Source organism: Tachysurus vachellii, chromosome 1 (genome assembly GCF_030014155.1).
Source record: "Tachysurus vachellii isolate PV-2020 chromosome 1, HZAU_Pvac_v1, whole genome shotgun sequence".
Classification (NCBI taxonomy): domain Eukaryota; kingdom Metazoa; phylum Chordata; class Actinopteri; order Siluriformes; family Bagridae; genus Tachysurus; species Tachysurus vachellii.
The window spans coordinates 10,332,555-10,440,720 of NC_083460.1; the positions used below are offsets into that span (position 1 = coordinate 10,332,555).

The window sequence follows — 108,166 nt, forward strand, 5'->3', positions numbered from 1 at the left end:
TTGAGAGGATTTGCCAAGAAGAATGGTAGAAAATTCCCCTATCCAGGTGTGCAAAGCTTGATGCGTCATACCCAAAATACTCGAGGCTTTAATTTCTGCCAAAGGTGCTGTAACTAAGTACTGAGTAAAGGGCCTGAATTTTTAAGTACGTGATATTTCAGTTTTTTCTTTTTAATAAATTTGTAGACAATTCTAGAATTCAGTTTTCACTTTGTCATTATGGGCTACTGAGTGTAGATTAATGAGAACAAAATGAATTTAAACAATTGTAGTACTTTAAAAATGTTGTTTTATTAAAGGTGCTGTCTTGATTTTGATTTACCTGCATCCTGGTTTTCTAGTCATCATTTGTTTGGTATTCTACTTTATAGTCCTATTTTTATAGTTCATATATATGCATACCTGATAATAAGCTATAATAATATCAAAGTAGGGAGGCACGGTGGCTTAGTGGTTAGCACGTTCGCCTCACACCTCCAGGGTCGGGGTTCGATTCCCACCTCCACCTTGTGTGTGTGGAGTTTGCATGTTCTCCCCGTGCCTTGGGGGTTTCCTCCGGGTACTGCGGTTTCCTCCCCCGGTCCAAAGACATGCATGGTAGGTTGATTGGCATTTCTGGAAAATTGTCCCTAATGTGTGAATGTGTGTGTGCCCTGCGATGGGTTGGCACTCCGTCCAGGGTGTATCCTGCCTTGATGCCCAATGATGCCTGAGATAGGCACAGGCTCCCCGTGACCCGAGGTAGTTCGGATAAGCGGTAGAAGATGAATGAATATCAAAGTATTTATTAATGTAAACTGCGATTTTATCTCCAAGGACTGTACTTTAGTTTGAGCGTTGTATTAGTAATAGCAAAAGGATGAGCTGTTCCCTATTCCCTATGATCTAGCATTTCAGTCATTCCTCCTATCTAAAACTATATTATTTGTGTGTGTGTGTGTGTGTGTGTGTGTGTGTTAGGAAGGAATTATCTGGAGCTTTTAATTTGGAAAGAGTATCCAGAAGACAAACATAATAGTTCAAATGAGATTAAGAGACTTCTCATAATGGCAGGATATACTATCATATTTTGACGATAATAGGAAATTATGTTTCTGTAAGCAATGTGTCTGTGATTTGTTCTTCCACAGATTATATTAATATGTGAGCAGGTGGCTGTGTGTGTTGTGTGACAGCAGGTAAAACAGACATGTAAGAGCTGTTGTATCTGCACAGGTGAAGAAAAACTGTGGGATGGCTTACTGCAGACAAAACGTCAATTTTACCTTCAAAGCGAGTGTACAAAAGCAGGTAAAGTAAACATGTAAGAGCTGTCATAACGACCCAGGTGCAGAAGTGTGTGTGTGTATGTGTGTGTGTGTGTTGTGGTTAGGTGGGGGACTACATACAAAATGGCTGTCATAGCTAACACATCAAATGAATATAGTTTCTTGTCCAATTTTAATAATAAAATTATTTGAGAAGAAATATCGGTTGTACAACTTGAAACCAACATTTAATCAGGCAATCATGTGTCCCTGACATTGCCAACATGTGTCCCTAAAATAAAGCTTTGGCAACTACTATATACAGAAAGTATGTGGACATCTGGCTCACACATAAGCAGCCAAAGTTGCCACAAGGTTTGAAGAACAAAATTGTATAGTATGTCTCTCTATGTTATAACATTACAATTACTCTTCACTTGAACTAAAAGGCCCAAACCTGTTCCAGCATAATAATGCCCCTGTGCACAGCCAAGGTAGGTGTGGAAGAACTCCAGTGGCCTACACAAAGCCCTGACCTCAACACTACTGAACACCATTGGGATAAACTGGAATGCTTACCGCATTCAGACCCCCTTGTCTAGACCTCACTAATGCTCTTAGGTCTAAGTAAATAAATCACCACAGCCACACAAATCTAGTGGAAAGTCTTCCCAGAAGAGTGGGGGTTATTATAACACCAAATTGGGGACTAAATCTGGGATGTTCACATTTGGGTGTGATGGTCAGGTGTCCACAAACATTTGGCCATGTAATTTCTCATGAATGGGTTTATTATTTATTTAATTGGCTGTTAGATCAAAAAATAAATAAATAAATAATAATAATAATAATAATATAAAGGTAAAGTATAAAATGCTATAAATATACATCTATTTTCAATTATTAGTAATTATTCAAGTATTATATTAGATACATTTTATTATAGTTGTTGCTAATTTTATTTCTTTTTATTTTAGTTTTTTTCCCTTTTTTCCATTATATATTTTGGTTATTTATGTTTGTTTGTTCTTAAAAGAAGTTCAAGAATTTACTTTTTCAAATGTTTTAAATATAATTAACTTTGTATTGCCCATGGCAGTTTGTCTACATGACAGGAGCATTTCAATTAAAATGTGCTTCAGGACTTGCTGTGATAAAGAGCTCGGCTGGTTGCTTTATAATATAATTTTATGGGCACCCATATTTTCTTATATTAGCCTGCTAATCTACATCTCAATAACTGAATAGCAAATAAGACAGTAATTATTGTCATATTGGACTTGTTCTTTCTTTTCAATAAAAGTTCAGAAATAAAAAGCTCCAAAAAATAGCCAGGATATTCAGGTGAAAAGTTTGCTTGAATTGAATAGAGAAGGGATCATCAACTGTGGTCCAACTTCTGACCCAGCAATTATCAATATGTTTAACCAAAACAAGCACTGGGGAAAAACTTACTGTAGCAGAGCTAATCAATCTTGGCTGCAGTTAAGTGACACCAAACAGTAAGCACCGCTGCTTTTTGTAAGTTTATGTTGATATGTAAGTTCAAGAAAGTTTCATCTGTTTATTCTAATTAGTTAATTGAATACAGCCTGAGAAAGAAAGAGCAGTTTATATTTCATTTACTTCTGATATGTTTAGTAAAGTGATCGAATGGCATGTTCAAATGGGTAAAATATGTATAGGATAAACGATATTTAAAGATTAGACAGAGAAGTTCAATAGTCTGACTTTCAGACAAAGTTGAAACCTGAAGCACCAGTGAGAAATAAAACACAGCCACACCGTTATTATGTGTTAATATATGTATTATATTATTACACAACCACACATATTACATGCTGTACATATGCTACACATTTTTCTGCACTTGTCTATTTGCACAATTGCTACTTTTTGCACTTCTGGTAGATGGCAAACTGCATTTCATTGCTGTGTACCTGTACTATAAAGTTGGCAAATAAAGTTGTATCTATCTATCTATCTATCTATCTATCTGCAGTAGATATATCTATCTATCTATCTATCTATCTATCTATCTATCTATCTATCTATCTATCTATGATAGATAGATAGATAGATAGATAGATAGATAGATAGATAGATAGATAGATATCTACTGCAGATAGATAGATAGATAGATAGATAGATAGATAGATAGATAGATAGATAGATAGATAGATAGATAGAACTTTATTTGCCAACTTTATAGTACAGGTACACAGCAATGAAATGCAGTTTGGCATCTACCAGAAGTGCAAAAAGTAGCAATTGTGCAAATAGACAAGTGCAGAAAACTGTAGATAGACAGATGGATGGATAGATAGATAGATAGATAGATAGATAGATAGATAGATAGATAGATAGATAGATAGATAACATTAGAGATATAACATTACATGCCTCTGTCTCTCTCTCTCTCTCTCTCTCTCTATTTAATGTTAGGGACTAAATGTAACTGTCACAACATTTAGCAGTGTTAGTTGCTTGTCCAGACCTTTCTAATTAACGAAGATTGACGTTCACAACAATTTTGTTCTATCCCTTATAATAAATCATAGCTGTTTGGATCTTAACGCCATCTTGTGGACTGTTCCTGAAATGTCGAGGCCTAATTCTCCATGCTGTTAGCACACATGGAATAATGCTTGCTGTTAGCCTGGGCTTTAGCTAGCGTCAATACAAAACAAATCACCAACACTGTATATCATCACCTGCATGCTGTTTGAGAGGCCATAATCTAAAGAAGCTTTCATATTTTGGAGAATTTCAGGCAGAATGAACTCGCTGTGTGTTGAGCTGTAACTTTATCCGCGTTTAAATCTTCTGCTGTGTCTCCTGTAGTGTCACAGGTAACTTTACATTCGGGTTTGTTTATGTGTAAATTTCATATATCTTTGCCTGCACTGTGCATAAAAATCGCAATTTGGAGGGTGTAAATTGTAAAATAACATCTCGGTTGTTAGTTAAAGTGTAGTTGTTGTTGTTTGCTGTGTTCTAACTGAATTACACAATGCTAACTAAACGTTAGCCAGCAGCTAGGCTAAGGCCTCAGGCGTTCACCGATGTTTCCTGAGACGTTTGCACGCTGAATGAGTCCCTTATTTCGCGTCAACACAACGCGTTCAAACCACGCTAAATGCTCAAAGACAAATTTAGGCACTGCTCTGACTTTAGTTTGTTGCGTTTATGTGCACAAATAACTGCGATTGGTTACGTTTTTAGTCGTGCTTATTATATTATTGTGGGTTTTTGGTTTTGTTTTGTTTTTTTTTTACGTTTGCAAAGAAAGCAAAATGCTGCATGCTAACAGCTAATTACTTAGCAAGCTAGCTAACTGAACTGCATAAACGTTAATGGTGTCAGTGTGAGGGATGTTATTAAGCTGTCAGTACAATTTACATCTCCTTAAAAACATTATATAGTGTATTTATTACAGTGTGTGTATGTTTATGTATGTATGTGTGTGTGTGTAGATAGATAACAGCAATCTAAACTACTGTTTAAGTGCTTTCACACAGCTATGTCAGGAATTAAAAGGAAACTGGAGGATAAAGATCCAGACTATGAAGACATCACCCAAGTGCAGCAGAGCAAGAGGAGCAAAGTACTTGAACAGAATGGTAAAACTTGTCTGTTTTTGCTTTAAAACAATGCAGATGGTGCAGAATTTCTGTAGGTTCAAATCAACCCATTCAATTACTAGTAACTGTACATGCTTTAAAAACCATGTTGTCATTTCTTAATGGATTAAAAATCTTCGGTTGAAGTAAAATTAAACACTCCAGGATGTTCTGTTATAGGATAATGATTTACTTTAGGTTATAACGCTAACTTTTGCATCTCGTTGGACCGACCCACACCACGCCGTTGTTGATTTATTTTCTCATTTTAACATCATACGCCACGATGTGTTTATCACATAGAGCCTGTTACAGATGCAACGTCACTTGCTTTTGTGTACTCTAAACTGATGATGCCTACTTTAAACTTAGTGGCAGTGAAATCATGTTAAACTTCCTGTCTCGTCCGTCGTTGTTTTCTTTTTAAGCACGTGATGCCACGATACAGAAGATTGAAGCGATCATCAGAGACCAGTTTGTCCTGGAGATGAAAAACAAGGAACATGAGATTGAGGTCATTGGCCAGGTAACGCCTGTCTGTGTGGTTTATTGTCAGTGTGGGTTAGTGTGTGTCTTGTTTTTGTTTATTTATTTATAGTTATTAGTTGAAATTCTCTCACATAGTGTAGTCTGTCAAAGACTTTGTGGTAAACTTGCTGGGCCGTGTAGTTATCTGTATTTTAAAACATTTGCTTTATAAGATTTGCAAAAAGTTTGGAAATATGGTGTGGATTATTCACATGTCCACAAGTATTGCTTTGTGGTTGTTTATTCAAATTTTGGCATATATAGGCAGCACATATGAGTATTCTATTTTATAGATGGTGCGTGTGGTTACCTCTTTGTTATGCAATTAGCAAATACTAATTACATTCTTGTGGAACAGTAGGCATGTGAACGGTACCAAATGTTTTCTCTGTAGCGTCTAAACGAGGCGAGGAGGATGATGGACAAGCTGAGAGCCTGCATTGTGGCCAGTTACTACACCAGTGCTGGCCTGACGAAAGTTTCTGAGGTAAAACGGCTCTCACTTTGATGTTAAAGTGTCACCTGATGTAAATGTTGGGAAAGCAAGAATTAAAGTATTATGTCTAGATGTAAATGTTGTAGGTCTGTTGAAGTGTGAAGGTCCATCTGCATCACTTACAGATAATTGATCAACATGACTAAATTGCTATGACTGTTACCTTTTAATGCTTAACCACTAATTATTAGATTATGGCTATAAAACAGATTGTTTGTCAGGGGTTGTAGTGGGTATGGTTTGCTGTGTAGTTGATATCCACAGTTTGATCATGAGTTCAGGTTATACTCTAGGTGGCTTTGTAGCACTAAATTGCCTTACGTGTGTGTGGGCGCGCAAGAGAGATACAATTCACTTTGTTTCAGACGGTTCAGTGTAAACCACCCCACCCCCCCATTGTCCCTTTTCTGAATGGTGTTTATTCCAATGAGTTGCCTTGAACTAAATAATTTATCTAAATGCATGTGGATATCCATCAAAGAGAATCTTCTCCAGAACACTCGCTGGTTAAAGCGAGAACGTGAAAGCTCGCTGCAGTAGAATTTACAAGACATGTAATTTGTTTCTGGTTTCCTGGTTTAAATTTGGAGCAATGTAGATCAGTTCACAACCCATGCCTTAGCAGAGAATATATAAGAGTCATCTTTATCATGTCAGCGTTTGACATGACTTTTTTGTTTTGTTTTGTTTTTTTTTGTTTTTTTAGAAACCAGTGTTTCAGGACTTTTTATAATTATAGGGTATCAGGCCAGAAATTGTAGTCCTCTGTATGCAGTATTCAGAATGATCAAAATCATCCTACAACAGAATAATTTTATCTGTTTGTGAAGATGTTTGACTATTGATTATTAAAATTTACTACATTTTGAATTTTGAACCACACTTTTTTTTTTTTTTCTCCTTAAGTCCTCAGTGAGTGATTTGAACCATCCAGCTATCAAGCGCTTCCTGGAGTCTCCGTCTCGCTCGTCGTCTCCGTTAAACCAGGGTTCAGAGGCACATTCTGTAGGCCACTCAGAGACCGAATCCCTGAGTCAGCCAACAGAGCCAGGAGAAAGAGACAGTCAGGGCTGGAAAGAGGAAGACCTCAGGCATCTGGAGCGCAGACCGGGACGCAATACAGGCAAGGTGAGGTCACTGAGGCAGTGTGTATCAATATCTGCTCAGCATTTTCTATAAAGCTTTCTCTTATGTTCTGTAGATATCCAAATTAACAAAGCTAGGAAGCAGCATGGTCAAATCCACTGTACTGCTGCTTGTTGACGATGTCTTATATATGAGGGCAGTCAATTATCAATTTAAATGAAAGTGCAATTGAAACAATGCAAAAAGTCTCTTATTCAATCTTTAGAATGGCACATCACATGAAACATAAGGATGTAATGTCGTATAATACATGCAGGTATAAATTTTTCTTTCTTCCTTTCTTGGGCATCTATTTATATAGGATACATTTGGTGTGCCATCATCTGCAGACCAGCACTTCACATTCCACACTACAGGAGACGAGGCATCACGACTCTATGTGAAGAAAACCATTGTTGTGGGCAACGTTTCAAAGTACAGCACCGTGATGTTTTCGTCTTTACTTGGTTTTTCGTGGTTTTGCTAATGTTTATTCTGATCGATCTTGCCAACCTCATATCTCTGTCCAGAAACATTTGTGCTCTTTGTTTTTTCAAACTTTGTTTTTCGTCAATAGTTGCTGCTAACGTGTATAATGTAATAAAAATATTATATAATATGTAATAATTGCAAGAAATTGTCATCTCTATACAGAAAAAAGTATTTTATTGAAATCTCATCAGTACACAAATGTTCATGGTTTACAAACCGTCGCAGGAGCAACACAGAAGACAAAGGCCTTGTTAACCATATTAAGCATTAACATTGAGCAAAAATGGGAAAAGCACTGTACAAGCACGAATAAATTAAAACCTACCTAACATGAATAAAAAAGATAAAGATGGCTAAAGCAAGTTGAACATTATCGCTAAAATAAGATTAAATCAAATTAGCATCTTAATGACTGCTTTCAAACAAGTAAAAATGTACATTATTTGATTTATCTGTGCCGCTTCATTTCTTACGCACAGGTCTTGTTACATCACTCGTCTCAAACGCATTAGATGGCATCATGTGTCTTTTGTTTGAGTTGCCTTTGTCAAATGAACTATATTTCATTCTTTTTTCCTTTGTGTCTCTTTCTCTGTCTGTCTCTCTCAGGTACATAGCTCCTGATAAGAGAGAAGAGAATGACCAGTCCACCCATAAGTGGATGGTGTATGTCCGAGGTTCAAGGAAGGAGCCCAGCATCGACCATTTTGTGAAGAAGGTTTGGTTCTTCCTGCACCCCAGCTATAAACCCAATGACCTGGTGGAGGTGAGGTAGGTGTTGAAGTATACAGTTTGCTTTTTCTGAAAGAAAAGGGTTCTTAACAAATGCACATAATCATACACAGATCAGCCATAACAGCAGCCAAATCCACCTGCCTATTATTGTGTAGGTCTCCATCGTGTCACCAAAAAAAAATCTGACTCTACAAGACATTTGAATGTATTCTGTGGTATCTGGCAACAAGATGTTAGCAGCAGATTAAGGTTTGGAAGTTGTGACCTGGGAAACTCAATGGACCAGATTTGTTTGTGCAGCACAACCCAAGGATGCTCATGTTCCTCAAATCAATCCTCTTATAATCTTCCAAATCTATCCTCTTACAATCCGGAGTATTATTCTGCTGAAAGATGCCATGACAGTTATCATAGACAACATTAACCTTTTTAAGCGGTTTATACTACAGTAGCTCTTCTGTGAGATCGGACCAGACAGGCTAGCTTTCGCTCTCCATGGACATCAAGAAGCTTTGGGTGCCCATGACCCTGTCCCTGTTTTTTTTTTTTTTTCTTTTCTTGAAACATTTTTTGCAGCTACTAACCACTGCGTCCCAGAACACTCCACAAGACCTGCTGTTTTCGACACACTCTGACACTTCTAGCCATCCGAATTTGGCCCTTGACTGAGTTGCTCAAATCCTTACACTTGCCTAATTTTCTGTTTTCAGCACATTATCTTCAAGAACTGACTGTTTGCTCACTGTCCAGATAATTGATGTAATTCACTTTACCTCTCAGTGGTTTTAATGTTATGGTTGATCAGTGTGTATTTATAATTATCACACGTTTATTTATTAGTATGTTTGGCCTCATTTGGTTTCGAGGACAATGTTGCAAGCTGGACGTGTTGGCATACATTTTTTATGAAATTATTTATACTTCATGAGACATCTGCAAACAAACACTACAAAAAACGAAAGCACGCTACATAACCGAACCTTCCCTGTACGAAGTATCTGCTGACAGAATTACTCCTTTCTCTCTGCGTGTGTGTGCTTCTATTCACGTGTGTATGTGGGCGTATGTGTGTTTCCTCGTGTAATGCAGCGAACCCCCGTTTCACCTGACACGGCGGGGCTGGGGTGAGTTTCCTGTGCGTGTGCAGATTCATTTTAAAGACCAGCGGAACAAACGTATTGATATCATCCATAATCTGAAGGTCAGAACTCCTACTTTTCTGTGAGTTATTTTTCTCTAACATGCTGTCGTCTCCCACTCACTCGCTAACTCTTCCCATACTAAAAAGTTCCCAAATCTTGGGATCTTTGATTGCAGCCTCGACTCTTGATTTTTTTTTTCAGCTTTTGTAAGCTTTACCCGTAAGTTACTAACTTTGTTTTTTTTTTTGTTGTTGTTTTTCTGTGTTGTCACAGCTGGACAGGACATACACAGGACTGCAGACTCTTGGAGCAGAAACGGTATGAGATAATAGGAAAACTCTGGAATAGCACAAGATAATCAGGTTAAATTTGTTTTTATGCTTTCTGCTCTTCGACTGGTATGTTGCTGAATTTCAGTTCCATCTCAGCATATTACATCAGAGCTGCAACCTTTTCTTACAAGCCTTCATTTGATGAAAAAATATCTTTTGGTAACGAGTGATTGAAAAAAAAGAATGACGCATCATGACCACGTTATTTTAAACTTTGAAATGAAACGTGCATGAAATTGTATTTTTAAAAAAAGAATTAACTACAAAAACTTTATTACACTGAAGTATAACAATCAAACCCTTGATCTGTTATGGCATATGGTCTTTTTTTATGAAGCCATATGCCATAATGCCTTTGGAGGGTTAATACGGAGCGCTTCAGAACCAGTTCTCACATTGTTCTCATTGTCTCCTGTGAAACTTCACCCTCACCCCAAATTGAATGGCACAAAGATTTAACCATCAATAGCCTTTAAGGTGACAACTGCCTGATCACTTCAAATACTTCTGTCATTTTAACCAACAATAATTGCTCAACTATGCGTCAATTTGTCATAGTATCATGACTTTATTCTTGAAATATTTATAAAAATATTATGCCTTTTTTTTCTCAAACTATTGACTTAATTCTCAAAGTATATTTTTAAACCAGTGGCCCAAAACACCTTGAAGCCAGGACCAGTCAAAGCATTTTCATTAGATCTGATTGAAGGACTTTTAAGAAATCGAGTTGTTGACACGGTCTGTTAATGTGCCCTCCAAGTGCAGTTTCCTATTACTTATGTGCTTACTTAAGAAGAAGACCACTATAATGCACTGTATGAGTAATCTGGGCTTCCATTTGTTTGTACAGAAATATTTAAACCGACTATTGAAATCCCCTTCTGTAGCTTTTATGTAATGTATGTATATTAAACAGTTATGATCTGTATCCATATTAAATGTGAGAGTTTATCAGTCTCGCACTAACATGTCTGATGTGTTGGCTGCCCGACAGCAATGCTGTTCCGATTCATTTCTTCTTTTTTTTGTAGGTGGTAGATGTTGAGTTACACAGAAACTCCCTGGGTGAGGACTTCATCCCATTCCCATCTTCCTTCTTCTCATCGTCATCTTCCTCCTCTCACCTGGCAAGTACAGCTGCCCCTGGTACGTTGGCTGGAAAGTCTGCAAGTCAAAATTCCCAGAATTCCTGCCATGCAGTGTCACCCTCTCAGCTGTCGCCTGACTCTAACTCAGAAAAAGGTATCACTATGATCACTGATTACTTTGACAATAGAGACGATCACACTGTAAAACATAAGCACAGCTCGTTTTTACAGGGATACCTCGAGACATGAGTGCTTTGACATACAAATTTTTTGAGATACGAGCTGTGATTCGAACCAAATTTTTGCCGTGAGATACGAGCAAATTTTTGAGATATGAGCATCCGAGCCACCGCGTGTGCTCTGTTTCCCCCGCCTCAGCTTCCTGCGTCTCACTCGGTTAAAGCCACCTTTCCACTGCACATGACAAATGACAGCCGATAAACCGGAAGTCATTCATTTCCTATGGAGAGTCGCAAAGGCGCTGCGTGAGGTGTCGACCATCTGTGGATCCGTAATTTTCGGATCCGTTTTGAGCTTTGGATCCGTTAAAAAATTTGAACTTGTGCGACTTCACCGCATCCGATATGCCGACCGGACAGGTTTTTGTTAAAACGACCGGCAGATGTTAGTGAGGAAAGAGTGACAAAAAAGGCAAAAGCGATGAAGAAAATTAAGCAAAATTAATGTAAAGAAAACAGAAATTGTAGCAATTAAGTTCAGTTAAGAGAATTTCAGTTAAGTTCGTTAATTTTAGTGAAGTTTAGTTAAGTTCCATTTAAGTGTAAAGTAGCATTAAGAGTGTACAGTAGCGAGTAAGTGAACGAAAGCGAAAGTGTACGTACGAGACAAAATTCCTCCTGTTTACTCCTCCCTCAACCTCCGTGCGCATCTTCCGTAAAGTAAAACCAGTTTATTTTTTTAACATTCTCTTTTATTACTGTATGTTTTTATACAATATTTGTCATTTATAAATACAGGTACTGTACATTTTTCATATTCAAAATACAAAAACAAAACAACTGGTGTGGAATTTTGCGAGCTGGAACGGATTAATGGGATTTCAATTCATTTAAACGGGGAAAATTGCTTTGAGATACGAGCAATTTGAGATACGAGCAAAGTCACGGAACAAATTAAACTCGTATCTCGAGGCATCACTGTACTCTAATTAGGCACTTGCAAATTTCAGCATATTCGTTTTACAGCTGATATACTGTCTAATGATGAATTCAACAAGTTGTACACAAGTGAGTGTCCCTGTAATAAAAACCACTTTCTTAGTAACTGAGAGTGGACAATGTGTGAATCTAATATTAACTTGAGTTCAGAGTGACCAGTAAGATGCAGCATCTATGCATTACCATTTTCTTACGTATTCTCCTTTCTCTGTCCCAGGTGTGAAGAGCGAGACTGTGCGATCATCATGTTCTGAGCGAACAGTGTCACAAGCCAAAGGGGTGGAGAAAATCACCCAGGGCTTTCATAGCAGCTCAGCATTTCAGCCAATCACAGCCAGCTGCAAGATCATGCCCCAGGGACAGACACCCAGTCCTGCAGAGTCACCTGGGAAATCCTTCCAGCCAATCACCATGAGCTGCAAAATTGTATCTGGTGAGACTCCATGGGAGGAGAGTTTAAATAATAAATCATTTTTCATAAAAAAAAAAAAAAAATATCTCCAGATATTTTTTTAAGTTCATGAAATTCATATTTTTTAAGTTTCACTGGTTAAAATGATGTGTGTGTGTGTGTGTCCACCTGTGTGCATGTTTTTCCAGGCTCCCCTATTTCTACCCCTAGTCACTCTCCCCTGTCTAGAACACCCACCTCCACCCCTGTACACATGAAGACCAGCTCATCTGTCAACAACCCATATATCAGTACTGACAAGGCAGGTCAGGTGATGAGCATGACTACACCCACTACAGGTATTTCAGTGTTATTACTTGTAATAACTTTTTATTATTATTATTATTTTTATTTTTGTATTTATTTGATCTTTTACTTGTATGATTTTTAAATAAATACATGTTAGGAATGAAAATCCGCTCATAATGTAAATAGACTATAATATGGGACTCAGTTGTGTCAAATGAAAGTTGAATAAAGAGAATTGACTAGAGAGAGGGGACATAAATATAAAAAACGAGAGACAAGCATGTAGTGAGAGAAAAGAAAATGTTAAGCAAGTAAAATTGGCATAATCTTTTCTTTCAATGACTTGAATACATGTCATTCCAAGCAGCCCAATAAACTCCTAAAGACACACAATTTTATATCAAGTTGCATTACATTGCATTTTTCCCCCCTCATGGCTCTTTATCTGCTATGAATTACAGGTGTTTCTGTAATGACTAATTTATATGTGGTGGGTAGGAGTTAGTGTTACAGTTTGATGTTTGTGTATAATTTGGTTATACTGTGTGTAATTAATTGCACCAAGAGGTAGCATATGTAGGGAGAAAAGCAATGGGCCTAAAACAGAGCCTTGCGGAACACCGAACATTACCTTAGTTTGTTTAGAGTAGTCACCATTTAGATCTACGAACTGATAGCGATCCATCAGATAAGACCTGATCCTGGAGATAGCTGTCCCTTTAACACTAACAACATGTTCTAGCCTCTCAAGTAAAATAGCATGGTCAATGGTATCAAAATCTGCACTAAGATCAAGCAACACCAGCAAAGAGACACAACCCTGATCAGAGGCCAGGAACAGGTCATTTACAACTTAAACCAGTGCTGTCTTTGTGCTATGATGAGGCTTAAATCCTGACTGGTACATTTCATGAATGTTATTCCTGTCGGTATGAGTATAACTGCTGTACTACAACATTTTCTAGGATCTTGGAGATAAAGGAGAGGTTTGATATTGGCCTATAGTTGGTCAGGGTTTTTTAATCAAAGGTTTGATAACCGCTAGCTTAAAAGATTTCGGCACATAGCCAGTGCTGAGAAGAATTTCTTATCTTTAGAATGGATTGGGTTGCTACTGGAAATATGTTTAAAGAAACATGTGGGTAAGATATTCAGTATGCAGGTTGATCATTTTGAAGAAGAAATCTCTTCCTAGTTAATTTTGCTACAGTATTAAATAAAAATTTAGGATTTTTTTTTTGTTGTCTTCAATTAGGCTGGAGAAATACACTGATCTAGCAGCACTAAGAGATTTTTTTGTAGCTATGAAGGCTTTCCTTCCATGCTAATTGAAATACTGATAATTTAGTTTGATGCCATTTAAATGCTAATTGTTTTAAATTTCGTGTTTTGTACCAGGGTGCTAGTTTTTTTCTCTCTAATTACTTTCATTACATTACTTTCTGGTTAACCCTTACTAAATCTAACAACTGCTGTTCTCAGAGGATCTTCTAATTTTATCAAAATGAATATTAAAGTCTCCAACAATTACTGCTTTGTATAAAGAAACAACTAGGTTTGAAATGAAATCTGAATATGGTCCAGGAGGTCTGTGAATAATAATTAGAGGAACTGACTCAGCAGACGTATTTTTGTGGCTACATATATGTTCGTATGAAGTACTTCGAATGAGTTAAACATGTGTCTAGATTCTTGGTTGATGCCTCCTAGCTTATCATCATGAATAACTGCGACACTGCCTGTTAGGCGTGGCTGATGTATATGACTATAATCGGGCGGAAAAGCTGTGTTTAATGCGACAAACTTGGGTTTGGGTTTGGCCCATGTTTCTGTTAAACACAACACTAATCTTCTGATCAGTAATCATTTCATTAGCAATATGAGCTTTAGGTGCAAGAGATCTTACATTTAATATGTTGTCAGTCAGCTGTATGGTCTGGTCTTTATCAGCAATCAGGTCTGTGCTGAACTCAGAGTTTACGATGACCCATTAGTTCCTCAGGAGCTCTCGGTTGCACTATTAAACTGTTGTAGAAAGGGCATTATTTAAATGTACACTATTTACTGTAGAGTGTCATCCAAATGAGGATGGGTTCCCTTCTGAACCTGGTTCGTCTCAAGGTTTCTTCCTCATATCATCTCAGGGAGTTCTTCCTTGTCTCCGGCTTGCTCAGCTTGCTTAAATTTTAAGTGTAATATTTTTTAATTAATTTTAAACTTTAATTGTATACATACATTTATTTTTAATCCTTATTTTTTCTTCTTATTAGTATCCTATATTTCTTTCTTCTTCTTTTTTTCTCTCTCTCTCCTGTTTCCATACTTCTGTAAAGCTGCTTTGAGACGATGGGAATTGTTAAATAATTTTATACAAATAATTTGAATTTGAATTAATTTGGTCCAGATCTTTATCCTTGTATATTCACCTTTTGCTTCTGGTTTGCTAGTCAGTTTATATAGGTGATATGTAGTCCCTTCCAAAACTGTTGCAACAGCAAGGTTATCCTTTTTTGTTCATTTGAGAATAAATTATAAATTTGAGAAGAGTGTATAGAATTAAACAAAGCAACTTTTGTATTAGACTGAGATTATGCTTGTTGGTTCACCCCACCAACTACGCAAAGCTGGCTCAGTCAAGCTAACTCTTGATGATTCAAATGTGGAGTTTCAAACAACATTGAGGAATCTAGGGGTAATTTTTGATGCCAATTTAACGTTTGAGCCACATATCCAAAATACGTTTAAAACTTCTTTCTTTCATCTCAGAAATATTGCCAGATTGCGTCCAATGCTGTCGTTTTCTGTTGCTGAGAGACTGATGTGCAAAATTCGGCTGCTAGAATTCTAACTAGAACAAAGTTAAGAGATCATATTACTCCTGTTTTGGAGTACTTGCACTGGCTCGCTGTTAGGTTTAGGGTTGATTTTAAGATTTTGATGCTTACCTGCAAGGCCTTATACGGGTTGGCTCCTCAATATCTGACTGAGCTTTGGAATATCCATCCATCCATCCATCCATCCATTTTCTACCGCTTATATGGGGCAGGGTCGCGGGGGCAGCAGTCTAAGCAGGGACGCCCAGACTTCCCTCTCCCCAGACACTTCCTCCAGCTCTTCCGGGGGAATGTAATTACTTATATTCCATCTCGTGACTTTCGTTCTTCTGAAACTGGTCTTTTAACTGTTCCTTTACCTCGTCTACGGTCGATGGGAGATAGTGCTTTCTCTTCACTAGCTCCAAAACTGTGGAATTCATTACCAATGTTTTTACATTGTGTTTATGTCTATTTTTGTTGCTTTAATTTTAATCTTTATATTATTTGGTGTGTTTTTGTTGTTTTATTTGCTTTTGTAAAGCGCTTTGAGATGTACTTATAAAGGTGCTACAGAAAATAAAGGTTATTATTATTGTTATTATTATTTTTATGTATTAGAAAACCAAGTTTCTAGGCAATGCAAAAAATATTGTAACATGTAAAATGAACATTGTTGCTTGTTACCCAGGTATATCCTGTTAGATTGGTTGTTTAACAATAAATCTTAAGATCTGCTCTTGGTTTTAGCATTCAGTTTCACCTGTGAAAAAGCCATTTGTTGTTAAGATAACCTAAGCCATTCAGATCCGGTGACTTGGAAAGCCACTGCAGAGTATAAATGTATTGTCATGTTTATGAAAGAAGACTTTTCATTGTGATGTCTGCATTATTATGCTGGGAGGAGCCATTAGAGAAGATGGGTAAATACTGACCGTAATGGGACGCACACGGTTGGCAAATAATACTCAAATAAGCTGTTGCATTTAAGCAATGATTGTTTGGTGTTAAAAGTTCCACTATCTCCACCATCCTGGACTATTGACACAAAGTTGGGTTCAGGAATTCATGCTGTTGGTGTGAACCTGCCATCTGTGTGCCTTAGAAGACATTGAGATTCATCAGACCAGAATAAATTTTCTAGACATTTGTTGAGCTTGTTCCTTGTGCCTCAGGGTTTAACATGCTATGCATTCTTAGACATGTTTTCTGTTAACCAAAATTGTCCATGGTGGTTATCTGAGTTACTGTAGCCTTTCTGACAACTTGAACCAGCCTGGCCATTCTTTGTTGACTATTCTTTCAGGCATTTCTGTCTGAGAAGAAAATGTATATATGTATATATATATATATATATATATATATATATATATATATATGTATATGTATGTGTGTGTGTGTGTATATATATATATATATATATATATATATATATATATAATGTGTGTGTGTGTGTGTATATATATAAAGTGTGTGTGTATGTATACAGTGGGTCATAGGTGTACAGGTGTTGCTAATTAAAATACAATAATAAAGTGCTCAGTGAATGTATAAGTCAGAAATAAATAGTGATGGACCGTTTTTTTTTTTTTTATTTTGTGTTTTTTTTTCTGCACATTCACATGAAATGCATGTATGATGACAGAAATTTTGAAACTGTGGGGCATTAGTTTGGCAGTGAATTGTCAATGTTAAACATGTTTAATATTGATTTTTTTCTTTAGGAAGTCCATCCGCCAAACAGAGTGGTGCTGCACAGGGTGCACGGTCACCTGCTCCGAAAGTCCACTCAGGCGGCTTCCTCTCATCTGGAGTCAAGGTAAGAGAGAAGAAAAAGGGGGAGGTGTATTTTTTTACGCAGGAAATTATAAGCAATAGAGTTTGTTCATTTGCATCTAATTATTTTCATTTTGCGATGCAGCTTTAACTGGGTGAACTTAGACGTGCATTTACAAGCCATGTGAAAGCAGGTAGTCTGAGATCTCTTGGATCATTTAAAAAAAGCTGCTAATTGTTATGTAGGCATCACAAGTAATTGATAAACACAACTATTTTGTATTTGTGTTTTTTAAATGAGAGCGCAGAGTGGCTTGTGCTGTAAGTTATTTGCTGAATGACATTAAATGGTGACCTACTGTACAGCACAATCCACTCTACGCTCTCATTTAAAAAACACAAATACAAAATTGTTTTTTGCTGAATGACATTAAATGGTGACCATTTTGTGGTTCTGTTTGGGTAGACACGTTGGGTTTTTTTTTTCCCTTGTCAGTAATCAAAGTATTTCTAAAAGTCCTTTTTTCAGAGACAAAAAAATCAAGTAAGTATTTCACTCCTTTTCATTGGAGCAGTGCAACATCTCTTTATAGAATTTATATCCCTCTTGCACCCCAGTAGCCTTTTTTTTTTTTGGGGGGGGGGGGGGGATTTTGTCTCTGACAGCTGGAATTTTATTGTTAGCAATATTGGCCACTCAACATAATGACAGAAAGAGAAGATGCATAGGTGTGACACTAAATCTTAATTTGAGCATATTGTAAGCACACAGTGTGAAATTGGGAGGGGAGTGTGTGCTGCAAGAAAAAGCCTACTTGGTGTTCTACTTCCACATAACAGACTGAAGAATCTGCTAAGATACGTGGCAGAAAATAGAACATACTTATAAACATGGATCACTGTATCCAGTTGTAAGGATGGTGATGCTGTAGCCTGTACACACACTAACACACACACTAGTGATGCTTGTCATTAGCCTGAGCGTACGAGTATGTGTATGCCTTTTTGTGATGCTTTAAAGAGGATAAATTGTTCTGTGTTTGATATTTTAGTTTGTCTGTGTTGTTCAGTACTGCCACTGTCTGCACTGTGCGTATGTGTGTATAGCATCACAATCTGCTCAGTATGCACCCTATTGTCAGTTTAGAAGTTTAGAAGCTTCACTCACTGGAAATTTTATTAGACAAACCTGTCACTGTGCATTGGGGGAATAAAATTACTGACAGTAACACATGTATTGTTACACAATTTGTTTTTATCTATAAGCAAATTAAGACCACCACTACTAGCACTGATACTGACTTAGTTGCATGCATGTCACAGGTACAAGTGTATTAGTCACAGCACAGTGTAACTACAGGCCACTTTATTAGACAACAGTACAAATATAAACCACATGCTACTTCTTGAGGTAGTGGACTTGCTGTTATTTTTTTAATCTACGTAAAGGTTAAAACAATATCAGCATCTTGCTCTGAAAATCACAGGACCATAATCCCTGTAGGATGTTTTTTTTTTACCCACACCTACATGTCACCTGTTTTATCATTAAACATAGAGTTCTTCACCTCTCCATTCTGCCTTCCTGTCAATTAATAGTTAGGTTGATGCAACAAAATGTGTTATAAGTACTTTTTGCACATTAGGTGCTTCATGAGTTTGGTATCTCTGAACATAAGGTTCAAGATGTTCAACACACCTTTATATCACTTTCAGAAACTAAAATGCTTTAATAAGCATGCTTGAGCAGGTTCCAGTCTCTGAAACTACAGAGAGAAGCTGCTTCTCACTGCTGCCCTGAATTAACTTGCTCCTCCCAGAGAACTGTGACTTTCACACCTTCTGCCTCAGAGTTTATCCTGAGTCTGCAGTTTGAAAGCTATTGGTCACCAAATGGAACACATCAGCAATTTCTCAGACCATGCATGTGTTTACAAAGATGTTCATTAAACTATTTGACTTCGAACTCTCCTGTACATTTCTGAATTTTAAAAAACAACACAATAGAAAAGATCTTCCTGCAGATTGAACAGCAGACAACATGCACAAGTTATGGTCACACACAGGTGACAATCATCATGTTACCCACCGGTTTCTACCTTGATGATCAAAGCACAAAGAGCTAACACTTGCCTACTCACCTAATCCTAATCAGCTTTCTTCCCTCTATGATCAAGACTCTGCAATCACTCTATTTAAAAAAAAAAAAAAAAAAAAAAAGGGCTTGACCCAGAAGAGCTTAGTAATTGCAGACCTATTTCTGACCTGCCTGTTCTGGGCAAGCTACTTCAGTGTTCGCTAGTAGCTCTACTCAAAGAATAAACAAAAGTTTCAGTCAGATTTTAGGGCCATGGTACTGAAACCATTTTTGTCAGGGGTTGCTGAACGTAAACGTACTGCTGGACCCTACTGATTTTTATAAAGTGTTATTCCTGTTATAATACACCTTATTATATTCCTGCACTGACTGCCCTATTTAAGTTCTGATCTAACCACCCTGTGACAGAAAGCAGCTATTGTATTATATTGTAAATGTGGAGGTTTTACATTAGACATGTCTTCTCTCACGGTGTTCCACTTGGCTCGGTTCTTGGCCAGCTTCTATTATTTATTGCAAGGTCTACAGTTCCAATTTCCTGCTGCTGATTGTTCATATACACTGACACTTAGAGTTTCACAGTAAATAGTGGCAACAGTGTATGCTTTTTAACTTGTTTGTGTAAAGTAAAAAAAAAATAAAAAAAAAAAACCATGTCTCAAAAATTATTATACAACTTCCAGCACCATTAATTAACAGACCTGCCGTATTACTAGAAATAGTATTCCACTGAAAGAACAACACTTGGTGGATAATTGGATAAATTGAATCCATTCCCATCAATCCCATTTTAAAGAAGTTAAAGCACCTCTTGAGGTTTGAGGTTTCAGACTTGGTTGAACCAAGTTGTTTTGAATCAGTGCCTCAGCATTTAATGGTGATAATCAACAGAGCTGCACAGTCTTTAGTGAATGTTAACTGTGCTCTGATGGCACGACAGCTTGCATGGCATCTGTTTTTATAGGATATTTAAACAGTATTTCTGCCTTACAAAATAGTATCAAGAAGATTTAGACTTGGTGGTGGTGGAGACATCCCTATAATGGTGTCAGCATTGAGCTTGGCTTGTTCTGCTCAGATTTCTTTTTCATTTCTCCGATTCCTCTATCTCCAGTCTGTGGTCCTCATTCCATCCTTTTCTAGCTCATTCTGTTTTTTTTCTTTAGGCCTTCAATCCATTACAGCCTTATGGCTTTGCTCTTTAGTGCAGTGATGGTTAATGTAGTTTAAGGTGTCTTCTTACTCTATCTGGGACAGGCTCAGAGGTTCATTGCAGTGTTTTCTGTCCCCTGGCGCCACAGGCTATTTTCACACACAAAGATATTAATAGATCTCTCCAGGTTAAGCAGTGAGCCGCCTGTAGCAGCTGTGTGTGACTGAGTGTGAGGGGGAAGGAGGGATAGAGAGAGTGCATTAGAGAGTCTGTCAGTTCTGTAAACTGAACCTGATGTTCTTCATGTGCTCTCTGCCTAAGACTGCAGATTTTTCCAGACATACTTGATACTGCACATGTAAAGACCTCCGGCTTATTTTTTGTGTCCGTTAAGTATATTTGTACAATCGCTGGATTAGAGTGTCTGATAATGTACTTAATCACAGCCACTCACAGTAATATTTCTCGTTTATTATTTTGTCAGCTGTCAGTACAAAACTCTAGGCATCAATCAACCAGTCAGGACAAGGGTGCATCTCTTCTTGCCTTTCAGTCAGATTGCATTTCTAGCCTACACAGCATGTGTGTATTTTTGGAGGGAGCTCTGAACCTAGGAGCTGAATTTGTTTGTGTTTTAAGTTTCTAAACATTATTATAAGTTCCCCTAGCAACACTCACTACACCTTTAAAGCCTCAGAAAGTGGATTAGTTCTGATCTCATGGTACTCAATATACAATATAAAATCCATACATATTTTATGATCCTCTAACGTATTCATTTATTCCAGCAGCTTTTCTTTGCTTTCAAGGTAAATCTAAAAATAATCTCATTTAAAAATATCAAATGTTTTTATTTACTGAGATTGAAATACTCAGACATATTCAGCTGATATTTGAGCAGTTTTTTCTTGTTACTGTCATGTAGTTAATGAATTAATAAGGACAGTAAATATACCAGTAACCATTTAAAACTTTAATAGTTAAAGTCCACACACAGTTACCATGCATACACAGTAAAGGTTGATTTAATGCATTCTAGCAACATCTTGTCTCATGCTGAAAATGAAGTAGAGCAGCTTATTTATTTTCCAAGTTTTCTCTAATGCACAATTTGACTGTAATCACATCACACCGATATTCATCGTGTTGTAGGTGATCATTAAGCAGGAACCAGGAGAAGTAACTACATCGACATCTTCACAGCAGCAGCCTGGATCCACAGCACCAGCCCAACAGCAGTATGTGACTGTGAAAGGGGGTCACATGATTGCTGTGTCACCCCAGAAGAGTGGGGTGGGGGCAGGAGCTGGAGCCACACCTACCAAGGTGACCATTTAATTCAAGATTTTCGGAATAATACATTGCTAAACGCATCACACATCATATATTTATTGATTAAGTGTTTGTTTCAGTGCAGTTGGCTTGAGTTCTACCTAAACGTGGTTGTTTGAACGTTCATCTGTTTGATATGACTAAAAAAAAATTCAAATTTCAAGGTAAATCTCAAATGCATGAACACCATCATATGTGGTATGAAATCTTTATGGTGTTTAGAATGCCAGGGCTTCACATTTTCCTGAGTGAGTAAAAGATGCAGGTTTTATGTGAAACTATTATTATTGTTGTTATTGTAGCCATTGTTTGTTATTGTAGGTATTAAAAATGTTTTCTTCTGTAATTTGCAGTATAACTGGTTTTCATCTATTATCTTTGGTTATGTGCAGAGTGACCTCTCTGTATCATTAAATCTGCTATCTGCAATAGTCTGTTTACAACCTGCTCACAACTTTCAGCACCATAATGCAATCTCTTTTCCAGAGATTTCATGCACTATTCTCCTGTTTTTCTTTCGTCCTTCTCTTCTCTCTCTCCCTCTCTCTTCTCTCTCGCTCTCTCTCTCTCTCGCGCTTTCTCTCTCATTCTCTCTCCGTCTCTCCCTCTCTCTCTTCTCTCCTTCTCTCTCTTCTCTCTCTCTCTCTCTCTCTCTCTCTCTCTCTCTCTCTCTCTCTCTCCTGTTTGTAGATGGTGGGGATTCCAGTTGGCTCTGCCCTGCAGTCTGCAGTAAAGCAGGTGGCCATCAGCAGTGGTCAAATCCTGGTTGCTAAGTCAAGCCCTGCTGTCTCCAAGGTAATGGGACAGAAGCAGGTGGTGGCACAGGGCGTGGCTAAAGCAATTGTCAGTGGGGGCGGAACAGGTACCAGCAGTGGGGTGTGTGTACAGCAGGTGCACACCGGTGCCAAATCAACAGGAGGATCAGGAGGCAGTGGCAAGAGTGGAGGTCAGCGTTCAAAAGTCTTTTATGTCTCCTCAAAGAAAAGTGCAGTCATGTCAATGAATGTGACCTTGTAGGACGACACAACATGGCATTAATTTTCTGAACATTTTAAATGACACCACTGATGAATATTAGCACAAATAGGAACGGAAACGCTTATTACAAAAATCTGTTGATCGTTTATTTTGTGCCAGCCAATCACCTAAGGTTTCTTTTATGAGACTAGATGCAGAGAGATGACAGAAGCAAACAGCTCTTCTTGTCATATTCATGCAAGGTGTGTGCGTGCGTGTGCGTGCGTGTGCGTGCGTGTGCGTGTGTGTGTGTGTGTGTGTGTGTGTGTGTGTGTATATACAGAAGTGTGAGAGACACTGTGTATTTTGGGAACAAAGTGTGTAAGTGAGAGAACGACTGAGGGATGTGAAATTGCTAAGAAGTAAGCGATTGAAAAATGTGGGACTAATAAGGAGTGTTGATTGCACATTGTAATATTGCTCATATCTCTGTAACGTCAGATGGAACTTGGATTACATTTTATAAATGTTACTAGAACATGGAAACGGGTGTATTTGTTTGAGTAAATGAATAAATGTTGGTGTGAGGAAAAAAGTTCCAGTTCAAAATCCTGAAATTACAGTTTAGTAGTTACACTATTTCTGCATTATATTAAAGTTGACAGAATGGTGTAGTGTGTAGTGTTGCTACCTCACTGCTCTAGGGTCCCTGGTTTAAACACATGGTGTTTGTGGACTTTTTGTGAAAGGTCCGTAGATTTTCTTCTACTTACATGTCAGTGGGTGGATTGGAGGATAACCCCAGGTGTGATTGAATGTGTCATGTCGTGTGTATCCGCATATGGTGCCCCAAAATGAACTAGTGTTTAATGCTTGTGCCCTGGGATAGGCTCCAGATTCTTTGTGATGTTTTCCAAAATTAATTGGTTACTGAAAATGAATGAATGAATAATAATGCACAGTCTTCTTATCTTCTTTTTCTTTTTTTAATTCTCTTGCCATTGCAGTCATATTGTCTGCTTTCTCCTCAGTAATGGCAACGCTGCAGTTACCGGTGAATAATTTGGCTAATTTAGCCAACCTGCCTCCGGGCACCAAGCTCTACTTGACCACGAACAGCAAAAACCCATCAGGCAAGGGCAAACTCCTGCTCATCCCACAGGGAGCCATCCTGAGAGCCTCAAATAGCGCAGGTCAGTGTACACTAATACATTTCAGTGTCATATTCTCTTGAACGCTAATCCTGTTAAGCTTGTGGTTTTATGGTCAAATCCTAGAAACAGGACTCACTATATTTTGCTTTCTCTCTAGGGCACCAGTCGCAGAGTTCTTCTTCTGGTTCTGCTCAGTCGTCCGGCAGCAGCTCTGGATCCAGCAGCCTGCCCACCAGCCTGTCCTGCACCTCGTACATACTGAAACAGACCCCACAGGTGACACACATCCACACTAACATTGTCAGTACACGTTGCACTATTCAAATACTATTCTAGTGTTCGTAATATTTATAATTGCAACAGAAATCTACTTCCAAAGTCCCCTGTTCTACCTTTATAAGACATAATGTGTTTTTATACACAGTCTGTTTACCATCAGACAGGTTCAGCAGTTCTTGCTGGTTTGTATTAATTGCGACACCATTGCAACACAGTGACGTTACATTATTTGTCATCTTCCTTACTTCTATAATAAAGAATAGTGCCCCTTGATGGTCACTTTTGTATTCCTTTGTCCAGCATGATCTTTGTCAACTTGTATTATTTTTTTATGCATCATATATATGCAGTCACAATAAAAAAAACTTTGATGGAGAACCGTATGCCCTTTCACCTGATAGACATCTAATCCAATTTTTTCAGGTTGTTGCTAATGTTGTAATGATTTACACGCACTGGACACCTTATTAGGAACACCTTAGCAATACTTGATAGGACCACACTATTCTCTCAGAACAGTTTTCCTGTAGAGTCCTAGCAGGGATTCTACAAGCTGCTAGAAATCTTATGTCAAGAAACGGATGCACACCTTTAGCAACAATACTAAAATAGTGTCATTCAATCAATGCTTGATAAGAAAACAATGTTTGCCAAGAAAATCTTTTCCACACCATTACACAACCACCAGCCTGAACTGCTGACAGTCAGGTCGGGTCCATATATTCGTGACACTGACACCAAATTTTAAACCCCACCATCTGCATGCCGCAGCAGATCTCAAGGTTTATCCAACCGGCAACATTTTTCATCTTTCAACTTCAACTGTCTAGTTTTGAAGAGTCCGTGTCCACTGTAGCCTCTGATTCCTGTTCTTCTGCTGTGGTAGCCTACCCATGCTTTCAGTCTGGCCATTTTCTTTTAGGCAATTCTTATCAAAATGCAGTTTCCACCAACAGAACTGCTGCTTACTGGACGTTTTCTTGTTTCTCACACCATTCTGTATAACCTGTAGAAACTGTTGAACAACTGTTTCTGTGACTATCAAATCACACTAATTGGCCCAAAAAATTAAAAACATGCTCAATGTGATCATGTTATTCATGATTGTCTGTTTACTAATTCGTGTAATTATCCAAAGTAATTTCTAAGAAGGTGGCTGGTGAGTCTATTGTATATATGTTTGTAGTCTTACTCTCTAACACTGAATGACAAACTCCATAGTCCTATGAAACAAATCGGTTACTATATTTAAGCACCCATGCATCCTCTCTCGTATTAGAAACAGACATTCAACACAACTGGCAGATAACATGAACAGGTTGTCTATGCTGTACTGATTCCTTTTGTTATTGACCTTTCCAGGGCACATTTCTGGTTAGTCAACCAGGGGGTTCTGGAAAGCAGAGCACAGCCAGTTCCACAGGTCATGCCACATCTAGTCCCACCTCTGTTACCCAGCAGGCTATTCGTGTTACAGCAGGACAGAAGGCAGCCATCTTGGCTCAGGTATGTCTCATGAAACAATGATTCTTATAAAAGAGATAGGGGGAGTGTTTCTTTCACTGTTTTGCATGCTCATGATGAATGTTGAGTAACACAAAGTATTCTTTAGAAATCACATGTGTGAACTGCATTAATCTTAAATTAATCAGTTGTATTTGGTTTAGTATTATTGTGCTGCTAAATTGATATATTTGTCTTTTATAATAAGAGATAAACATTACCAATATTACCTACTAATTATCTGGTAGCTTGAGTAAAATGTACAAAGACTAATAAGTGAGCATGTGAAATCATTTCATATTTATTAAAGGCCCTCTACAAGACTACAGTCGTGGACATTTTTCCTCCCTGATGAGTCTATTGGTCATATTAAACGCATTGAACTTGTTTTCTCTGATCTGCTTTTTCTTCTTCTTTTTCCTTAATCTGTGTTTTTTCCTGCTGTCAGTCTGTGTTGGTGTATTAATTCCTTCTTGCTGTTTGCCTTTTTTCTTATTTTCCCTGACATACCTTTTGGGCGATTCAGCTTATTGATCTTGCGCTTGTTCGTCCTCTCATTCCTCTCCCCTTCTTCCTCCTACGGTGTGCTTCTCACTGCTCATTCTCCAAGCTCTGAGCCTTGGTTTATTTATTTATTTGTTTGTTTGTTTATTTATTTGTTTATTTATTTCTCTTCTTTCATCAAGTACTTGTTTTGTCAGTCAGTTCTGCTGCAAACTGGTTTCTAAGAGGAACAAAACTCGGGACAAGATGAAGTCTGTGTGTTTGCTGAATATTCTATGTTCTATATAATATATGTTATTTATTTATAAAAAAAAATTGGTGTTTACATTCATATTGAAACTGTCTGCATTGTCGTGGTGTGTGGTTCGATTGACAGGTGGTCGGTGGCTCCCAGGGGTCTCAGGTAAAGCTGTCTGATGGCTCGGTAAAGACGGTGACGGCTGCACATCTGTCCAAACCAGGCAGTACCACTTTGAGGATGACGGGGGGACTCATCACAGCAACCACTTCAAGTTCACCAGCCGCTACCTCCACTTCTCAGCAGGTGAAATATATGTTCATGGATTGAATGTGTGTTTTAATGTGTTTTATGTCTGTATATTTGTATTGTTCCTTTTACTGCATGGTTCAGAACACATGACCCTTTAGCTTAAAGGATGCCAAAATAAAAGATGATGCACAAGACTGGTTTTGCTGTTTATTTCTGGCACATATATAACAGTTTAATCTTTTATTTCCTGTCTTTTGGGGAAAACTGTCTTCTATTGCATGTATTTATTCTTTCACTTAATAATAATAATAATAATAATAATAATAATAATAATTACACACACTTTCTTTTCTGTTTTTTGCCCTCCAGTCAGCAGAGGTTGCTGGAGTGTCTTCTGCTTCCTCAGGTACTAAAGCAGCTGCACAGCATCCTCTACTGATGGCAGCCAATCAGGCTGCAGTAATCAGTGCCGCTAAGAGTGCTAGCTCAGCAGCTAACGCAGCAAAAAACACAGGCACTGTTGTATCGGCATCTAAAAGTATCAACATGCCGCTTATCAGCCTGTCGAAGGCAGCAGGGACAGCGGTAGTGAGTGTGCCCAAGAGTGCCAGTCCTTCATTGGTCAGTGCCGCATCTCTCGTGGGAGGAGCTACAGTCAGTGGGAAGGCGGCGGCTGCAATTTCAGGTCACTGACAGTTTATTTTCACCATCTTGTTTAGTGTAAAGGTGTTTTTTTTTTTTAATGAATTTGAAAAAAGTTTACAATTTAAATAGAAAGCATGATCAAGGCTTTGAATCAGAATTGCTATAATTGCAAAAGTATTTCAAGTAGTATAAAAACTTTTTTGACTACTGCTAAAAACGTGCCTTTAAAAATATAATTTATTCACGATTGTGTGTGTCTGTGTGCACGCTTGTGCACCTATGTATTTTTAACATCTTGTAGGCATGTTAAAGCTACATTCTGGGCAGTCAGGCTCACAACAGACGGTTTTGACGATTCCAGCTAACCAGCTTAAGCAGCTCAGCATCAGCGGTGCATCCACAGGCCTCCAGACAATCCTAATGCCTGTTGGAAAAGGTAATGCAATCTCCCTCATTCTCTGTTAAGTTGGTGCTGTAATTGTTCTTGTGAAAGTTGCACATGAACAATGCACTGAAGGGAAATAAACTAAAATATTCAGCGCAAATAAGGTCTACAACCAACAGGAGGGACGGAAAGAATTTTGGGTGCCTTGACAATTAACATTAAAAACATTTGATCACTGTGTCTCATCACTGTACAATACAGTGTCTTTTATGCATAACGCATCATTGTTCAGTGACATACTCATGTCTGCTTTGCTCTCTCTTTTTTGTGACATAAAAAGATGAAACATATAATTTCAGAACTTTTTGCACATTTAATGCCATAATAGCAACCAACAGACTTCAGGCAAACTAAGAAAAAAAATAGGAATACTTTAGGAGGAAAAAAAGAGGGGGGGGGGGGGGGATTTTTCTCACTTTCAGCAGTAATTATCCTATAACTGCCATCAATTAACCCTCCTATTGTCCTCCTATACAAATTAGGAGCACTGAGTCAACTTGACCTTGTCTGTTTTGACTGCTTATAAAAAATGAAGTATATAGCCCTATTCGGACGGGACTAGTTTTACAGGGGGTTGTTAGAGTGATTTCAGTTTCACAGACATACTTTGTGATTTTAATCCTGTCCGAATCTGCCATGTCTGTCTTTTTCTCACACGACCTGTGTAAAAATTCCAAAGCAAATTACCTACTGTTTTTACATGTGGTCTTGTGCAACGCCCACATGTAAAACACAGACACTCCTACCTCCGTAATAAACACACAGATGTTAGTCCCGTCCAAATCCATACATGAAATGACAGATGTCAGCTGAAAAAAATTCTAACTCAAACGTCGTTTGGAAAACTAGTCCCTTCCAAATAGGGCTTTAGTGATAGCCGTTTTTTTTTCCACCTTTTTAGTCTAACTTGTTTCCAACATATTAACTTATATTTTGCAAAAAAAAAATTATATTTGGTATAATAAACCTTATTTATATACAAAAATGCCTCATTTTTTAGTTAAATTTTGAATTATTTTCACTATAGAGGCACAAAAGTTGATGCACAATTACAGGCTGGTATATTTCAAGGGCAGGAGATTGTTTTGAAACCATTTTGACCATTTTTAATGTCAGTAAATAATAAAACCTGTTTTTTTCCAGGCCAAATTGACTTGAATGCTTATAAATAAAAAAATTCTACAATTATCACCATTCTGTGTGTAATATCTATTTTGCCCACCTGATGTCATCTGATTAACCAACAACAGGCTACACACACACACACACACACACACACACATATACACACACACACACACACACACACACACACCCCACTCAAAAACATGCCATAATTTCATGTGAATAAAACTTCGTTTACCTCATGTTTTTTATTATACTTAATTTATGAACGATAAACCTTATGAAATTATGCCATGTTTTGAGTAAAATAAGCAGAAATTATTAAATATTATTTTGGATAACCACTGACTGATAAATGTCAAACATTACTCAGCATATCTCCAGGCCAAAGCTGACTGATGCAACTAAATTCATAAATAAGAGAGAGGAAACGAATATGATTTGAATATGAAAACACAACTTGTGTGTGTGAAAGATTGTTGGTAGAAGAAGAAGAGAAGATAGCAAGCATATAACACGTGTGAAATATTTACAAATGATTGTTTTTGTTTTTTTGGAGGCCAAATGAATTGCAATGCCCAATGCTTGTGTGTGAGTGTGTGCGTGTGTGTGTAAAGCTTGTTGGTAGATCAGATTTTGCCCCCAGCTGGACAAATGCATCTAACAAGTGTGAAATATTTACAAATGAGTAGCTTTTGTTTTTTCTGGAGGCCTAATGAATTGCTATGCTCAGTGCTTGTGTGTGTGTGTGTAGCATCATTTCGGTAGATCATATTTTGCCCTCTGCTAGGCAAAGGTATATCAAAAGTGAGAAATATTTACAAATGTGTAGCTTTTTTTTTTCTGGAGGCCTAATGAAATGCAATGCCCAATATGTGTGCATGTGTGTGTATGTGTGTGTGTGATGTTTACAAATGTGTAGCTTTTGTTTTGTCTGGAGGCCAACTGAATTGCAATGCCAAATGCTTTGAACAGTGTTTGACTGTGTGTGTGTGTGTGTGTGTGAGTAGCATCATTTCAGCAGATCATATCAAAAGTGTGAAATATTTACAAATGTTTGGCTTTTTTTTCTGGAGGCCTAATGAAATGCAATGCCCAATTTGTGTTTGTGTGTGTGTGTGTTTTGGGTGCGTGTGTTAGTGATCATTTTATGTGTGCGTTTTTGTGTCTGTATGCATGTTCATTTTGCTGGAAAGGGCAAAAGTGTGACCCATTGCCCCACTAAATGTGGCCGGGTCAAAATGACCCAAAATGATTTAAAACGCATATTATATACTGGTCTGAACACATAGTTCAACGAAAATATACAAAATTAATTTTACTTGCAAAGTTCATAATTCGGGGTGCACGGTGGCTTAGTGGTTAGCACATTCGCCTCACACCTCCAGGGTCGGGGTTCAATTCCCGCCTCCACCTTGTGTGTGTGGAGTTTGCATGTTCTCCCCGTGCCTCGAGGGTTTCCTCCGGGTACTCCGGTTTCCTCCCCCGGTCCAAAGACATGCATGGTAGGCTGATTGGCATCTCTGGAAAAATTGTCCCTAGTGTGTGATTGCGTGAGTGAATGAGTGTGTGTGTGCCCTGTGATGGGTTGGCACTCCGTCCAGGGTGTATCCTGCCTTGATGCCCAATGACGCCTGAGATAGACACAGGCTCCCCGTGACCCGAGGTAGTTCGGATAAGCGGTAGAAGATGAATGAATGAATGAAGTTCATAATTCGTAACAATCCTGGTAAATTTCAGGCAAATATGTGGAAGAAAACCCAAGTTATGACACATTAAAACCTTCCAGCCGGGTCAAATAGACCCAGGGAAAATAGGAAGGTTAAGTAAATCAAAAAAGATCAGCTGTCTCTGTAGGATTTTCCTGATATCATCATCAGTCATCATTTCATTCAACTGCTAAAGCCGTGGTCAAATATCTTACACATCATGTACAGGATCTCACTGTCAAAAGTACTATGGAACATCTATTATCTAAAACCGTCAATATTTCGATGCTTCAAAAATTGACAATATGAATAAACTTTGGGAGATCCATTTAAGGCGCTACAGGAATACGTCCACCTGACAATAATGTTTCATTAAATAAATATGAATCAGATTAAATGAATCAATAGGCAGGATGGGCTGACATATCTTTCTATTTAAAAAATAGATAAATGAAAATTTTGGCCATAATTCTGAAAGATTTGTTTGGTGCAAAAACACCATACACACCGTGAAGCAGGGTGATGGTAGCATGCCATGGGGCTGCTTTAATTGGGAAATTTCTGCCCAAAGTGCAACTCAGTTTAACAAAGGAATGGTTTCAGAGGAAGATCAACATATTAGAATGGCCTTGTCAGAGCCCAGATCTGCAGAATGACTTGAAGAGGGTTGTGCACAGAAGATCCCCTCTAGAGGGGAATAAAATTCCCAGATCAAGAATTGTTTGTTTGGCAGACTAATTTTTTGTCTTTTGAAAACTTTCTATCTGGTTTTCACTTGAATTTGGTTGATGGTTAGATAAACCATCAACCAAAAAAAACGACAAATTTTTTTTTGTCGTTTTACTTGTCTAGCACAGTAATTTTGAATTGAATTTAAATCATGAATATGAACTACAGATTGTTTAGCTTTTCAACTTGAGCAGTGTTTGTTTGAGCACTTTTTGTATGTGGTTCCCCTTCCATACGTTTGAAAGTGACCGAAAGTAATCGATCAGATGGCGTTCAGCTGTTTGATTATCAGATTTGTGTTATTCGCTCCAGAACAACAGAAGACAAAATGATATAGTCATGTATGGCTGACAGCGATATTGGTTTTCTTGTATATATTGATCCAGTAAGTCAAGACAAAAGCAAGAGGATGAATTCTGAAGGGCTATATTATCTGCTCAGATTCAGCCAAATGGTACAAAAGTCCATGGAGGGTGCTACACACTGCAGAGGGGAAATGACCCAAAGCATACTCTGAAAACAGCCCAAGAAAAGAAACACAGAGTCTGGTGATATTTAGGGGAAACACACATCATGCCATGGATTTGTTTAATTTATGATTGATTGTTGTACCTTATTGTACTTTAAAATGTAAGGGGACTAAATCTATACATTAAATTGCTGCTTTTGTAGCTGTCCAGCAAAGTATATTGTTGAAATGTAATAATACAAATTCAAATGCAGACTTTAATGTATGGACCCGACTGTATATGTCTATATACATGGTATTATATTTCAGATGCCCTTTTGAGTACTCAACTTTTTGTATGTATAATTCTTAAATCATTCTTCATATTTTTTTTCTCTACCTTTATACCTCTTTAAAATATTATTTTATTCCTTTATCAACTTTTTTCTCTCTCTCTCTCTCTCTCTCTCTCTCTCTCTCTCTCTCTCTCTCTCTCTTTCTCTCTATATGTACTCATCTCTTATTTAAAGAAACATTTGAGATTCAGAATCAAACTCACTTTGCAAGAGAACAGGATAAAAATTCACCACATGAAGCCATCTTGCATATTTGGTCTTGAGAATTGTTCATCCTACACACTTCATACTCTGCCCACATTCGCTCCAACAGCCTGTAAGGGTTTGCAGGTTTTAAGCCCACATCGCTCTGACCCTGTAACCACGTTGCGTCGGAGTGTATGTGTATGATTCTTGTGAAGTCTGTATAATGTTGTCTTATTTTTTCACTTATTAATTACTTTTTCCTCATTTAAATCATTTTGATCAGAAAATGCACAAAGCAGAAAACAGTGGACTTTCTGTAGTGCTCTGGTTTTTGTTCTTTATTAAATGGCGCTATCGAATTTATTCTTTTGCCTTCTCACTTTCTCCATTTCTCTCTCCCTCTCCCTTACAGGCTGTAATTACAGCACAGATTGATTTGTTCCTCTGTCCAAAGGCAACATGATAGCCAGTTCTGACTCTGCGTGTGGGAAGGGCACATGAACATCATGGCGTTAGATTAGCTGTTTCCTGTAATAGGCCTCACAGTTGCCATAGTGATAAGGCATAATAGAAAGTGTTGGGGGATAAAACCGTATGTCATGTATGTCATAGAGCCATTAGAAAGCTTCTGAATATCTGGGACCTTTCAAAAACCTAACAATTGTAATAATTTATGACTGGCAGTAATAAGCCTGTGTATGTGTTTTATAGTAGTGCAATCTGGGTCTAAATCTGCATCCAGTGCTCAGAGTGGAGTTTCCCTTTCTACCACTGCACCTCTAGCTCAAGGTGAGAAGCAAGGTGTTTTGTCAGCATGCATAAATATGTACTAAAACTACTGCTTTTTAACATTCTTTTGTGCCTTGCATTTTCTTTTGTGTAGTCAAGACAGAACCGGGATTATCCAGCTCCTGCACAACCCCAGTAACGCCCACGTCTACCCCTCTATCTACAGTATCTACCCCCCTGCCCACAGCCACCTCTGCTACTGTTAAACTGGAACAAGGCACAGAAACCGTGACACATGAGCTTCTTAAGTAAGGACAGCCACAGGATTGCCACAACACATGAAAAATCAAGTTAATAGCAACCACAAACCCAAATCGCAGCCTGTAACACACAACGTCAGGAAAAACACACACTGATTCACTTTTTAACAATAAACAAATTGCTTACAATGTTCTACATCCCTTTGCAATTAAATAACATGCCTTCGAGAATCCACAATTCATTCATTAGGCAAAATCATTAACATGCCTACATATTAACATGGAGCATGTTATTAGATGCCACTATAGCATCTTGCTACAATACAAATAACCTGATGAAACATGTTTTGGTTTTAAAACGTTACCTTCACTACAGAGCTGTGATCAGCGCTAGGTAGTGGCTGGCTTAAGCTCATAGAGCAGTATGAGCATGTTCATTAAATTGTGCCTGCCATGAATTGTGCACACACAAGGTAGAGAACAGTATGCAGTGAAACACACAGGTACTGAGTACTGAGACGTTTTTTTTTTCCAGAACAAGGTGCATTTCATGGCATGTTGTGCACATTTTAATGACCCTTCTCTATGCCCTGTAAGCTTTAGGTTAATCACTGTATAAATGCCATAACATAAAATGTGCAGCAACCATCATAAACAGAGCTCACTGACCCCTGATGTTCCTGACTGATTAATACTATATAGGATACTCATTTTGGTATCTGTATTTGTGTCAATGAGCACCAAGAACATACTCATACTTTTGGTATTGAATGAATGCTTCCCTGTTTTTAAAAGATATTTGAAGTAAAGTTTCCACATCTCAGACCTAAGGGGAATTTGTTTACATCTATCAGTAAAACATGTTGCTTGATATTGTCTCGGTTACTGATAAATGCAGAAAACTCTCTGCTCACAGGATACATCATTATTTTAGTGTAGCAAAGAACCCTAAAAATGGATGTGCCACATCCCCAAAGCAGTTCCTTCAGTCTAGTGGCATTTACAGTTATGTCTGTTACAATTAGAGTATATTATCTTATAGTGTTTATATTGCCTTGTAACAAGACAAGATCATAATAACCTCTCTCTCTCCCCATCTCTCTCTCCCTCCCTCTCTCCACTCTCTCTCTCTCTCTCCCCATCTCTCTCTCCCTCCCTCTCTCCTTCATTCTCTCTCTCTCCTTCACTCTCTCTCTCTCTCTCTCTCTCTCTCTCTCTCTCTCTCTCTCTCCATCTCTCTGTCTCTCTCCATCTCTCTGTCTCTCTCCTTCTCTCTCTGTCTCACTCTCTCTGTCTCTCTCTCTCCCTCTCTCGCTCTCAGTACGGAACATATTGAAACCATGTTGCAACTTTTGACAGCTGCAGTGAAGAAATTTCCTTTGATTGTCCCAGAAAAAAGTGAGACACTTCTCTCCCTCGTGCTAATATTAAAACTCAAAGTCTCAATGGCTTTGATTCTGCACTTTGCAAACTATGAGAGTCTGGGCACAGGTTGTGTATTTTTCCACCTGTCCACTTTAATTTTGCATAATAAATAATCGCATGTGTGCTTGTTCTCAGCTGAAGATTCCCACCCGTTCTGTGCTACCTCTGTGGAGCAGTACTATTCCTGGAACATTGGAAAACGCAGAGCCGCAGAGGTAGTGTGTGCGCGCGTGTGTGTATGTGTGTGTCAGAGAGAGAGAGAGAGGATCTTACTCACTCTTTCTCAGCTCCAGAGACATGATATTGCACTTTAATATGTTTTAGGTCAGCATAATGTCAAATCATTGCTCACTCTCACCTTCTCTCATATTTTGTGTGTGTGTGTGTTTGTGTGTGTGTAGCTCCAGAGGGCAGTAGCAGTGAAGCGTCTAGTTCAGGATATTTTAGACCGGAACCCACGACTACAGGCCCTCAGCCCACCTAAAACCAGGGAAGTGGTCCAGTGGTGTCGTCTCCGTGGATTCACACCCCCTGACCCTGAACCCCTGCGCATAGAGGAGGACTCCATAGAAGACATTCTAACACAGATAGACAGTGAGCCAGGTCTGCATCTCTGTGTGTGCGTGTGTGTGGGTGTTATAATAATTTTCATAGTACTGAGAACCTGTTTGAGATCTCTGTTACAAACAGCTGCATGTCAGGGAAAATGAAGACTGAATTGTGCTATACAATGTAAATTGTCAAAGCATATGGAACTGCTGTTCATGTAAAAGGCAGATGAAGATGCTTGGAGAGACACATGATAACTAGCTCTTTCTGTTAATGAGCTTACAGAATTTTGTGATTAGCTAGTGCAGTTCTAATTGACAAGGAGAAAGATTTCACTTTATAACCCCCAGAGCAGGTCCAGTGCCCTATTTAACTCCAAATAACAATAAACATTAAGATCTTCTGAGTATAATATATATATATTTTTAAACCTAGAACAAATCTAAAACAAAGTTTTAAATTGGTTCCTTAACATTTGAATCTTTTGTGTACATTTGCATGGACTAATGCAAAAATATGGGAGGTAAAAGGCATCCAATTAACCTTTTGGAGCAAAACAATGAGGGAGGTTAATATCATTTGGGACAAAAGGTACATTATTTGCTGAGACACACCATTTGTTACTCCAGCTGCCTGTTTAATGCAGCATACTATGAATTTTGATTAATAGCTGTAGTCAAGATTTAATGTGATATGCCAGAATGGCCTCTTGTTAAGCTACACCTTAGTGGAAAAACCACACAGAGATGTTAGATGGCACAGAGCTCTGAGCCCAGTGACAACTGGGCTTGACCTCATTAAATGTTATGATTGTTATTTTTCTATGAGAAAAGCCTGATTAAATTCAGCTGCTGAATTGAGAGCATTTATCCTGACCTTTGTTCATTAACTAATTGCAGAGGTTGTGCAGCTCAGTGCCTGTGCATGTCCATAAATCCACATTTGAAGGAACATGGATTAATCAGTAGGGCTTTATAAAGCCGATGCTGGTCCTGATCCTCAAAATAAATTTCTCAGATTTTGATTAAATCTTTTATTTTTACTACATGTAAAAACACGTGTGTACTTTTTTCCTCTGCATGGAGGGTGCACGTACATGCGTGTATGTGTGCGTGTGTGTTTGAACCCACAGGCTTGCTAAACTTTCTAAAAGATTTAGATTACACTGTGAGATCATAACATTAAAGGCTAAGAATACTGATATTTTAAAGTTCTTTTCAATTTTATTTGTATGATGATTTACCCAAAATATCTAAATTCAGAGTATAAAATTTAAATTTAAGCTAATTTTTAGGAATAATTTTATAGAGCGGTAGCATGTATAAAGAAAAACGAAGTGGGCCTAAACCAGAACCCTGTGGAACACTAAACTTTACAAAGTCACCATTTATGTTTACATACTGATGATAATCAGTAAGATAAGACCTGTTTTTAACTTTTTGTAGCCAATAAAATAGAACAGTATGATCAGTGTTGTCAAAAGCTGCACTGAGGACAAGCAACACCAGCGAGGAGGCAAATTCTGATCAGAGGCCAGGAGCAGGTTTTTAAATCAGGGGTTTGATAACCACATGTTTAAATGATTTTGGTACATAGCCACTGCTAAGGGCAGATCTAATTGATTTTTTTTTTTTTTTTTTAAAGAAGAGATTGAGTTGTTTTTGGTATTATCTGTTGGAAGAAACGTGTAAATAAGGCATCTGTATACATAATGTAGTATACAAGTAGTTTGATCTAAACACTGATCTGATTATAGTAATGTTATGTACAGGGTTAGCTATGAAATTATCTGATTCATTGTTGATGGTGTACATTAACCTTGTCTCAAGAGAGTCTTAACTTGATCTATGATTAGGTGACTTGAGAAAGTGCTTCTAATAAACAGATCATGAATGTGACTTTTAACATTAAGTAACACTGAATGATTATAAAATCTGTAAGAACACTGCAGTGTTTGTGTCTTTGTGTATAAATAGAGTGTCCCTCTACTCTAACGGATGGTGAAGAACTGTGTCAGCGTCTTGAGCAGTTGCAGAGGCTATTAAAGACTGAGCCAGAAGAGGAAGACACAGAGCCTGTTGACATTGTTGCTGTCGAAGAGGACCGAAGCAAAAGGGTCAAGGTCAAGCAGGAGCAGGAGGAAGCAGAGGAGGAGCCCAAATTCTTCCTGGGGTTATGTCCCTCTTCCCAGTTTGTCCGAGACACAGCAGAGCAGGTGACTTATCATTCAGCCAATCATTAGACCTGTCTGTTCTGTTGTTCCTACATCTGACTGCAGCAGACTTCATTTAACTCCTCTAATAATCTAGGCCTCTCTTTCTTTATTACATCTCTCTCAGATTGGTGTGACTTTCCAGCCAGTTGAAGTGGAGAGAAATGTCTTTGCTCCTGTAGTGGAAGCCATGATTCTCAAGGTAGATATTTTTGGGGAAAAATTATACTTTTCTGCATTAGCTGTATCTTCATTTTGGTTGCATAATGCTGATTAAATTAATCTACAATGTGTTAATGTATTTCACTTTTCTTCATTCTTACACTGTATAAATATAATTTGTGATTAAATCTGTTGATTAGGTTTTTTGGCTTCAATTTCATAAGTTCAGAAATCCATATTTGTTTTAGTAATGACACAGATGTGCTTTATTTCCTTTATTCATGAGCCTGTGATGGTTCTGAATATATTTAGCACAGACAACAGTGACAAATCTGAAGATGATTAAGCAGGATGTATTCAGTGCACTTGTCACTACATGCCCTTCAGCACTTTCATTAGGCTTGATGTGAACCTGGTTTGCCTTTATGATGATTTAGACTTTTTTCTATTTGTTTGTTGCTTAAATTTATTTTTTTTTAAAAATGACCTGCTTAATCACAGCAAATGTTATTACACGTGTGTTGTTCTCCAGAGCGTCTCTGAATTCTGTGTGCTGATTATAGTGATGTTTCTGATTACAGTGATGCTACAGTCTAATGTCAGGAATCTGTCTGTCTAAACCTCCAATGGGCCCACACATTTTAAAAAAGGCAGTCACTTTTGAATTGTCTCTGGAGGAAAAACCCGCTGAATAATGAACAGTATTCATCTTCACTGATGTAACCTGGGCTGTATTATAATCCGTATAAAACCATTGTTTATTTCTAGGCCACACAACAGTTTGCCAGTGAGGTACTGAGAGAATCACTAGCAAATGCCTATGGGAAGTCACCTCAAAACAGGTATGTGCACCCTTGCAGTCCTCTTGTATCTTCATCAATCCAAGTATCATCAAATATATTTGTTTTTATTCATCTGTCCATTCTTAGTTTCGTACATATCTTTCCAAACTATTGCAGTCTTATTTATTCCTGTGTCTAATGGTCCATGAACATGGCTCTTGACCTGTAGTCAAAGAGGTCACACAGTTTTGGGAGGTGTATTGTATGTTGTCAGTATTCGTAATTTCATTGTATGGCCAATTATTGGTGCCCAAATGTGCATCTCCTACAAATTGCTGCCATAGAGTTGAAAACACACAGTTGTGTAGGTTGTCTGTGTATGCAGTCGCATTAAGGCAGTGGTCTTCACTATTTTTTATGTGAGTCACACTGATAGGACAAAGTCAACAGGAGAGCCACTTTCACCGCAAAGTATGGCAAGTTATTCAGTCTTAAATAGCTTATCTGCTTAAATATACTGTACAATATTGCAATACAATAATTACTCGAGTTGCGGATGATGCATGCTCCCCATCAGTTACCTCTTTTGTCACTGTCACATTGCTTTGTTGCTGTTCATTTTGTGCACGGGATTGTTTGATAAGAAATCGATCCATTTTTTTAGTCCGTGTGTACAGTAAACATAAGTTGTTAACTAGCATGAAACACAAACTAGCTTCTGGCAGGCCGCCAAAAACTGGCTATTGCGCAGAACGCAGTGACGAGTCAAATAATATATAAATATATATTATTATTTTTAATAGAGCACATTCGTTTTTCTATGCTTCCTGATTGTTTTTAATGTTATTTAAATGAAAAATACATTTTAACCACACGATCCTATCATCGTATTATTTGCTGCCATGCGAGCCGCATATTAAAGCTTGGCGAGCCGCAGGAGGCTCGCGAGCCACGCAATGAGTAACACTGCATTAAAAGATTGTTTTACCAGAACTAAGTAGCCCAAACATGTTCCAGCATGATAGTGGCCCTGTGCACAGGTCCATAAAGACATGCTTTCCATGATTGTAATGGCTGAACATGACAGACAGACAGACACGACTTTGTCATTGTATAGTACAGGTACACAGCAACGAAAGGCAGTTTGGCATCTACCAGAAGTGCAAAGAGTAGCAATTGTGCAAATAGACAAGTGCAGATAAATATGTAACATATGTACAGCATGTAATATATATGTGTGTGTATATATATATCGTCACTGTCGGGCAGAATCCTCGTATCTCCAAAACCATTATTTTTCAGGAAATTAAAAAAACGCCGTATTTTTTGAGTTATTAAACATTGTATTGTTAAAGTTGTTATTATACCTTATCTTGCTATCATATACTGTTGTGTAGCAACATTAACACAACATTTTCCCAAAGTCACGTTTTATCGGAGATACAAGCTTTATGACTTGGGAGCAGGGAGATACGAGATTATGCTGTCATTGATAAGAACGGTACGGACACAGACGTCGCTGCTGCCAGCAGTGTTCAATAAAGTCTGCGGTCACGTTGAGCCTTTTGACAAGAGAAATGACTAATGACTGTAGTTACATACATCTTCCTAAACTCTATTTTAAAGGTTTAAGAGCTATAAGTCATGCAATACAAAACACGATAAACTGATTAGGCTGTCTAATAGGTGGAAATTAGTCTAATCTGCTCGCAAACTTACCTTCGTGGCTCACGGGTTTCTTTCTGCACAGAATCATTACAGCTATCGATTTTTAACAAAACAAACCTACTCAAATGTATCTAACCTAACTATTGTCACTTGTTAGTGTCCAAAAAACAGTGTTTTACATGCACAGTGCCAAGAGAGGCATTGTCTATAAGTAGGCTGACTTAAAGTCAGTAAAATAATAAAAACAATAATTTAATAGTGGTATCCAAAACATTCAATTTAATTCAAATATTATATTATAAAAAAAACATTTTAAAACGTCAATGAACATGTATAATAAGCAGTAATAAATAGATACTTAAAATACATCAATAACACAGATAAACATCGATAAAATCATAGTTAAAGGGATAGTTCACCCAAAAAATAAAATTAATAAAGTTCAAATTATCTTTTCACTACGTTATACGGCATGTTTACGTATAATAACGAGGCAAAAAGCCAGCCAGCTTGCTTAAAGTGATGAGCATGACGGTTGAACATAACGGTTTGCCTTGACATTGTAAGATACAATCCTATCTTATCTGCAATGCACAGGGTTTAGTCCGCGTTGCAGTGGATTGTCTTGCGCTAAATTCCTGTCCTCAGACGAGCACCAGAACTAGCGGGGTCAAGATTTTTTTTTTCTTTGAGCCCCACGAAAATCACTTTATATATCACTTTAAGACGTGTTGATTCGTTGCGACTCTTAATCTTGAGGAGAAATATGCCGCGCAGCTCTCCCGTGGAGTGAAGAAGAGGTGGAGTTACGAGATTTCTCAGACAGTTGAAGTGTCCAATGGAGTTAAGAGATTTGCGTTCAAGCTATTTTCAAGACTTTAGATTGGTTAATAACCTGTAAAAATAACAGACCCACGTGGGGACTGACCAATAGTATCGATATGTGAAAAAATATGAAATTGACCAAATTTGGACATGCGAGGTTTCCGCCCGACAGCGACGATATATATATATATAAATATAAAGGCTATAAGATACACATAAATGAAATGGTCCAGATGTATGTAAAGCACAATATGAGGAGTATAAAAAATGCAATATATATGTACATTGTATGTATAATTTCAGTAGTGTGATGGTGGATGGGAAAAAAAGCTGTCCCTGAACCTGCTGGTTCTGGTGCGCATGTTCCTGTATCTCCTTCTTGATGGAAGGAGGTTAAACAGTTTGTGACTAGGATGTGAAGAGTCCTTGATGTCATCTGCATACTTTATGAAGATGTTAGTTATGCAGAGGAGCACAGTTGTGGGTAAACAGGGAGTAGAGTAGTGGTCTCAGAACACAGCCCTGTGGGATGCCAGTGTTCAGAATGAGAGTTGAGGATACTTGTTTGCCCAACCTAACAGATTGCAGTCTGTTGGTGAGAAAGTCCAGAATCCATATGCAAGTGGAAGTGCAGATACCCAGATCATTGAGCTTAGTGATCAGTACAGTGTGGAGGACTGTACTGAATGCAGAGCTGAAGTCAATGAACAGCTAGGTGTTGTTTTTATCCAGGTGGGTGAGGGCTGAATGAAAAGGGCCATGGAAACTGCATCCTCTGTCGACCTGTTCGGGCAATAGGCAAACTGGTGTGGGTCCAGTGTAGGTGGTAGGCCCTCAGTGAGGTGATTCAGAGCCAGATTCTCAAATCTTAAAAGCACGTTTAGGGCAACTTAAAGTATAAAAGGCAGAGAACACAGTAAAAAAAAATCATAGCTGGTCTAAATCTTGGATTTTGATATAACACACAATATAGGCAGGCATCGAGACTAAGATCCCAAGGTGTTGTCTAGAATGAGATGCTATGTGTGTAAAGCGGGAGCTAGCAGAGATAAGCTTATTTGTTATTCAGGAACTCGGTGTAAAGGATGGGGCTGAGTACTTAGTCTGCATTTCTGTCTGGTCTCATTCTCAGGAGTCACTCACACACAACCAAGATTCTTATATACATTCACACAGATCTTCATCTCTGCCTCAAAATCAAAACCACCCCCACCCCACCCCACCCACACACACACACACACACACACACACACACACACACACACACACATACATCTGTCCATTTCTCTTATCTCTGAAACACACAGACTGTTAGCAAAATCTTATTCATCCCTGTTTTATATCTCTTAAACCTTTGCTACACTGATTCTGGCAATTAATTTAATCTTATCACAGATTATTGCATCAAATACGTGATTCAAGCAAAGGTTTTTCACTTGCTTAGAGGTTATTATAATTAGTGTATCTATTTGCACTTATATCAGTAACAATACACATAAAATAGTTGAAAGTACTTGGAACATAATTGATTCATATAATTTTTATTCTTGTGGTGATGCGGCAAATATGCAAAAGCTGCAAATACATGCATAAAAATAACCATATTAAATAAAAGTTAAAGGGTAAAATCTGAGTTTATCACAACCAGCGTTGGTCCGACACGACATCCACAAAATGAGGTTCAAGATCATACACCTTTATTCCACTCTCCTTATAATGCACTATGCTCAATATTTTCACCACATTTTCCTCCCGGACAATTGGGAGTTTACCAGACACGTTATCTCATTCTACATTGACGATGTAATCAAAGCTCCCGTATACAGAATATTAAGTGTCCTTGGTTCCCATACTTCTGGATTTTTCCCACCACATGTGTCTGATAAACAGCTCATTCTTTGCTGAGAAATCAGCATGGGCAAGTCATTTTATTGTAACACATACTTTTATTTAAACATGTTTTTCTTAGCTTAGTGTTAACTTTAATGTCTTTTGTTTTATTTAATTATGATTAGAATTTTGATTCAATGAACCGACGAGCAATTTGATTTGATTTTTCACTGTTTACAAACACTCTTTGTATCTGAATCTCACACATGTTGTTTTCTCATTTGTTACACATATACAGTTGCAGCTGAGGCCATACATAAGCTTAGATAAGCCCAGAAAATACACTACAAATGGTATGATTTAAATAACAGTTTAACCCAGGGCATTTCCATTATTCCCCTTGTTAGCCACAAGTGTTCCCCATGAGCTAAATTGTTGCTCACATTAGAACCCAAGTTATACCATGAGACCATCACCAGATGTGCAGTATTGTACAGAGACAATATTTGTTTTTAGTCCTAATATTCAAAAAAATCCACTTCTTCAACAAAAAAATTAAATGTTATAGAATAATGTTTGTCAGTACAGAAAGCAGCATATTATGTAACACTACTATTATGAGTTTTGCATGTGCAACAGAATCTCCAGGATGCTCAATAAAACATACCCAGTGTCCTTATGAAACTGCAAATATTGTACCCAAGACCACATTTCTTGCCTTTTATTGCATTTGCTAGTACTGTATATATTTCACTCCCTTTAGAGATTATTATCCATCATTTCCAGTGTAGATGAATGCTTCAATGAAGTGATGTCATGCATGCCATAGCATGCTTCATAACATCAGGACCTAATCTACATGAAACTACTTTGCAAGACAATTTGTTGCCAACTATATTTTGATTTTGTCTGTTGGTTTGCTGCTATTGTGCTGCTATATAGAGTTGTATAATAGTATTTTCTGATTAAAATGGCATCAAGAATTCTGTTTAAAAAAGATGTCCCTCACTGATTAATCACTTGTATGATATTTCCAGCCTTTAGCAGACGCCCTCATTCAGAGCAACGTACATTTTATTACATTTTTCTTTGTAACTAAAACTCCTAACCGTCTTTATAAAGGTTATTTTCTTTCTCTCTCCTTTCCTCCTTTGTTCTTTTTTCTCCCAGAGTTCCCAGAGAAATCTCAGCCATGAATATACACCAAGCTGCCAGCTCAATGCCAACCTGTGATTTCCTCACTAATAGGTACAGCTACCTACCTATTTAATGTCTTCCTGTGCTTTTTCACAGCTTCTTGTTGAAGTAGGGCGATCATGTTAATGTGTTTTTCATGGCTTTAAAAATATAAAAATAAAAGTAAAAATAGTGCAGAAATCCATTTCAATCTCTGACAATTTCTTGTAAATATGTTAAGGGTCAATGTTTATTGTTTTTATTTTTTTGGGTTGGTAGGTACATGGGCTTCCTGCTGAAGGATGGTGGCCATGAAGACTGAACGTGGATTTGGAATTCCAGAGCTGCTAAAATAAACTCACATACACATGCACAGATTACTGTAACCTTTCAGCAGTGAATAAGTGTGAAATGCACAGAGGCTGACCCTTCAGACACAGGCATCACGTTAACAGCAGATGTACAAACCGAAGATGTGTTTGGATGGAATGAAGTGGTTATGTTGAACCCTCTGATGGTGTAACAGCAGTACAGGAGTTATCAGCACATGGACATCACTGTTGAGTTTAACAAGATCCTACATTTATTGTCTGGACCTGTTCAAATCATCATTCTCAATGATCTGTATTTTGTTTGACTTTCATTATTATGAGTATCACATTCAGATTTAGATTGCGCTTAGTAACATGTGGTCCTATGTGACTGATTCTCTGCTTGTCAGATCAACACGAGCACCTATATACAAAGATGAGGGGGAAAAGAGGCACTCAATATACCAACCTGTTGTGTGTTTAGTTAGTTATTAATTTCATCTTCATTTCACGGTTTTCTACAGTCAGTTTTAGTGCATTTCTGAGTAGAGACTGCATACTTTGCAATACTAGTGATACAGAATGGTTATGGTAGTGCGATCACTGTTGTACTTGTATGTATTAACTAGTCTTAATCTGTGGGTTAATCTGTTGTAGGAGACCCAACCAGAAAATCAGTAATCACATGTCTATTGTGAAGTCTCTACGTTCACTGTTTTCACTGTTAAGTCTTGACCATCTTCAGACTTAAACATTGCAGGAGGTGTGTTTATTAGCTGATAACTTACACAGTGAAGAGAAAATTCCAGTGTTGTATTTTGTAACATTTGCTGAAGCGTTTTTGTTATGAAGATGGCTGGTGCTTGCTAGACTTGCTGAAGTCTTAATGTTCAGGTGCTTTTACATCATTATATACACAAGCCTTTCTCACACCTTGTCCTACTGTATCTCACTATTGTACGGTTTTGCGTGAGCAAACACACCTTATCAAACTTGCTAAGTACATGTTTGTTACTAAACCACATTTAAACCCAGTATGCCACGCTGGAGATGAAACAAAGCTAAATTATGCAGCAGTTATCTTTACAACACCCGAATGGCAGTTGTGTGTTCAGGAGGTAGGTTTCTGGTGGTAGATGGCTCATTCGTGCAGAAGGTTTTGTGGTGTTGTATTCTCTGAAATTGCAGCGTTTTTTGTAGGATGAAATTTAGACAAATTTGATTTAGACACAAATGCAGTTAATGGGCTCAGACATGCCTGGTGAATTCTCCTGGCTTTCATTCCATTTTTGTTAGCTTAAATAGTGTTTTAGTCTAAGCTGATACAGTTGAGTGCAAATTTGCACGGCTTTAGGACAAAATGAAGAAAAAAGAATGAAGTAAAACGCTGAATATGATCTCAGTTCAGAGGTTTGCAGCTCTTTTTCAGAATGTGATATTAAAAAAATTGTAAAGACCTCTGTACCCACTCTCCTTTAAAACTACCTCCAATCTTATATTCTCTAACAGGCTTTTGAATTGTTTAGCTGGAATTGTTAACCCCACCATTCTTCCTGAGTGGCTAGTCCTTGACCTGTTCTTATTGACACATCTGTTAAACTTTGCCACGTCAGACACTGCCTTGTTCAGGTGGGTACACTGCGGTTATAGCTAAATGTAGACCTATTGCCTTCGGTTGTTATTTTTTTTCCCTTCCATATTTAAACTTTTTGCACTCGACTATATCAAGTTCTACATTGTGATCAATGTAGAAGTAACGAACCAGCAATGCGTTTGTCCGGTGTGTCCACGTATTTGTAAATGTATGTCTATTTGCGTGTGGGTGCCAAGGTTTGTTTGCTCTGTGACAGTTGTATATTTTTGTGTATGCACATGCTCTGTGCACGAACAGACTTAATTAAACAGTCATAACCTGTTTAAACAATCTTAATGTATTGTAGACACACATGACCAATTATATTTTGCCTTGTTATGTAACTAAAAATAATGACTATTCTTGTATTAAAATGGTAGATATGCCACTAAATGTTTTACTGAGATATTGTATACAATGTGTTTGGGTTATGTGCTCAGTGCCTCTCTCATTATAGCCTCTCTCTCTTTTTCCTCACTCGGAAACAAAGAGAGAGAATGAGGGTGAGACCAAACATTGTGTGAGTGCAGGATGTTTACTTACTGGTTTCTCTCTCGACTTGCGTTCACTTGTCAGTATTTGCAGTTTCGGGGTCGAATCTTAATTGACATCGACAACTTATTTCATTAACGATTGACCCGTTTTGTCAATGATTGAACTGATTAATTTCCTTTAGCATTGTGAAGGTTAAGGATACAAAGGCAATCTTCAGCTTTAAGTGAATCAGTGCTTTAACAAAAGAAGAGATGTTCTTGGATAATACACTAACACAGACCTGCTATTTCTGTGTCTTTCTCACCAGCATACACACACTCGTTTATTAAATCACAAATATAGTAATATTCTAGATTTTATTTCAATAGTACATTAGTACATTTCACACTATTTATTTCAAGAGCTACTTAACAAAATAAATTAACATTGGTTTCAAGTTGCTAAAAAATAAATGTCAATTTTGATTTAATAAAGTTTTAGCAGGGTTTGAAGGGAAGACGCATATAGGGAAGGAGGCATCGGAGGTACACGTCCAGCAAATAACTGGCTCTGCAAGGAGGTAAAGCTTAACTTGTAAAAGACATCTTTTATGTATATTAACAAACAGTTGTAAAATGCCTTTGTCTTCAATTACCATGGGAAACTCTGAAGAACTATCAATACAAAAGAAAAAGCTAAGCGTTGACCTGCATGGGTTAGAGAATACATAAGCAGTTACATATAATAAGCAGTTATGTATAATACCAAGCATAATCATAAAATATATTAGTAATAAAGACATTTAGAGCCATTAGATTCCATAATCAGGGTCTATGGACATGCACACCATCAGCATGTTTTTGGTCGGACTGTATGAAGAAAAAACAACTATGTTTCTGCCAAGAGGTTTATTATTGGCCATAAATAGCACTTCTGGGAAAAAAAAAACACAAACTCAGTTTTGCTCTTTAAAATTCTGTGGTCATGTACAGGAACAGACTCTGTGCTATCATCTTCTACAGTCCACAAACTATTTTGTGCTGCTCGTGTGCTGTAACTTAAAACCACTTTTGTAGTGAAATTTGATATTTAAATCCAAAGTTAGACCAAAAAAAGGTAAAATAAATCTATACAATGTGCCTGTATGCTTAAGTGCATTATTGTTTTTATATAGTAATGCTTTGTTCATTTTCATGAAGGATGATAATATATACAGTATATGGAAGACACTGTATATCAAAATACTAAAGACTTGCTAAAGGCATGAAACAGATATTAATTTCAGAAATTCATTCTCTTGCATAGATTTCACACTAAGTGAAATTAGCCCTGCATTACTCCAATGTTTGTACCCATGTTGAACTATGGAATGGCTTTGAGTGTTTTATTACACCATCTGTCAGTTTCAGATTATCACTTAAAACTTCAGCAACATTGATGATTCAGTCTGTTAAAGGTTGTTGCCTCCAACAACATTCCAAACCTTCCATACAGTTCCCTCAGTGAGCTGTGTGTGCATTGTCTCAAAGTGAAATCCATATGTGTTTTCTAGGTTAACTGGTCCACTGGGTCATATGTTGAAGATTCGTGATCCACTCTGGAACACAGCGGACGGGTTGGGAGACAACTTTGTCCTCACCAGCTGCTCCTGTCAGACAGAAATGAGAGGTTTACTAGAAATGAGAAGTCAGTTTACTATTAAAACAAATAATTGATGCTCATTCAGGCTTTAAACACAAATCAGACTGAATTCTAATATAGCAGCATTTGGTGGGGTTGGTTAGCTGCCCATATACTTTTGGCCATATAGAGTAAAGGAGGTTGTGACTAGGTTTTGAAATTTAGTGACTTGGACATTGTGAGCTCAATTATCAAGACAATCAGATACGCATTGTAGCTCTCTCGAGCAAACCCCCCAACCTTGCAGTTACTTGTAAGTTTTTTTGAATAAAGGTCTACCAAATAAATGAATAACGTTCAAGAGCACATCCATGATCGATGACACCCACATTTCTTATTCAATATGGATTGCTGATAAAAAAAAAGAGTAAAAAGAAATATCTTGATTGATATTTCAACACTTTTTGCCTTAAAAAGTGTTCTGATGGTTCAGGTACAGAGATGCCTGAGATGCAGAATGTTAATGTAATAAGATATGAAAGACAAGCTGAAGAGGAAAGATAAGACAATAATGAGGCCACTGGTACGGTGGCCGGGAAGTGCAAAACAAATTAACAAAACCGAAAACACATTAACAAGTCAGACAACCCGGAAGCGGTTGGTATAGTTTGTGAATGGAAACTTACCATCATCGGACGAGACACCTTTCATTCACCTGTATATCTTTAATGACAGTCGTCTTGTCCAATGATCGGTAAGTTTCCATTCACAAACTATACCTACCGCTTCCGGGTTGTCTAAACCGGTGCATGAAACACATTAACAAATCAGAAAACAAATTAACAAATCAGAAAACACAACAACATTTCAGACAACCCGGAAGCGGTTGGTATAGTTTGTGATTGGACAAGACACCTGTCACTCAAAGTATACATGAAGTTCAACAGTCTGCCACAGGGAAAAGTTGGAATGGATTGATGGAATGGATTACTGTGGATTAATTCTGTTATTTTCTTGAACGGAGAACTTTATTTAAAGGAGAACTTTACACATTACACATAAGATTCCATACCTGTATATCTTGAGTGACAGGTGTCTTGTCCAATGATCGGTAAGTTTCCATTCAAAAACGATACACTACCGTTTCTAGGTTGTCTGACTTGTCGTTGTGTTTTCGAATTTGTTAATGTGTTTTCTGATTTGTTAATTTGGTTTGGGTTTTGTTAATTTGGTTTGGGTTTTGTTAATGTGTTTTCGGTTTTGTTAATTTGGTTTGGGTTTTGTTAATTTGGTTTGGGTTTTGTTAATGTGTTTTCGGTTTTGTTAATGTGTTTTGCACTTCCCGGCCACCGTACACTGGTGAGTAGAAGAAAATTTAACATGGGGAAGAAGGTTTTTTTTTTAAGATTAGATCTGCTCTTGATACTAGCTACACATACTGTATTAAATAGGTTCTTCCAGAGCCTTTTTAGTGGGAACTCCTGATAAAACCTTAGCCCTTGTCCTTGTGAACAGGTCTGTGAACACTACTGGTTAGATTTTAGTATGAAGGCTACTTAACCTTTTTCACTGATGGCTGCTTCATCCAGTATGGCTTGTCATAACAATTACCTGAACGTTATATCTAAGGGAGCTACTTCAGCTCTTTCCATCCATTTGGCTGTGTGGGTGTATATCGAGGCTTTTGCTCAGCAAGATACAGGAAAAGCTGCAGCTTAATATGAAATATGAACCCAAGCCCTCCTACACACTCTCAATTTTATTTTCCTATAATCATGCACATGCTTAACCATTATTACTTGCTCTCTCTTAAATACATATAATATCTCTTATATACATTCAATTAATATACCCTTGTTCATGACCTCCTCTTCTCCTAAGCATTTTCATCATCATAAGCAGTTAGAAAAGCATCATTGCAGAGCAATGTATGTTGATAAGTACGGAAGAAAAAAAAATGTACACTTTGATAATTATCAGGGGTGGTGCATCACACGGATAACACATAACACATGACATAAGAAACTGAAACACCTTGAGTCTAACTGAAAAAGTGCTCGGTGATGACTTTCACACTCAAACCTCTTGGGCATGCCTATAATTAAGCATAAAAACAAAGAGTGATTGCAAAGTACCATGCCACACTTTATGCTATCTATACATCATGGTGACAGTGACTACCACTCACTGGGTTAAAGCGATTGGCTTTTAGACATCCGATTCATTATCTTGAATGGTCTCATAATGAGTGCCCTCAAACAGCAATGCACCTAATCCAGTCGATGAGATGCACATCGCTTGCAGAAGAGCTTACACCAAAGGCAAACAACACCAACAGGACCCACATATTGCTAAGACACAGTGCTGGTAAAGTTATGATGCGATGGACTACACTCCGTTCCGGCTGGTTAATGTGGCTAATTTAATTTCTCTCAATCGGACTACTTCAGAATACTAATCCCAAAAGGACCCATTTCATTGGGAAATCCTTTATCTACAGCAAACAAAGGGCTCTGAGTTTCTCACTGAGATGAGTATATGTCTGTGTGGTTTTTGGTGTTCAAGAGAACTATGAATGCACCATCAACAATCCAATAATCCACAACCAGAGCCGATATTTCACAGTGTCTTGGCTGAATCAGACTGGCAAACAGTAGTGCCTGCCATACAATTAAGTTAAAAGTGTTTGTTGTATCATAAACTGCAATATCCTGTGCATCATCATGGGAGACTGCTTGCTTACTTCTCAAAAACATCTGCAGCACGTGAGAGCAGCCAACGGCTATAACTTTATGGCTATGACTATAGTAGTTGCTGGCGAAAAAAGAAAAAAGAAAAATACACTCACTGCAGCAAAAGAGATGACAAGTGTATACTGTACTTCGGTGTGCACTCTGCTGGGGATTGATCTGCATGGACAGCCAGTGACTCATGGGATTGCCATAGATGGAGCCGCCAGAGTCTGTCATGCCTTCTTTGAGCCACTGTTGCATCAGCGATCATTTGAAGACTTTGGCAGGGAGAAATAAGTGTTGGGTCTGTGTTGAACTCTGAAATTGTACTGATCTTTTAATTGCTCAGGAGCTCTTGGTTGCTTTATTCCACTTAAATTCAAAGAAAGGACATTATTTATATATTCATTATTTACTGTCCAGTGTCACCCAAATGAGGATGTGTTCCCTTCCGAGCCTGGTTCCTCTCAAGGTATGTTCTTAATATGATCTCAGGGAGTTTTTCCTTGCTACCATCACCCCTGGCTTCTTTATTATGGAAAGTCATTAGAGATCATTTTTATTCTGTTTCTATACTTCTATAAAGCCTCCATAAAGTTTGGGGGCGTTGTCACCCATTTCAGGGGCATTTCCTCTTCTTCTTCAGCCTAGGGCAACATAATCTCTTCAAGTATTCTGATGTATTCAAACTGATCCATGATCTCTGGTATACAATAATATACACAGCCCAAAGCTGTCGTATGAAAAATGTCCCCATACCATCATTTTTTTCCACCATGTCTTCATAGTGTAGCTTGAATTCAGTAACTGGAGGTTACCTGACATAATGTTGATGACCATTAGACCCAAAAAGAATCATTAAAATGTTTTTTTATTTGCCATTTCTCTTTGGGCCAATTGATGTGACCCTTGGCAAATTTTAACCGATTCTGCACGTCGTTTTTTAAACAATGGTGCTTTATGGAGGCTTCCTGGTGATAACTTTGCTTCAGTCATACAGGTCATTTTAGATCTCCTTTGTTCTTTCTAGAGGTGATTGGCTGAATCTGTGCCATTCTGACTATTCTTCTATCTGTTTTAACAGTAGTTGCTTGTTTTCTTCAGTGTGTTTCGGGTTTTTTGTTGCATTTTAAAGCATTTGAGATCTACTTTATATTCCTTTATACTTCTTCCCCTGTCCGTTCAACTTTTGAATCAAATTATGTTGTTCCTCAGAACAATGTTTGGAATGGCCCATTTTACTTAGCAATTTAAAAGACAATATATTTTATAACAATGGAACATTTCCTGGGGGGCATGGTGGCTTAGTGGTTAGCACGTTCGCCTCACACCTCCAGGGTTGGGGGTTCGATTCCCGCCTCCACCTTGTGTGTGTGGAGTTTGCATGTTCTCCTCCGGGTACTCCGGTTTCCTCCCCCGGTCCAAAGACATGCATGGTAGGTTGATTGGCATCTCTGGAAAATTGTCCGTAGTGTGTGAGTGAATGAGAGTGTGTGTGTGTGCCCTGTGATGGGCTGGTACTCTGTCCAGGGTGTATCCTGCCTTGATGCCTGATGACGCCTGAGATAGGCACAGGCTCCCCGTGACCTGAGGTAGTTCGGATAAGCGGTAGAGGATGAATGAATAATGACACCTGATTTTTCACAGAATTAATGATTTCTCTAATTTTACTCCATACTGCTTAACACTCCCCTTTCAATGAATGAGTCAATTACTCATAACAAACACTCACTGTCATGACAGTTTTGGCAGCTATTGTTCACAATTTGTGTTTTTTACATTACTACATCTACAAAAAAATATTTGCAGTGAAGTATCACTCACTCACTCATTTTCTAGCGCTTATTCGAGTGAAGTATCACTACTGCAAAAAAACTGTTTTATCAGGTGATGTACTGATGTATGTATATAAAATATTGTGTGTCCTGAAGGAAAGCCAGGTAACTCTTAGGTATTTGGCAGAATTCTAGTTATATTATGTTTATGTATTTTATCTTACTGTAACCCATGTGTGTGTGTGTGTGTGTGTGTGTGTGTGTGTGTGTGTGTGTGTGTGTGTGTGTGTGTGTGTGTGTGTGGCTGGCTGGATGGATGTGGTCCCTATGGGAATGGCCATTACAGCAGAAAAAAATATCTAATCAGTCTTAGCCTAAGCCAGGCTTTGAGCTGGAAGATGGCTGCTTAACTCTAGTCTTAATGCACAGGACAAACACACAGTTTCCATTCACTCACAATGCTACAGAATTATTGCATATCACTGTCACTAGAAAGCATTTTGGCAAAGAGAAAATATATACAGCCAACGTTACCAATCCAAACCAGAGAAATATAAGCTAAATCTTGGCTATTTTAATTAATTCATTACAAAAACTAATGATCACAAACATAGTTTTGTGACTTAATATCAAGAACAAGGTTAACTTATGATGGTCACTACATTGTGTGACCCAGGTGGCCTCAGTCACAGAACTATAATAACATTTCGTTATACTTCCCTGAGTACCAGAGCTCATGAACTTTCCATTTACAACTCATGCATAAATGGGGCATGTGAACTAATAAGTGTGAATCTGATACTATGCAAACATGCCAGTATGCTGGGGATTTTCTCAGAGGACCAAATGCATATTTTCAAGTTGTTTGGTCTGCTGTGCCATATTGACCTGTTTATCTAGGAATGCTGGTCCAGTCTAATGGGTTGGTTTTTAAGCATAGCCCACAATCAGCTGCATTTACAAACACTAGAATTACTGTCATTTAAAATCGGAACCCATAGTAAAATAGACTTTAAATAGCCAGTAAATTATATTTATCATCACAGACTGTTCCTCATGCTCATATGTAGATCTTCTTCAGACTGTTCCAGCAACTCACAGAACATCTAGATATGTTAAAGAACTAATAACATGGCACCTTGCTTGATCCCACACAAGTAGTCAAAACACTAGAACATGTGACTCACTTTGAAAATTAACTGCATGAAAGAAATTGATGATTACACTGTGTGGATAATTTGGGATATCAATTAACTGTCAGCATCCCACACTGTGGTATTCACCTACAGTCTTTCATATTGACCCAGGATGCCCTTGGTAATTGTTAAACTAAGGCATGGGTAAGGGTATACTAAGGGTTAAACTAAGGGTATATAATTTCTCAGTGTTTAACACAATATTGGCCTATGTAGTATTATTTATATTAAATATTTTTACAAGCACTAGATGTTAGGTGTGAGTGCGGTGATTCTTCCTGAGTATTCACAGGATCCAACAAACTTAACTAATGTTAAGGTCAGAATAACTTTGAAAGACACCCAAAAGTTGATTAGACAATATATATCGTCGCTGTCGGGCGGAAACCTTGTATGTCCAAATTTGGTCAATTTCATATTTTTTCACATATCGATGCTATTGGCCAGTCCCCACGTGGGTCTGTTATTTTTACAAGTTATTAACCAATCTAAAGTCTTGAAAATAGCTTGAGCGCAAATCTCATAACTCCATTGGACACTTCAACTGTCCACCTCTTCCTCACTCCGCGGGAGATCTTCACAGCATATTTCTCCTTAATAAGAGTCGCAACGAATCAACACGTCTTCTGAGGTAAATGTCTTCAAAACACTGGGCACAAAGAAAAAAATATCTTGACCCCCCGCTAGTTCTGGTGCTCGTCTGAGGACAGGAATTTAGCACAGGACAATCCACTGCAACGCGGACTAAACCCTGTGCACTGCAGATAAGGTACGGCGTTTTTTTCATTTCCTGAAAAATAGCGGTTTTGGAGATATGAGGATTCCGCCCGACAGCGACGATATGCAGTTTCCTCTAAAAGTATTGGAACATCAAAGTTTTTGTTTTTGCTATGTACTAAGACATTTAGGTTGAGATCAGAAGATGAACATCAGATTTAATTTTCTGATATTTAATGTGTTAAACAACTTAAAATATTTCAACTTTCATTTGAACGCACCCATTTTTCATGTGATTCAAAAATATTGAAAGCTGTGACAGGTGAGGTGTTTATTTTTGCCCAGGTATACCCTGTACAACTGCACAGTCTGCTGTGTGTTATTCCTTACATTAGCAATTACTTTAGTAGTTATCCTATGTGTTAATATATTAATATTATTACTATATTATATTATTAATATATATTATTATTATTATTATTATTATAAGTCCAATAGCATAATAAATAAGGGAAATAATCCTAAACAAAGCTATACATTCTTCTTGAATTAGTGTCTGTCCATTATAATGTTCTCTCCCAATATTACTGTGATGTTCTTTAATCTCTTGCCCAGATGGGACATGGTTCAGGCATCTGTATTGTCTCTGTCAGCTGGTGAACGTGTCACACATGGTAAGCAGATGGCACAGTGAGGGGACAGGCTTATGTATGTTTTAGAATCTTTGCAAAAAATGAAAAATATCATCTGCCATGCAAGCTGCTGTATGAATACCATGAATAACGAAAAATGATTTGAGTAAAAAGAAATCAACCTTTCTGTCAAAGATGCTCATGAACGCAAAAAGATGCCGACACAGCTTCTGAAAATAGTGTTAGCAAGCAGAAGCATTTCACTCTGCTTGTCATCCTATATTAAAGATTTTTCTGCCAAACATAAAAAAGAAGAAGAATCCACTTTTTTATTTGTTCCATATATATTACAGCAAAATGATTTTCATAGCATATCCCATGATACAGTGACCCAAGAGCAGAGAGGATTATGGGCCTTGCTCACAGGCCCAGCAGTGGTAGCCTGGCTTGAGCTCTGACCTACCGAATAACACAAGTCCCTTCTTTCCCCCAAATTCCCTAAGATTCCCTAATTGAATAAAATAAAGTCTTTTCAACTGGCTACCATTAGGGCTATATGAAATATTGGCCAAATCTAGCACTGCTATGAGGGTGCACAATAATAAAGAAGAACTAGAACGTACATTTCCTGAAGAAAATGTGAATGGTGCTTGCACGTGGGAAATCCCGGAGGCTAGTCGAGATGAGCATGTGATGTCATCTGAATACTCTTGAGGAAGTTTTCCTCATTGTGCTGAGTGTTTTGATATGTCACATGTCCATGTTGTGCTAATTTTTTATTTTCACGTGACATCACGTGACATCACGTGACATCACGTGACATCATCAAAACACACGTGAGGAAGTTCCTCTCATTGTTATGAGTGTTTTGATATGTCACATGTCCATGTTGCAACAAGTTTTTTGATTTTGCATATTTTGGGGGCGGGGCTGCGGCACAACTGGAAGGCCAGTCGGTACACCAATTTAAAAGTTTGTTCAGAGTATCTCCCTAAAGGAGCTGGCCGAGTTATAAATAGTTTGAGATCGTTAGATAGATAGTTCGAAAGCTTGCCGAGTTATAAACCTCCAAAGTTTATAATGGAAGTCTATGGGAAAAAAGGCCACTTTGAGACCCGGTACCGGAAGTACCGGTGCCTGGATCGCTTATAAAAGTCATAGCACACCTCTCCCCAATGAGCCGGTCGATTTGACACCTCATTCATGGGTCTAGGACAAAAGCTGCGGGACAAGTTACGCGCCGAAGTTTTGTCCGGCACAATAGTAATAATGTTGCTTTGCAAGCACCATTAATTACAAAGACATTCTCATTTTCTGGAAAACAGTAGTTTAAAATAAAACAGATGAAAATAATATTTGTTAAAACATTAATGGCCGAAAATGAATGAATGTTCATTTCTCAAAGCAGACAGCTGTAGACCTCCTGTAGTGTTATATGACATTTACCACCATTTTCAAAAGATTGCAAAGCTGTAATCAGGCGTTGAAGCATACACTTTACATATTAAGAACATTAATGGGGGTATTCACACTGGCAGATTTGTATGAAACAGATTGCATGAATAAATTAGTAACGTGAAAGCTGTCATTTGGATCAGGTCAGTGAGTTCAGTTGCACTGGATGTGCTGTGATTGCTACATTTGTTCAGAAAATAAAGTAACCTGTGTGAATGTGTGATGCCGAATGTTGTGGGACATAGAAGCATTTGTGATGACGTAAAATGAACACAAATGCACAAGGGTCAATAGAATCTAGTGAGAACACATTGGGAATAATTGTACTCGGATTCAGGCCAATGTCTAAAAACCACCAATATATTTTAAACGATTAGCTTTGTGTAAAGAAATAAAATAAATAAACAAATAATAAAATTTCTTGCATTCATATAAATGATTCACAAAACATTAAGCATCATCAGTGTCTCTTTGGACAGAAATATCTTCATTTTAATACACATTAAATTTTTACTTTGTAATTTGAATTCATATTTTTTAGTCTTGTACAAAGTCAATTATTACATGAGCTATATAAATAAAAGGAACTGAACTGAACTGAGCTTATGCCAATTCTAACTCATCCTACTGATAGTTTGCCTTAAAACCCTTCATCTTTTTCAGTTTAAATGCTTTTAAACAGCAACATTTTGGGCTGTTCACATGTCATGTTTTACCTGCAGTATCTATGCATGCTTGTGCATGTCACATTATTAGAGTAGGATTGCAGAACACTGTGCACAACATAACTCTACAACTTGAGAGTCTCTACTATAGTCTGTAGGTAAAGCACATTTTAGTTGAGCTTTTATTTCCAACATTTGAGCCATTCTGAAAATCACATTAGAATAGTGATACAAAGTACAGTTTAGCTTGCAACCCTACTATACAGCAACCAGCCAGTAATATTCAACAGCAGCCTAATATTCATTGCACAACATAGATACTGGGGAATTACAAGAGTTAGGATGGGGATTGTAATCTTTCCTTTAACCACACAATTATAGGAGCATGTTCAGGAGGCATGGTGGCTCACAATGATGTTTCTAATAAAATTATAGGGCTTTCAAGTACTTTTTCCTTTTTTGCTTTATTTAAAAAAAAGAGAGACTAGAGGTAGGGGGGCACGGTGGCTTAGTGGTTAGCACGTTCGCCTCACACCTCCAGGGTCGGGGTTCGATTCCCGCCTCCGCCTTGTGTGTGTGGAGTTTGCATGTTCTCCCCGTGCCTCGGGGGCTTCCTCCGGGTACTCCAGTTTCCTCCCTGGTCCAAAGACATGCATGGTAGGTTGATTGGCATCTCTGGAAAAATTGTCCGTAGTCTGTGTGATTGCCTGAGTGAATGAGAGTGTGTGTGTGCCCTGTGATGGGTTGGCACTCCGTCCAGGGTGTATCCTGCCTTGATGCCCGATGACGCCTAAGATAGGCACAGGCTCCCCGTGACCCGAGATAGTTCGGATAAGCGGTAGAAAATGAGTGAGTGAGAGAGAGTGAGAGTGAGAGTGTTTATGCAGGTTACATGCGTGTAAACTGTTCTCTCATTGGTCAGAGTGAGCATGTTTATGTTCCAGTGTTCTATTCAGCGATCATCCATCAAGATATTCAGCAGCTCTGCAAGCTTATTGTGGCTTTCTTTTAAGCTGTTATCGTCTCTCTTTATTGAGAGATTGCTGTTTCAATGCTCTGTTTTTGAATTGCCACCACATGCTCACCCTCAAAGCGGTAGAAGATGAGTGAGAGAGTGAGTGAGAGACTAGAGGTGTTATTCAGCAAAATAGGGTGTATCTCAAATTTAATCATTACAATAATTATATTTTGAATACAGCGAAATTCAAGCTCTTTGTGTCCTTATGTGAACTGGGAGTAGAAAGGTCTGTGTGAGACTTTCTGTTGGGAGACTGTGTTCTGGACAACATTATTTAAGTGCTAAATGGCATAAAAATCTATATAAACTACTGGAATTGTTATGATCTCTTTTAGAATTAAAATTGTCCATTTTATTTGCATGTTGTCTCTTGATTGTTTGGACAATAATTAAAAATTTTCCTTTACACTTGAATAGATGATCTAATTTACATCATTTATTTATATTGCAATCAATCAGAGCTTAGATCAATACACATTGTGAAATGAACCATTCCATTATTGTGAATGTGCATAAATGCTTAAGGTTTCCTTTCAAATGTCTTCTGTTCATCACACCAGAATTAGGATGAATAGTGAAATGGTGAAATGCAGCAGTGATTGAGTCTGTGCCTCTCTCCAACTGAATTATGACTCAATAAGAATCATTTCTTCAATTTCATGCCACATTTGCAGTGAGTGTCCTGCCCTGTACTGTACTGAATCCATTTACATTGTGAAACACAAGGTTATCACTTCCCTCATTCTCTTCTCCTCATTAGTCTTTTTTCCAGTCACTCCCTTTCGAAAATACGTTGTTTACTGTGAGGTACTGTAACATATTGAACCAGATTTCTTGTGGTACTTCATGGTAACTATGGTTATAAATCAAGATTAATCCAAGACCAGGCTCATACAATCTTCAGCTGAATAATTTTTATGAGTTTGTGCCCACTGTAGCCTCTGATTCCTGATCTTGTTTGACAACCAGTCTTCTGCTATTAGAGCACATTCTCCTTAACAATCTACATGTTGTGCTTTCCGACATGTTTTTCAGCTCATTGGTTATAGAGTTATTATAGCCTTCCTTTCATCTCTAGCCTGTCTAACAATTCTCTTCTGACCACTTCTAACAAGATTTGTGGCCCATAGCTGCTCGTTGGATCGTTTAAGTTTGTTTGTTGTTGTTTTTATCTGTGTCTGTGTAAACTCTATAGACTACTTTTCATATTTTGGAAATCCAAGGAAATTAGCAGTTTCTGAAATACCCAACCAGCACCAAGAAGCATTTAACACTATTATTCAAGATATAATCACTTAGATTATTTTATCAAGGTGGATATGAAAATTATTTTTGAATTGCTCAGAGGAGCATTTAAACAACTGTTGTTTTATTTATGAAAGTGAAAGGTTTTCCAGTCATGGTACATACTGTATGTGTTGTGGAAACTAAGGATGCCTGCATTAGCTAAAACATATGTGCAAGTTACATTTACATATACTTCCTGAACAAGTGCAAACCCAAGTACTAGTTGAGTTCATTCATGGGATTTGCGGCACAGTTCCAGTGCACCCGAAATCATACCACCATAGTCTTGGGTCCTGTACTGAACGAGCTGGTCTCAGCTTCATTCCAAACAAACTCTGGGCCAATTTGCTTGTGGTGAAAAAAGCAGTCTGACAAAACAGAGACAATGGTATAGCAATGCATGATCAGAATTGTGTTACATAGCATGTTAGGTTAGTTAAAGGCACACATAAATCGAAGATTAATGTTTCTGATAGATTTTTGGTGATAAAGAATTTTGAGGGTGAGCATGTGGTGGCAATTCAAAAACAGAGCATTGAAACAGCAATCTCTCAATAAAGAGAGACGATAACAGCTTAAATAAAGCCACAATAAGCTTGCAGAGCTGCTGAATATCTTGATGGATGATCGCTGAGTAGAACACTGGAACATAAACATGCTCACTCTGACCAATGAGAGAACAGTTTACACGCATGTAACCTGCATAAACACTCTCTCTCTCACTCACTCACTCATTTTCTACCGCTTATCCGAACTATCTCGGGTCACGGGGAGCCTGTGCCTATCTCAGGCGTTCTGGATTAAAGTCATGGCAGAATACCCTGAGATTGCCACCACAGCACTTAAATCCCTATTGCCATTTCCGACATGTTATCTGTGTGAAGCGGGGTTTTCTGCAGTGACAGCAACCAAAACAAAACAACGGAATAAACTGGACATAAGCAACACACTTCGGGTGTCATTGTCTCCTATTACCCCTGATGGAACCATCTCGTTGCAAAGAAACAAACTCAGGGTTCTCATTGATTTAGCGTTGTAGTGAGTTAAAAAGGCATGTTTAAATACAATTAAATTTAAATAATTCTATTATTTTATAGAATTATTAAAATAGAATTCAACCCCCCCCCAAAAAAAAAAAATAAATAAAACAAAAAAAAAAAAAAAACTTTTCGTAAAGTTTTGTTAACTGGGTGAAAGAGAACCGACCTAAGAAGAAAATGGTTCATTGTAAGTTAATGTAACATTAAGTCAAAAGTTCTGCATTTTCCTTCCAAGTTCTGCAATTAAGAAGGAACAGACATTTATAAACTACTTTGGGTTTTTTTCCAGATGACTGCTTGCTTAGAGGTTGGCTGTGCAACATATTAGAGTCAGCACTCTTTAAAGGTATCGACAGAAGTCAAACCTATTCTGTTGCTGTTTAGTTATCATTTTGCCATTTATAGCTCTTTGCCTTTTATGTAGTTCTGTGGCTGTCACTAAATGTATACATGTTTAATAATTTACAGTTCATTGGCATAAAAAACAAATGAGAAAAATAAAAGTCAGCGTTTCCAAAATATTTGCAGATCTACTAAAAATTCCCTAAAATAAATTCTTTTTTAACAGTATTTACACACATCATTTGCTTTGTCTTAACACAGGCCTCAGCTCATGAAATGTATAATTAGCCGAGTACGTTTGAAAGTGCAGGGAAAACATTAGGGCAGGTAATTCATTCTCAAATGTAGGACAGTCACAGCATGATAATGAAGTGCTGCCACACAAGTGATCCAACTCAGGAAATAAGCTTGATAATTAGATGAGGCACTTAATTAGAAAGAACAAATATGTGTTAAATTAGGCATAAAATCAACAACATGGAAACACATTTATGACACCACACTCTGACTCACCTCTGGTCTGGAACTGACCTCAGCCCTGCTTGCCATCTCTGGGATGTTGGGCTGCGAGTGTGTGCTCATGTCCATCACACTGATGTCTGAGTGCCTGTGTGTGTCAGCATTGAAGGCAGCCTGGTAGCTGGTCTCAGGAGGAGGCACACTGGTCGCTGTAGCCAGAAATGTAGGCCTTTTCTGAACAAGCTTGGATGGCTGCACCCCTGCCCAGGGCCTGTACTCCTCTCTGAATCCAGATAGAAATGAAATATTATGGATTAGAATAGCGTTCCCAAACTTCTTGGGTAAATGACCCCAACTGGACAATTTTCCATGATGCCAAGCCCTGACTACCAAACATTATTCTATTTATAATTTAGGACTTCATTCATATTTAGAACTTGTTCATTCACACAATATTTTGAGTCAGAGTAACTCTATATTTTCAAGGAACTACTGCAGGAAAAACTAAAATGACTAAAAGAGAATGTACTCTTTAAATTGTGGCTTGTTTGATATTTTGTGGTTTGTTTGTTCATAGTTGATATTCAAAATATTAATTTGTAAATATTAACTGATGAATTTGTATTTGTATATTGTGAGTTTCTTTCATGACACAATTTGTAAATCAAACAACCCCCATGTCAGACCCCTGGAGAAGAAGCTGGTATGGGCTGCTCAGACTTAAGTGCAGTATGTTGCTTTACAGTGCAACTAGTTATTTATTATTTTATACTCATTTAGTCTACTTGTTGGTACATCATGGATATTTGGATACATGGATAACATTTTGGCCAAGACTATTATTCAGTGGATAATTGTTGAAAAAAACTGAAAATGAGCAGTAGTGGTGTGATTATATATCACTGAGAATATTTATCCTGACAGAGCAGATAAAGTGTAAACATGAATAAATGATTTACGTCAACCTCTGATTAGATGATTACATCCATCAGAATTTAAATGTGTAGGAATAGATATTTTGTCAGGGGTAATCATGATGTACTAATTTTTATTTAGAAAGATTTTCCGAAACATAATTCTTGAAGAGGACTGGTAAGGCACCGGAAGAATGAAATCCTGATGCCCGAGGGTTAGGGTTCAGCCATGACACCCCATGCTCCTGCTCCCTTGATGTTTCCGGGCACTACGGGAGGCGAGCACAGCGAGAAGCTAACACCTCTCTCAGACCATCTGGCAGCTTGGAAGCTTTTGCTGGGTGTGTCACAGTGGGTTTTGGATAATGTGGGAAAAGGCTACAGAATCCAGTTTGCTTCCCATCCATATCATTTCAGATTGTGCTGCCCACTGTTGTTGGCACAGACCAAATCTCATTCCTCCAGAAGGGACTTTTCTGAGAAGCATCTGAGAAACAGGCCTTAGAGCGTATTCCCCTCCCAGGTCGAGTCTCTGGCATTACAGACAGAATTTCTTGGTTCCCAAGAAGGATGAGAGCGATGCCCAATTTCAGACCTGCCTGCTCCAAATTGTACACCACAACGTACAAGTTAGATGTTACCACGCTAGGTCATTGTGTTGCCAATCAGGTCCAAGGACTGGTTTAAGACAATAATCCTGAAGGATGCCTATCTTCACGTAGGTGTCTGCCAGAGCACAGAAGTCTCCCCAGGTTCGCTTTTGGAAGCAAACCTTACAGGTGCTGGGATCTTCCTTTAGGCCTAGTCTTATCACTTACCCTCACAAAGTGCATGGAGCCTGCTCTTCCATCATTGCACCCCAGGGCATCCATGTACTCAATTATCCAGATGACTGGCTCATCTTGGCTCAATCTAGGGATGTGGCAGCCAGGCATTGAGATGCCGTTCTTGCCCATATGAGGTCCCTAGGCCTCAGGCTCAACCCATGGAAGTGTGTCCTTTCTCCTTCTCAGAGAACCACCTCCTTTGGGATAGTTTGGGATTCAGCCACCATGCAAGCATGTCTCACTCCAGCATGAGGATTCCATCCTTTCTTTCATAGGTGATATCTGGCAAGGCCAATGCCTCTCTGCCATTCAAAGGGTGCTCAGGTCATGGGGGTAGCACCCACAGATATTCCTTTGGGTCCTGCTACACATTAAACCATTTGGACTCAGGAGCAGGGGTTTTTCTTTTCAACCCCACAAATGGTCACAAGGGTTACGTGTCTCAGGCTTTGTACCCTTCTTATGTCCCCTTCTTCTCATACCCTCTTCTTCGTCATACCCCTTCTTCTCATACCCTCTTCTCATACTCTTCTTCTTATCACAAGTCTCTCCCGATGCATGGGAGAGCTCTTGTTTCATGGTTGAGATTACCTAAAGATAGGGCTGTGTCTCTAATGCTGAAACATTTTCTCCTTGACCTCAGGAGCTACCTTTGGTGATTCCCTACATCAATCATTAGGGCAGTCTGTGCTCTAGCCCTCTGTTTAGGTTGGTGCACCAGATCTTGCCCTACATAGAGACCATTGCTGCAAGTCACATTCCTGTTCTCTGTTTTTTTCACTTTCTGTGCAGTGCCAGGTAGATTGAGTCCACTTTGAAATCCATTTCTTAAGCGCAGAACAGCAACAGCATTATTTCCTAGTTTAGCGCACAGGCACATAATGTACCCTGGGCCACATGATCTCGATCTTGACATCCACAATGGGGGTGGGAAGAGGATCACAGTGTTTGAAGAAGAGACAATGGGCAGATTGCTTGCTATAAGAGACATGAGAAACTGCTTGCAAAGATTTTGGGAACAACTAAGATGGTAGATGTTCCCATAGTAGCACATATGACACCGGCTTTAAGCACTCCACAGATAGGTGGAACTGCCTTTGATCAATAATGTTCTACGGCAAGCACTTAGAAATGAATATCCATCCTGAGTGGATCTAAGAGCTCTCAAGGGAGAACAGATGGGAGAAACTGAAATCCCACCTGCATATGTTCAAATACAATTACAATTATGGAAACAATACAGAAAGTGATCCTGAAGAAGATCCTGTAATGACCATATTATTCAGAGAAGGAATAAAGGATGATATGCCAGTTCCAATGATGGACAAGCTAGAAGATGTTGTAGGTCTAAACTAAAAAAAAAACACAGATACCATGATTCCCTTGGCATTTAAAGAGCAACCACATGACAGTAAATCTGACTCATTAGTTAGTTAGTTTACATGCCTTTGACCTGATTTGAAATCAAGCAGGAGTTGATCATTTTGTTGATGGATATTCTTAAGGTATAATTTGGGTATACAGGCAGGGTATTCAGTAGTGAGAAGACAAAAGTAAAGTAACATAAAAGTATGAAACTAAGAACTACATTGCCACTAGGATTGCCACCCACTAGATGAGAAAGAGATTAAAGGAAAACATAACAAAAGAATACGTATCAGATCCTAGCCTGTACAAAGACTGTACAGAGCAGCCAAGAGGAATCCCAAATGAGCAGAAAGTTAGAGAGGAGGTCAAATCAGTTTTTTATAATACATTTTTGTGTGTAAACACCAAACAAAAAATGCTAAATGGAATAACTACATTTATTAGTTTATCACCAGAAATTAATTGACTACACGGATGCAGCACTGCCTGTTATGGGAGAACCATAACCTAATGCCCCTTTTCCACCAGAAAGAACTGAGTGCTGGTTCAGAGCTAGTGCTGGTTCTAAGTTGGTTCCACTGGCGAGCTTTCTAAGAAACAGTTTGCCTTTCCATGGGCTAGAGAGCCATCACAGAGCCAAGTGTTACGTCACAGTATACAACGTTATACAGCAACGCTAGCGCAGCAGCAGCAAACACAAACACAACATCAACAATGGCGGATGTTGCTTTACTGTTAATGCTCATGGCTTTGCGAAACTACATTGGCATCCAAACCAGCAACGTTTTGGTGCTGCTTAAGAACCACTTCTGCTGATTCAGAGCCGGTGCTTTGGGTGTCGAAAAAGAAAGAACTGATTTTAAATTAGGCTCTGGCTCCGAACCAGCACTCAAACTGCCTCGGTGGAAAAGGGGATTAAGTAAAATGACATGGCAAAACAAGCAGGCACTAAATTGGTTCATGGCATTAAAGGGGGTATATTATGCACTTTAGAGATGAATGTTGTAATAACATCCCAAACAGTACTGCACCTGGAAAAACTTTTACCAGAGGCATGGAAAAACAGAAACTTTGTCTCATGTCACTGTGTACTGTGTCAGCTATATATGGTTGAAATGACAATTAAAGCTTCTTGAGTCTTGACTTGACTTGATGTGAAAATGTGTGTAGAGCTGGGAGTAATGTTAACTGCTGTGGGACAAGTATTATGCTGAGCTGTGGCTCCTTGTTGATGTCCTTTCATGTACAGGCCTCTGTTATACAGATGGCTCTTGGATGTGGTACAATTACAAACACTGCTCTATGTAAGGACAATGAACTGAAGGAAGAGATTTATGAACTAAAGCATGGTCCTTGTGACTCCATACCATTGGTCTTGTACTCTGGACTGGATTTCTGAGTATTCAAAGAATCTGGATTCCAGTACCTCAAAAGAGAAAGAAGAAAATGTGTTGAGCCATACACTGGATGTACAGTGGTGTGAAAAAGTGTTTGCCTCTTACTGATTTTTTCTTTTGCATTTTTGTCACACTAATGTTTCAGATCATCAAACAAATTTAAATATTAGTCAGTCAAAGATAACACAAGTAAACACAACATGCAGTTTTTAAATGAAGGTTTTTATTATTAAGGGAAAACAAAATACAAATTTGCATGGCCCTGTGTGAAAAAGTGCTTTCCCCCTAAAACTAATAGCTGGTTGGACCACCCTTAGCAGCAAGAACTGCAATCAAGAGTTTGCGATAACTTACAATGAGTTTGTTACAGCGCTGTGGAGGAATTTTGGTTCACTCATCTTTGCAGAATTGTTGTAAATCAGCCACATTGGAGGGTTTTCGAGCATGAATCGCCTTTTTAAGGTCATGCCACAGCATCTCAATAGGATTCACGTCAGGACTTTGACTAGGCTACTCCAAAGTCTTCATTTTGTTTTTCTATAGCCATTCAGAGGTGGACTTGGTGTGTTTTGGATCATTGTCCTGCTGCAGAACCCAAGTTCGCTTCAGCTTGAGGTCACGGACAGATAACCGCACATTGTCCTTCAGGATTTTTCAGTAGACAAAGGAATTCATGGTTCCATTTAGTACAGCAAGTCTTCCAGGACCTGAAGCAACAAAACAGCCCCAGACCATCACACTACCACCACCATATTTTACTGTTGGTATGATGCTCTTTTTCTGAAATGCAGTGTTACTTTTATGCCCGATGTAATGGGACACACACCGTCCAAAAAGTTCAACTTTTGTCTCATCAGTCCACAGAGTATTTTCCCAAAAGTCTTGGGGATCATCAAGATGTTTTCTGGTAAATCTGAGACAAGCCTTTATGTTCTTTTTGGAACTCTGCCATGCAGGCCATTTTTGCCCAGTCTCTGTCTTATGGTGGAGTCATGAACACTGACCTTAACTGAGGCAAGTGAGGCCTGCAGTTCTTTGGATGTTGTTGTAGGGTCTTTTGTGACATCTTGGATGTCAAACACTTTTTCACACAGGGCCATGTGGGTTTGGATTTTTTCCTTTAAAAACTGCATGTTGTGTTTACTTGTGTTATCTTTGACTAATATTTTAATTTGTTTGCTGATCTGAAACATTAAAGTGTGACAAAGGTGCAAAAAAAAAAATCAGGAAGGGGCCAACACTTTTTCACACCACTGTAAGTGCTAGCCTAACCTCTCCTCGGTGTTTTCCCTCTCCCATTCATAAAGTATCTGGGTTGAAGAGCCAACACCAAGGTGAATTATTGCTAAAGAATGAATACTTCAGGATCATAATACTTCTGCAATGCTGATAGAAAATTTAACTTGTTTGATTTTATAGTAATATTTTATTTATTGTTGTAATAAGAATGATTCTGTAATTGAATATGATATAATTGTAGGTGACTACACAAATTTCACTGAATAATGTGTACTCTAAATAACTGTAACAACTACAGTCAAGCACTGAAACTAATACATGCAAAGTTTGTAACACAATATTTAATTTCTGAAAGGTTGGATCCTCTCTTGAAGTAGGTAGAACTTGATGTAGGTAGTCCCAGAGAAGGGAAATACAGTTGAGGCCAAAATTATTAGCCCCCCAGGAATTTTGGAACATTTTCCTAAAGATCTTTCCAATGTTTGCAGCATTGATAAAACTTGATATAATCAAACATTCGCCAGTGCTATTTAGTAGCTTTTGGTACATTTTGGAATATAAAATACATTTTTAGGCTTGCTTTATAATCAAATATAGTGAAAATGGGGTGGTCAAAAATATTAGCCCCTTGTGAATATTTGCTTTCAAAACACACCCAATTAATCAATCAGCTTTCAAAACACACCTAATTAATCAATCAGCTTTCAAACCACACCTGTGCAGTCAATTGGCTTCCTAACAACACCTGGGCATTCAATCAGCATTAAAGGACTCCAAGGAACAGGGCACTTGAACACATTATTGGGAGAGACTACTTTTACTCACCATGCCAAAGACAAAGGAAATCAGTCTTGAGCTCAGAAAGAAGATAGTGGAGGCTCATGATAAGGGGGAAGGCTATACTGCCATTTCCAAGCTTTTCACAGTGTCTAGAACCGCCGTACGTTGCATCATTGCCAAGTACAAGGAGACAAATTCTGTAAGAAACAAACCTGGGCGTGGTCGTAAGCGCAAGATTTCAAGAACCCTGGAGAGGAAAATAGTCAGAGATATCAGCAAGATGCCCCAGACATCTGCCAAGATGATTGTTGCTGACCTGGCCTCTTCTGGAGTTGATGTTTCAAGGAACACAGTTGTGAGGGCTCTTCATCGTGGTGGGCTTCAGGGCCATCGTCCCAGAAGAACCCCTTTACTCAAACAGCGGCACATCACAGCTAGACTGAGGTTTGCCCGTGAACATTTGAAAGGTAAAGATGAGTTTTGGGAGTCTGTGCTTTGGTCTGATGAGACTAAACTGGAACTGTTTGGGCACATGGATGTTGCTTATGTTTGGCGAAGAAAGGGTGAGGCCTTCAACTCTAAGAACACAGTTCCCACTGTTAAACATGGTGGTGGCAGCATCATGCTGTGGGGCTGTTTTGCAGCTTCAGGCACAGGGAGCCTTGTTCGGGTGCATGGCATCATGAAAAAAGAAAATTATGTTGACATTTTGAGGGATAATATGCAGAAATCTGCTCGTAGTCTAGCCTTAGGTCGTCGCTGGGTCTTCCAACAAGACAATGACCCAAAGCATACATCGAAATTGGTCCAACAGTTCCTGAAGGATACCAAAACAAAGGTCCTGGAGTGGCCCGCACAGAGCCCAGACCTCAATCCTATTGAGAATCTGTGGCGAGTGCTCAAAGTGAATGTCCATGCTCGGAAACCACGTAATTTGGACCAGCTGGAGCAATTTGCAATGGAAGAATGGGCTAAAATCCCTCAGGAAACCTGTGCCAACCTAGTAAAGAACTACTCTAAGAGGTTGTTGTCAGTTGTGGCTCAGAAAGGGTTCACTATTGACTATTAATGACCGGGGGCTAATAATTTTGGACGTTTCATTTTTGCCCTTTCTTGTTTCAACTCACTATTTCAATTAAATATCCTAATCAAACTTAGTGGAGATTTTGTCTCTGTTATTTTGGAAACAAACACACTATAAAACACTTGTTGTTAATGGTCATTTCCATGGAGAAATCAAGAGTTTTGTCTAATTTCATAAGGGGGCTAATAATTTTGGCCTCAACTGTATATAGATAAATATATCCTGATGAGAATACTGAACCAAATATTTAACATGGTTAACATATACAGATATATAAATATTTTTGGCTTGAGTACAATATTCGTGTTTTAGCAAGACCTCACAAGAGCTATGTTAATGCTTACAATCATGATTGTCAAGTCAACATTTAAATAAATTATAATGAAACCGTGTAAAACATGAAGAATGAAAATCAGCAATTACGGTGTGAGAATGAATAGATTTACTTTATTCTCAAGAAAATCAACATTGATGTTAGTCTGATTATGACAATCAGAATTTATAAGTGTTGGTATGGATAGATATGCTGATGAGAATTTTTTAATGACAAGGCTCTTACCATGTTTGTGAATAAGAAAATTGGAAACGTATATAAAAAAGGCTGTATAAAAAGCTGGTTCACAATTGTATTGATTCAGATTATCTGCAGAAGTCTCATCTTTGTTGTTTCTCAATAGTTTGGTTTTTGGTGCACTAAGCCCCTTGTCATCAGAGGTATTGATTTTTATTCAGTAAGATTTTCCACAACACTAGCTATCTAGATGTGTCTAATGGCCTCAGGGAGAGCATCTACATTAAGCAGTTTGGCAATTATGCAGTATTAGTGTGCATTATACAGTTTAAAAAGCAGTATTTAATTCACTCTAAGTATGTGCACTCACAATGCTGAGACAAACGATGGGGCCTCCTTGGATCAGATTGTTTGTTCAGCACATCCCACAGATGCTCGATTGGATTGAGATCTGGGGAATTTGGAGGCCAAGTCAACACCTTAAACTCATTGTTATGCTCTTTAAACCATTCCTGAACCATTTTGCTTTGTGGCAGGGTGCATTATCCTGCTGAAAAAGGCCACAGCCAACAGGGAATACAGTTTCCATGAAAGGGTGTAAATGGTCTGCAACAATTCTTAGGTAGGTGGTACATGTCAAAGTCAAATCCATATGGATAACAGGGCCCAAGGATTCCCAGAAGAACATTGCCCAAAGCATCACACTGCCTCTACCAGCTTGCTTTCTTCCCATAGTGCATCCTGGTGCCATGTATTCCCCATGAAAACGTCATTCCAGACCAGACCACCTTCTTCCATTGTTCCGTTATCCAGTTCTGATGCACATATGCACATTGTTAGCGCTTTTGTCGGTGGACAGGGGTCAGCATGGGCTCCCTGACTGGTCTGCAGCTATGCAGCCCTATATGCAATAAAACTGTGATGCACTGTGTATTCTGACACCTTTCCATCAGAACCAGCATTAACTTATTTTGCAATTTTTGCTACAGCAGCTCGTCTGTTGGATCGGACCACACGGGCCAGCCTTCGCTTCCCACATGGATCAGTGAGCTTTGGCCACCCAAGAACCTGTTGCCGATTCACCACTGTTCCTTCCTTGGACCACATTTGATAGATACTGACCATTAGACCACTTTTGATAGATACTGACCACTGCAGACCAGGAACACCACACAAGAGCTGCAAAAATCCCTGTGATCGCTGCTAGACATTCAAACCATGAAGACATGCATTTCCACATGTACAGATACATTTGCCTCATTTTATGGGGATAAGTTGGTGTCTCTGAAAGCAGACTGTAACATCAGAACATCATAATTTCGCAACTGCAGCAAAAAAATAGTTAGGATAAATAATAAGCCTTCATTACATGAAGGAGGAAGCAGCAATGTAGAGTGTTACAGTGAGTAACAGCTGTGAGAAACGGGCCACATCAGCACTTACATGAACTAATGTGCAGCTTAATCGCGCTTTTAAGGCCTGCGTTTTGAATTATCATGTGCTGATTAGATTTGGCGTTTTCTATTAGTGGACACTATCGAGATGGCTCACTATATTAGTGTGTGATCGGATGTTATCTCCTCGCATGGGCTATGACAAAAATTGTGTGTGTGTGTGTGTGTGGGGGGGGGGGGGAAACAGCACAGTTTAGGAGCCAAGAGCTCAGCCTAGTGTATCACAGCCTCATTATAAGTCATTATTAAGGTTTCTGTGCCTCTTTTTTTTAATCCCTTGCTTGGGGCATAGTTAACAAAGTGCATTACATAATACACTGCATTACATTTGGCTATTCGCTTTTAAACCACTGCAATGCAACAGCCCTGGTCCAGGCGTTCCCTGATTTCACTTAAACACTGATTTTACGCATATTTCCATTTGCTTACTATTTCTCTAAGAAAATATTTGTGCCATTACTCATCCCTCATCACTCATCACAGACAGCATCCTCACACTGCATCTGTAGCCGATTTGATCCAGTAAGTGGTGTGGAAACACTCCTTCCTCTAGTTGTTACCTGTAAGAGCTTGTTTTGGACGCTTCGCTCTCAACGTGTTTCTCTCTGGCTGTGCGCGCTTCTTTTCCTGCCCGCAGCTGGTTCTGCTTTACAGGACTGCTTTTAATAATCCATGGGAAATTGTCTTTTTTTGGAATGGGCCACGGTTTATAGTCCTGTTTGTACTGGGTCACGCTGGAAAACGGCGCGTCCTCGGGCGGTTTGTAACTCGCCTCCGCGCGCTTGCGATGCACTCGGTTGACTCCGCCGTCCTGCGCCGCGGAAACGTGTCTGTGCTCCGGAGTGGCGTGACCATGCGTCTGCGTTCGCTCGGTGGGAACGTGTCCGGTGACCGATCGGATCTCCTGATCTGCGATATCAGAGTAGTTTTGGATGGTCAGTGGGACGGACAGGTCCGATTTGTCAAACTGGTTCCAGAACTGCGCCAGACAGCAGACCCGACTAATGCACGGCCACGCCATAATGATCTGAGAAAATGGAACTAAAAGAAAGGGGGGGAAAAAATAAAATAAATCAACTAAAAGATAAAAAAAATACAGAATTTGTTCTGTCACATTCAGAACGGGTGAATCCTAGTGCTGCTTATGAAGCGATGAACAGGGCTGAGAGCAAAAACGCACGCTCCTGACGCTTTACACTCTCATTTCACGTGTTCACTGATCTCTCATCGACGCAGAAAAATCCATAACAAATCCGACAACGAGCCACGAAAAATAAAGGACTCCTGCTGTGTTACAGAAATGATTTCTAATGACTTTGGAATAATGAATTAAATTCCATCCATCCTCTAATCATATATAACAGTTCTTAGTGTCCATAGATTTGGGACTCTTTTATGATTCATTCATAAAGTGGCAATAATTAACAGCAAAAATGTAAAGAGCACAGTGTAATACAATATCTAATCAGAATGCAAACACTGGACAAAGTGACTAAGTTCATTAATATAGGATACAAGGTGAAACCAGCCATACACGTATCCTCCACATCTGGGGATAGCTTCAAGTTATCACCTCTCTACTGTACAGAAATAAAGATCTGGGAGCTATTACTGTAGATACTAGAAGCAGCTACATTACAGTGATCACGGTGATCAATTGTTTACGCTTATATTGATGCAGAATTTCTTTTAAAAAACTATTAACCAAAGTATACAGATAGCTTTATAGATCTGAGTTCAAAACATTTAGGATTGGAGTTAATAGTTGTCTCAGAATGTCTCCATCTGCAGGTAAATGTTTACAGATGAGTACTGTCTGTGTGGAGCATATGGTTACTTACATCAAGGTTTTCTGGCTCTCTCCCACCTCCTAAAAACTGCCAGATGTTTTGGCTACTGATAATTACTTCTAGGAATAAACTAGTAAGTGAGTGTGAACCTGGTTGTGACTGCAAGGCAACCCTGAACAGAAGGAAGTGATTTATTGAATATGACTGAAAGAATGAATCAAGCACATTTAAAGCTATTACACTCAGGGGAAATATGTTGATGTCAGTGGTTATCACAAATACACTGTAGATGAATGTGACAATGATGAAATATTTCTTTATTGCAGTTTACAAGTACAAAATATTCCATGAATTAAAATATTCATAACTGACTAATTTTATAGTTTGTCCTGTTTAAAATAACTTTTGAACAAAGAAAATCAAGATACAAGGTTGATTCCCAAATAAAACTTGTTCTTAATTTGCAGATCACTTCATCACCTGAACTGAAATTAAAACATATTTATGTTCATTAGGGCATTTTAGTAAAGGACGGTGTGTGTCACAGTGTGTTTAAAAATGATTGTGAGTCTTCACTGGTCTTAGTTCTGTGGATTAAATGTTTTGAATTTGAAGTGTAAATAGTGCTTAAGAATAGCAGCTATGATAGTTAGGGCAGACTCCATTCCTTCTTCCTAAGTTCCACCCTCCGGATCTTCCCACTCACTGTCTTGGGAAGCTGGTCCACAAACTCTATCTATCATGAAACATACATTTCAATTAGAAAAATGTACAAAAATGTTCTTTTTTGCACAGGTAAAAATGCATTTCCTTGAGTAGAACAGTGGCCTGGGGGTTATATACTGCAAGGGTCACAATGAAGTTTATAATAATAATACAAGGTGGCAAGACAATCACAATTATTGTATTATTATTATTAGTAATGTATTCTGTTCTGCATTCTGCAATAACAGGGCAAAAGATTTCAAAGCAACTACTGGCAAGTCAAATAATAATAATAATAATAATAATATGTTTAAATTTATATAGCGCCTTTCCCAAGCTCAAGGACGCTTTACAAGGTATAGTATTTCAAGACAGATGAAATATAATGTAACATACATATACATATTCGTCGGACATTTGCCCAGGACTAAGGATCACATGCAGCTGCATGAGATAATAACAGAAGACAGGACTATACACAAAAACATACAGTACAAGAGATAGGACTCGATATAGTACACGATACATACACCACATTTCAGAAAAATTAAGGACTCCTAAGTCAAAGTATAATAGAATTAAACAAAAGTTAAATAAAATACATAAATAGTAAGATAAATATCCATTTTAATTAAAATAAGCTTTAATGCCAAATTAATATGGTGCAGTACAAAGTAAAAAAGACAATAAATGTCTTCTTTTTTTCTAATTAAACTTGACTTAATCTTTAAAATGGTTCAATTGGGATTGAGCTTGGGTCTTTTTGGAGGTTTGCTCCATCTATGTAGCATAATAATACTGCAGCTTCTCCTTGATTTGGTCATGGCTCTAGACATACTGGAAACCAGTGTAAGGACTATAGGCTGGGAGTGATGTTCACTTTTCTTGCTCTTAGAACTCTTGTGGTAGTCACATCGCTCATAAATTATGTTTAACTAGAGTACTCTCTAATAAGTATTTTTTTTCAACAAAGCACAGTATATCCCAGCAGAATGCAACTTCCATGCTCAAAGACGTTTAATTTGCAGACACTCTTAACACCAGCTTTGTCAGCAAAAAAAAAATAAATTTAAACCATTCACCAAATTTATTTTTTTTTCTTCACTTAAATCAGTTATCAGTTATATCCTGGTAAAAAAAGTTGTATGTTGTTGAACATACAGTTAGCTATCCATTACCATTCTTTATTTTTTATGTATTTATTGATGTATTTTTGCTCTGTGTGTGTGTGCATGTGTGTGTTTACCTTGCGGGGGTATTTATATGGAGCTGTGACCTTTTTCACATGTGTCTGCAATTGTCTGATTAGTTCATTTTGGTCTCTGTATTTATATTCTGAAGTTAGCACAACAAATGCCTTCACTACCTAAATAAGAGAAAGAGAGAAAAGGAGCGAAAGAGGGCAATAAAAAAGCTACAAATCTATAACATTCAGGTTTTCATATTGCCACTGGTAAAAGATACCGATGCAAAAAACATAACCTTGCAGTTCAAACACCTTCATATAAACTGTAGATGATTTCATGCACGGTTTTCTTCCTTAAGCTATACACACTGCTGTTTTCTCTCACATTGTAAGCCTGTGATGTAAAGAATCCATACAAAATAACAGATCCATACAAAATAAGTGATGGAAGCAGGCTGTTTTCAGTATGTTACCTCTCCTCTGACTGTATCAGGACTGCTGACAACAGCTGACTCAGCCACAGCCTCATGTTCGATTAAAGCATTCTCTACCTCAAATGGGCCAATACGATATCTGAGAAAGCCAAAAGAGAATTAAAGGTGAATCAAAAAGAGAATGGAAGAAAGGTACATTGACATGTCACTGTCATAATCCTACTTTAACCCCTTCATTTTTAGACATATATGTCCAAATTACACCCCTTTCCTGTTAATTTCACTGTAGACTATAGAGTAGACTCTAATTTGAATAATTGAATAATAACATCTTAAGAAGTTAAGAGATTTATAATGTATAATAACCTATAATGAAAATAACTGTTTCCTGTTGTTTTTATACAAGACAATGCTGTAAAATTATGTTAAATAATTTTAAACAATGTTAAAAATATTCAATTACATTTAATTAAATATTATCATAAGATCTGACACATGCTTAAAATAAATGTTTTTAAATATGTAATAAAATATTACTAATTCTCCACACAGTACCTGAACAATATTTAGACTATTATTATCTATAACACCTTTGATTAAAAGGTGCAGTTTATTTATTAGTACCTATAATAATAATGAATTCTACAGCAGGGGACAATCTTTTCAAGGCAGTTTAAGCTTTTTTTTCTTATGTCATTTCAGAAGGTCAATCAATACTAAGTTTAATATATTTCATTTTATGCCATTGGTATGTTATATTTAATGATAATGAAAATCTGAGAGAAAAAAATAATGGAATCATGACACCGGGGAAACTTTTCTTTTATGACGCCACTCTTACCCTGCAGACAGTATGACATCATCACCTCTGCCAACAAACCACAGATATCCGTCGTCGTCCATAATCCCTCTATCACCTGTGAGGTAGAAATCTCCACAGAAACACTCTGCTGTTTTCTCCGGCTCTCCCTACAGACAGTATGAAGAAAACTGCAACAGAAAGCACTCAAAAACTGGTCCATAAGCTGCTTTAACCGGTTCTTGGGCTTAGACAAAGTGGTCCCATTTTGTCACTTAGTTTGTCGAGTATAAATGCAGAAGTTTGAGAAACACAAACGCACTATAGGCAACATATCTGCTTCTGTTGCAAATAGATACAGTGAGTTTATATGTATTTACACCCCTTTTGTTTTTTGAACAAATTGATTTTGTTATAAAAGGTATTTAAACTGACTAAATGTACCAATTTTCTGCAAATTAATTTTAATCAAAAAATCAAACACTAGAATCTCCAATTTATCTAAGTATTCAGACCCTTTTATCATTTTTTTGTGCAATCACTTTTGACAGCTTGTTATTTTTTGAGTAAATCAATACAAGCTTTGCACACCCAGATTTCGACAGTTTCTCCCATTCATCCTTGTAGATTTTCTCATATTCAATCAGACTGTTTTAGGGCTATCTTAGAACAGCCATCTGTAGGTCTTTCCACAGATGTATTACAGGGTTTTGACTAGGGCTACTCAAGTCTAGGTTTTTCTTGGGCCATTAAGAGACTTGTCTCTGAAGATACTTATTCATGGCTGTATGAGTTGCTTCGTTGTCATGTTTTATGGATTTTATACTATCAAGTAAAGGTTTTCTTTAAGAACATCACTGTATTTGGCTGCAATCTTCCTTCCTTTAATTCTGATTAGTCTTCGTATTTCTATTACATGATAAATGTTATTTATTTATTTATTCTTTGTCATTTGTTATTTTGTGTACATTAAAGGACATTCATTCATTCATTCATTCATTCATCTTCTACCGCTTATCCGAACTACCTCGGGTCACAGGGAGCCTGTGCCTATCTCAGGCGTCATCGGGCATCAAGGCAGGATACACCCTGGACGGAGTGCCAACCCATCGCAGGGCACACACACACACTCATTCACGCACGCAATCACACACTAGGGACAATTTTCCAGAGATGCCAATCAACCTACCATGCATGTCTTTGGACCGGGGGAGGAAACCGGAGTACCCGGAGGAAACCCGCGAGGCACGGGGAGAACATGCAAACTCCACACACACAAGGTGGAGGCGGGAATCGAACCCCGACCCTGGAGGTGTGAGGCGAACGTGCTAACCACTAAGCCACCGTGCCCCCCTTTAATGGACATTCAAAGAACATATTTTAAATTAAATGTATAACTCAATAAAGTATGTAACAACTAAAGGGGTCTAGACACATTCTGCACCCAGTGTATCTACGGTTAAAGACTGAATTTATGACAGTTTAATCATCATTTTATTGAAGTATCTGGAATATCTGATTATTTATTCAGATTGCAGATGTGTCCCAATATGTAATGAATAATGATTTTATCATTTTATATATGGCTGTCAACAGAACACAAAGCTAGACAAAAAGGATTGTTTCCCCTGTCAAACTAGAACAGAAAGTACATACCAAGTATTCAGTGAAGAGAGCGAATGGTCTATCTGGTTTCACTCTGATAGCCAGATTTCCTTCTCTTCCCCGATCAACAATATTTCCTTTTTCATTTATGACCTATGACCACCACATATATCAGAACAAAGTGAGTTATAAATGAAATACAAGTGCTAATTCGTTTAATTCATTCATTTACATTCATTTCACAAACCAGACACAATAAAACACAATATCAGAATAAAAATTATTAAATCTGCGTCTACAGAGATTATAATTACCTGAACATCATAAGCTGGTGATGCTTTGCCAAATGAACCAGGTCTAATTTCCATACCTTTAAATGTGCCAGCAATCAAAACCTGATAAATGACCAAAAAGACAATCTCAGATTACGGTTTACAGATACAATATACTACGGTGGCCGAGAAGTGCAAAACAAATGAACAAATCCGAAAACAAATTAACAAATCCGAAAACACATTAACAAATCCGAAAACACAACGACAAGTCACACAACCTGGAAACGGTAGTGTATCGTTTTTGAATGGAAACTTACCGATCATTGGACAAGACACCTATCACTCAAGATATACAGGTATGGAATCTTATGTATAATGTGTAAAGTTCTCCGTTTAAATATAAGAAAATAACAGAATTAATCCACAGTAATCCATTCCATCCATCCATTCCAACAGGTGTCTTGTCCAATCACAAACTATACCAACCGCTTCCGGGTTGTCTGAAATGTCATTGTGTTTTCTGATTTGTTAATGTGTTTTCTGATTTGTTAATGTGTTTCATGCACCGATTTAGACAACCCGGAAGCGGTAGGTATAGATTGTGAATGGAAACTTACAGATCATTGGACAAGACACCTGTCATTAAAGATATACAGGTGAATGAAAGGTGTCTCGTCCGATGATGGTAAGTTTCCATTCACAAACTATACCAACCGCTTCCGGGTTGTCTGACTTGTTAATGTGTTTTGGGATTTGTTAATGTGTTTTGGGATTTGTTAATGTGTTTTGGGATTTGTTAATTTGTTTTGGGATTTGTTAATGTGTTTTGGGATTTGTTAATTTGTTTTGGGATTTGTTAATGTGTTTTAGGATTTGTTAATGTGTTTTGGGATTTGTTAATTTGTTTTGGGATTTGTTAATGTGTTTTGGGATTTGTTAATTTGTTTTGGGATTTGTTAATGTGTTTTGGGATTTGTTAATGTGTTTTGGGATTTGTTAATTTGTTTTGGGATTTGTTAATGTGTTTTGGGATTTGTTAATTTGTTTTGGGATTTGTTAATGTGTTTTGGGATTTGTTAATGTGTTTTCGGATTTGTTAATTTGTTTTCGGATTTGTTAATTTGTTTTCAGATTTGTTAATGTGTTTTCGGATTTGTTAATTTGTTTTTCACTTCCCAGCCACCGTAATATACCCAACTCTGTTCCTGCAAATGTCATCTTATAGAATTAGGTCCAGCTCTGTTTTAATTCGGTTTTATAAAGATAATGAATAATATTCTCCTGCTGCTACTTTAATGACTGTTTACAGAACATTATATAACATTTACATTGGCACAGGCACATCTTGTTATCTGAAGGCAAATAAAATCAAATTTGTGTTTTGACTGAAATCAACACTGACCCAGCCAAATCATCCAACATTAGGTTAGCAAATACAATCAAAGGAAAAAAAGAAATTGTCTTAAAGATTTCAGCTTGTAGACTAAATAGAAGATAATATGCTTATGAGAAATAGGTGCTTTGGTTTGTTCAGGTGTATGTTGCATTTGGCCTGTGTTTTATTGGTTTAGCCTTTGGCATCAGGAGAGTTCTGAAGTTTGTTTATTTTTATCCTTATTTTTTCTTATTATTATATATATATATATTTATTATATATTTATTTCTCTCTCTTCTGTTTCCATACTTCTGTAAAGCTGCTTTGAGACAATGGGAATTGTTAAAAACGCTATACAAATAAATTGAATTGAATTGAATTAAGTTGAATAGTATTCAATTACTTATACAATTTCCTTATCAATTGTGAACCCGCTGCTGATATTGTTATTGAAATGAAATTCAATACCAAGTTTCATTAAAAAAGCAATAATAAAACCTTTCCCTCATTCACTCACAGTCTCAGTCTGTCCATATCCCTCGTAGATATCAAGGCTTGTGAGCTCTCTCCATTTTCTCATCACCTCAGGGTTAATGGGCTCTCCTGCACACAGGCAGTGCTCTAAAGCCTGAAACTGGAACCTGTCACACACACAGCACTCTATTCTAGGCCAATCAGTATAGTCTGATTCTTGTCACTTCTACACAGATGGACAGTTTAGTTTATGTAGATATAGTAATTAGAGTTAATTCAGCCAAAACATTTTTTTTTTTATGCCAATAAAGCTACGCTAGCTTGAAACGAAATGATTTAAAGGATGGTTTGGATACAACCCATTTGCTGTGACTTCTCTAATTTGCATTTTTTTTAGCATGTTCATTGTGCTGATACTTGTTTAAACATATATATATATGTATATGGTCCTCTGGAGGCAGATGTAAAATCCTTGCCTTATGTACAGTATACACGCTCACTGAACTGGACTAGTTGCATCTTACTGTTAATAGCATCTTACTGTTAATAAAAACAGAACTGAAATAATACAATAAACCAATTATGCTGTTTCCTCCATAATAAAAAAAAAAAAAACAAAACAAAAAGAAAACACGAAACAGCAGCAATCCTATTCGCCTACTGTGCTGTACAATCCTGCCAAGCATTTTGTCCCATTAAAGTAGACTAGTAAAACTGTCCCAGTGTTCCAGTAAGTCACACACAATCTAGGCACTATGTACACTGCTGTTATCATCCTGGAGTGTGATGGTGTCAGTGTGGTCTGCACAAATGGCCACCCCAGTGTTTGGCCAACAAAATTACATTCATACAGAGAGAAAACCTACTGCGATTGTACAATAAAGTGTTGTTATTGGTGGATACAATTTATGAATGCAAAGCTGAGGTAAAATTTGTTGATGTATCACCTGGATGGATCCTCCTGTACTAACATCCGATAAGCTGTTGGTGCAGTACAGAAAGTGCTGATGGGATATCTGCAGAGAGTCTAAAAGACAAAGTGAAAATGGTTTCAGATTAACTAGAATTTATTACAATACTAAAACATACACTAAAATATTGGTGTGTATGTTTTGGTATTTAAACTAACACTGGGTTGTTTTGGTTTGACATTATTACAGTATGATAATCTAGAAGTATTACAGTTTCATAATATCACACACACAAAACACTAACAAACAATGTCTAAAACAGGAGGAGAAGGAGAAGGCGTTGGTTCCATAATCATAAAATAAGCATCAATCATAAATGCAGGTGTGCTGCTTAAAACTATCATTCGGATTTATTATAAACACACCTTGAGGACAGTGTTAGTGTCAAAGCGTGGCATATGGTGTGTGAACACACATGCTCCTTGGGTCCAGGGGCCAAATACACTACTCCATGCAGATTTAGCCCAACCTGTATCTGAGGTGTTCCAAAACACATCGTCATCAGTAAGATCTAACCAGTACCTGCATCAAAACAAAACAAAAAATATACACACACATATAAAGTTATAGAAATAGGATTCATATTACTGATAACAATAAATGCTCATTTTGATCCTTGATATTTTAGTTTTTTCTCAGTTTAAAATCGCTTAAAATCTGGTCACAGTCCATAATGAACGGAAGCTGATTTATTCTGTGTTTTTCTTTAATGCAACCTTCTGCAGTTTTATCTCACAAACACACTCACACACCTGCCATTGACGGTGAGCCCTAAGCCATAGCTACAGTGGCTGTGAACTGTCATTTTGGGAGCCCCAGTGGTTCCACTTGTGAAGAAGATGGTCATAGGCTCGTCACTACGTGTGTCCACACACACATGTTCAGCAGAAGCACTCCTGCAGGTCATAAAGATGGTGTGACTTTAAATGTCCTAAGAGAGGATGTTTTAGCCTTCATTCTCATATATTGGTATTCATTATATATGTTATTATTTGAATATGAATTATATGAATGAAGTATTGTGTTGTAATTCACAAATATGAAGGAATGGAGATGTTCTTTCATTAGTAACATCTGTAATAATGCAACACACATGCATAAGAGTAAAGGGTGTGCTTAGGCATGACGCAAAGCACACCTGACATGAGTAACAGGAATGTAAAGGAGGAAAAATAATCTACACTCTCACCCCATTACTGCTGTAAGGTTTCCCCAGCCTGGTCGCTCCTTGTTGGAAAGCAGGAGCTTAGAGGTCAATGTGGGACACTGTGGAGTCACAGCCTCTATCAGTGGTGCCATACTCTCATCTGTGATCAGACACTTTGCTTGGGAGACCTGCAAACGATGCAGGATGTCTCTGGCTGTTAGCTGGGATGTTCCAGGGATCAGAACTATACCTGTCAGAGAATAGTGAGTGTGTATGGATCTGAAAAATTCGTTGTAAGATTCAGATGAGAATACCTGTGCAAGTTAGTCACGGGGTGGCAGGGGGTCAGAAAGGCACTCATGTAGACACTACATAAACAATCTTTATTCAATTGGAAATCTGTTTTACATTTATAGCCTACCGATAAGCCTTCCAACACTACTGGCATCTAAAATGACACATTTACTGGTTTTGGTATCTGTCACTTTTGTCATGTAGATGATTGTCAGGTAGACGTGTCTCAGACCAGCACAAAATGTCTTTTCAACAGCATAAGAATAAATGGCCCTGTTCCCTAGATAAGTTGATGTCAAAGTCCACAGTTGAGGTCTAAAACTAATCCTCATAAAATGTGGAAGTGGTAAAACATTATTTTCATTTAAGGTCAGATATGACCAAAAAAACGTGCCATACAGCTTAGGTCCTTGTTTTTGTTCTATTTGTTCATGAAATCCACTAGATTTTTTTTTAACTGAATTGAAATTTATCTAAACTCGCATGTCAATATCATGTGCTATTGAAGATCATAGACTACAGATGTCAAGTCACTTAATTCAAATATCTGTCTATTACCCAGAGTTTGTATTAAAGCACATAACTAGTTAACTTACTGACCATAGGTTATTATTTTATGTTAGCTTTTTTTTTTCCTGGTCATAATTGTTCTAGACAACCAACATGAGACTGAGCAAGACCAAACATCCACTTGTCTGGTGGTTTTTGACCACCACAGTGTATTATTTATGACTTATTTACTTTTTTCTTACTATCAATCACAATAATCTTAGTAAATTGCACTTGTTATATTACTGCACATTATATTACTCACTATATTTACTAACATGTTCAGGTTCCAGTTAAAGTGCTCATTTGTTTTGGAATAGCTTTGACATTTGGCACAATTTTACTGTATGTTATAGAAGATCCAGTATGTTATGATTATGACTACTGTGGTAGTCTGTGACTACTGTGATATTCCTCATGCAGGCATGAGCAAGAGTGTGATTACCTGTTCTGAGGCAGGCAATATTGACCAGCCACCACTCTGGGATTCTTGGCAGGATAAGAAGAACTCGATCTCCTCTTACCAAACGGCATTCATCAATCAAAACATTAGCTAGTTTTCTAGAGTAGAAGCCCAGCTCCTCAAAACTCCACCTGACTTCTTTATTTCTATCATTGACCCACCACAGCGCAGGCCAAGGTGACTTCCCACCTGCCTAAAAAGACAGACTTTATTCAGCTTGGATCAATGCACCGGGTGTATTAAGTATAAATAATATGCAACTTGCACAAGTCAAAAAGAAATGTATCATTGTACATTATTATTATTATTATTATTATTATTATTATTATTATTATTATTATTATAATATTAAATGTGAAAAGGGGCACATGACTGCTCTCAAATACACTAAAAATTAAATGAAATTATGACCCTTCTGACTACCCTGACAGTTTGCTCCAGGCAGCTGAACACTACATTATATTTCATTAAAATATTTACAATATCAAAAGTGAAATAATAATATGAACCATAAACTAGTCCAAAACTGTGTAGACTATGCTTACAAATGATAAACTATAAAGTATTACATATAGTAATAAAAAACTTGATATTATAAATCAAAGGGTCATAGCCTAGTGGTTAAGCTGTTGGACTTCTGACCAGAAGGCCATGAGTTTAAATCCCAGGTCCACCACGCTGGGCCCCTGAGCAAGGCCCTTAACAACTGCTCAGTTGTATAAACTGTAAGTCACTTTGTATAAGGGTGTCTGCTAAATGCCAGAAATGATATATTGACAGACTCAGAATTCATATTTAGTGCATTATATCCCACTGGTTTTAGAATTAAATTGAATTATATTATTACATATTTTTTCATAACAACAACATTCATTCATTCATTCATTCATCTTCTACCGCTTATCCGAACTATCTCGGGTCACGGGGAGCCTGTGCCTATCTCAGGCGTCATTGGGCATCAAGGCAGGATACACCCTGGACGGAGTGCCAACCCATCACAGGGCACACACACACACACTCATTCACTCACGCAATCACACACTAATGACAATTTTTTCCAGAGATGCCAATCAACCTACCATGCATGTCTTTTTTCCCGGGGGAGGAAACCGGAGTACCAGGAGGAAACCCCCGAGACACGGGGAGAACATGCAAACTCCACACACACAAGGTGGAGGCGGGAATCGAACCCCCAACCCTGGAGGTGAACGAGCTATCCACTAAGCCACCGTGCCCATATATTAATTATTATAATAATATTACATAATATTTCTTTATTAAATTGAATTATAGCCCACTGGTTTGCTGTTACATGTGTAGGCTATTAATAGTTATAGCTAGTAATAACTTCACTAACAGAATGTAGTACCTTTTCCTTTGCTTCCCAGAAGTCAAGCACATCTTTAGCGAAGTTGAAGAATGAAGGGATGTTCGGTTTGGGTAAAAGCATCAGACTGTTGTAGTCGGTGAAGTTTTTCGGGCTTGTTGTTTTATTCCTGTGAGTCTGTAGCCATTGCGTTCTGCTCGATGTGTTAAACTCGTAGCAGCTCCTCTTACACACGTGGGTTAAAAAAACACGCCAACGCAGAGCAAGCGAACACATCGTCATACAACTGTTATATTATTACATTATATATAGTATTATACAGTATAGTATTATTTATGCTCTATTTTTGAGAGTCACCAACAGCTGGAACCAAATTCCTTGTGGTTCTGATTCTGATTCGGGTTTGATACAGCTTTCCCAATTAATCAAGAAAGTAGTAAAAACTTTAAGGCCCTATGCCGTCTTTAAGAGAATGTTTATTATGTGATCTCACTTCCTTATAATAAACTAGGGAGAGGGGCGTTACCACGATCGACCACTCAGCCAATCAGAAACAGCGGGTCGCTCAACACACTCAGTGTTCAGGTCCAATGCACAAGAATTTGTAAAACCTCAGAACTCATGTGATTAGGACAAGGCTCGAATGCTAAAGATTCAGTTGATAAACATCGGTGCCTTTCATAAATATGTAATTACTGTTCTGCAGCAATGAATCTCAAAATACATATTTTCATATTACAAGTTTACTAATCAGGGATGTTTGTGGCCTAGTGGTTAAGGTGTTGGAGCAATGATCAGAAGGTCATGAGATCAAATCCCAGGTCCACCAGGCTGCCACTGCTGGGCCCTTGAGCAACTCCCTTAACCCTCAATTGCCCAGTTGTATAAATTGTACGTCCCTCTGGGTGAGAAGGTTGTCTGCTAAATGACATAAATGTAATATAAATGTGTAGTACTTGCTATGTACTATAATATTACACTACTGCACAATATTACAATACACTTACAAAACCATAATTTATAGGAAAGTAAACAAATTAACTAAAAGCTGTTTTATCTTGTTTAGCAAGTGCAAGTAGTAATGACTGAGGAAAAAAAAATTTGAAAGAGAGAAACAAACAAAAAAAAATATATAATCATTAAACTTTTTTCTGTGTTCATTAGCAGTTTTAGCAATTTTTCATGACACAGACATCTGAGTCCAGTAAGACACAGATCCCTCAAAACAGCTTTAAAAACAAATGTTGTACTTGTATTGCTTGGAATACCTTTTTGTATATTCTAATCAATGAGCCTTGTTTTTTAATTGTACATACATCTATGTTGCTGTATGATGTTTCTCACATTGCTCCACTGCCTTGCCAGTTAACCCAAAAACCCCTTAAGCAAACCAAGGTGCTTAATTGTCTAATAAATAACATACTGGCTATTAACTATACTGAACTGATTTTCACATATTAAACACACACTCCGCACATGATGGCATTATGCCGTATAAAAGATAATGTAAGAGTAAGTAATAATAGGCTGATGTTCACACATTTAAAATAGCTAAAATATTCTAGAATAGCTAAAGTTAGTTTTTAAAAAGTGAGTGGAATGTTGTGTGTTTTATATTCACCCAAATTGCACAGAAATTCTTTTACAGGCTATTTTTTTATTAAGGTCATTATTCAAAATGATATAATGATGATGCAGCCTAGGACAGATATGTTACAAACTTCTTGTTTTAACCTGCATAAAATATTTAATAAAAGCATGGATAAAAACATCTAGTATTAGAGCGAGAGAGAAAAAAGAAAAAGCATGAAAATAGAGCCTTCAGAATGTACAGAATAAAGATAGAGATGAAAATATAAAAACAGGGGGAATGGTGGCAGAGACCTAAGTGATAAAAGCAAAAGGAAGGCAGGCTAATGGCGTAGACGAGTGCGTCGTGTACGTGAGATGGGGGTGGTGACTTTTGGAGTTTCACTCTCTGCCATGACAGCATCTAGGTCAAAAAAAAACAACACACAATTAAGGATTTACCTGCATGTCTGTATACAAATCATACACCGAATTCAACAATACAAAACACTATACAGAATTTAAAGTTGTAACAAACACAAAGTGCCCCTAAAAACCAGAATTAAATTCTGTATGTCAGTTTATTTGATGTTCATCCATGGAGATGCATTATGGCATTAAGATTTTATGATCACCAACAACTCTCACAATCCCACAATCAATTCACACAACATTGTGTGTAGACCCAGAGAACTAAAGCTTCACGTTCGTAAACTTACAGTCACACGGGTTTCTCCCTAAATAAGGTCAGTATTAATATTTGACCATTTCTATTCACAGATGTCACTCGGGTACTTGTCCAGTTCCGGATCATCTTTAGATTTAAATACTGCAAAGAAATTGTGGCTGGACTGCCTCCACCTGTCATCCAACCCCTGCAACTGATCCAAAATATATCTAGGTTTAAATCTCCCCAAATACTCCCACACCACCGCAACTTCTAGCTATCCACTGATGCCTGCCCAAAAAGGCAAAAACAGTCCAGCACCCACCCATTTACAGCATTTGTGGCAGACACCCATATCCAGAGCAACTTACATTTAATCTCGTTTTATACAACTAAGCCATTGAGGGTTAAGGGCCTCGCTCAAGGGACCAGCAGTGGTAACTTGGTGGTCTTGGGAATCAAAATGTCAAGTTTTTGGAGAACACAAATGTGCCACAAAGCTTCCAAATTCTTACTTATTGTTTTGGACACACACAAGCTGTATATTAAAGGAAACTCAAAGCAGATAGACCAGTTTTGGTACTAGGGTTGCAAAATTCCAGGAATTTTCACAGCTGGAAACTTTCCATGGGAATTAACCATCACCACCCACAATCAGCCCCCCTTAGTCACCCCTCCCCCATCCAGGCTCTGATTACCACAGAACAAAATATTCCACAGGATTACAGATGAATCGGGTGATTATATCAATTCAAGTAAGTTTTGTTATAACTTTGGTAAATATATTTTATCTACAGTATTAAAGTTTATTTAACAAATACCAAAATGTGTTTACACAGTATCTGGCCAGCCAGTAAATCAGATATGCTAACACTAGCACTATTTTATTGACAGTTTATGAGGCTCGCTAACTCAAGCTGTTCTGCTCTTTCTTCTGTCCTCTCTGTTAGCCAGTTTTCTGTTATTTTACAGTAAGTACAGTACTGGTCAAAAGTTTGGACACATTACAATTTATGTTTTTGAAAGAATTGCATTTGATCAAAAATACAGGACAAACTTTATGAAATATTATTATTACAATGGCTTTCTGATTTAATATCAAGATCAATATCAATATCAATATTTAATATTAAGATATAATGTATTTCTGTGATGAAAACTGAATTTTCATCATCCATTACACCAGTCTTCAGTGTCACACGATCCTTCAGGAATCATTCTAATATGCTGATTTCTCAGTTTTAGAGTTGTTGTGCTCCTCATAATTATTTATAACCTGTTATAATTGTTTCAGGATTTTGTGCTTAATATAAAGTTACATTTTAAACTGTAATAATATTTCACAATATGACAATATTTAATTTATCTTTTTTTTTTCTTTATCTATGAAATAAATCAGGCTTAAATGAGCACAACACTATACTAGCTTATAGTTTGTTTGCATGCTGACTGAACTATTTATTCATCTAGACTATTTCTATTCATTTCCATCATTTGAAAAATGGTTTTTATTCCAATTGTTCAACTAATTATTTAATTATTTATATCTTTACAAGCTTTTATAGAACTATGCCACACACACCATCTTATGGATACACTTCATCTCAGCCAATGTTGTCAAAACATCATTTTTATTGCATCTCAGCTTGTGTCCTAACAAAATGTTTGTATTTATGTTCGTGTATGATGCAGTTTATATAAATTTCTTCAAATTTCTAATTAATTCCCATAAATTCCCAAATTTGCAATATTTCCAAAATTCCACAGTTCCCGTGGAAAGTTTCTAGAGATTTACCAGAAATTGTTTGCCCCTTTGCAACCCTATTTGGTACAAAGTCTATCATTTGAATTTGAAGATGTATAATGGAATTGTGCAGAAACACAACCAAAAACAATCTTTTAAAAACACACATCAATGCTAAAGATCATCTAATCATGTTTTCCCAATTTGAAAAATTCTGTAGCATTGCACTGCCATCTCACCTTCTTCCTCCTCTTCTTCGTCACTGCTAAAAGTGATGGTTGCTTTGGGGCGAGCGCGGGAGATTTTGGGGGTCACCAAGTCGCTGTCATCCATCCTGGATTTCCCACGGCCTGTAATGGGGCAAGACGTTATTTTTACTTAAGCTAACACAGGTCTGATGATAACAGGATGCTCCGATAAGACAGAATCTGTGAGAACAGAGCCATTGTAGGCAGGTCTATCAGAATATTAAAAATTAAATCTCACCACAAGAGATTTTTTTTTCTCTTAAACCCCTCAAATGTGCTGTTTGACCAGTTTCTTAATATTGCAATAAGTTGTGGTGGTATACATCATGTGTCGTATTAATTTTTTTTTTTTTCCCGGATGTGCATTAAAGAAGGTACATGCAAAAAAACATATTTTACACACATTTAGAAGAAGGTTTAACTTGTGCAGCATGTTGTTTGTCAGGCATTTAGACAAGGTACCAAGATATATTGAAATACGCTGCTGTTGATGTTTGTATAAATAAATCAGATCTCAGCTAGTGTATGATAGAAATCATTTTGAGAAACAACAATGTGTTTTTACCTCGTGTTGGTCTGCGAGCACTCTTGGGTGCCGGAGTGTTTTTCTGATCTTCCAGCTGCTGCTGTCTCTCTTCATTTTCCACATTTTCCAGACCTTTCATATGCACTGCTGTTATCTTCTTCTCAAACTCCTCTACCTGAGCCTGTGCCATTAGAGGACAGCAAGAAGACATTCAATTAAATTTGAGGGACCATTATAAAGTATTTAATAAACATAAGTTAAACAAAATCAACTGGTGGAAGAAAAATGAAATAGGCCTACAAGTGTCAAACCTAAGATTTTTGATGGTAATGATATTTGGAAAGTGCTTTAAAATGCTGCCTATTTGCTTTGATATCCTGTGGTCAAGCTCAGATGCATTCAAATACAGGTCAGCAGTAAAAGTGTGTGTTTTTTAAGGTTTCTATGAGGTTGCAATTTTTAAAAGCATATGTTGAAAATGTACTGCATTACATTTTTACTATTTACACAGCTCACCCTGCAGTAGTTGGGAAAACAACTTTTGGAGGAAATTTTGAATATGCATACATCCTTTGTGTGAAGTCTACCGTACTTTAAACTGGGGCTTGGCTCGGCGGCGGAGTTTGGCCAAGATGGAGAGCAGGGGTTGGTAAACTGCATCCTCTGTAAGTTTATCACTATAACACTCCCAGCACTCCTGTAGCTTCTTAAAGCCTCGCTCACACATGGAGAGCAGTGACAGAGATACAGCCAGATCCGCCCACTGTCGCTCGGTCCTGAGCAAAATAAGATACACGGGCAATTGTTTATACATTTTAATTTAGTGAACCATTAAACCAAAGCAGTAAAAATTGTGGCTAAAACATTCACTCTCTGGAATTGTGAACTATGTACATGTATACTCACTTTGCAGTTCTGAAGCGCTGACAGAGCTTCTCCACCAGACTCTCTGTCTGCCTCTCCTTAGTTATATAGGAAAAGAGTTGCCTATGACAAAATGAGAAGAATCGGTTAGATATTTACAAATATATTAACAAAAAAACAAATGAAAATGAACTTACTTCATAACAGTGCTGAAGTCCTCCTCTTTCATTCCTCTCTCTGGATCCGACAGCCTGCTTATAATATCTGGCAGCAGATTGTAGATAGCATTATCCTGAGAGAGGAAATCATCGATATGATTAAACACAGAAAGAAAAATAAAAAGTACATCAAAGACACAGCACAAAAACAACAACAAACTGGAAAAGTATTCTTTAATCACATCAAAACGTGCAAGTATGTTAGACGAATACATGCCTACCTTTGCAGCGAGTTCATTGAAGAAGTTGACTGCAAGGTTCGCAATATGCGGCTCAGGGTCGAGCAGGAGTGCTGCAACTTCGCTGACCTGACCTTTGACCTTCATCACATCCTTTAGCACCAACTGGGTCAGAACCGTGATGGCAGTCAGGCGCACAGACACATTTTCATCACACAGCCTTTATGGAAACATGCAATATAGAATGATATTGTTTATTTCGGTCACAAAATCTCTTACTGTGCAGTGTGCTTAGCTGGAAAAAGTGTAGCAAAGTGTAGACAGGAATTTATATAAATAAAATAAAAATAAATACATTACATCATCAGTGAGATTGATACAGAATGCATGAAGATTAGTTATTAGGCAATTGGACATACCTGGCATATAAGTTGGGGGTCCATGGTTCCAGAATGTTGGGGAAGCGTACGGTCAGGTCTCCAAGGGCAATAATAGCATTTGCTCGGACAACTGGGAGAGGAGATTTCTCCAACACAGTGAAGAGTAAACGGATATTATCCTTACAAACCGCTGGACTGAGTTAGGACAAGAGAGAGAGAAATGGGCAAATATTTAGAATAAATACACACTCAATTTCTTACTTCTTCAGGCTAGTCTCTGACTTTTCCATCACTGGTTTGTTGCATCAGCAGGATTCAAACATTAACTTATTAACACACAAACTCAAACCATGAGTACAGCATCAACATGTATATTTATCGCAGATTTCAATTCAATAGTACTAAAAGTTGGCTGCAATGCAGTGATTTACCTGATCATCATGAACTGTGAGAGCGCAAGGCAGGCAGCAGTGGTAAGTTGGTTATGAGAATATCGGCCAGGTGAGCTGCAAACCTTCACCAGCAAAGGCAAAAACACACTGAGCATGTTCCCTTCTGTACATACAAAATAAAAGGCCATTAGTGTTATAATTAAAAGTTTATTCAGATTATTACCACAGCTGATATGTAAAATGTTTGATTTTATGAACTAGCCATATAAATTAAAAATGGAAGCTAGCACTAACCAGATAAAAGTTCTGTTTCACAGATTTTGCGTATGAATTCTGCCTCGGTGTCCTCTGCTGAGGCACCAGTCAAGCCAAGCTCTTCCTCCACACAACTGTCATTGGCTTCCTGCTGCATAGGATGTAAATTACAAGATGGAGATCAGGATCATAATGAAATCTGTCACTCAAGAAACAGCCTTCCATTGTGAAGACAGCGGTGAACGGTCCTCATGTTGATACAGACCTTGTTCTTGTTAACAGGCCCCTTCTCCTTTTCCTCTTCCTTCTCTCCTCTCCGCCGCCGGAGCTCAGCACTCACGCTTCTTTCCAGGTGGGACACCTGCCAGAAGGCCACGAATCCAGAGAGAGAGAGCAGCTGTGCCAGACTTACACAGTTTACTGCACACAGAGAGACAGGGAGAGAGTCAAAAGATGCTCTTGAGTAGTTTGGTTAGAAAAAGAAGGATAAGCAAACTACTGGACTGTGAGGCAACAGGAACTGGATTAAACCTGTTACAAAATCAATAGTTTCACACATAATGACATAATGGAAATGCATGCAGGATACTCCACATTCCCATTGTACCTTTCTGATCCTGGGAGTCCTGGGAGCCTTCTGAAATTTGTGACTGCTCCGCACTCTCTGTAATCTGTTCCAGCAGGAGGTGAGCTGAGCGTTGGAGGAGGCGAGCGCATAGCTGATCGGGTGATTCAGCAAGGAAGTAGATAAGGCGAACAGCCTGCTCCATGAAAGTTTGCCAGTGGGGGTCTGACAATATCACTCCTAGGGGACAGGGTGAAGGTAAATGATAAAGTATTTCAATTTTTCCTTAGTTTCTTTTTTTTACAATGGTTCCTTTTCCTTCAGTTACTGTGGAAAGAGTCTCTGGGCATGTGGTAGCTTAGTGGTTAAGGTGTTGGGATATCAATCAAAAGGTTGTGAGTTCAATCCCAGGTCCACCAAACTGCCACTGTTGGGCCCCTGAGCAAAGCCCTTAACCCTCAATTGCTCAGTTGTTTAAAAATGAGATAATGCAAGTCGCTCTTGATAAAGGCGTCTGCCAAATACTGGAAATGTAAATGCCTAGCATTACTTTTGCATTTTGTGCATCAGACAGCAACTAGAAAATACAAAGCCTTGTACCATCAGCAACAGCCTGGGTCAGACAGCTGAAGAGATGATGATCCATTGGTAGCCGGAACGCAGCTCCTTTAGATTGCTACAGCACAAAGTGTAGTTATGATTAACCTTTCTGTATACATACAATATGATCTATTCTCTCATGCTCAAAGAAGTGTAAATGTTTAGTTATACAGGATTGTTACATATTAACATACCCTTATGTGGTCAGTAATATTGGTGATGGTTCTAACAGTGTCTCTGGCCAGCAAGTAATCCTCAGTCACCTTCTCACCCAACGCAACAGAGCAAAGCGTGTCCAGGTTGCCAAGTACAACTTCCCTTTCAGCTCTACACACAGACATACAGAGAAATAAAATGTAATGTCTAAGGACAAAGTTTTGCTACATTATGGGACATTAAAAAGTGAGACAGAATATGAAATTTCCCTTTAATTTGGAACCACTGGTTTCTTTGGACATTCTGAAGGATTTTGGTACGTTCATTTAGAGACTGTAGCTGAATCTCAAAGGGTCATTACACTGCCCTTACAGACCACAAGCATCAAGACAAACAGGATAATAAAAGAACACTTCACCAGGAAGGAATGTCCTGGCTGAGGCCCTACCAACTGTAATCTGGAGCATTCAAGCAACCCACAACAAGAAAACGGAACTAAGCCCTTTTAAGATCATCACAGGCCATCCTATCTCTCTACCCGGCACCATCGATTTAAGAAAAGCTGAAGTGCACTTGACGTGTGACAGCCTCGTCCAATACTGTGAAAGACTCAACCTTGCAGTACAGAGTGTCGAGAAGCAAGTTCATGATGCATGGGAGCAACCACAGAGGGGCACAGTATGGTCCCTGGACAATGGGTAATGGTTCATTGACCTCAGCAATTACCATTGGAAGCCAGATTGGAAGGTCCATTTCAAGTCATTTTGGTCACTAATGCACAAAGTTAAAATATATGAAAAGAATTAGTAAATTCATGTGAGCCATTGCAAATTAGCTAATCTACCGAGAGAAGAAAGCTAGGCAGAAGTAATGTTTATCAGAGTCCAGTTACGGCAAGACTAAAGTTTTTAGCTTGTCGCCTGAGGATGAAGATTACACCATCACTGATAAACACTGTAGAGTCCTGCCAAAATAAATAAGGACAGTAACAACGGTAAAAGGTAATAAATGCTTAAATTTGAGTTCTATGCCAAGATACTTTTCCCTTTCTTTCTTGTGTTGCAGGTCATTTATTGCTCCAGAGGACTTAGTCCATTCTGCACGTCATCAAGTTGCTGGAAGGATTAGACTGCAAAGTCAACACTACCACAGGACCATATTCCAAAACAAAAGAATGGCATTACTCCTCATGCAAGCAATTTCATTAATCAACACTCTTTTGGGTGCCAAAATTAGAACATTTACATGCAGCTGGTTTTATATACAGTTTATTTTTCTGCATTTTATTTGGGTGTGATCAAAACTGATCAAAGGGGGAATTGAAGGCTTTTGTGTCTAGTTCTTTCATGCATAATCAAAGTCTGACGTTCCTGTGACCCACCTGTGATTAACACATAAATGTAAGGGGTGAACCAAATGGCTGATTACATTCTGCCTGTGCTAAGTAGTTAACATAATGGCCTATCTGTAAAGCAATCAACTGATCAATACACAGGATGGCCCTTCTGTCCTGTCCAGTTTTCCAGTAGGAGGTCTTAACTGTATCTGTCTATTGTTTGAAGGCCATTTGTTACCAGGTATAAAGTCTGGCAACAAACACAGACCATACCTTTGCTAAACGAACATCTTCAATAAACTCTTTTCCCCTAAACTTGGTCCAGCTTACTTTTCTTTTATGTATTAGAAGCATTCTAGTACATTAGCGAGCCACCCAACGACCGCACAGCCAAATTAAAGAAAAAATCTATCCTGATGTTTTGGTCATGTCTAATGTTAATGGCTTGCTTCTCTATAATTAGATACATCTCTGGTCTTCATGTTGGTTTTTCATATTTAACAACAAATACAGCCTTCACAGTCAAAACCAGGGCTTAAACCAAGAGGAGCCATTCAGATTTGTTAACTGAATAAATCAAAGGGCAAACATGGGCATCAAAAAAATGATGAACGCTTCAAAGATGGGTCGGTTCAAACAAAAGGTGCCATATTCTAAGCCATTTAACACATCCAGATGTAAACATGAGTAAATGAAAGCCTCATGTCATCTTTTAATCTCAAAGAAAAAGGGATTATATGATCATATATGATGTTGGGATAAATTGTACTCTTATTTTACTTTTGACCCAAACAATTTCTTATTCAACATTTTTCACACAAAGGTTATTCGGATGTTGCCACCAGACATACGAACACCCACCTAGGTAAATTTTTTAAAACATTTAACTATTAATGAGATTTTAGGAAACAAAGCATTTGACTTTTACAGTGAAAATAACTTCGGTCAAGAGAGTTGCAGAGGAAGGGAGAGTGACCAGCAAAATAATCAAAGAGAACCATGCAAGACATTTATCCCTATTTATTTACTCTAATATGCTATACACTATTTATTCCTTTGGACGTTCTTAGTAGCCCACAAGTACACAATTAACAGCTCAATAAATAGATGAGCCTACTTAGCCTTTATTTTTGTTGTTTATTTTAGTCTGAACTTCTTAAAATCTCACTAATTAAATGCTGTCATGCCTCTGTCTGCAGGAATGTTCAAAATAGGTCAGACGTGTCTATCGGAATAAGTGGAACTGCTCAAAATTTCTTCTGGAGCGAGTGTCTTTCATTTTTGCATTTTATTGCATCATGAATTTAAGTATGAGGGTATGTGTGTTTGAACAAATGAATATGGTTTGTGAATAAAGATTTACGTCTCACCGTGCAGCCATTCCTAGCAGAAGTACTGCGGCTCTCCTGTGCAGTGCCGAACAATCCCTCTTTCCTGAAAATCTTTCCCACAGCACCTGCACCACAGACCCCTGCAGAGCATTCTCAGTGCTGAAAAACTCCTGCAACTGGAAACATACAGGCTTTTAGCATGATGACCTGCTCTCAGAAGCCTAGTCTGTTTAAAACCATGATATTCTATCCGTCATTTATACAATCATTTAATCGGTGATGGGGGAATTGTATTTCTTATTCTGATCAATTAACTTACAGATTATATGAATAAAACATATATAGGTTTTATCGGTACATGGCACATTTACGTAGAAGTCTGAGAGACTTTCCATAGAGGGCTTTCATCCATTTTTTTTCAGTCGAAAGCATTAATAAATTCAATTTTAAATCTATACAATTATCTGCATATTCATCCTTCAAAGATGAAACTACCTGTTCAGATGGACAAAGTTTTAAATGACTCGTGTAGCCAGTTTTTTAAAACCAGTCTGAATTTTTATTTTTTTTCTAATGCTGGGGTATTAATGCTTGATAATTGCCCAAACACCATTAATGCAACTAATAAATATGACTGAACATTTTGAAGAAGTTCTACAGAAGTAGTTAGTTTGTCTGAACAGCACCAGAACTGGAAAGCATTGACCTATAACTGGACATTCAGAAATAATAAAAAAAAAAATCCACTGGCAATTACTTCATAACTCTTTCTATAGAGACTTGTGTTGTGACCAAATAATTCATTTACTCACTATCTCCTCCAAACACTGAATGGTTCCCAGGGAGGCATCAACCATCAAATCAGACAGGCTGTCCACAAGAGTTTGGGCCTTAGCTCTATCCAGTAACAGAGACAAGACAAAGAATAGAACATGATTTTTATTCATTCTTATTTCTCACATACTGTCTGATTCATTAGCAGGGTTTTAATCAATCACACATTGTACACAAGGTAGAGAACAAACGCACACACCTGGTGTTGTCTCCATGAGGGTTGAGGTAAAGCCGTTTGTATGCCTGCACAACAGCATCTTTGACTGCAGCATCTGAGGACCAGACCAGTGGTAGCATCTTTCTTACCCCACACACAGAGTCTGCTACGCTGAACTCACATGCAGTAACACAGAACTGTACTGCCTCCTGAACCACTAAAATTTACAACAACAGAAAACAATATTGTCCAGAAAATTAACAAAAGTAACTAAAATACAAGAAGGAAAATAACTGAACACACACAAAAAAAAGAACATTTCTTCCCTAACAACTAGACACTGAATGATGTATTCTAAGTGTCCTTTAATACAGATACACAACATGCATAATGTAAAGAGAACACTTTTGTTAGATATACAAACTGTACAAGTTTTCCAATAAAAAGACAAACGACAACAACACCTGTAGTGGTTTTCCAGTACAGCATGTTGTTAATGACTGCTATGGCTCTCTCAACTTGTAGGGCAAAGCTCTCTGTGTCTTTCAAGTACTGAACCAACATCTCTTGCTTCTTCAGCTCGCTCTCATTCTCATCAACCTCTCCATCCCTTTCTTTCTGTGGTGGAGGGGGATGATCTGTTGCTCCCATATCTGTAGCCTGTTCCTCTTCAGGGCCTGTAAAAAAAAAAAAAAGAAAGAAAGGAGAAATTCAGTACGTGTGCAAATGGATTGTAGGCATTAACCTCAATATTAATGGAATGTAAAATCAGCAGTATGCTTACCTTTGAAAAGTGAAGCCAATGTGCTGATCAGCGTGTCTGCATTCAAACTGGACAGAGCAGAGAAGTATGGAGATTCGGGGTGAAGAGTGTGGGCTTGCACACATAGCCGCACCGCTTGTCTATACAAAAACAGGAACAGGCGTAGAAGAGGAGGAAAGAAGAGAGAGAGAAAAAAAAAAATTACACATTTAACATGCACAAGAAGACAGAGCTCAGTCATATGAAATAAAAAAAAAAATCAAGATTTTCCATTTGTAAAATAAATTAACAATAAACAAACAAAAAACTCAGCAAATTACTTTAACTTTAAAAGTTTTAACATTATTCTGACTGACAAGTAAGGACCAAGGTACAAGGTGTTAAACATAGTGTTGGAGGTTTCACATGCATATATAAGGATCTCTCTCTCTCTCTCATATATATATATATATATATATATATGATGTATAAGAAATAGGTGCAGATGGGCTACTAGGTCAGACACACACGTACACACAATTATATAAATATACATATATATACACACACACTACATACATATATACATGTGTATATATATATATATATATATATATATATATATATATATATATATATATATATATATATATATATATATATATATATATATATATATACACACATATATACATGTGTGTATATATATATATATATACATGTGTATATATATATATATATATATATATATATATATATATATATATATATATATATATATATATATATATATATATATATATACACACACACACATACATACATACATATATATACACACACACGCACGCGTGTGTGTACACATATGTATATGTACGCATGTCTAACCTGGTAGCCAATCTGCACCGATTTCTTATTCTATAATTAAGGGGAGTGTGTGACGATTGGATTATTGGAGCATTACCACAGCTCTACATAAAATACTACAAATTAAACAATCTAATGGGAGAGAGAGTTCAAGAGGACAATCTAATGGATCATGCTTTGCTGGGGCTTCTGTGACTTGGACATCAAGTATTTGTGGTTTATCAAAGGCCACGGTATTTAGGGTATTGTTGGTATACAGTAACAGTCGTCAACACAACAGGAAGCTGTCTGAAAGGGGTATATTATACATAGGGGTACTATATCTGCTATACACGCTTTGGAATATTTGGAAAAGTGAGTTGGGAAACATTTTCCTCCGCCACTGTTCTGCAAGAGAAAAGGCTCAAAATCCCTCTGTCCTCTTTACTTTGTATCTGTCATTACTTAGACAAATTGATGCTGTATTGACTGCAACATCCATCAATGCCATACACCATACTAATAAATTATTGTGGTATGAAACCAGGTGTTTCAGTTTCATTGTCTAGCCCATGGTGTTCAGAAATGGTTCTAACTTCAAATAGAAAATGCTTACTTTTTGAAAGGAGGCCTGGATAGATGCATGTAGCTTGATTATAAAAGTTCATATGATAAAAGATCATAAAGCAAGACACGTTCAATTTTTAAGTTGTATGAAAATATGTAAATTTAGTGTGTGTAGAGTCTGGAAATGCAATGCAGAAATGCAAATCCGTATTTCAAATATATAAAATACTAAAATTCTTTCCATCTAAAAATATTGTAAACGTATTTTGATTCGATTCCGTTACCTGTATTTGTTGAGTCGAAGGTACTGAGCAATTTGGACAGCAGTGTCTCTGTCAGTGTGGTCAGGTTTGCCTTCTCTCTCTTCATCCTCTTCCTCCCTCTCCGAGTCACTTGTAGCTTCCAATTGAGCTCTGACTGTGTGAGAAACCTCCGGCTCCATTGCAGCCCACAGATCGGATGCAGAGATTACTGGAACTGAAACAAAAAGAGAATGAAATTCATGGGAGAGGCACTAAAGATAAAACATCACGGCAAAACGAGTTTAAGAGCTAATCGAATACCCTCAGATTACCAAAGATGCAGCTCATAGACAACTGGATAAAGCAGAGTTGAAATTCTCTCACACACATGCCTCGTATATATTGTCTGCCCTTTCACACCCTCTCCAGCATTACTCTAGAGAAGAGGGTTAGGGAAAGCGGCTTGGTGACTGTAGGCTGGCCCTTACAACAAAGCAGCAAATCTCCGCTGCCCTGTCAAGATTACCAGCCAAAATGAACACAGGAGAACTCAGACTCGCATCCAGCAGGTTCGCATTCGCCTTGGCATCATCACTGGACAAGCTCAATTTAGAGGCAACTACACATTTAGCCAATTTTTTTTTTTTTTTATATAGTCAGCAACGTCATTATTAATAAGTATATCATAATGCTTCTTAATCTATTATCTGTACATATTGTAAACAATCATAAATAAATAATAAATGAGCACGGAAGCATATACCTGGTGCTTTCTCCCTTGTGTTCTCCCTCATCTCTTTGAGCTTGGCTGTCTCTTTTTCCAGAGGTTTCTTTAAGTCCACACTGCTCAGCTGAATAAATGTTCATCAACATTATATTATTAAGACGATTTCTTTGGGACCAACAACTCTAATGTTACATTATCTTGACATGATGATTTAGTAAACAGATATAACAAAACCGTCAAACATCATGGTATAGTCAAAAGGTAGGTGACAGGGACCAAACAGCATATTCACGGTCAATGTGGCCTGATTTTTTTAGATTTGCATGTAAAGCACTCTTAAAGATACCTCCCACAAGCCCTCAGCTGTAGGGTACATCACTTTGAAAACATTTAAAAACAAAACCAACATCTCTGTAGTTCTGATTCAAAATGAAAACAACTACATTAAAAAATATACATATGAAAATCTTAACAGACCAGCGTCTCATTTATATTTATATACACTCCAAGTCTAAGGCAGCACATCTAGGCAGGTAACTAGAGTTTACCTTGCAGCTGTAGGGATTATGGGCGATGAAAGCAGCCACAAGTTGGATGGCACTCTTACACACATTGACGGATTTATCACCAAGACGACCAACAGCCAATTCCATTACATCTGTGTATCTACATAATGGCAAAGCCTAAGAAAGAGAAGAATTCATTTTTCGGTTTTCAAAACACACAAACTTATTTCTTCAATCAGATCACATTTACCTTGCTGTTGACAATGCGAGTGTACATTTGAAGCACTCGAGCTCGGACGTGCGAATGCGTGTCATGGATGTGTTCCTGGATGGTGTCAAGGAAACGGTCTCGATCTGCTCGACCGGAATCGTCTAATTTATCTCCGCTTAGAACACGTACAAGCACCTCCCCCAACACTTCGCACACCGCCACACGCATACTGGAACTCTAAAGGAGACAGACATCATAAATAAGGAATATCATCTTTAATCAGCATTCATATGTTGTACTGTTTAGTGAATACCATCTCTAATAAGGTTCATGTCTGTGGTGACAAATACGATGAAAGATCACCCTCAGATTACCAAAGATGCAGTTCAATGCCTACTGAATAAAGCAAAGTTCTGAGAATCTACCTGTGCCCACAAACACACACACAAACACACACACACTATCAGCACCCTTCACATATGCTCTCACTCCATACTTTAGAGAAGAGTGTGAGGGAAAGGGGCTTGATGACTGTAGGCTGGCCCTTACAACAAAGCAGCAAATCTCCGCTGCCCTGTCAAGATTACCAGCCAAAATGAACACAGGAGAACTCAGACTTGCAATCAGTGAGCTCACATTCGCCTTGGTATCATCACTGGGCAAAATATAGGCAAAGACCTGTTCCCATGCATGCATTTTTTTTTTTTGGTTGCTCTCTAAACAGCATTATACTTACCCTTATCGATCATATGTATTCTCTAACATAAATTATATAGACAACTCATGTGGAAACCTGGCCATCATTTTGAACATCCCATTCCAAAAGCTTGGGCATTAGTACATGGTTGGTCCCATCAGTTCCTGTCTTTAAAGCTTCAAACTTTTTTCAGAATACTTTGGAATGTGGTTGTGAGAATGTGTGCCCACATGTCAGCCACAAGAATATTAGTGGTGTTTTTATGTTGGGTCGAGGAGCATTCCAAAACAATGGGGTTGAAATCTGTAAAACCAGTCTAGGCAAACCAAGATGGATAGTGTATTGAGTTGCACAGGGGCATTTTCATAGTGGTACAGGTTTGGGCTCTGTGTATGCTTTAGCGTTTTCTCTACACGTAAGTCTCCCTGTACTATTATGTCCTTCCAAATATGCAGCCTGATAGGATGATCAAGTGTCCACATATTTTTGCACATAAAATATAAGCAACAGTAAATTCCTTTTTTCTTCCATATATTATTCCTACTATTTTATTTACTATCTATTAAACAGACATCATATCTATAAACTTTTAACACCAGTAGAACATTTATGGGGAGAAATTGTGATGAGAAACTGTTGAAATCAAACATGCAGTGGGCACAATGTAGACGAATACAGGCAACATATGACTAATTTAACTAATATATGAACATATTATGTGCCAAAACTCTTATCATTGATGATCTTTAAATGGAAACTATTCGACAATATAACCCTAGTTCTGCTACAAATGTTCATTATATATTAAATAGTATGAAATTAGGAGCTCATCAGTATCAGATTGCTTTTAAATACTAAAGGCCACTGGACTAAAGAACTAAAGGCCACTGCTCAAGTGTCTGTGTGTGTGTGTACCTCTCCATCCAGGTGTGTGAGAAGCACACTGATATTAGGGATCATTATTTCAGGAACCAGGGTACTGAGCTCAGACAAAAAGCTAGAGAAGGCCTTAACACCAGACCCCTCTCTAGCCAACTCCTCACTGGACTTCTGTCCAATCTCTCTGAAACACACAAAAACACAGTCAGATCAAAATATTCACAAGACACGCATATATGCACATTCAGGGCCACAGGCGTAAGTGCACAGATATTTGCGTCCTCAGCTTATTTTTTTATTTACAAAAAAAAAACGCATTATTAATTCAAAGTCAATGTGTGCAAAGACATGATGCAAAAAGTAACAATGTTCGTTGTAAATAAAAATGCAATTTTTATTTTTCATATAATTCTTCTAACCGTGCATCAAATGAAGCTGCGCCATCTAAACACCAGAGGTCGAAGTCACACAACAGAGATAAATTATACATGCGATGAGATTGATATTTCCACACCACAATAAGTAACTAACATGCATTGCGCAACCATATTATAACCACCAAAAATATCTCTTCAGTAGCTGTTAAAACATTATTCTGTGCCTCTATTGTAATGTAGCCGGCCATGAAAGAGGTTGCTGAATTCAGCTATTTTAGTTTAGTTTTAAAGACAAAATGCAAAAATTGTTTTGCATTGTTTATTATAACATATATAAAGAAGTCTTTTCAGTTTTATTTATGCTAAGCTCAGACTATTGTTACTGTTATTGTTCTCATTGCAAGTTATTATGCATTCTTCCTCAAATTCAGTTCACATTAGCTTAGTTTGGCAATATTGAGAACACCGTAGCAAGCATTTTGGAATAAACAGTACCTCATGATCTCTCCTACAATGGCTTTGATTCCATACTCCGTGCTCCAGGCTGCTACTGCCTGTGCACACACTGAAGAGAGCTGCTCAAAGTGCTGCAGCAGCTGAATCACCTTCACACATGCTCCTGCAACACAAACACGCACAAATAATTAGCATAATACTGTAAATAGGTCTTGCTCTACCCACATCTTGCAGCTATCAACATTTCTATAGAAAAGTTAAAAATGTTTTAAACACAATTCTTCACAAAAGGTAGGCAATTTATTAGGTATAAAAACAAGGAATAAAAAAAAAGAAAAAAGAAATATTTCAAATGAAATCAATGGGGCTCATTATAAAAGCCTTTAATTATACAGCCTCGTCTCCATGTACTTGTGTGTTCACGAACCAAGCATGTGGTTGTATTTCTTCACCATCAGTCCCAGCACATGGATGATAGCATCACGTGTAGGTTTACTCTTCATGTGACTTATAGTGGGATTCTCCAACAACTTATAACAGCAACATGTCACACAGCTAGAGAACCCAGGGAAAAGTGAGACAGAGGAAAGACACAGATCAAAACTAAATTTTAATCATTCTTTAACTGATGGAGTATTCATAAATCAACAAAAAAATAAAACTGTTAAGTAGCAAAAAGAGAGGATTAAAAAAAACTTCACCATCAGATCTGTAATTAATCGCTGTGATATAACAGGAATAAAACACTTTGTGCATGCTTTTTTTTAAAAAAAAAACTTCAGGGTGTTAATTAAGAAAAAAAAAAAAAAAAACATTTTATTCTGTTGTGTCCGTTTCATCCTCTTATGGCCCAGGATTATGACCATAAGCTATAGATATGTAGATGGATATTAGATTTTAAAACTGGTGCATTCACAAAGAAGAAGGATGGTGAGCATGTCTTACCTAACAAATTCTTCCTCAACCAGTGAAAGGCTCCACAGAGAACGGATATCCACCTGGAGCAACTGGGTCAGACACCGCAACACTGTCTCACGCTCACTGTCCCACTGCAGCAAGCCCTTACCACAAGCCTTCTCCTTTTTACGGCCCTGTAACACACGCATGCCGTTACACCTGTGTACTTTACCCATATGGATGAAGTTTTTTAAAAAAAAAAAAAAAAAACATACGTCTTAAATCTTGCACCAATCAGTACCTAATTGTAATTGGAAAAAAAATAAATAAATAGTTGTAGTTCTCAGCACTCACTAATGCTAAGGATGGCACCACACGGATAACCTAAAGACACATGAGATTACTGTGGATGGTTTCACTAAAACTGATATGAACAATTCTGACCAAATTCTCAGTGAGTAGTTATTAAGCGCAACAAAACTTCAATCTAAAACAGTATTAAATATGTTATATAATATGTTCACCATATAGTACACAGTTACAAAATGGAATTATTTCTGATTGCACTCGCTGGCATCCCTTTTGAATTGTGTTCCTTCTTAATATTTTCCTTGTCATAGGTACCTCTGTTTTGCCCAGTGATTGCCCTCAGATTACCAAAGAACATGCTCAAAGCTGTATGACCACAGAGAAATATGCCCCTACTGCCAGAGAGAGAGAGAGAGAGAGAGAGAGAGAGAGAGAGAGAGAGAGAGAGAGAGAGAAATACTTGTGCCAGCTCCCATCAATTTGTAAACCCATTTCTTTGGGATACAAAGAATTTTGGTTACTAGCAGTACTGTCGGTGGGCCCTTACAGCAGGGCAGTCAGTCTCCACTGCTCAGCCAAGATTACCCACCAGGCACAGGGCACAATTTCTCAGTCCTTCAGCTCATAGACGCCATAGACTCATCATTGGGCTCAAGCACCATGGGTTTTGAGAACACTGAAAATTCTATAAAGGGATATATTTCTACAAGAATTACATTTAAGGCAAGTATGATTTTGATTGTCACTGGGTTCATCTGAGGAAAAAACAGATGTTTTTTTTTAGTTTTAGTTAAACTAATGCCTTAGTTTTAAGGCATTAAAGCAACCTATAAATCAAATGCCAACTACCTCACTAGGTACCCAAAGAGTGCAATACTGGCACATCTGTTAACACATTACCTTGCTGGGTGCAGTGACAACAGTCTCCCTGTAGGAGTCACTTTCCAGATATTCAGTGAGTTTGCAGAGCAGAAAGACACTCATCTTGACAGCATTCAGCTGTTCTTTGCGATTTGCAGCCGACAAAGACCCAGACAGGAGGAGTGGTGGCAAGGAAATGGACAGGCCCTGGACCACTAAAAATACACATGGGGCAAAGTTCAATTAAGGGAGATGCAGACCTTTACCACATCACTCAGCTGCAAGCCTTCCTCACTGAGGCATACCTTGTATAAGAAGCTCCAGCGTGTCCTCTTTCACGGTAATATCCACTGTGCGAAAATTCCTGAAATTGAAATCGTGTACAATTTAAGGTAGATTCAGACAGGGCATATAGTCAACAACAGTGAACAGTTATAATAAACTGAACAAAGCTGTACTCACTGCAGAACACTGTATGCTGTGTCAAAATGTTCCAAGATGCACAGAGGGCCCTGACTTCGCAAAGCAGCTTTAAGGCCTGAATCAGAGTAAAAAACAAAAACAGAAAAACCCACTTAGTTAGGCACTCTGAACTAGTGCCTAACTGATGTGGACATGCGGAGACCATGCACAAACTTCACATGGGAATCAAACTACCTGATGCTCTACTGTGTTTATCAATAAAATTTGAGCTTGTTCCTCTATATCCAAAACACCACACCTACATAGCTAGATTTCTATATAGAAAAGTGTAAAATTGACCCAAAAAAAAAGAACAATGAAAACACCCACAGAAAACATAGGCATAATTACTGGGTTATTTCAGTACAATGTCCACTATCCTGGGAGTAAATTTTTCAACCCTGTCCTTTGATTGTTATATTTGGACTTCCAGATGAAGCATCTCAGTAAAACTCTATGCAAAAGGAAGTTATTAGCTATTATCATTGTTGGCCAGATGTCACCTTCTTCTTCAGTGGAAGTCCCACCATCTCACTCACAGTGGCTAAAGGATACATTCTTTTCCATTATTGTTATAATTCTTTTACTTTACTCCTTTTTCACATAAAACCAAAATGGGATTCTGTATTGTTATTCGACTTTGTTTGTTTGCAATTAAGACTTCGCAAGAAAAAAAATCATATGCGGTGCCAGTGAAGTGGTGTAAATCCTCACAGAACATAACAGAAAATACACTGTGCTCAAGTTACTAGATCATGTATATATCTAACGAGAACGATAAACAAACGATCTAGTGTTTGGTCCTGTGTACTTCTTGTATGGACTCTTATGATGACAAATCAATTTTGGAAATGAATATTTTGTGTGTAGTTGAAAGTTGTAAACAGCTGAAAGTTGTTCAGTGTATTCTTTGGAATAAACATCCTCTAGACTACATGCATCCCAAATTACAAAAAAAAAAAAAAAACAGAAAGAAAGAAAAGAAAGAAAAAAGAAAGAAAACAAAGAAAAGAAAGAAAATAAAGGGAATTCTGAATAATCTGATAAATGATCAGGGATCATCAAGTTGTGTGTTTATGTTTGTATCAGACTGTGTGTTGTTCTGTAGCAGTGATGTCTGTATTGGTTGCTGTAAACCAGACACTAATATTCCTTCTATGCTCAGTCGTACTTGTGTAATAAAGCTGACTTCTAGAGAACGGAATAAATGAGTATATTGTGTTAAATGTACGTACTGTGTAGGATGGAGGGCAGCTGTTTACACGACAACACGCCTTGTACCACATACTGATTGATGGCTCCGGATTTCAGAAGATCATCCAAAGTAACAGGCACGACGAAATCCCACGACATTTCTGTCTGAAACAAATAACAACACACACATTTGTACAGAGTCCATACAAACACGTCGATTAGCTAAACAAGGCCAAGTGCATAGCAACAGACCGAGTCAGCCTTAGATACAGCTAACTGCTAACAGCTAACTGCTAACAGCTAACTTCCATTAACAATATACACAGAAAATATAAACCTCACAGCTCACAAAGTAGACGGAACACAAAACCCAGGTGTACTTACTGATACAGAGGTGATAACTTCAGCACATATCAATGCTGTATAAACAGCGTAAATCCGAGTTGTTCTTAATTGTTGTGTGTCAACATGCGCGACTGTAACGGTTGACTCCGAGTCTTTGAATTTGGCCACACTCGCGCCAAAGGAAATGCGTCATCGCCCCGCCCACGCAAGCAAAATAAAAGCATGTACAATTAATTTACCTAAGCGTAACGAGAACCACCTCCTCTTCACTGTATAGTTTTCCAGCTTTAATAAATAAATATAAAGTGTGGGGTACATAACATGGGCCGAGAAAGCAGTTGTATAAATACTACAATTTATATTATTTAAAAACAAAATATTTGGAAGTGATTCCATGTGATATAATTATATAAAATAAATAATAAAACATTGAATGTAGGTTTTTTTATGTCATACTTTATTTCTTTATTTTGTCTTTCATGCTTCAGTCTGTATTTTCTGACAACCCTGACAATATTACATATAATAATGAGGCATCTAGAGATGTTCCAGCTCCAGTTAGACTCTTCTATGCTAAAGAGGAGATACCAACTCCATGTGGTCTTTGAGGACAACAATCTCCTCATCAATACAACATTTGTCGGACTGTATATTTATAATCACACCCTCCATTGTCACCCACATGAGGATGAGGTTCCCCTTTGAGTCTGGTTCCTCTCAAGGTTTCTTCCTTTACCATTCAAGGAAGTTTTTCCTCCCCACAGTCAAATCAAATCAAATCAAATTTTATTAGTCACATACACAAACATACAGAGTGCGACATGCAGTGAAAAGCTTTTTACGTCTGCCGGTATTCAACCATAAAAAAGGAATTGAATTATGGATCAAAATAAAACCAAAAGGCGGTAGATAAATAAAAAGTATAAACCATATAAAATATATGAAAATATATGTGAAAATATATGTATATACATAGATGTGTATGGTAGATATTGGCAGTACAAATCACTTCCCCCTGCTGTACTCACTGTACACAGGGGCCACAGTCACCTCAGTCATCTCAGACTTGCTCATTTGTGATAAATACAAACACATTTAAATATATCTAATATTAATCTTGAATTTTGTATTATATTAATCTTTCTATTATTCTTTATAATAACCTTTTGTTCTATGTTTATGTTCTGCTTTGAGACATTGTCAATTGTAAAAAGCGCTATACACTTAAACTTAAATTGAATATATAACTATATATATATGTATATATAATATATATGTATGTATACAGTATATACTTCATATACATTGCATATCAGATTCATCTTTATCTAAAAAGTCATGTTTCTCTGTAAACTTTGCATACTATACTGAACTTTAATTGTAACTTTAAGTATGGAGTTTTTGCGTTTTCATAAAATCTGCCACAATTTATAAAACCATAGAATATGTATGTTTTTAAGCTAGCCTCACCAGACACTTGAAGCTCAGACACTT

At 37.8% G+C, this 108,166-nt stretch overlaps 4 protein-coding genes and 2 non-coding genes across 9 annotated transcripts; 1 reads left to right on the top strand and 5 right to left on the bottom strand.

The window, feature by feature from the left end:
- Nucleotides 1–3,836: 3,836 nt before the first annotated feature.
- Nucleotides 3,837–46,346, top strand: yeats2 (YEATS domain containing 2). Of its 3 annotated transcripts, none has more exons than XM_060871806.1 (31): nt 3,837–4,099; nt 4,724–4,870; nt 5,299–5,396; nt 5,793–5,885; nt 6,801–7,022; nt 7,342–7,454; nt 8,121–8,282; nt 9,336–9,447; nt 9,662–9,706; nt 10,755–10,965; nt 12,207–12,422; nt 12,590–12,739; nt 17,227–17,321; nt 21,682–21,855; nt 22,552–22,807; nt 23,850–24,011; nt 24,130–24,248; nt 25,614–25,757; nt 26,635–26,802; nt 27,118–27,433; nt 27,695–27,829; nt 33,103–33,180; nt 33,275–33,428; nt 34,702–34,778; nt 34,941–35,020; nt 35,207–35,408; nt 37,331–37,569; nt 37,694–37,768; nt 38,497–38,570; nt 44,004–44,081; nt 44,289–46,346. In XM_060871806.1, the coding sequence occupies exons 2-31, from the start codon at nt 4,771–4,773 to the stop codon at nt 44,329–44,331; spliced, it is 4,191 nt and encodes a 1,396-aa protein (XP_060727789.1). In that variant the 5' UTR covers nt 3,837–4,099; nt 4,724–4,770; the 3' UTR covers nt 44,332–46,346. The 3 variants fall into 3 exon arrangements, with proteins under 3 accessions (XP_060727789.1, XP_060727780.1, XP_060727797.1); XM_060871797.1 differs by having other exon boundaries at nt 4,756–4,870; XM_060871814.1 differs by having other exon boundaries at nt 4,769–4,870.
- A 596-nt stretch (nt 46,347–46,942) lies between these two features.
- On the bottom strand, nt 46,943–72,071 carry map6d1 (MAP6 domain containing 1). The gene is made up of 3 exons (XM_060896607.1): nt 71,500–72,071; nt 61,420–61,648; nt 46,943–48,075 (listed from the first exon to the last, which is right to left on the bottom strand). The coding sequence occupies exons 1-3, from the start codon at nt 71,958–71,960 to the stop codon at nt 47,998–48,000; spliced, it is 768 nt and encodes a 255-aa protein (XP_060752590.1). The 5' UTR covers nt 71,961–72,071; the 3' UTR covers nt 46,943–47,997.
- Nucleotides 72,072–73,025: 954 nt separating this feature from the next.
- On the bottom strand, nt 73,026–84,810 carry acsm3 (acyl-CoA synthetase medium chain family member 3). Its single transcript, XM_060871827.1, has 13 exons — nt 84,376–84,810; nt 82,989–83,199; nt 81,743–81,950; nt 81,306–81,449; nt 80,919–81,075; nt 80,530–80,609; nt 79,626–79,749; nt 77,773–77,853; nt 77,510–77,611; nt 75,896–76,023; nt 75,094–75,193; nt 74,681–74,800; nt 73,026–73,465 (listed from the first exon to the last, which is right to left on the bottom strand). Exons 1-13 carry the CDS (start codon nt 84,613–84,615, stop codon nt 73,379–73,381), a joined length of 1,782 nt encoding a protein of 593 aa, XP_060727810.1. The 5' UTR covers nt 84,616–84,810; the 3' UTR covers nt 73,026–73,378.
- A 1,160-nt stretch (nt 84,811–85,970) lies between these two features.
- Nucleotides 85,971–106,860, bottom strand: ncapd2 (non-SMC condensin I complex, subunit D2). 2 transcript variants are annotated; one of them, XM_060871846.1, is made up of 32 exons: nt 106,712–106,860; nt 106,369–106,492; nt 105,134–105,209; nt 104,977–105,035; nt 104,711–104,886; nt 103,550–103,695; nt 103,032–103,159; nt 102,644–102,767; nt 101,808–101,955; nt 100,235–100,432; nt 100,027–100,161; nt 99,515–99,602; nt 98,794–98,986; nt 97,139–97,257; nt 96,819–97,031; nt 96,397–96,571; nt 96,176–96,260; nt 95,403–95,539; nt 92,735–92,867; nt 92,541–92,616; nt 91,983–92,180; nt 91,641–91,795; nt 91,415–91,523; nt 91,160–91,283; nt 90,768–90,923; nt 90,391–90,568; nt 90,149–90,243; nt 89,994–90,074; nt 89,680–89,863; nt 89,127–89,268; nt 88,553–88,663; nt 85,971–86,326 (listed from the first exon to the last, which is right to left on the bottom strand). In XM_060871846.1, the coding sequence occupies exons 2-32, from the start codon at nt 106,484–106,486 to the stop codon at nt 86,247–86,249; spliced, it is 4,140 nt and encodes a 1,379-aa protein (XP_060727829.1). In that variant the 5' UTR covers nt 106,487–106,492; nt 106,712–106,860; the 3' UTR covers nt 85,971–86,246. The 2 variants fall into 2 exon arrangements, with proteins under 2 accessions (XP_060727829.1, XP_060727822.1); XM_060871839.1 differs by having other exon boundaries at nt 91,415–91,526.
- Nucleotides 99,070–99,351, bottom strand: LOC132857257 (small nucleolar RNA U85). The gene has a single exon (XR_009649517.1). It is a non-coding gene; the product is annotated as a small nucleolar RNA U85 (small nucleolar RNA).
- Nucleotides 100,556–100,856, bottom strand: LOC132857250 (small nucleolar RNA U85). Its single transcript, XR_009649516.1, has one exon. It is a non-coding gene; the product is annotated as a small nucleolar RNA U85 (small nucleolar RNA).
- Nucleotides 106,861–108,166: the final 1,306 nt, after the last annotated feature.

Bases quoted from the DNA above. Each gene is read 5' to 3' on its own strand.
- yeats2 (XM_060871806.1), top strand. From the start codon at position 4,771: ATGTCAGGAATTAAAAGGAAACTGGAGGATAAAGATCCAGACTATGAA. The intron at 17,322-21,681 runs GTAAGAGAGAAG...ATCGTGTTGTAG, and splicing joins TCCTCTCATCTGGAGTCAAG to GTGATCATTAAGCAGGAACC. The intron at 22,808-23,849 runs GTCAGCGTTCAA...CTTTCTCCTCAG, and splicing joins AGGCAGTGGCAAGAGTGGAG to TAATGGCAACGCTGCAGTTA.
- map6d1 (XM_060896607.1), bottom strand. From the start codon at position 71,960: ATGGCGTGGCCGTGCATTAGTCGGGTCTGCTGTCTGGCGCAGTTCTGG. The intron at 61,649-71,499 runs GTAACAACTAGA...ATCTGGATTCAG, and splicing joins TCCAAAACAAGCTCTTACAG to AGAGGAGTACAGGCCCTGGG. The intron at 48,076-61,419 runs GTGAGTCAGAGT...TCTGTCTGACAG, and splicing joins AGGTCAGTTCCAGACCAGAG to GAGCAGCTGGTGAGGACAAA.
- acsm3 (XM_060871827.1), bottom strand. From the start codon at position 84,615: ATGACGATGTGTTCGCTTGCTCTGCGTTGGCGTGTTTTTTTAACCCAC. The intron at 83,200-84,375 runs GTACTACATTCT...CTGTCTTTTTAG, and splicing joins TCTGGGAAGCAAAGGAAAAG to GCAGGTGGGAAGTCACCTTG. The intron at 80,610-80,918 runs GTGTGTTTATAA...TTTGTCTTTTAG, and splicing joins ACACTAACACTGTCCTCAAG to ACTCTCTGCAGATATCCCAT.
- ncapd2 (XM_060871839.1), bottom strand. From the start codon at position 106,486: ATGTCGTGGGATTTCGTCGTGCCTGTTACTTTGGATGATCTTCTGAAA. The intron at 104,887-104,976 runs GTATGCCTCAGT...GTGTATTTTTAG, and splicing joins GCTGGAGCTTCTTATACAAG to TGGTCCAGGGCCTGTCCATT. The intron at 100,433-101,807 runs GTACACACACAC...TGTCTCCTTTAG, and splicing joins TCACACACCTGGATGGAGAG to AGTTCCAGTATGCGTGTGGC.